The 119,361-nt window shown below is 38.9% G+C and overlaps 1 protein-coding gene across 2 annotated transcripts; it reads left to right on the top strand.

Moving 5' to 3' along the window:
* Positions 1–17,857: 17,857 nt before the first annotated feature.
* On the top strand, positions 17,858–105,158 carry GALNT1 (polypeptide N-acetylgalactosaminyltransferase 1). Of its 2 annotated transcripts, none has more exons than XM_032119003.1 (13): positions 17,858–18,065; positions 43,104–43,278; positions 60,129–60,358; positions 67,660–67,834; positions 81,081–81,247; positions 87,075–87,282; positions 88,767–88,937; positions 90,388–90,505; positions 91,473–91,653; positions 98,988–99,127; positions 100,060–100,158; positions 100,923–101,057; positions 103,692–105,158. In XM_032119003.1, the coding sequence occupies exons 3-13, from the start codon at positions 60,220–60,222 to the stop codon at positions 103,836–103,838; spliced, it is 1,680 nt and encodes a 559-aa protein (XP_031974894.1). In that variant the 5' UTR covers positions 17,858–18,065; positions 43,104–43,278; positions 60,129–60,219; the 3' UTR covers positions 103,839–105,158. The 2 variants fall into 2 exon arrangements, with proteins under 2 accessions (XP_031974894.1, XP_031974901.1); XM_032119010.1 differs by having other exon boundaries at positions 43,109–43,278; positions 103,692–105,068.
* Positions 105,159–119,361: the final 14,203 nt, after the last annotated feature.

Genomic DNA, 119,361 nt, shown 5'->3' with positions numbered 1-119,361 from the left:
AAGCCTGCAAGGCACACGCTGTATTCCCTTCTCTTGTCAAAGCTTTGGTTAGGCTCAATTTGAATGCTATGCCTAGCTTTGGGCATTACACCTCTGGACTCCCTCCAAATCTTTCCTGTCTTTCTCGGAGAGAAGAAGAGGATGCTCTGAGGTCTAGGGATTGTAGTTTGTGAAGAGTGATTGAGAATTTGGGTTATCTCTGTGGCATAAGGATAAGGAGGAGAAGGGGACTGGAGGAGATTCCTGCAGAAAAGGAAGAGCTGTTCTCTGTGCCTGTTGTAGATGTACTCAATTTATTATGTGCTATAGGCCATTCTTTATATAATAACCAGACTTCACACATTTTTGAGTTTGTGTGTTTGTGGTTTCTTTTTTACTAACAATGTCCCTACTAGAAGAATCTCTTTTGTTACTTTCTGTGATGCACTCAAGTGGGTATATGTGGAGGAATTTTGGTATTTGCAAGGAATGATGCTTTTTTTTTTTCTTTCAATGATAGGGTGACTACAATTTGAAAGGACTTGGGTTTTCTTTCTAGGTTTTGGTAGCTAAGTCGAAGGATATGAAAAGCCACTGCAAAAGGGGGAGGACCATCTCTCTGTGTTTGTAACAATGAAGAAATAAAGGGATTAACTTTGCAGCAAAGAAGATTCAGGTTGTATTACAAAGAACTTTTTTTCAGAGAAGGCCCACTTCACACTAGAATAGCTTGCTTTTGAAGGTTTTGAAAAACAGGTTCGACATCTGCCACAGCAGATCATGCACAACTGATTCTGCCCAGAGACAGGAGAGTAGATTAAGTGACCTCTCAATAATTTTTGCAGTTCTGTTTTCTGTGATTCTGTCAACTCCGTGGTTATTCGTTAGAGGCATGTGCTTTCACACAAAGCAGTGAGAATGTGAGGCTGGCTGGACGGGGTCAGACTGTTTACCCAGTGCACCTTCCCAGTGGGAGCTGAAAGCAGATGTGCAGGGAATACTGTACAAATGGGGTGACTACACAGGATGATACCTTTTCTGTAGATGGTTTCTGTGTATTTAGTAGCTTTCGTTAGATTCCAGTTCCATTAATTTATCCAGTGCCCCTTGAACAAGTCTGAGCTGTTGGTGTTCACGGTATTCCACAACCAGAAGTTCTTGCAGCTCAGTCACCTGTGTGAAAACCTTTCTCTTGGTTTTGAATCTGACCTCCTTTTAGCTTCATTTGATGCTTCTTGGCTCTTTCTTTTAGACAGACATTAGAGACCCACCCTCTCCATTGCAGCTAAAGACTTTATAAACCTTTACCTTGTTCATTCTTAAACATTTCTGTGTCTAGCCTCAAAAGTTCTAGTTTACTTAGCTATTTATTATATGGTAGATGATTCCTGGATTCTCCTTGTTTCCCTGTTTAGAACATTTTGAGCTCTGCATCCTTTCAGATGGAGGGAACAAAAGTAATTTAGAAGTTAAGATGCAGGTGCTGTATAGGTAGCAAAGAGATGTTCTTTGTTTTATTCTCAATTCCTTTTCAAATAAGTGATTTTTTTCTTTTTGTGATGTTGTTGAGCACTAACCTTCTGTTTCCATAATCTGCTGTCCTAACCTCAAGGCCCCTCTTCCTTAGTAGTGCTGGTCAACTCATTGTATATTTGACATTTGGACAGCTTTGTTCTCCTGTCTATCTTTAAACATTTGTCTACAGCTAATTTCCTGTGCTGGATTATTGCTGAATTTCTAAGTCATGTAAGGTCTGTATGTGGCTCTTCATTGTAAACCCTCACCTTCAACACCCTAAATAATGAAGTGGCATCAGCAACTTTTGCCACCTTGTTACATCTCCTTTTCTGGCTTTCTTAACTCTTGTAGGTGATTTTATTCTATTTTTGAAAAATTCTTCATCTGTGCAAGGGCCTTCATTATTTTTTTCGTCTGTCCTTAGCTTCCTTAACCCTTCTGGAAATCCTGATAGATTGTATCATCTGGATTTCCACTGTCCATGTGCATTTGGGAATAAAAATAAGACAGTAGTAGCAAACAGTGTGGTTATCTTTGACATGAGAAACTATTCTCTTCACCAAATACAAATTTGCTGGTTTAGTCACACTGTCACTTTCCACGTTCTGACACATGGCCTTTCTGTGCTTTTTAATGCTCAGAATGCAATTGATGTCATCATTTCTGTCTTAATTTTTTTAGTACTGGCATTATAAATGCATGCATTTTACCGCTTGAAGAAAGATTCTGATGAAGAACATTGTTAACTGTGTGCTGTTGAGTATGTCATGTTGTACAATAAAAAATTTGCAAACCAATTTGAGTCTTTTCAGTACTAATCATGCCTATTGAAACAAACGACATTTTTTTCTCAGTACTGTTTAGTGTTGTGTTATTGCTGAGATTGTTGACAAAAATAGGTGTATTGTCTTTTATATTTTCTAATTTGTAGTTGAATATAACTCAGCAAACTGAGTGAGGAAAAAGAAAAAGCAGCCTCAAGTCAGGGTTATGCTCTCCTGGTCATGTCCATTGCTCTGAATTTGGTAAAAAGGCTGAGTTTACTTGCCTGTACTAGGTGGATATATACAGCCCTTTGCAAACAAGAAATGTTGCTGATTATGTTGTTATATGAGCAAGCTAAGATCTCTTCCCCTTTAATGGAAAAGAGCCCATCATTAAAAATGTAATGCACATTTTCAGGTAATTAAAAATTACATATCTGAGTCCTTTTCGAGGTTTTTCCCTTCCCCCAATTCCTTCCTTCCTCCAACACACTCCTGGCATGGGAATGTGTTGTTTCCTGTGGCAAATATTGAGGGCTGATATGAACAGAAGATACTGTCTTGATCACCTTTCATCTTTTATGATTGAAAATATTATCTGCCTGGTTTTTTGTTAAAAAAAAACCCCAATAAACCTACAAATATTTAAATTCCTCTCTTGAAGTATTTAAAGGAATTTGTCAGCTAAAAATCTGAGAATGCATATAATTATACCTAATAATTTCACCACTGTCAGATTAGATTGATTTTTAGTCACTTTTGTGCAGATTAGATTCAACTCAGGTGCTCAAACTGAAAGGAGGTGCATTAATCTGCAGTGACGTTCAGTCTCTCTCAATTAGTAAGTTCTAAGAGATGTTAGATAATGTGAGTTTGGTGATGTGAAGCATTTTTGTTCTGCCATGGATGTAGTAAATTTAAGGAGGTTTAGGCCTTCAAAGACAACTATCAGCAACTTAAGTGTTGGGCCTAAAAAAAAAAAAAGAAATATTAATGGAAATAGAGAATATTTCTGACAGATTTAAAGCCTGGAGACAAGTTATGGTGGTTGAGACTTTGAGGGAGACTTTAAAAAAAAAAACAAAACAAAACCAAACATTTCTGTAATGTAGGGCTGTAATGCATACATCTTTGTGCAATCCAAAGGTGTCTTAAAATTTTGGTTGGTGTATTGACTTTTATAATGTGCATAAGTTTATGTAGTAGTTTCCCTAATGCTACATAACCTTGTTTTCTACCATGTATGTGTTTCTGTGTAGTGTTGAAGGTCACCCGTTAATTTCTGCAAACTGCATGTGGTCAGACCATAATATTAATTATTTGCAAAGCAATGGTACATTAGCATTACAGAAGAGAGCAGTGAAGGACGAAGCACTGAAAAACGAAGTGCGAATAAATGACATTGCAATGTGTGCATGGCTTCTGATTTGCCAGAATTAATGCTGGCAAGGCTTTGCTGTAGCTCAAAGTATATGTGTATTGCTTAATTATCTCAGTTACTGAATATGCTTATTGCATAATCTGGGGTAGGAGTAATTGAGTCCATTACTGTACATAAACAATTGCCAATTTATAGTACTTCAGAAAAAATTCCTGACTGTAAACAGATGTTACAGAATCTAAAATATTGATGCTATCTTGTTTTTGCCATGATGAAATCTTAAGTGATTTTCTAAATGTGTGCTCTGCCAATGCTTGTTGAAAATTGATGGTATTTTCTTTATGTTTCTTGGAGAAGAGTCTACTCCAATTATATTTTTTTTTCCTTTCCACACTTGCCTTAATTTTTGAATGAGCTAGTAGTTTATTTTGATTTGTTTAATGTTGGTGTTAGCTAACACCAATGAGCTACCTCTTTTTACTAACTTAAGAAGACTGGCATTTGATTAAATGAGAGTAATATGGGATGTGATTTTAACTGATGAAGCGATGATGATTTTGTAGGCAGGTAGACAGTTTTCAGTCTCCTGTTTAAAAAGATGTAAGTTCATTGTATTTCAGGAATGTTTGCATAAATCCCAAATTTTGTTCAAACAAAATACCCAACCTGATAGGAGCTCAATATGAATACCAGAAACTAGTTTGAACAGCCGGCAAGATGTAAGGGTTTTCCTGCAGATCGTAATCCCTTGTAATTTTAAGGTTTAAATTCTTATATTTTGCCAGAATGTTAACCTGCCTAGTCCCAAAGCAGTGGTCAATGTCCACTTCCCACTTTCATAAGACTCTAACTGATTGTTTAAAATTATACATGAGGTTGCAAAGAGGGAATTTTGCTACATCTGAAACAATACAGAGAAGAAATAAGCTTGCTTGCGTGTGGTTTGGGTTTTGTGTTGTTTGGAGGTTTTTTCCTTTATTGGTGGTCATGCAATATCTTCTGCTTTAAAATATGTAACTCCAGCATCAGCAGGGACACCACAGTCTTGCCTGAGTGATTTCTGTTTGGATGGAGCAAGGCCTGGTCTGATTCCTCTTGGAAGCAGAGGAACGCTCTCCATTGCCCATAGCAGGAGCTAGAATTCCCGCAGAAAGAGGAGGTATTTCATGTAGTTAAGGAGGTGGTATTTCTCTATAACTGCAAGTGGGATCTCTGATGTCTTATGAGGATGAAGTTGCAAATTGTATGAAAGAGTTTGTATCTAACTGCCCCCTTGCTTTGTTAGCTTTGAATTCTTATTACACTATATGCCATACAGCAGTGATTGATTGGATTTGAATAAATATATATATGAATATACAGGGACCTCAATATTATGTGACTGGAAGTCACATACCCAGACACAAATATATATAGATTAAAAAAAAAAAAGTCTATATATACATATAAAGAGATATAAGTGAGTGTGTGTAAGAAGACTTCAGAGGGCTCTCCTAGTATCATTAAAGCTTTGCTATGGAGTACGTGCCTCCCATTATGCATAATTATTCTCCCAGTCTCAAGGGGAAGTTTTGTATCTTATGTCTGCAATATGAAACTGATCTCACAAATACTCAGCCCAGAAGTGTTCATTTAATCTTGGAAGTAGTCCCACTGAATTTAATGAGCCCTTAGATGGTAAATTCTTTGGGGCTTTTATTTTCGTTTGTGCCTTATTCAATTGTAAGAACAATCTCCATTAGCTTTTACATTAGCTTCTACTGTTACTTACAGCAAAATGCTTTTAGGTTTTGGCTTGAAAATGTTAATTGAAACACATAGGCACAAAAACTCTGAGGCAAAACACAACAATTAAATTAGAATTATTCCAAAATTACATTTAAAGAATCTGAGTTGGCTTTCTGAAATTTCAAAAGCTACATTTTTGAGTGCTGCTCCAGGGATTGTATCACTTTGCCTTCTTTGGGGTTTTTGAGAGAGGAAGGATTGTAGACCTTGGACAGTAAGATTCCAGCCTACTGATGAACACTGATAGTCAAGGTAACTTTGGCTTCTATGCAGCTGGGAGTAAGTGTAGAAGATCACAGCTTTTCTTTACTCTGGTGCTGGCAGCCAAAGGTATCTGCTTTTACCCATCAGAGTCCTTTGAACTCCATTCCAGTTAACACCATTTTTCCAAGTGAGCGCACTAGCGCTGGATGAGCCTTCTTTTCTTCATGCTTCCCAAATCACATGCATAAAATAAGTTTTCTGCGGGCTGGGGTGGCTCAGTAGAATTGCTGTGGTCTGCCTATATATTTATTAATAAGCTGTATGTAAAGCACAAGCTCATTCTAGATAATTGACACCTCTTTTTTTTTTTCCTTCCCAGATGGTTTCAATCTTTCAGAGCAGGGGGTAATTTAACCTTGCCAGCAGAAAATTTCTAAACTTTGCAATTTTATAAACTTTGGAAGCTTTTTGATATAGTTAGAGCAGCATTTCTATTCTAGCAGTGTAAAACAATGTCCCACACTGACCAGAGCTCAGTTATGAGGCTGCAGTGCATGACGATACTCCTTTAGGACCATGCTTTGAAAGAATTCATGTGAAATTGTGCACGGTTTCTTAGGTATTTTTATCTTGAGGGTTACTCTGCTAGCATCTGTTATCTTCTCTTTCGAGAAAAAAAGAGTGGGGTAGGAAATGGGAGGAAGAGGGAGCAGTAATAAATACAAATACAAGCAATAAAACCATTATGTTATGAGAAAATTAGGTGAGATGAGTTGGTTCGTGTATTGGTTTTTACTTTAAATCTGTATTTGAAAGGCACATTATTTACTACATTGGTTTTCTTGTTAAAAAATGGTATTCTGGCTCAGTAGTGCTGTCAAGAAGTACAATATGTCCCACCTCATTAAGTACTATATTTTTTCCTCTCCATCTGTCTAGAACAGCAGGAAAAGTTGTTTTCTAATAGAAAAATAATCAGTTTTGTCCATTTCCTTTCTTTACCTCTGTATCTGTGTATGTCCAAAACTTCATTTGCATTTGAATAAGGAAGTGCCTCTAGAACAGCAATCCTAATAAAGGTGCTATTCAGAACATTGGGGTATGTTGTTTGGCGAGGTGATCAACTATGAGAGCCCAAACAAAAAAATAGAGAGTCACAGACTGTTTTGGGTTGGAAGGGACATTAAAGGTCAGCTAGTTCCAACTCATATGCTGTGGGCAGAGGCACCTTCCACTAGAGCAGGTTGCTTTTTGCTGGACACATGAGGGAAGGCAAATCTGCCCACTTAATAGAAACAGAAACTCTGGTTGACTGACAGCACAGCTGAAAGAAATTTAGAAAGGGAGGTATTTCCTGCTCTTTTTGAGTATGTGACCAGGAGTTCATCGCTGTTTGGATATTAGAAGCAGCACAGCACTTGTGCCTAAAAAGCGTGTTTTACATGGAAGTAAATACCTGTGCCATATGCAGGAGAACTGCCCTGGAGGTTGTTTGATTCATTACAGACAGTACTGTTCAGATTCAGGGCCTGATCCACCATAACAGAAGGGCAATACTGGCCACTTGCTGATAGACAGCAGCAAACTGCAGGTGCTGGCTTTACTACTGGAACTAAGAGAAAAACAGCTCCAAAAGCCAGGAAGAAAAGGCAATAGCACAAACATCAAAACACTGCCTATGTTTTCAGGTAATTGCTTTCATCACCATTCAGCTTTTGGGAATTCCAGTGTTCTTCAGGTTAAAGTGATTTTCCTCGTGGGACTTCTATCTGTGCCATCTCCTTATTCTCTGCAGCAGCCACTCACAGGTCCTGCAAGAAATCAATTTTAACCCTGTATTGTCTTTTTGTGTTTGAAGAATACTTCCAAAGACTGAATGAGAGGCTCTGATTAAACCTTTTGCTTTCAGAAGCCTCAGATCATCCTGATAGTGTTCAACTAGTTGGAGTAGTGATAGTGAATGAATGAAATGGTGTTAACTTCCAGAGGTCACTCCTTTGCAAAGTCAGAGAGAGTGGCCATGGGCAGAAGTTGGCTGCAGATGAGGTTGAAGTCCTACATCAAAAGCTGGGTAGAAAATTGTATTTTGCATCTGAGGTAATACCAGAGGATGTGTAACTGTGTGAAAGAGTATTGTTTGTAATAAAAAAGTCTTTTTTAAGAAGTAAATAAACACAGGTTTAGAAAAGAGCAAATAGGCTAGGATAATTTATTCTCTCAATCCTAAAATATGTACAACCTTAGTTCTATTATGGACACAAAAGGTAAGAGACCCCAGTGAGTTAACAAAAGAAATAAGCATGCAAATCAATTTCAGGCAAGAGACATCAGTTACTAATTTGCCACTGGGTGATGTTTAACAATCTGAGAGTAATGAAAGGAATTTTCAGGAAGAATAATTTACTGTGTTCTGGGCTATGCATGTGCTGAGAATGATGTCATACCCTGGAAGAATAACTATGCAGACCATAAATGATCTTTCAGCTAGAGATTTAACACTTACATTGCAAGATGGGAGTGTATTTTTGACGAAAATGCTTTTCTCTTTATCCAAAGAAGGATGCTTAAAATCAAAAAGTAAATTTTATTGTTAAAACTCTGCTACACAGTGATACATTGTAATGAAGAGTGAGCTGCATGTAACAAAATAGAAGCATGACTTAATAGTGTGGCCCAGGAATAGGAGGGGAAGTGAGACCTTGAGTCCTTTTGGCACTAGGTCATTGACTTGCTCTGCAGCCTGAGGCAAGACCCCAGTTGGCCTCCCGAGAAGCAGGGAGGGAGGTCACAGGGTTGCACCCTGCATTACAGGGTCACATGTAGTGTAGTTAGGATTCGGTGTGGTGTCTCTTGGCCTTGATGCAAGTGTAGCTGGCTGTCTAAAAGGAAGGGGACTGAGGCAGTTGCATCTGCAAAAGCTCAGAAGACCCTCAGGCTGAGAACCTCAGGCTAAAACCATGGGGGATATATATGTTTACTCACCTAACACTTGCGCTAACCAGTGCCAGTGCTCCCAATATTTAATAAAACTCAGATCTTGTGTACGTTCAGATGAGTAGCAAAAAGCACACTTTGTTTAAATGCAAAGATGCTACTTTATAAATTGTAGTGTGCTTACTCCTGACTGATGATTAGCCCCAGAATAAGTACAGGACAGCTGGAATGCAGTTAATAACCCTGAGCAGGTACTATTTTACCCTTCATGGTCACAGGCCGTGCTGCATCATTCTGTTGACTGCATCAGGCTGATGAGTTCACACAAAGGCTTTGAAACAGTTCAAAAAGCAATGATCATATTCCTGCACTGTCTTTGACTTTCTTCCATTGTCTCTTTTCCATAGCAAGCCTCACTATCCCACTGGGACTTGTGGTATTTGGGCATTGTATTAAGCACTTTATCTAAGCTCTCTGGAAATACCTACTTACTGAGCTGTACTCACACACATCTGCTGCTCGCTTATTATACTGGAAAGCTCATAGACTTTTCCCTCTTGCATTATGGGAAGCTGTCTCAGAAATGGCACTCTGGAGAGTTAAACCTTTTTCTAGAAAAGACTGAGGAAAAGAAAGGTATGAAAATAGATTCATACAGAATTAAATACATTAATGCTGCTCTGTTGGTTCTAGACTATATGCAATCTTTTTCTCCAAAAAGTATAGCTCATTGCTTGCACAGTCTCCATGTTTGTTACATTTGAGGAAAGGATCTTTCTTACTGTCCACCTGTGCTAGGATTTCTGATATATAATTGTAATGTATAAGAATACATAATTATTTCATATATAATTTTGGAAAATAATGAGGTTTATTTTTAATTTAGCATAATAATTGGCTGGGGGAATATAGGGGAGGCTTCTGTGGCTGTATTGTGTAATAGGCATGAAAACATAATCTTTCTCTTGGATCCACAAGATTACTCTCCAGGTAGAATTATTTGCATCATGTAATAGAAGAGCAAAAAAATGCAGGCCAGCCACAAGGTGGGAAAAAGCACATCAGGCAAACCTTCCTTTTTTTGTCTGTGCCAAGCAGTACTGCTTTGGCTGTGGCAGCTGCTCTAGCTCTAGGGCTGAAACAGCAGCTGACAAGTACTGCCTTGAGGTGCTGGATTTTTTTTCTCTAATCCCTCCATCCTGGGCTTGTGCTCAGCCACAGTGCACTCTGTTCCTGTACAGGATTTAAAAATTGGGCAGTAAGCATTAAAATAGCTCCAGGTGGAGGGATTTCCATCCACCTTGTCTAAAATCAGTGCAAGCCTGGAAGGGAGGCAGTGAACGTACTAAGATCAAAGATCATTGCTACACAGCAAGACAGAAGGAAACATGTTAGAATGCCCATATCACTTAAACATATCCTGAGCCAAATATTTTATACTTGTATATACTTTGATATTGTGGGGTAGAAGGATTTAATAATAACAGAGCTGTAAAAATTTAGACATCTTCCTAATTCTTGAAAATGTTTAACAAAGAGCTCTGAGTGATGGGTTCCTTGGTTATACAGAAAAACATCTTTATACTTTGGATAAATTATTTGACCCACATACACATCATCCACTGTTTCCAGAAATCAACCCCCTAGGGAAGGTATGTGAATTCCCGTGGTCTAGGAATGATCATAATGGAGAAACTGAATTAAGACATAGAGGTGATGTTTGCCTTTTGCTTTTGCCAGCAGCTTGCTTGTCTACAAAGCTCACCTGCAGCAATTGCATATTGTCAGTACATTTCAATTAGGCATGTACTTCAGGAGAGACCTAGCTAAGGATCATCTTCAGGGTTATTGCCTCTGCAGACTCCTACAAGTTGTAGAAAACAAGTGAAGTACAAATCACCTTTGTATTGAAAAGAGGAAGGAAACCCAAGTTCAGCTGGAAGCTGGGGAGGTGTCACCATGTGTTTGTAGTGGCCCTCGTAATCTTTTCCAGGGTACTCATTTTGTGAGATGTCAGAGAGAGGATATGAAGTTAGACACACCTTTGGTCTATCCCAAACCATTCATTGATGCAGGTGTAGCACACTTGCAATGCCATTTAGGTAAATGGTAAATATAATTAAATAATTGAATTGCTGTGGATGTTAATCATTTTAAAAACCCAGTTGGGAAATCAAACTGGAATCTAGATTAGGGGTGGAGTATTTTGACTGAAAATAACATATTGGAATGCTACTTAATGCACACTTTAGGAATACCAGAATTACCAGGTAAGGAAAACTTACCAAATACATCTTAAAGGCTTATTCTATCTGAAAAGTGAGTGGTAAGTAGTATATTTTTATCACATCAGTCCGGTTTCTTTATCTGCCAGTATTTCTTCTGATGCTTGTAACAAAAAAAAAAAGAAATGTTCCTGCTTTCATCTGCTCCTTGTGCTTAACAAGCCATATATATAACAAATAGTGTTTTTCTAACACAACTGTTTATTAAGTTCCAGTCATTGCCTCCACTAGAAACCTGCTGAAGGCAAATGGACTATTTAGTTGTCACTGAAGGCATAATTTAATGATGCAGTGTATCTCTACACTGATGAATTCAGCCTTTTTATTCTGCTTAATCTATGATGTGTGAAGCAGACGGTAACTTCGCCTTGCAGACCTGTCTGTGGGAAGCCCATTTCCTCTTCTTTGCTCTTCTGTATGTGATAAACAGAGCCTATTTATTAAAGAAGCCATCGAGGTACAAAGTTGAGGCCTCGGGTGCCGCTTTTACAGTCCCTTTTCAGAAGGTACCTTCTCCTTCAAGCAATTGGTTTCCAAGTGGCCTCCAGCATCCCCTACAAAATTGCCTTGTTTCACTTTTGGCAAAAAATTATACTGCTGACCCACTGTGTGAACAGTGATGGTAAATAGTGAAGGATAGATGGAAACATTTGGGTGAGAAATCTGTGACAGGCTTTTATGTGAAAACATTTAGTATCTGCTCTCGCTTTAATCGCTTATTATTTTTAAGTCAGTGACAAAAACATCCTGCTGAAATAGGAACACTGGGATCCCATCTGCAGGGAGAGCTGGTAGTGTTAGACAGACCTTACTATCCTGTAGACATGACAGTGTATCAGGCAAACATATTAGTTGCTAGTTTTACTGTTGTTTTTTAAGGCTGCTCGTGAAAAGTTGCTTTAGCCAGGCTTATGAACTTTCAAAGGGCTGCATAAAATTATGTCTTGTCTTTGTTTATCCATAACATAAAATTATTATGGTAAAAAATAAAATAGAGACTTCATCTTTTAGAAGCTTACTATACCTTTATGTTGCCCTCAGGCTGGCTCCATTTTTCTTGGGAGAAAGCACATTCATATTTCTTGCAGAATGGGACCACTTGGTAAAGGCTGGAGCTGTTTGTGATAAATCTTCAGTCCTTTTGGTCGCATGTATATTTGAATGAAATGTAATAGTTATTTTTCTTTTGTCTCTTGAACATCCACATTTTGTAGCTGTGGATTAAGTGTTTTGTAATATATTGAAACATTGCTGTGACAGAAATGTCCTAGAAACACAGGACTTGCCTTTTTTTTCATGTTACAGGACTTATTTCTAAGTATCAAAACAAATTATCACACATGGAATAACAACAGACTGTGTAAGAGTGATGAATATGTTCCAGGTTTAATGGAAGCACTTTCATACCTGCCAAAACCTTTTAACGTTTTGAAAACTGGTGTTCACATTCTTTGAAATGTTTATATCTAGGAGCAACCTCCTACTTTGGCCAACTTGGTTTAAATCCTTTTGGACCTCTGACAACCAAATTGATGAATATACTGATATGCTCTGATGCTGTGTGAAAGCTTGTTTTCAGCACAGAATGGGTTTGGTTGGAAGGGATCCCAGTGAGTTGTCTCATCCGACCTCCCTGCTCAAGCAGGGTCGTCCTAGAGCACATGGCACAGGATTGTGTCCAGATAGTTCTTGAATATCTCCAGTAAGGGAGACTCCACAACTGCTCTGGGCAACCTGTTCAATGGGAGAGTTAAGAAAAAAAAAATATTAAGGACTGAGATTTGAGAAACTATCCTCCAATGGGGAACTAAGTCTGAATTTGTTAGTCTCTGGTGGTTTCCTCCAGTAGGCCCAATAGGAAAAGTATAGTATCCGTCAAGATGAATTTTAGGAATATTGGAAAAAACCTGGCAAAGTCACCTACAGCATGCTCTTTTATGAAAAGCTTTGCTTAATGATTCATGGTCTCCTGCAACTCCCGACCCTTCCATGGTACAGTATTGCAGCATAGATGTCAGTAGCACCTTGTGGCTGCTATGCAGCTTGCACGGGATGCCAAGTAATTCAATAATTATTAGGCTGTCAAACCCACATGATATCTTTAGGGCTAGGCTTACATAGTCCAGTCTTGCAGGTCCGGTCTCACTGTTTTTCTGTCCTTAATTTTCTCCTCAGGTAAAGGACAGCATCCTAGTGCCAGTCCAATATAGGGGGAAGGGTGCTGTGAAGGAGACCTGTTCTCCCTTTAGTCCTTCCCAGCAAAGCAGCAAATCAGACAAGGGCTTTCCACTCATCGGCTCAGGGAGCATTCATGGGAAGTGAGAGTGCTGGGACCTTTGTACTCCTCACCTTGGGAGGTGAGATGGTGTTCTTACCCTCCATCTGGGTATCAGCAGAAACCCAGCTGTTCCCTCCTTCCATCCTTAAAAGTCGGGTGAGATCAGATCAGCTGGGAGGTAGGACTGGGTTCATGAAAGACAGACAAGTTCTTGTGGTGCTCTTTCTTTTTGCCATTTGCCCCAAAGGGTGTTTTAATTGATATCAAGAAAAATCCATTCAGTACAGCCACAGTTCTTTTGGAGCAAATCAAAGATCTGAGTGAGGAATAGAGTGATTACTTGCTCCTGTTGTTCGGTTTTGAGCAAAGGAGCTTTAACCCACCTTTATTCACTGCATGTCATGGGAACAAATGAAGGGCATAAAGCACTTTGTTCTCCCCAAGGCTCAAGGGGAAAAAAAAAAAAAAAAAAAAGAGGTTGCATTGAAAAGACAGAAGCCTGGGATTCTAGAGTAGAAGCTGTGTATGACTGCCTCTCAGATGGTGCTCCATTTCAGGAAAAGTGGTGAAAGGACATCTGTTGGCAAATTGCCTTTTTGGTTTATTGAAAGCAGCAAATTGAAAAACAGAGGAGACGAGGATATGTGGGATCCCAACTGACCATAAGAAATCAGACTGCACTCTTTAAAAGACAACTGATTACCAGGCATATTAAAGTTTAATCTTATTTGCAGTTAGTAGCCCCGAAGAGAATGCTTTGTTGGAGACGTTCCAGGAACAGCTATTTCAGACAGCTTGTATAGCAAAGACGATGCGATGGAAATAATGCAAATACAGTTCAACTTTTGCTGTAATAAAGTTAGTTAATGACACCCTTTGTACCAACCTCAACAATAAATGGCAATTTCCTCATTGGCAATTAGCTCTGGTGAGACAAACACTTCCCCAAATTTGATGTGCAGACAGTATTTACATATTTCTTCCTTTTGACAAAGCGGACTCTATCTGGCACATAAGTATACTTTTTATTTCTAAGATTTCTAAGTGCCATCTAAATACTGAATGAGTGCAAAATGACCTCCACTAAGGTACTGCCCATTTGCAGTTCAAATGAGCTGCTGCCTCAGATGCAGCAAACTGCAAAACCCTGACACTGTGACCTCCTTCAGCTGGGGAGTATTTTAATCCCAGTTCTGTGGGGGTTCTTTGGCAAGGCTACTCCTGGCTGTTGTCCTCAGGACACTAAGTCATGCTGCTGATGTGAATTATAGTTACATGTACCTTGCCTGTGGGGTCTAGTCACTGATGCTTCCATTTATCTTGTAGGTAGCCTGAACTTCAGTTCTTCATCTGGCAGCTTTGGCATTTGTCATGGTCAATTCACCTCTCTGCAGCTGTAGGTGGGCTCCAGATGTAGGATGGAGACCTATGCAGGGAACTGTGCCCATTAGTGCCTGCTGTAGTACAAATTACACAGGAGGTTCTCCTCTACTGTTTTCCTTAGACCTGGTATTTCATGGGATTCTGGGAGGAGGAGTGGTGCAGCTTGGGTAAACACATAACCAAAGTAAGAAAAATACTCGAAGTTTTTTCTTGCTTCCCTCCAGGCAATTGTGCAACATGTATGTTAGAAGAATTTGAGAGTCTCATGAAATCAAAAGGCTAGCACTGACTATAATTACAGACCACACAAAGATTTTTATTTATTTGTTCTCATGCCTTAAAGATGTACATGTTGTAAAACATCCCTCCAATAGTAATTTTACAAAGTTGACTTAGTAGTGCTCCACAATCTATAAACCTGAATCTCAGTATAATTCTCTAAATACAAATACCATAAAATCAGTCCTTAAATTATAAACTATATTTTTGAAAGTTCACTTACTCCTAAATTATATATTTTTATTTACAGAGTTTAGTGAACTCATGTCATTTCTTAAAGTGTCTTTGGCTGTATCTAGACATCTCACACTGACTTTTTCTTTTCATGAAATTAATAACATTTTTGCTAAGTGAGTTTCCTGGACTTGGCTGCAATGCAATAGAATAGATAATTGAGGTGTCATAAAGACATTCCACCAGAGGCACTTGGGATACATCCTATGGCATCATCAATCATAACAGAAAAAGTGTTAAGCTGCTTGCATACAATAGATCACTTAAAAAAAATTTAGTGTAAATATAAAACACACTTTTGTTTTGGTTTTTTTTTTTCATAGAAAAGCCTGATACTTCTTGTGTTATCTGCCTGGGTATAAGCGCACACATATTTAGAGCCCAGCCTAAAAATGCTGAGTGAAGGCAGCTCGACAGCTCCTGTGTGCATTGCCTCTCACAGGGAAGCTACCTGTCACAGTGCACACTCCCTGGTGGATGTATCAGCTGAGCAATACAGCAAAGCTCAAACATTTAAGTTGTTTAAGCACACCATTCAGCTCACTGAAGGTGAACATATGTGAGAGCCCTCCACTGGGCAAAGAATGCCCCCTTGTCCTACTGTTTATGCATTGGCTACCTTGGTATTTTCACAGGAATGTTTATTCTGTCACCTGACTACACCTTTAGGCATTTTCCAAAATATTTTTTTTTTTAATTCAAACTATTTCAGTCAATATTAGCCAAATCCCCTTTTAGTCTAATCCTCAGTGCACCCTGGCTAGATGTCTTCTCAGGAATCTATCCTGCACTTTTGACTCTTCCCCAGTGAGGGGAGAACAGGCAGATGGATTTCAAGCAGAACCACCATGCTGCTGCCTGCACTCTCCTTAAAGAGGCTGGGCCTGAAAGAGCTTCAAAATATGCATCAAAATATATGGATAAACAGGGTCCTGTATGCTACCTCGCAAACTAAGTACTCATCCTCAGTGGATCTGTGTGGGTACATGAGGGTTCTGAACTCGCTGGTTTTGTCTGAAGAAAAAGCATCCCAAATGAGTGGCTGGAAAACCTAAATGCCTCTAAAAAAGCCTAAGTTACTTCGGAGGGCAGCAAGAGCAAGTAGCACCTGCAGATGTTGCAAAGAAAATTTTAAAAAAATCGCTCGTAGGGTTAAATAAAATAAAAACACCATAGGGTAACTTCAAGTTCTGTTGTGGATAAAGGGCTGGAACCAGTCAGTGACTGAACAGAAAGATCTTTAAAGAGAGAAATAAATGGAAGCACCAGCAAAATTCCCCACAGAATTGTGAGGCATCAGTATGACGTGTTCAGCATTCACCTAACTTTGCACACTTTTTTTCCTTTCCCTGTTTAAGTTCTATTTTGAATATAGGGTTTCTGCCAAGAAACTTGTTGAAAATGTTTATAATGAGCACAGCATGGTTTTTGGGTTCTGTAAACAAATACCTCTTTAAAGTTATACATCATTTCAGAGACTTAAGATTCACTCGTCAAGGAAACCCAACGTTTTCTCGCTGAAACTTTGTGAGTTAGACTTTCTAAAGGGGACATACAAACTTTGATCTATAAACTTTAAAAAGCTGAATTTAAGATTAGGGAGAAGATAAAACACTTCACAGAATTCAAGTGTCAGAATATATCTTGGAGTGTGTGTGTGTGAAGTAATTGTCTGGTTGCACTGAATAATCTTAGTACACAAATGTGGTCCTAGGGCACATACGTAACATTTTGATGCTTCCTTGCCCAGGGGCCACTGCTAAGAAGAGGCTTTTTTCAACCTCATGACCCAATGCAACATGTGTTTCAGCTATCCGTCCCAACAGCGCTGTCGGCGCACCACGTTGACGGCACACAAGCTATGCCAAAGCCAACCGTGGGCCCAGCAAGGAGCTGGGAGCTGCTGCTGACCCCCATCACAAGGCGTAGGAAGGACAAGACGGTGCCACGCGGTCCTCGCTCGTCCCCACCGACCAGATCTACTTTTAAAGCACACGTAAGCGCGGGTGCAGCAGGTGCCAGCGCATCAGGGATGACACAGGAAAACACCACACCTGCTCACCGGCTGCAAACGCTGCACACCACGGAGAGCCGCAACCCGGCTGGCAGCCACGCACCCACAGCCCGCAGGGCCGCGCTCGAAGCACCGCGCGGCCCCCTCAGCCAGGGACCCCCGGGTCGATACGTGTTGCACCAGAACCCGCCAAAGCCGGCAGCCGCCCTCGCCCGGGGACCCGCGGGCACCGAGGGCAGCGGCGACCGCCGGCTTTGCTGCACCGGGGCGGGCGGCGGTTCCCGCGGCGGGCACCCGCACGCCCGAGACAGCGCCCCGCGCAGCGACATCCCCGCCACGGCGACCCCCGCACATCCGGGGCAGCGGCGGGGCGGAGCGGGGCCGCGAGGGGCGGTCACCGCCCCTTCCCTGATCCCGCCTCCCCGCGCCGCCGCCGCCGCTGCCGCCGGCGATGGAGACGCGGCGCTGAGCGGGGCTCGGGCGGCAGCGGTGGTGCGCGGGAGAGCGGGCGGGGGCGCTGCCGCCGGCGGCAGCAGCGGGAGCGGCGGAGCGCGGGGCATGCGGAGCGGGCGCCGCCGGGGGGCTGCAGCTGCGGGCTCCGAGGCGCCGAGGGAGGCGGCGGCGGCGGCTGCTCCGCGGGGCTCCGTGTGACCACGCCGCTGCGCCCGGAGCGCGGCTCCCGGCAGCCGCAAGAAGAGGGGGGCCGAGGCGGCGGCGGCGGCGGTGCAGCGCTGCTTCCCCGGCCGCGGAGCGAGGCGGCGAGCGGAGGCGCCGGCTCCCCGTGGCTGTAGCGGCAGCCGCCGGCGGCGCAGCGGCAGCGGCGGCCGCGCCTCAACTTGGTGCGAGGCAGCGGCCGCCGCGACGAGCGGGTGGAGCGCGGCTCGTCCCCGCCGCCGCCCGGAGGATTTACCCTGCGGGACTCTCCTGCTCGGGCGCCCGGTGACAGGCGCGGCAGCGGCGGGGCTGGCGGCGCTCCTCGCCTCGCCCCGACGTCCGCTCGGCAGCGACGGAGAGGAGGGCCGAGGTGAGTGTGGGCTCCGGGCGCCTCGGGTTCCGCTTCACCCCGCCCCGCTCCCAGCCGTGCTGGGGCTCGGAGGAAGGGAAGCGCCAAGTTCAGGCAGTGCCGGGCTTCTTCCCTCTCCGGCCGCTTGCTGAGGAGCCGCCGCTTCCTCCGAGCGGGGTGACCCCGCCGCGGTGCCCGCTCGGGGGCAGGCGGCGGGGCGGACGGGCACACACAGCCTGCGAACGCCTTCCGGCGCCTTCCCGAGGTGCTCGTGCCGGGGAAAGGGTCGTGGGGCTGGGGACGTCCTGTTGCTGCTTCCAGGGGTCGGGAGCTGCTGTGTGCCAGCAGCCTCCGGCAGCGTGGCCGTGTGTGTGTGTGCAGGGGGGAGTACCAGGGCTGCATCCCCGGCTCTACCTCTTCACCGCTGTCACATCAAGTTCGTTCAGTTGATGTTTATTACGTAACATGTGACTAATATTCTAGAGTTTATTTTATCTGCTGGGCTCCGGTTCAGCCTTATTTTATTGCATTTTAATTCATAAAGCTGAAGAGAGTCGGGGAAGCTCTCATTCTGAGTGGTTGCCTAATGGAACTTGGTTTTCCTGTGCCTTTAGCCGTGTTAACAGAGGGTTACTACCTCCTTCCACTCTAGGAAAGCAGAAGTGCGTGTCTTCTGCCCCCTCCACCTCCGCTCCGCATTTATTATTAAGTATGGGCAAGTTTCTTTAGGTCACACTTGTTTTTAGTGGATTCTGGAACCTGCCACTTCGTGAACTTAGAGCGTGAGATACTGAAATAGAAACTGATTTTTGTGCAGCAGCTGCTGAGAGAAATAACTTTTATGGCGATGAACAGGAGTGAAACAGCCTCTTCTGTTTATATAAATGGTGTTGGCACTAGATGAACAGTAAACGAACATAGCCAACAGCTGTGCAAACCAAAACTATGTAACTAACCATGTATTATTATGCATTGCTGCTCTCAACTTCACTCGTTTGTAAAGATCATGCTACCCTGAACACTTGGAACACCACAGAATTCGTTTTTCTTGTGAATACAAAGGATTACTTATCTGGAAGAAAGCACTTCACTTTCTAGTGCCAGCTTCATCGTTTTCTGTGACTTGGAATTGTGATGCTGGCCTTTTTTTTTGAGTGGTATTGCTAGCACTTTGAATTTGTTTGCTGCGTTTTCTCAGGCTTACCTGTGAAACACGAATGTAAGCCTGAGACAATTATGGTCAGTAGGGAAATTGTGGCAGCATGGTCATCTTCAGAAAAATGATACATATGTTACTTGGCAAGGACACCACATACAAGCCACCCTTGAGATCAAGGTGATAAGGACAGCACTTGGACTATTACTGGATGATGTCTGTCTGTTCAGAATCGTAAGCTGCATTGAATGAGTATACCTTATTCCTCATGTACCTTGTTCTTATAGGACTAGGGCAATTCAAAGATACTAACAAAAGTCATGAAAAAGCTTTAAAAATACCATGTGACAGTCGTTTCAGAGCCTAGTGGTGAGGTGGTATTGTTTCACTTTTACACAAAGATTTATTCTTCCCCCCTCATCATTTCAGAGCGGATTTGTTCAAATGAGTTAGGAATAAGTTTTACAGAAAAAGAATGGAAGTAATTTGGAATAAATTTCAATGCCAAATTGCTGCTGTAGGGAAATAGTATCCTGCTGTCCTTTCTTTCTTGCATATGTGTTGATAACCTATATGTTAGCTGTAAACTTGTTAAATATTTTCATTTTTTCTATCACAAAAAGTGTGTAATCTTTGGGCTATGAACAAAAAGTAGCTCCAGAGACACTCATCTAAAAATAAGTTACTTCCAAATACTTAGCTCCTTTGAATGCAATTTACATCATGTTTTGTTCAAGAGATTAGAGGCTCTTGACAGATTTTACATTTTATATTTTTAGTGACTTTTTTTTTTTCGTTTTAGTGCACATGGTATCAGACTGTCCATGTAGCACAAAAGTTTGATTCACAGGACCAAAATGGTATGGTCTTTGGCTCTACAGTCCTCCCCAGCCTGTGTCTTTAAGTGTCTTCTCATGGAAGTACAGGGACCATCTCTAGATTCAAGTTGAGCTGTATTGGGAGCTTTCAGTGCTTATAAAGAAAAGGAATAGCCTACAAATTCAAATAAAATTCTTTTTGTGTGTAAGATGCATTAAAATACTTTTTAATAGTTGTAGTGGTGCTGTTTAAAATGGTGCTGTTTCATACTTAACCAATCACCTTATTAAGAATTTTGGAGTTCTTTTATCTGTCTTAAATTATAACCAAAATCTGGAAATATGTGGTGCTGTCCTTCAGGCCAAGTTATAGTGGATCTTTTGCATTCCAGTGTTGCTCTTCAGGATCTTGATTTTTAAAGTTTGTTTGGGAGGAGGTGGTTTTGGTGCCCCTCTCCTCCTTTGAAGGGTCAACATGGCGATTTTAGTATTGAAATTTTGTGATGCTGGAGTTTATCTGGAGTTCATCTGGTTGATTAGCTCATGACAGATATAAGAATTGTTAAAGAAGGCAAGTGTTGGATACTTCTGTTATGGTATGGGTCTTGCACCCAATGCTTAATGGAAGTAGACTTGGATCATTACATGGAATGTTCTTCATCCCAGTCAATTTTTTCTGTCCTATTTGAATATTGACAGATTCTTTATTATAAAGTTGTGCTAGAGATAAGTGAATATTCAGTTATGCATTGTATCAAAAAAGTGTATCTCTGGACTGTATACTTCCTGCTTTCACTGAGCAGCATCTTAATTTTTGAGGTGTAAATTATTTCCCTTCTGTTAACATTTAGTCTTCTTATAACCGTGTTTTTTCATGCTTTGTCCTCTGAACTTTTCTGTTTAATTTCTAATTCTTTATCTAATCTAATGCTGCAGCAGCCTTTTTCAGGTCATCATTAAGAATGAAGCACTAGTTTTATATGAAGGCAGTTGTGCTAGTGCTTGCCACTGCTGCTTTTGAATCTTGATACTTTTAATTATCAGCAGCAATGTTCTCATATTGAGCAGAGATCTTCCCCAAGTTCCACAGGGATGCTTGTAATCTTCTTGTTTGTACTAGGCCTACTTAACTTAGGAGGTTGCTAACCATACTAGTAATTATTTAAATTTCAGTGAAACTTCTTCTGCATTTATTAACATTGACTTTTATCTGCCAGTATATTATCTGTACATCATGGTTGATTAGCTTGCAGTTGGTTATATTTTTGGTTTTATGTACTTGACAAACCTATGACTATTAACTTTTCTACTTTCTTTTTCAGCTCATTAATTAGTGCCTTTAAATGTTGCTAGCTTTATGGATACTTGAAGCATCCTGCTGCTAACCTTTTGCCATGTTGAAATTTGATTACATATTACTAGTTCAAACTTCCTGTTTCTTAGCTAGGAATAAAATATTTGAAGGAAAATATATTTTCAATATTTCAGTTATATCTGTAGTGTTGAAATCATGGCTTTTACTCAACTGTTAGCACCAGGTTATTCCTGACAGAAGAACTCTAAATTTAGCATCTCCAAATAAAATGTTTTAACTGCATGTTTGTCATAAAAGCACTTTGACACCATCTTCCACTAACTCTGGCAAAGCATTTTTCCCCTTTACAGTCTTTCTAGAGAGCTTAATCCATTATGTGAAATCAGCCCATCGTAAAAATCAATGGAATTGATATACTTTTAGCTAATGTATTAAAGAGCAGGCTAACTGCTCTATTATTCACTTTTTGATTACTTAAATACGGTTTTGCACTATGAAATATGAAGGTTCTTTAGGGTCATTTACTTTTGGCTAAATTGGAAGCTTGTGACTTTGAGCACTGCATAAATGATTTCATGCATGTGCTGTTGTAGTAATTTCCAACTCATGGAGGCATTCTTATCATTGGGTTCACATAAATGTCTTTTTATAACCCACAAAAGACAATTAGCTTGAATTCTAAAGCCCCGGATTGTGCATGTTACTGAGTGATGGTTTGTAGTTCCTTGTAGGAAAAGTGATTTTGATTCCTGCCTTCTTTGACCAATAGAACTGAACAGTCAACATGGAAAAGGTGTGTTTAGCTCGTAACCTCAGTTGTCACTGAAAGCCAATGTGCTTGGAGACTTGGTTAGTTTAGAAAAGGTACCCTTGGCAAGCTAGTCTCTGTAGACTGTCTTTTGATACCAGTTACCAACCTTGCTTTTGTGATCCAGGGCTTTATTTTGAAATATTAAAAAACCTTGCCACGGCATTGCTTTTTTTTTTTTCTTCCTCCTTCCTTTAAGCAGTAGGCAACTGTGGTGTGGAGCTTGATTATTAATTGACTTCAAAACTTTTTTTTTCTTTTTCCCAAAGTATTTCATTTTCATATTGGAGTTGTCAGTTTCATTTCCTTGGAATTAAAAAGTTATCCTCAAGAGGAAGAGCTTCATAATGGTGCGTTTCCATTGGAATCAGCGTTTAATGACCACAGCAACTCTCATTGATAGTTTCAGCTCGTGAGTTGCTCCTCTATTGGCTGACCAGCATTTAAGAGAAATATTCCGGTAGGGATTTGAGCGCTGCTTATGTTGTGTTGCTGTTCTGTGTAATCTGATGGTCCTCAAGACATTTGTGTTTGTTCTCCTGTGAGAAGGTACTGCAAAGAAGAACAGTATAAAGCAGCAGCAGTTTGCTGCTGTGGTAGTTCAGACTCTGGGACAAGCTCATGTACAGCTGGTGTGAAATTCATTCTTAATTAAGGAGGGAAGTGTTCTCATACTTTTTTTTTTCTTCTTGTGCCGTGCTGGTATCAACTTCTAGAAACTTTACTCTGTTAGAAAACTTATCCAAAAGATAAGCCAGTTCAGTGTTTTGCTGTCTAGTTGATAGAACATTAGCATCCTTTGGAGGCAGAACGTGTGAACTGCTCTTTTGTTGCTTAATTCTCATCTTGCTTTATAAGACTTGGTCCTGTAAATTGCAAGCCAGTGTTATATTGTAAATTTTTTGGAAAAGTTTACTTTGTTTTCACTAGTACTAAGATTGGTTAAGATGTGCCTGTGGTAGAATCTCTAGGAATTATATTTTTTTGATGGGATTTCCTACTGTAGATGAGCTCTTAGCCTTTTTTGTACAAATAATATTTCTTTGTAATGGGATTCAGTACTATTTTCACGTTGAGTTCCAAAATATCTTCCTGTAACAGAGTTCCCGAGGTGTAAATAAAGTCATACAACAAAATTTGTCATCCTGGTTATGTGGAACAATTGAGTCAGGATGATATTCAGTATCTAAGTTGCTTGTGAAAACTTCTTACAGGCAAGAGAGAGGGTATGTCATGTTCTTTGACTTTTTATTTTTACAGTGCATTAGAATAGACTCCGGAGTTTCAGCTGGTGCTTCCTGTCAGCCACAGGAATGATGATAATAACAGCGCACATAAATATCTCACAATAAGTAGCTCGACAGGAGGCAGGAATACTGGTCTGATTTTACAGGCATCACATGACAAAGGCCAACAGAACCTGAAGAACTTGAATCCCAATCTATTTATTTTTCCGTAGCCATGGGTCATTTTTATCTTCTCTCTTTTTCGTGCCTTTTAAACCTACACTCAGTATGCTGGCAGTGCTTTATTGCATATCGATAACCAGAATTATGCTGAAAATTAAAGGGAAAGTGATAATGTCAGGATTCTTCCGGGGAGAGGGAAACAAGTTTTGGTGTTGGACTTTTGGTTTTGCTTTTTTTTCTAAAAAAGCTTTGGTGTTTTGTTTTGTTTGTTTTGTTTTGGGTTTTTTTGTTTGTTTTCCAGATATCTGTGAGGAACAGACCAGGGGATGGAAATACTGGTAACAGGTTGGAATCAATTGTCGGTATATATAGAGAGATTTGAAAGTGCTTATTACATACCTGCATGGTGAAGCTGACTGAAAAACAGAATGAAAAATTGATCAAATTACCATGGATGTCTATAAAGACAAAGAGGTATTTAGTATTGGTCTGAATCACAGGATATGCTGAGTTGGAAGGGACCCACAAGGATCTTTAAGTCCAACTCCTGCCCCTGCACAGGACCATCCCCAAGAGTCACACCATGTGCCTGAGAGCATTGTCCAAACTCTTCTTGAACCTTGTCAGGCTTGGTGCTGTGACCACTCCCCAGGGGATCCCAGGCACTTCCAGTGCCTGACCACTCTCTGTGTCAAGAACCTTTTCCTGATATCCAACCTAAACTTCCCCTGACACAACTTCAGGCCATTCCCTCGGGTCCTGTCGTGGTCACCACAGAGAAGAGATCAGTGCCTGCTTTTCCTCTTCACCTCATGAGGAAGTTGTAGCTGCAAGGAGGTCTCCCCTCAGTCTCCTCTTCTCCAGGCTGAACAGACCAAGTGACCTCAGCCACTCCTCATTCAGCTTCCCCTCAAGGCTCTTCACCATCTTTGTTGCCTTCCTTTGGACATTCTCTAATAGTTTACTGTCTTTCCCATACTGTGGCACCCAAAACTGCACACAATGTTCAAGGTGAGGCTGCCCTGTGCAGAGAAGAGAGGGACAATCCCCTCCCTTGACCAGGTGTCTCCACAAGAGTGTTCAAAAATGACTTTAACTACCATGGCCAGGGTGGGAAAGGACTAAGATCAAGTATAAAGCTGTCTCTCACCCCAACCAAAAGTGGCTAACAAGTAGATGTAATTTCACGAGGTCAGTTCTTAACTTTTCTAGGTGTTACTTTTTAAAAATAAAGAAAACAAACCACATGTATGATAGGCCTCCAAATCTTCTGATGGTCCAAATGCATGTTAGTTGTGGATGAAAAAATAAGATTGATCAAATTGTCTTTTCACTCGGTGACATTCATCAGTTTGATTACCACTATGAATAATTTAGCATTAAGAACAGCCCAGGCTCTTATGTGCATATCCTGTTCATTATGTTTCTGCGTTAAATACATTCAGTTGAGAACATTCACTGATGGAGCACTTTTAAAGTATCTTTAAGGACTCATTTAGGTTAAAATTAAACTAATGGATTTATTTAATTTTCAGTTTCTTATGTACTCGGGGTAATTGGGATTGATACACTTTTCAAACACAGAAGCTGAAACCTAATTTTAGGTGCAAACCCCAGCTTTGACTATTGTTTCCAGACAATACTTCTGTAAGGAATTACTTCAGTTTCGCCTGATTGGAATATTACTTTGGACGTCCAGTTTGTGAGTTTGCCATAAAGAAGTTAAGTATGCATTTTCATGTAACTTGGTTTTTTTTAGATCACTTTGTGGTTTTAAACTCTACTGTCTGTAGTGTCATGTGAATGAATCAAATGTCTGCTATCTTTATCTCTGAAAAACGGTTGAAGACAGCACACCAGAGCAGTCCTGTCCCAAAGAGATACCTGAATAACAGCTCTACTTAGAATAGAAAAGAAAGCCCCTACTCCTGCTGGCAGTGTGTAACTTTGTTCTTCCATTTTCCAATGTACTCTTGCAATTTTTTCTTCAGGACTTGCTGATCAGAGGTTTAAGAAAGGTAGGTACTTAAATTAGTAATAGTTTAGTAAACTTGTTTTGTTTTCAGTTTTCAAATTCTGAAGATAGTGTGGACATGTACACATCATACAACAAATATTAAGCTTCCTAATGTGCAGCAGAGGTGCTGTGATTAAATACATTTATTTGAAATACATATTTCAAGAAAAAAGAACTCACCCCTTAAGGTCCTCTGCCTGCAAAGAATGGTTATAAAGTTGAAGAACTTTTTCAGGCCGACGTTTCTAAATATTTGATTTTGTGGTTTATTTTTGTGATCTGAAAGTCTCAGAAATGGCATGAAAAATGTGAAGTTGTTCAATAACTTTAGGGAGTAGGGAAGCACATTACCACCTCCAGGAGCCTTAATGCAGGTTAAAAATACACTCTTTGTACCTTCTTACAGTCTTTGAAAGGCCTTTAGATTCTTATCGGGACTTGTTCCTTGCTCCAGTGCTGTGGGTGTATAAGAAGGGTTACAAATATGATGGGAAAGTCCAGTAAGTTAAACGTACATTTGCTTGAGACTTAGCTTTAATCTGATTATCTGACCTCTTAGAAGAGCAGCCTGGTAACCTTTTGAAAATGTGGTCTGATATAGTTGTGAAACAACAACTCCAAGCTGCTCGGTGGTCCCTTTCCTTCAGCTTCTGCTGTGGTTTATTTGGGCACTGAAGTGAACAGGGAGAATAATGTGACAGGAAGGGTGCTCAGGAATTCTTCATTCTTTGTCAAGTTCCCTGCTAAAACAGAACAGAGTGGGGCTGCTATGTTAGATGGCATACTTATCAAAAATGTTTTAGTTGATTGGGGCTTTTTTTTTTTCAGCATCAAATTGGTTTTACGTATGGTATCACAGGTTTTATGAACATTGGAATAAAACAGTTTCAAATTATAGTGTATAGTATATATACTTTGAATATGTACTATACTATATATAGTATATATTCAAAGTATAGATCAACATCATCCTTAAGGACAGCTTAGGCTACGCAGAGTTCCAGAAGTAAATGATAATCTAGCCTTCAAAACAACTAATGTGATGAGAGCTTAAAATTATTCTTAGTATAGCTTTAGAAAAAGTAGTGTTCAGCATAGGTTTTGTGTGCTCTAAAATTTGTATTTGGTGTTTGGCTGTGAATAGATTCATTGAATTGCTGGGAGCTGCATTAATATTTTACCAAGTCTGAAGTTATGTGTTGGTAGTTAAAATACTACTTGGCTGTACAAAATGTTGAAGAAAAAAGCATGGGTACTGTGACTGTCCAGTAACACTAACAGACTCCTGCAGAAAATATTAAACAATCCATCAACTCTGTAAAAGTGCAGTTGGAAGATAGATACTTAAATATGGTGCATAAGAGCATCCGAGGAAAATCTTAACTTGGATATTTGAAGGATGTGTGGTACAGCCTTTTCTTTTTTTTTTTTTTTTGCTATTACGAATTCAAATGCTATTTCATAATATTATTCACATTATTCTGCTGTGGTGTCATGTCATCAAATGAAAAAAAGTGTTAAAAAACCATGAAGAATTCTAGGAGTCTAGTGAGCAAACAGAGCTGGTTAAACATTTTAAAGTAATTAATACATTGTGTATGCAGACTCAGCAAAAAACTTTTTTTCTCTAGCCAAATATACTTGTCAAATCCTATATCTGATTTTGCACTGCAGTTCTAAATCATAAAATCTTTATACCTGCAGTAGTTAATTTAAAAAAAATTACGGTAACCAATGCCCACAGGAAACAAAGTAATCTTGTATATTGAATTTGTTAAATCTTTAAAAAAAGAAATCCTATAAAAACCGTTAAACCAACCCCCTTGTTATTAGACATTATTTTCTTTCCTTTCTTCCTCATGTTTCTTTCTTTTAGTTCCTTTTGGATCTTGCAGAGCTGTCAAATCACAGCTTTTACTCTGTCTTTCCATGTCCAGGAAAACAAATCACTCTTCTGCAAGCAGTTAATGCTTGAAATCTGCTGTGTGCAAGAAACCAATTGACCCAATCTCAACTGGGATCTGATTCATGAAAGTACAACAATATGTCATTTTCTTGCTTTGGATCATATCGAAGCTTTCTTATGCAGTTTTAGACTATCATGACTGTTCATTCTCCCCAAATTGTGCTTTCCCAAACACAGTAAGAACTTCTAAGAGCTTGAAACAATGGTTTCTCTATATTTTGCGGGTGTTATGTATATTTGAGAGGCATCTAAGGACTCCTTTTTTAATCATATTTTCCTCTGTATGGAAAACTTCATAAAACATCTTGGCTTCTGCCAGGAAAACAATGCCTTTTATTTGTGTTTTTTTCTAGCATACCCCATGTTATTTGCAGTAGAGTTGAATAGCAGTTAGTTGTGGTCACTAATTCGCACTAATCTGCTAGTTTGGGTCACTAGCATTTTTAATCAAAGAATCCACAATGGAGTGGTTTCTAAGGTGAACAGACTTCCTTTATGACCTCTTCTGTGCAGAAGAGTTAATACCATGCACATCAGGCACTCATTTCCAAATCAAATGTTTGACCTTGCAATCTTCATAGCTACATTTTCAGCTCTGTGGCTGTAAAAATATTTGAAACCAACTTTCTCACAGCCAATCCATCTTTTATTGCAGAGGTGAATGAAATTATGATTCACAACTGCTTCCGTTGGCAGGGATGAGCTGTGTGGTATGTTTCTATGGAGCAAACCCGAGAAGAATTTCTCATTATTCTAAGAGACTGCTTCTTTATCTGTCACTTGTAGAATGCTGGGTAATTGTTACTTTAAAACTCCCATCAATTACTGTTGTAGCAAACCAGCTTAAGTTTCCATGATTTGTGATTTCTCCATTTCTTCCATTTGTTTGGGTATGTAATTAGTGGTTGGGTGTATCATTAATTTTATGCAGAAGAACATGGTAGTGATTCAAGAATGAGAGTGGAGAAATGTATCTGAAGGGAGTCAAAATAGTAGAAATTGCTAGTAATTTGGAGGTTTTGATACATGGTTTCATATGTCTTAGAGATCTGGCTGTTTGAAAGTGAAGCTCAGTGTTTTCCAAAAAATCATCACTTTTCATGTAACTCAAGTATTTAAATTTTTAAAAAAAGGAAATTACCTCAAAGTCAGCTGACTGAGAATGTTCATTTTACTGTACTGGTGCTTGGAGAGTATCCAGAAAAGGTGTAAGGTCTTGAATTTTCTTTTGCGTGTGAGTTTTTGACATAATTTACTAAAGATATTTCAGTGTAGTTTTGAATAACTTAATGAGTCTCTTTATGTTTTAGCAACTTATTAAACTGTTACATAAAAGGTAAACTAGGATATGTCAGGGGAGAGAGACAAGACTTCTTTAAGAGCAAAGTGAAGACTGGCATATTTGAAGTAAATTGAAATGCAATTATCATCAGGCTTCTTGAAGAGGAGATCATCAAAATGGCCCAACTGACAAACACGGTGTTTAAAATTGCCATATCCCAATCTTAGGTTTTGAGGAAAGGAGTTTGGCTGTTTGGTGATGGCTGGAACTGGAGAAGTTTAGCCAGCCTTCTGCATACTTGCTGAAGAATTACCTTCCTTTTCCAGAAGGGATTTGTTTCAGATGGAAGGGTAAAAAGCCAAAAAATATTTATAAAAACTTGAATGTTTATGAAGGAACATAACTGAAAAGTCTCCAAGCTTATGAAGTCGACTGTGCGTAGGCTAGGGAAATTTTAAAACACTTCTGTGTTAAAACTGTGTATATGTCTGAAAATCTTTGTATCCACTGTAAATGAAGGCTTATGGAGGAAATACTGGCTTCTGTTCAACTTCAAAAAGAAAGCTCCTTTGGGAGAGAGGGAAGTTAAAGACAAAATTTTAACACACAAAAAGTGAACACACAAAACTTAAATCTGTTGGCTTTGCCTGCGTATGGATGGATCAAATGTCCAGACTTAAGTGATGGGAGGGGCATTTCCCTGGGTGTACCACCACTGGCTGGGGTTCTGTTCCCTGCCCACAGTTTGTCTGTCTGGTTTCTGATCATATGTCAAATATGGTGACATCATGCCCTGTGATACTCCTTTTCGTAAAAGCTAATAGTGTTTTTTACTTGAAGCTTGCCCCAGTAAGGCAGCAAAAATAATTTTGGCTGGAGAGGAAGAGTTGCCTTTTTGAGACAGTTTGATCTCCTGCTGTGTTCACCCTCAGCCCTCCGTCATTCTTACCCTGTGCTCCTACCACCCTCCTGCTCCAATTTGTAGATGGCTTTTAGTCATACTTGATGGGCAAAAATCCCCAAAATATTAAATTGGCACAATCTGGGAGAAAATTGAAGAAAGGTAACTCTACAGTTATCTGTTGTTTTCTAGCCTGCCAGTTCAGCAGTGAGCCTTACTTTTGACTGGCCAGATGGAATACCTAAACCTTGGAACAAACCCTAGCATCTGATACCTCTTGATGATTTGGTAATTAAGAGGCATAGGGAAGATGTCATAGTATTGTGAGGGGAATGAACATTTTGGAGGTGGAGGAATAAAGGAGAGCTTGTAAGGGGCAGCAGCAGCAAGGTGCTGAGGTTATTGCTGTCAGTGGGAGATAAACCCAAAAGTTCTGCTTTCCACAAGGCAGGATAAATTGTTTTAACAAGGGCTGTTTGCAGATAGACTGTAATTTATTTCCAAGCATCAACATTCCATCAGTCATTTTTTTTCAGTGTGCTGCGGCTCGTACTGCAGCTGGTCCTTTTAAATCATAAAAAAAGTATCCAGCTGCTGCTACAGGGGAGTTTTTTAGAAGAGCATAGTGGTAAAAGTTAAACCACTCTGCATTAATGAATGGTTGATCATGTTTCTTCTCTCTGAAACAAAGTTTCCACAGTTTGCGTAGGAACTCTTTGGTCTGAATTTATGGAAAGAGTTAGTTTCATATTTTTTATTCTTAATGGGAACAGTTGAAAGCTGCTTGTAGAAGGGGCAATTAGCTGATAAAGTGGCTATTTTATAAGTGTGACTTCTCCTGTTCCTCTGTTGGAAAACCAAAGAGGAGCACAGGAGAGCAGACTATAGACAAGGTGAGGAGAAGATTAATGTATTGTTCATGCATGTAAAGTATGTAAGCTGATGTAATTAGGAAGAGAGATAACCTAGGTTATTTGCTTTCTGAATTGCATGAGGAAAAGGAAGGAAAGAATCTGAATGTACTGTCTTCGTGCTAATATTTCCTGCACTAAAATTAAAGTGGATACCTTACTCTTACTGAGAAAACTGAGACTTCTTTCTTAACTGTGACAGCTACTTGCACAGAAGAGTGTACGAGAATATTAATAAAGCAACTTTCTGCAGTTCAAAAATTTAATAAAGGAACTTTCAAATTCAGTTGTTGGCTATTTAGTTATGACCTTGTTTCTTTGGTGGACATGTGTTCTACACTGTAGTGTCATAGAAACTATTAAGAAAGACTTCTTATATTGCAAATAAAAGTATAATATTCTCCACTTTTGTGAATGAATGCTACTAGCTGATATGATTTTAAAGACTTGACTGTTACTAAAGTGAAATGTTAATGTAAGAATGGACATATTTTTAACATTGTTGTCAGCTATACTTTCATTCCGGTTTTTGCCTGAATTATCTGCTTTTTATACACATGATATATAATATTATAACAACTTTCTTGGCATAAACCAGTGTAATCATGAAAAGAGGTAGTTACTTCACGCCTTGAAATTAATAAATCCTAAGAAGAAGTGTAGGTTGTCTTAGGATATATTGTAACTATTTTTTCATCTGTTGGTATCTGAATTATATGTTTATGTTGATCTTTCTAACAGGGATTGCACTGCACATTAGCAAAAAAATTCCGAATTGCACATAATACAAAACATACTGCTACACTCAAATTTCCTGTCATTCTGGTGATGTTCATGAGTCACTGACATACTTTTCAAAGCATTATAAGTAAATCAGTGGGTCACGATATTGGAATACTGTACTGTTGGCTCCTCAGCTTGGAATTATTTCAGTACGTATGTAACTTGTAAATAGTCAAAGGCTAGGCCTCTGCTTTAAAAAAATTGCCCAAAGTCTGATAATGAGACATTGCTTTGTGGAAAACTATTGCAGAAGTAGATTACCTCAAAGAGCAAATATTTGAGATTGAGGAGAATTGAGATTGGATGGTGTGAGTGATGCTACCAAGCATCTTTTAGCAGATAAAAGTAGTTTGCATTGTGTCAGAATTAGAGGCTTTGGCAAGTGTTCGTTGCGAGCTTGAAATAAAGGCAGACAGGTACTGGGCAACATAAAACCTGTAGGAAAAGGAAACAGAAAAGTTGGCAAGAGAGAATAAAATGTAAGTGTGTTGCTCTAGAAGATCACAAAAATATTAAAATGTCTAAATAGTATTTCACTATTTCTTTTGTCAAATAGTGATGTTATGGAGGTAATAGCAAGGTAATTAGTAAAAGAGATGGCAAATCCAGAACTGTTAAGAGAATGTGGAAGTGTTGACTGGGGACAATTTACCTGTTGGCAGGTAAAAGTTTTGACTAGCATGGTTTGCCTGTCTAGCCAATTTCAGACCTTCTTTCTTCCTGCCCCTCTTGAATGGCGAGGGTAAAATTTGCTCTTGACATAGGATTTAGTTTGCGGGAATATACCAGTGAGATCTTTGCAAGATCTGGGATGGGTTTATATGCCCCAGTAAAATATAGAATAGGCACATCCTCTACTTTCATTTACAGCATAGGGCACAACAATATAGTCCTGGGGTGTGTTGGAATAGTGGTTGAGGGGGTGGGAAAGACAGTTTATGTATTTGGATAAGACAATATGTCTCCTGAGCAAAAAGTTACTGGTATTCCAAACCGTGGACCATATACAAGAAGTTAGATGTACATGTTCTTTAAATACTTGTAATTTTCTTTTACATTCATGTGGTGAAGAGAACACTGACTTGTAAGTCTTTTACAAACTTTTTTTGCCGTATTCATTCTTGATGAATAAGCAGAATGTCATCACGGTTTGGAAAATCAAATTTAATTTCTCATTCAGTTTGTAATTTTCCCATTAATATGGAAGGTTGATAAGGCTTTTGCTGAAAGGATCATATTTAAGTAATCATATTTTTATTTAGAGTTTATTTAGAACTTGCTTTCTGGAAGAATGCAACACTTTTTGCTACAAATCTAAGAGCAATGCTGACAAATCACTGGTTTGAGCATTCTTGGTTTGTAAAACACTTCAGCTTGCAAAGCAAATACCCATTCTCAGCACTTGCTATTCTTTTGAAGCTGATGAAGCACTTGAGCTACTACTTATAAGTTGGTTCTTCTTAATTTTATATCAAAGTATTTTGAACCTAAACGGTCATGTATCATCATGGAAATCCAGCTCAGGTATTTTGACAAATGGATGGTTTTCTGTTTTGGTGGGAGCCTCACAGGGAGGAAGTTGCAAGCCTGAGGTTTTCAGTTGCAGAGGAAGGTTTTAGAAATGTTGTTTGATCTGGCACTGCTTTCTCTAGTTTACTTAGTAGTGATGAGCTGAATTTGAGTCTTTAAAAAACATAGTACATATAGCATATGTATATCTTTAAATAGCATATACAAAAAAGACAGTTGATACTTTCCACCTGAGCCAATGTTAAGGAGTCCTTTGCAAAGCATGTAACTTTGTCAAACAGTTGAGCTTAGAGCTGAATGAGTTGGGAGGCTTTGTTTTGGCCTGTCATGAGGTGGGCAGAAGTGTTGAGAGCTCCCTGCTTGCTTTGCTGCATGACAAGTTAAACATTTTGGGGTAAGTGGTTTAAGACAGTATAGTACTTCCAAGGATTTTTCCCATGTGTCTAAAGGGATAAAAATAATTCAGTGTTGACTGAACAAAAATAGTACAATTTTTTTTTTTTGCGTTTTATTTAACTGTATTTTTAAAAGGTGCCTTCTTTAATTTTGATGCTTCCTGAAATGTTCTATAGCATAGCAGCTCCCACTTATCAAATAAAAAGTTCAGATTTTATTCTTCTGTAAGTCACAGTTTTCAATATCCTGGCCTTCCTTTCAGCATAGCAGGTGCCTAGCCTACTTGTTACACTATTTTATCTTTAGTAATTTTAGTTTTAGGAGCTGATTAGAAACTTAAACATTCTGCATGTTTTCATATTGCTGCCTAGCTTTTGATGTACACTAGGATGAGTTTCTATATAGAAGATTCCTGTTTCATCTCTTTCTGGAATATTCAAGCAAGAATTATTCCTCAACCCTGAATCAGTCAGGTGTTTAGGGAAGCAACTCACGTCTTGCCAGTTATTGAAAATACTTAATGGTCAAATTCATATCTGAATAACTGATGGAGATTTCCAGTAGTGAAAGTTTCTCAGGCCCTGAAGCATTCTGCCAAGTATCAGATTAATAATCCTTTCCTCACGATGTTATGATGTAATTAACAATGTTTGCAGCCCAGCTGCTAAAGAGCTGCTTAAATTGAAGTGGAAAACTGATACAGAATAACTGAAAAACACTGCAGAATCGGAGAAAATAGAAGATACAATTGCCACATAATAGCCATGTTGAGATTTAGTGTAAGAACAGTGGCAACTCTTAAATTTTAAGAGCTAGGTTTTTAGCTTCATGAGTCTACCCGTGCTGCTGAAGTAAAGTCTTTTCCTGGCCATTCTTTCCCTTGCTTAGGCAATTATTGTGAAATAGATTGCAAAAATTTCTCGATTGCAGTATATTTCTGTGTTGAATTAGCTCTACTCTGTACTCAACTGTGATGTTGTCAGAAAGGAGTGTGGGGATAGAGCAAATGCTTAGGGACTAGGGGATGTTATTGTGCAGTCCTTGAGCTGCAGTGCTGATTTTCAGCATTCTTGACTTCTTTTTTTTTCACTTGTTTTAAGCATGGTGTATATGTAAACTGCATACCTTACTTCCTGCATCCCGAGGTATCTTTTGGCTTTGTGCTTGTAAAAAGAAAGATGCTGCAAACAGCTGACTGACTCAGCAATTAGTAAATTAAGTGAAATGGGATATTTCTAGGAAGAAACCTGAAGGTTTGCAGCATGATTTGGGAAACCGTGGGCAGGATTGCTGCATTGCCAAAGGCTGCATTAAAACAGCAGTGCTTTTTTTAGAAAAGCTAATTCATTGGGTTATTGTCGCAGTTTCCTCATCCTTGTTTTGACGGTGTTAATAGCTCAGGATTCTGTTTCAACAACCTGAAAGTAGTTACTGACTTTACAAAAAAAGGGACAAGAAAAAAATTAGGATCTGTATTACTAACTGAATCCATTGTTTTGGAAACTTGGTAACGTAATGTTTCCTGTGTTCCTCCATGGTAAACAAAACTTCCTGAATTAGGGACCATTATCTCACCTGAAGCCAGGAAAAGTTTGCCTGCTTTATTTTACTTAGAAGAATGGAATATTTTGTTGCTGTTGTTGTTTAAAGTGATCTTCCTACTCTTGCAAGTGAGAAATGATAGTCATTTGTCAGCTCAGCCAAATTTCAGATACTGTTGCAAGCAGCAGAGCTTTGCCTGGAGGCAGATGCATATATCCGAAACTAGAATTTCTGTGGGAGGGTTAGTATTTGTGCATGAAGACATATGCTCAGCCAAGCAGTTTGTTGGTTTGGGTTTATTTTCTCCTGCTGACACTGACAGACAGTCTTACTGAAGAGCTTTAAATCTGGCAGAAGGCAGGAAACTATTCCCTCCTCACTATTTATTTCCCTCACCACAAAATTTTGTTTTTAAATAGAGCATTAATATTTTTAAATAATTGAGTCCCTAGGCCAAACTTTTTTTTTTTTTTCCCCTGGGGAGGTTCTATGTATTAGCTCTGTGCCCTAGGGTAACTTTTTTCTGAAGGTTTACTTTCGTGTACTATGAACTTAACTGTTCCCTGAGTTAAAGTCCTCCTAATAAGCAATGTGTTATTTTGGACTTTGGAGTTATGATGCTTGTTCACCTCTTAAACTGCTGTCTCTAATAAGGTTTCCATTACTTACTGGGGGCTAATGTTGTAATGTGTGATAATGTAAGACTTTGTAAAAGCTTGTGGACAAGAATACAATTTTCTCATTTTCCTCTTTGATTAACAAGTGCTAATTACATAGTGCAAGAGACTACTTCCTGTTTGATTTGTGAGAGTTTTTATCATTTCATTTAGTTCCTAAGTCAGTAAATATATAAACAGCCTTTTTTAGCTGTGTATACAGCCACAAATGCTTTAGTTTAGAACTCTAATATTTATATTTCTTCTGTGATGAGGCTACAGAGCTGAATAGACAGTAGTCTGTCTCATGCCAGAGTGCTGCAAGAAATGATTTCTCAGTGTCTAAAGAGACATAATTGGATGTGTGGAGCGGTGGTTTTACTTGGGGGATTTTCTACCACTTAGGACTTTGTTTGTTATCTTTGTGAGAAAATATCATTGAGGTCCTTTGTAAATGTTGAGAAGCATTGTGTAAATGTGACATTTGCTTTTACAAATTTACTGGTTGATTTATTTCAAGTACTGCCTCTTGTGAATGGCAAGTCTTAGGATCTTGCTTAGTTACCTCCCCCTCCCATTTTTCTCACTAAGTAATGTGCTGTCGTTCCTGCTATAATACTCCATGTGTGTGAGTTTAAAAAATCTAAGCCTTTGACTAGAACAATTCTGTAGTTCCCTTTCTCTGCATATAGGATAGAGTTGCTGTAACTTTATTATCCCACAGTTGTTGACACTTGCGAACTGATTTCTTGGCCCATGGAAGGCTGAGGTTGTGGTCTTTTAAGCAATATTAAAGCCGTATATTTGGATGTCTGTAATTTTGCATCCCTCTGATCATCTCTGAGGTAATGGGAGATATTTGTAATTATTTCACTCTGTAGTTTCATTAGTAATTATCAGTGGAAATGAATAAAATGGGTATGGGAATAACTCATGTACATTTTTTTCCCCTAAACTCTGTTCTCCCATGCTATCCATACCTGTAAGATTTACTACTATCTGGGTGTTTTGCATCAGATCAGTGAAGGGGAGGTTACAGATTATTCATTTGAATATTATACCTAGAAGAAAGCCGGCAGCTCTGCTGAAGCCCTCTGCATGCTGTTGAAGAAAGCATTGATCATAGGGCATGCAGTTTTACAGAATGTAAAATTTATGAGGGCAGCTGTCATTGATTTTATTGTACCTATGTATTTAGCTGGTTTGTATTCATTATTAAATAGGATTAAATAGGATGGGTTTTTACTCAGTAGGTCTGGAAACTTTTAGTCTTCTTACGGGTTAGGGAAGACTAGAAAATGTTAAAGCACTGTCTTTCTCAGCTGAAGGGACCCTCATTGATACGTTTGCCAGTGTTAATGTTATGCACACTTTTTCTAGCAAAGCACAGTATTCTGAAAATGGAAACTGAGCCACATTTATAAAAACCAAGTGAAGAAATTCACGTTGTGTACATGACTATGCACATGCACACACATATGTAGGTATCTGGAGTTACTACTGGCTTGTACTGTGGAGGGGCTGATGATTCTGCCTGGTTGCTGCTTCTTCGTCTAAGGCTGTTGCCATACTTGTGTTTTTTGAGGAAGATGACTACTTGATCTGTTAGAGTAAGTGATAACCTTCTGATGTCTCCTGAGCTTCATGTGACTTGTGGTGAAGAGTTGCTGGTGAAGTCCAAAGTCGCTGCTCTTTACACAGCAAATGTGTTGTCTGTAGTGTCAGGCATGTGCATCTGCTGCTGGTCCCACCTGAACTCATCCAAGCAAGGGGTGAAAGGACAAGACTGGAGTTGAAATTGGATAGGAAGTTGGAGTTTTTAGGGCAAAGTACAGCTCAGTCTTTATGTTTTCATAGCCTATTACAATAGAAGCATTACTGGCAAATGACACTACCCACTCTTTATAAACAAACAATGCAAACAAAAAACTTTAGTTGACGCCAGAATTAATTTTTTTTGGCTTCTGGGTTCCTTCATAGTGAATGTTTGTCAGTCGAGGGAGCTGAGAGGTGTCTAATGCATTTTGCACTGTGGCTCACATCCTCCATACACACCAGCGCTGGTTGCTTTGCATACTTGTGAAACAATGAGGGTAGTGTTTCCTGGCGGCTGAAGAGAAGGTGCAGAGGGTGTCTGCCAGCTCGCAGCAGTCAACACACAACTCTTTGTTGATAGTCCCACTGGAGAGGAGCATGCCTGGATTGATGCTCTGTGCTCCTACTTAAGGCTGATGTAAGTTAATGCTACCAAAATAAACTGGTTTTGCTGATTGCCTTACTAATGTTTTTGAGTCATGATAGTTAAGAAAGATTTCTGTCATCTTTACAAACCTGCAGTGCTTCTCCTTATTTGTGAATAATTTGGGTTTTTGTCTTTCTGGAGAGCAGTTGTGAGGTTATGAAAGATAGCTTTTTTTTTTTTTTTTTTTTTTTTGAGTTGAACAATTCTGTGTAGGTAGCTTGAATTATGAAAAAGCCATTTCTTACAGTCCAAAGAGATTTAGTAGTGATGCTGAATATGACAGTAGACACTTCACTGGTGAGAGCAGTAGACTGTCTTGTATTTTTTATTTTTCATGGTGCTTTCTAGCCGTGTAGTACTCTCAAGTAACATGAAAATGAGCTTTTCAGTAGTCTTGATTTGGGGGTACAGGTTGGGGTGCACTTCTAAAAATCATATTTACTTCAAAATACCTCTATGTGTTCAATCACTCTTGGTCTCTTTCATACACTGCTTGTGTTGGCTTGTGTTGCTTTGGGTCCCTGTCCCCATGGGCAGCAGGAGGCCTGTGAGAGGAAGGTGCTCCTGCATTGTTTGCATGGCTGTGTGTGCCAGAGTCATTGCTTGGTTGGTGAACAACCTGTCAGTGAAGGCCAAGAAAAGTAATGACATACGCTTTAGATGTCAGTCTGATCAAAGCAAGTCTTACCTTGACAGATTTTTTCCTAAGTTTTGGGGAGATGATATGATAGCAGTGTGTACTTAACAGCTGTTAAACATAATACCTCTCTTTATGGTTTTGCTGATTCTATTATAAATGATGCCTATAAATCTTTTTTGTTTCAGACAAGTTGCATGCAGGGAAAAAAAAATCTTTGGATTGTCTCCATTAAGAAAGATTTATTCAAATGATTTTTTTTTTCCCTTGCTGCCTTTCTGTATAAGATAAAACCATGGAGACTTAAGGAACCAAACTGTGGTAGTTTTGTTGTACACTCTGCATTTTTTATGTATTTTGGTCACTTCAAGAAAACAGGAAGATGATGTGGTTTTCTCAGTGTTACAGATCTGTTTTCTCCAGAGTTTAATGGCAGCCTAATAATTTAATGCTTTTTTGTTCAGTCTCTTGCACTGATTTTTCTGACCTTGTGCAGGGTCATACTGAGCTGTTAGAAAAGTAATTTGATGCAATGGAGTTGGCTTCATACTTTATGGCATGTGCATGATTTTGTGTATGTGGGGAGGTGTTTCACTGAATACAAAAGAAATTGACTGCACAGACTAGAAAGGTAATGTGTGACTAAAAAATCATACAATCAATCTGTATTATATTTAGGAAGAGGTGAAAGTGGTAAGTGAGGTGTGACAAGTTGGGATAGATATTTCATTGGGCATAGATAGCTCTGCATGATTCTTGCTGTTTTTAATATTAAATGTATCAGAAGGAAGTTCTCTGCATAATACAAATGCAAATATTGAGACTATTCAGTATAGACAGTTGCTTGAAAATGAGACAGTTATATTTTGCAATCTACAAACACTGTGGCTGTGAATCTGGTCAGCATATTAGAGCAACTGACTAAAATTTTTTAGGTTTAAAAAAGTTTCAAATAATCCTTTCTTCATTTTCAAGTGGTTTGGCTGTGATAGAATTAATTATCTTCTTAGTAGCTGGTACAGAGCTGTGTTTTGGATTCAGTATGAGAATGATGTTGATAACACACTGATGTTTTAGTTGTTGCTAAGTAGGACTTACTCCAAGTCAAGGAATTTTTAGTGCCTCATGCTCTTTGCGTGTGCAAAAAGCAGGGAGGGAGCATGGCCAGGACAGCTGACCCAAACTGACCGAAGGGATGTTCCATACCATAGGACATCGTACTCAGCAGAAGGTGGGGGGATGGGGAATTGGCCTGGGGTACAAATACAGGTTGTGTGGGGAGTGGTTTTGTTGATGGATGAGAAGCTCAACATGACCCAGCCATGTGCACTCACAGCCCAGAGAGCCAAACGTGTCCTGGGCTGCATCCAAAGCAGTGTGGGCAGCAGGGAGAGGGAGGGGATTCTGCCCCTCTGCTCTGGTGAGACCCCACTGGAGCTCTGCATCCAGCTCTGGGGTCCCCAGCACGGAAAAAGTGCACCTGCTGGAGTGAGTCCAGAGGAGGGACACCAAGGTGGTCAGAAGGCTGGAGCACGTCTCCTGTGCAGATAGGCTGAGACATTTCGGGCTGTTCCACCTGGATAAGAGAGGGCTCTAGGGAGACCTTAGACCTTCCAGTACCTAAAGGGAGCTAAAAGAGAGCTGGGGAGGGACTTTTTACAAGGACAGATAATTACAGGACAACAGGTAATGGCTTTAAACTGAAAGAGGTTAGATACAGATTAGATGTGGAAAGAACTTCACTGTGGGGGTGGTGAGACACTAGAACAGGTTGCCCAGAGAAGTTATGGATACCCACTCCCTGGAAGTATTCAATGCCAGACTGGATGAGGCTTTCAGTAACCTATTCTGGTGGAAGGTGTCCCTGCCCATGGTGCGGGGTTGGAACTGGATGGTCTTTCAGGTTCCTTCCAATCCAAACCATTCTATGATTCTGTGAAGATCAGAAATGCATAATCAAGCCAGTGTAACATCCTCTATAACAGGAAGCCTGTGGACTGGAGAAAGCCGCATGTGATACGGTTACAACGCAAACTAAGGAAATATGGCACAGATAAAAAAAGCTATTTTAGGATGTGTGTAAACTCATTAGGTTAACAGTAGGCAGAGGTTTTTTTCAGTAGCTCTCTTTCAGCAAGGAAAGCATATTGTATGGGATTTTGTATAGTTCTTTCAGCTAACTGTTCTTGTTCATACTGGCTAATTAGCATATGGTTATGAAATCTAAAGACAAGATGTGTTTGGGAATAAATGCACTTACACGAAAGTGGGATGGCAATTCAGAAAAGCTTTCAATGTTGGAAAGGTGGCCTGGGAGAATAGGATTTGATTTAGAAGAATAAGTGAAATGCTTTATATTTAGGTCAAAATAATGTAAAGTATGGAGGACATCTGTTAAGTTCCTCCTGCCACCCCATTCCTCACCATGGAATATAAAATGAAAGCCAACACTGTACTTTTGACAAAGAAGAGGTGCGTGTATGTATTGGCATTACTAATTGGTAGTATAATCTGGAGGGTGAGGAGTTGAACCTTGTGCTCTGTTCTATATTGTGAAATTCAAGTATTGTATCTGTTTTGGCCATTTTACTTCAAGAAAGATGTAGGCACACTTAAGTTGCCTCAGGACTGTAATGACTGATGATTTGGAAAAGGTGCTATGTGCAGAAGGAATAATTGAATTGGCATTTCTGTAACCCAAAGAAAAGATCAAGGGAAATAATAAGCTTTTAAGTGTGTGGAAGCTCACTACAAGTAAGTGAGCAGCTGCCCTTGGTAGCTGTGCCTTGCTTACTAGCGGCAACGTGGGCCATACCCTGTGTGTCCTCCTCTCACTGTTTGCTTTTTGGGGTTGTGTTTTATAAGGACTATTTCTAGTCAGTGTGTGGACAGCACTGAACAAAGAGCCTGAATCTTAGGATCCTTTGAAGAAATATATAAATTAGCAAAATCACTGTAGTAAGGATCTTCATGTAACCAGACAGATGTATAGAAAGATACTTCAGTTTAAACTTTAGAGCAGATAGAAGAAAATTTGCTCCCGGACTTGCCAGCCACTTGGCCAGTAACAGACCAATTTCCCCATCGGTAAAAAAGGATCGTGTTCTCCTCCTCTGTAAGCACCTGAGTTTTAGTGAAGAAAAGTGCTACACAAAAGGCTAATTTACCATAAGCAACACTCATTTTTTCGTGTGTGTAGTACATGTTACAGTGCAGGGTGTAGAGCCTAGTCAGATACATCATAGAAATCTGTTTAACCTCTTGAAGGCAAAAGCTAATTTGCTTTGATAAAGGAGGTTGGGTCTCTTCAGAATTATGTCATGAGCTCTTATGTTAACATGTTCAGAAAAGAAACAAACATGTTTATGTTAGGTTTCCTGCCGGATATTTTTCTGGCTCTTTGAAACCTCCCTGGTTTTTTTCAGATTTGGTAAAAATTGGTATCATTTCTAGGAGATCTTTAGCCAGTTCTTTTAATAATCAGCCTTTAAGCCAAGACATTTTGCCCTTCTACTTTGGTATGCAAAAGATGGGAAACTGCCAAATATTATGCTTATTTCACCTGCTTCAGTATAGGGGTAATAATTAATGATTAGGCAGTTGACAAACACCTTTTCTATCGCTGCCAATCTTAGCCTTCCTTACTGCATACTTCCTTCATACTGTCATCTTACCAGAGTATCAGCATCTTTTCTTTTTTTTTCTTCCCTTGTGCAAAGATGTTAATCTGGACACATATGGGTGGTACAGAGGTAACAGTTTAAACAGGCAGAGCAAGAAACTTGAGTAACTTTGTAGGTTCAGATATAATGTGGCAAGTGCAAGATACAAGCTTAAGTAATATATGGCAAATATTACCTAAGTGTAGACAAATTACAGTTGCATTAAAAATTGAACAAAATTCTCTTGAATGTTAAGACACATTCTTTACTTTTCAGCTGCTTAGAATTTCCTTCAGACATTGCTGTATTAACTGGGCAAAGGCAGAGATTTGAAGGAATTCATTCAATATTGCTAAAGTTTTAACGGGTAAGACTTGGAAAGGCTCAGCCGTCATCTTTCAGGTGTCACTTTTTTTCTAGAAGTGAAAAAACGTCGCTTCTTAAGCGTCAAGTCTGTGTTACTGTAATAACACCTTTTTTTTTTTTTACAAAAGCTGTCATTATAAATGCTAATGTTTAACTTGTGGGCAAGAGATGAAAGAATGTAAAAACCCCTACATCTATAAACTAGAATATGTATAGGAAGATTTAGTCCAAAAGAGTGATCATCTGGGGAGTTGCTCATGTGAATGTGTGCTGTTTTTTGAGGAGGCTGTTTTCTTGCCTTACTGAGAACAATTCATAGTTTGTTGTGCTAAGTATTCATGATTGGATAGAGGACGACATATATAGAACTCAAAAATAGATAACGGCTTATTTGGGAGGACAGGCAGTCCTCCCACTTAAATCATATCATCTGGAAGGCTAAAAAATGTTGATGACTTGTTCCACCTCTCCACTCTACCCTGCATATGTTGTTTTCCTCACAAGCTCAGTTCACTGCCTTCTTTTAGAAACAATCTTTGACTCCTTCTTCCTTGCATGGGATTTTAGATTTTGAAATCTTAAATGGGAAGCTTTCCTCCCCTTCCACCTCAAGCTCTGCCAGTACTGAGCTAGGAACTTATCTGAATTTGTTTTTCTTCTAGGGCAGCCTTAAGACCTTGCTGGTGGAAGAGCTCTTTTGCCTCTCCGTTCATGTCGGAATGGCCTAGGCCAGTCTGTTCCTCTATGGTTCCTGCCACAGGTGCTCTACAGCAATGTGTTGGGACTTTGCCACCAGTGCTAGTGGGCCATCCCGATGGCTGTAAACCTGCAGAGGAGGTGAGTACAGAGTGTGTTCCAGGAATTTTTGGTGCTTTGGTCAGGTCTGGCAGCTTTGGGTGTGTGTCAGAGCAAAGGGAGCACTCAATGACTGCCTGTGTGCCCCTGCTTTGTCACTGCATTGCACTAGGTTTGCGTGGCAAGGTTTTGCTAGTGAGTTAGAGGCGTCTTCTCTGAGAAGCTGCTAGAAACTTCCCCTGTGCCCAATGGAAGCAATGCCAGCCATCTCCCAGAGGGACCTGCCACTGGCCAAGGCCGAGCCCATCACTTAGTGGTAGAGTGTCTGGGGTACTGTACAGGAAACCCATGCTAGAGCAGTCTGTTCCTGAAGGACTGCACCCTATGGAAGGGACCCACACTGGAGCAGTTCATGAAGAACTGCAGCTTATGGGAAGGACTCAAGTTGGAGAAGTTTGTCAAGGGCTGTTTCCTGTGGGAGCAGGGAAGAAGTGTGAGTAATCCTCCCTCTGTGGAGGAAGGAGAGGCAGAGCTGGGATGTGATGAACTGACTGTAACCCCCATTCCCTGTTCCCCTGTGCTGCTAGGGAGAGGAGAAGGTAGAGAAAACTGGGAGTGAAGTTGAGCCCAGGAAGATGGGAGGGGTGGGAGGAAAGTTTTTTAAAGATTTGTTGTTATTTCTCATCCTACTCTGATTTGATTGGTAATAAATTGAACTGATTTCCCCATCACGAGGCTGTTTTGCCTGTGGTGGTCCCTGGTGAGAGGTTTCTCCCTGCCCTTATCTTGACCCACAAACCCTTTGCTATATTTTTTCTCCCCTGTCCAGCTAAGGAGGGGAGGAACAGTGACTTAGGGCACCTGGCATCCAGCCAGGGTCAATACTCCGCATGCGTATTCCATATTTTACTGTTCCTTCAGCATCCTGTTGGACCAGTTCAGTTTTCTGCAGCTACTGAACACGTGTCCGTAAGAAACCCTTTGGATATTAGCTCAGACCTAATTAAACTGTTACTTTGGTTGTCTCTGAGTATTGGGAAGTATAGTATCCAAGTGGATAAAAGACCTCATTATTGGTTTTCCTAATTTTACCTTTACCTTCTCAGTATATCTTGAAAAGAGTTATCTAGTCCAGTGAGCTGGAATTCAGATCAACTTTCCATCCAGATGACCTAAGAAAGCCTGAGTTTCATTTTCTGTGTTTCTACAACAAACACAGTACCCTTAAAGCATCCTTGTCAGACCAAAGAAGATTTATTAAACTACCACTGTGTAGTCACTGGGTGTGCAGTGAGGTGTTTAACAACTGAATACTCGTGAAGCCTCCTCTGTGTGTGCATCTCCCACACTTTTTTTAAGCTTGAGTGAAGCAAGATGAAGAACCAAAGTTTATTGGGATGGACAGGCAAAGATGTGGGATGACAAGTCCATTTCCTTTGGCAGAAAAGTTTAACCAGTGCAGTTGTATATAGTATGTTAAATGCTGTCCTGCACTTGGAATCGTTGGTATTGGCATTTTGTGCTAATTTTTCATCCTGATTTTTTTCTTTCCTGGAACCTATTAGCAGTTTTCATACATTAGTTTTCACAGGCTGAGTTCTGAAGGACTCTTTGGGCCCAATTCTGAAGTTCAGGTTCAGCAGGGTAAAATGGGAAAAGCCTGTTTCATGTTTGAGTAGGTCCTTTTCCAGTCAACTTGAAAAGATCTAACTTGTACTCTTAAATTCAGTGCTTAAAAGGTATAAATGGAACATGTATCAGTTTAGAGGAGAGGAAAAATTATATCCAAAATTACTACCTAATACTCTTTAGTAGTAGAGGCTACTAAGAAAAAAATCTAGGGTAAAAAAAGGTAGAGCAAATTTTTTACTTCTGGGTTTACTTCTTTTGGCTGCTCAAGTGGTATCTTCACTGATATTTCTTTCATGGTAGCCCAATCACCTCTTCTGTGGTTTTTGACTCTAATGTTGAGTTTAATGAGATAACAGATTTGAGTAGAAATAACTTCTGTTGGGGGGATTGGTCTGGGTCTGCACTGAGGGACCAATGTGGTTGAATAAACACAATTGTTCTTGGTTATTTTTCAGTTGTGTCAGTTCTCTGGTTAAGTTTGTTCCTTGCTGTGTAGATTTTTGCTGGCAGAGCAGAAAGCTGGCATGTTGGAGTAGCAGCTACTTACACAGTAATAGTGTGTTGATAAGTCTTTAGCTGTGGTCTGGCTTCTCAGACATGTCTACTCTCCTTGTAAGGATTCTAATGCTTTCAGAGAACATGAAAATCTTTCAGAAAAGGTACTGAAAAGTAATTTTAAATGTCTTGGAGCACAGAATTTTAAAAGATGTTTTAAAAAGTGTCTGATCTCTGATCTGATTTAATTTAAATTTTAACAGTTATTTTTATTTCTCAAATTCCATGATTTTCAATTAATATATAGCTGAATTTCCAAAACAGTTCCATCATATTCCTTTCTTTAATGTTGTCTGACAGACTGACCTTTTTTATGGTGAGTCTGTCTCTTGGCTTCTAGTCAGGAATTAATTTTGAATTGTAAAAAAGCTCAAGTTGCTACAAGCTTTATACTTTCAAAAATCATGTGTCAAATTAAATACACTAGCTGTTTTTTTCATGAAGTGCCTGACAGTTTCTGGGAAAACAGAATGGCAAAGTAGTAAGCACCAAAGTATTTGAGGAAATGTAAGTAATTTAATCAAGTCTGATGCATACCTGCCATACCGAATGTTCTGCTGATTGTTTTCTCTATGCAACTATGCAGAAAATTGTTATCGTCACACTTATAGGTAACTGGGGAAACAAGTGAACTCTTCCACAAAATAATCTTTCTGCCTCAAATTGCATATCACACTCTTCAGATTTCTCTGGACTGCTGTACAGCACAACAAATAAATTCTAAATTTTATTTTCTTTTTTACCTTACTGATGCATTTCCTATATCTTGCTACGGCTATTTTATTTAAATTTGTCAAACCTCTTTCATACTAGGATGAAAACTTACAAGTTAGGCCAGATGAAAAACATGTTTTGGAATCACTAGCTTGAAGAGTATAGTCTTGAAATTTAATGTCTGAGTGAATCTGCCATTTTTCTTCCACAGAAAGAAATACTTAAGAAATAAAAAGAAATATTTAAGAAATAAAATCCAGCTACATTTGAAAAGCATTTATTACAGAATAATGAAAATGTAGCATTTTCTTTTGAAAATGACTTTGTTTAAATAATTCCCATGGCCTAAGTGAGAACTATTTTTTAAAAGTTTTGATTTTTGTTTTTCTAGCATTTTCTTTCACAAATGAACTCAAAGCATGATATGTTTGCCTTTTTTTAAAAAAATGTGCAGATTTTTTAAGCTGTTAACAAAATACAACTGCTGTTTCTATAGAATTCAACTTATCTTTTCCATAGTGCTGCTTTTAACCAAATGTGAACTTGAATGTAAATTTCTATATTTGTCAATGAAGTTGAAAATTAGGAAGAAGTATGGGCATGGCCAATTAAAATCTCTGTGATTTGGCCCATATTTGTCTACCTTTACAGTTACAGAAATATATTTAATTGGATGGGTGGATGCAGTGTGCCCCATGCTTTTTGAATCATATGAGTTACTTTATATTTCTTAGATAGGTGGGTTCTTCTGCCACTTTCTCTTCCTCTTCTTCTACAGTCTTGAGTCCAGCAGTAGCAGATCATTTTCCATCCTGTCTCTACTTTACCTGTTATCTTAATTTTTGTTGGTATGGTAGCAAGCTACCATAGAGGTAAGAGCAATGGGGTAGGAGGGGGCATCTGCTTGCAGAGACCTGAATTGGTGATAGCTGCTCCCTGGCAGAGTTAAGGATAGTTTGCTTGCTGAATAGCAAAGAGAAAAAGGCACTGAAAAGGAAAGGGACAGTAGAACTGTGGTGAGAATGTCTCAGTGTGAAACCAGCCTTTTCAAGCCTTTGTTCACAATGGACAGTATTGATACCTCTGTAAACTCTCTTGTAATGTCAGGCATCACAGGTCAGCATATAAACCTCTGTAGCTCACCTGAAGTCTGAATTCTAGAGCTTAAGTTCAGTTCCTGTGGAAATATCAGTACCAGTGCTGACGACCAAAATGCCACATGGACAAAGATCCAGGACTCTAGTCCTGAAGAAGAGCCATTGCTATATTGTTCTGCTTGCAAACTATTCTAGCAGCTTCTCCCTATCAGTTTCTTCTTGCCTTGTCCAGTCTTGGAAAATGTTCTCAAGTTCTACAGGATTTCCAGAACTCTGCGTTTATTATTCTGCCTTTTTAGCTTTTTATCTGACAGTTCTTTTCTTCTTGTTCACCTCTTCAGTGTAGAACCCAAAATATGCCTACTTTAGAAATAAACTTTACATGGAAAAATTTATGAGTCTCATGGTTGAAAAAAAATCTCATCGTTGTTCTTTTTATACCATGTGTACATTTGCATGGATTAACAATTGAAACCAAGGACTTAAAAGTGTGATATTTCTCAAACTTGTGTTGTCAGCTGTACTAGTTTGAAAGCAAACCGGTGAGAGACTCAAAATCAGAACTACAATTTAATAGGAAAATTAAAGGCAGAAAACACTGGTTTAAACTGACAGGGTCAGGATGCAACCTGACACCCTGTCGGGCAGGGTGGTCGTAGCAGTCCAGTTAAGTGGTGGCTGCAGTCTTCTTGAGGTGATAGATGTGGTTCTGTTGAAGCAGTGATCCTGTAGAAGGGTCTGGTCCTCCTCAGAAGGTCCAGTGGTGGTTATGTAGCTCTTGTCCTCTGGGAATCCAGTAGAAAAGGGCTGAGTGTGGTGTTCCAAACCTCAGAGTATATCCAGGTAGGAATACTTGGTTCCTCCCCCTGGGCTGAGCACCTCACAATGGGACGATGTAATTTTATGAGTCATGCAGTGAGGCTGGACGGCCCATTAACAGAAGATATCCCCCAGAGGGAGTTATCAGGGGTGTGTCGTGGAAGAGATAAAGAGCCCTGCCCTACCCGGTTTTAACAGATGGTGATAGAACACATACTTTTGGTTTCGTCTTACATTGTAACCTAAGACATCAACGATCTCTGGAAAGACAGAATTAAGAAAAACTGCATCTAAACCAAGGAAGTCTAAGGGGGAAAGGGAAAGATGGATGTGAAGAATCTTCTCCTTAGTGCGATACTGTGTGTGTTAATTAAGAACAAAGCAGTTGTTAGCAGCAGAAGTTACCTGCTGAGCAGACAGCTTTATGATGTGAGAACAGGCTTATCTGAGAATGTACGCTTATAAACTGTATGGCCTTTCTGTATAAATACAGCCTTTTGCTCTCTAGGTAGACTTTTTATTTGCCTATGGATATAAAGCACAAGTTTTTGGGAGAAACATTGCAAAAATTTCATTAATGTATTGCAAAATTTGATTATGCTTTTCTTTTTTTTCTCCATATCCAATCAGTCTTTTCTTTCTAGAGAAAGAGAAGCATGCATACTTCCTGATATTTTGTTGTTGTTGCTAGACTTTTCTGGATGGAGATCTGATGTTTTCTCTGTATTTCAAAAAGTGTTTAGCCCTGCAAAACTACTGATTTATTTTGGTTAGAATTTTGATGTTTCCCTAGACATAATGAGGTGTGGTGCTTTTCAATTTCTATTTTAAACTATCTGCAGTGCCACTTTTAAAGGAATGGGAAGTAGAACTTGTTAACTTGTTTGAATTCTTTGCCATTCTTCATTCTACTTGCAATATCATTCTTCATTTTACTTGCGATAGTAGAACTGCAATGTTAAATGTGTTAAAGGATTGTCGCCTTTATGTTTTCAAATTACATATCCCAATTCTTCAAGTCTTCACGATTAGTATGTGTTATCAGCAGTTTTTAACTTGATATCGGCCTATATTTGATTTGTCAGCAAGTTCTGCTGTTACTCTAGGCAGAATTCAGCCAGCTCCTCTGGGATAAACACCCTATAGCCCCAGCATGTATCATAATTTCTTCTTTATCTGTGTTTTTTTCAAAGCTTTTCTTCTAAAACACTATTTTGAATATTTACCACATAGGCAGAGAAGGCAGAGAAAAAGTGTTCTTCAAAGTTATTTGGTATTTCTTCAATTTTCCCTTCTGGATTTTTAATCTACAGTAGAAAGTTTTCAGGATTAGAGGTTTCTGCAGTTACTCAGACAAGGATGATTGAATCTAGTGACTGGAAATCTCCTCTATAATATATTTTTTTCTCTAATTAGCTGACTCTGCTTTTCTTTAAATCAAATTCTTGCCCATTAGTGATTCACCCTTAATGATGGCTATTTGCCTATGTAATTTTCTGCCATCTTTTAAAGTGTTTGAAGAATTAATGAATAATTTTATTCTGCTCTAGCTTGTGGCTTTGATATATACCTAAAAAATAATCAGAAGCTTTATAGAGATTTGATATTTTAGAACATTTGAGACTTAGCTTGAAAGATTTAACAATTTCTTACAACATACAAGGAAGCTGTCAAGGATGTCTTGTATAAGATTTATTCACTTGATTGTTCAGAGCCTGCATAGGTATTTGTCTATGAAAAATGTGTAGCTAGCTTCGTGATGGTGAATTCGCCTGACCTTCAAGTAGTAAAAGACTTCTCCTTGAAGTTTGTAGTTCTTTCATTCTGACACCTGAGTTTCTAATTTTCTTCTCTTCTAACTTAATAGAAGAACAGAGAGTAAATTTGAAACCCTTTTGTCTGTGTTCGTCGCTGTTTTCAAGAAGAATTTGCTTATTTCCTCAAAATACTTCAAAAGCAAATGCTGCCTGACATTTACGAGCATTGACATGTGCAGACTGAAGAAAGTATCGTCTGCAGAAAATTCTGTTATTTGACACATTTGTTTGAAGAGCAACCTATTGATAAGGATAGTATCCATTTTAGTTCAGTCTCAGCTGGTAAATTCTGAGTTTTCTGTTAGACATTTAAATATAGAACTTTTAAAACATTTTGGAAGACAATTTGGTTTTCTGAACCATGCAGAAACATTTTAAAGGAAGATGGAAAATATGAGCATTGAGACTATGAAACTGCTTACTGTTCTTTTACTTCCACATAATCTAATCTCCTGCATATGATTTCTTAAAGAATCTTTCTCACAATACTAAATTTAATTTTTTCCAGAAGGAATTTTAACTTTAAAAGAAGTCCTATCAGCTAGCCTATTCTACTTACAGCTCATCTGGCACCTGCCAAGTTATTTAAAATAATCTTTGGAATGTATGACTTCTTGATCATTAGAAATTCTTGACTGCTTACATGCTTTGTTTCTTAGTGAACGTATGCCTTGTAAGGCCAAGTGATGCTGCTTTTGGCTAGAAGCCTTCATGCTGTGTTACATCCTGTCACATGATCAAGTACCTAAACATATGGAGGTGTTTACAGCTTTTCCTTGCAGACAGCAAATAGGATCCTAATAGCCTAATCTCTACTACTGTGACACTATTCCACTTCAATATAAATTTTGGGTAGTTCAGCTTTTAATCTCTTAAAAGACCACTTAACTCCAATAGGGAGCCTAAAATTACTTAGTTTTAAACTGTTTCTTCTGAGTAATAGTAAACCTGCACAGTCTGTACCTCACATGACAAATTGTTTTTCTCGAGGAAATGGAGGTCCTCACCTAGAACACCTGTGTTGATGTGACCTCGATTTTCCTCTAAAAGTCCTGCAGTGTTGAGGTTGAAAGACAGCTAACACAGCTCTTCAGGGATTTATTAAAGACTGGAGTCAGTTTATAGCTCTGGGATGCTGATCAGCAGGAGTGTTGCTGTGCTGAAAAAGCTAAGTGCTGGGTCACCATCTGTGAATCTTCCAAAAAGAAAAACTACTCAGTGGTTCTAGTCCACTTCAGCCTTCTAGGCTGCTGTGAAGGGTAGCAGAAGGCTCAAATAGGTCTTACTGATGCATCTTCAGCCATTAATTATTGCATGTCAAGGGTTTATGAGCTTAAATCATCTCTTGCTGCAGTTAACAACAAAAGCTTTTCACTCATGAATTGCTCATTGTCTTTGTGCTGCCTCTGATACTCAGTGATGAAAATACTGCCTGTGTTTTCTAGCTGGCTGTTACTCTTAGTCAAGCACCCTCAGCAGCCCTCCCAGAGTGTACATGTGAAGTAGCTATGGCTTTGAAGAGGAATGTTTGCTCTCTGTCAGCATCTGAGGTGTCAGTAACCCAATTTAAGACTGCAGTTGTTTCAGGAAAAGAAATAACTGTCTTTCGGCTTATAAATCTGCTTTCCTAAAAGGATTGCCTATTCTGCACCTGTCAGGAGAGGCAATTCTGCTTTTCGGTCTAAGAGGGAAAAGGTTTGAATAGTAGTGGTTTGAACTTACCTGCCAGTACTGCAACACCCAATAACTTAATGCCCATGCAAACACCTCCTACTTCTCTTTGCTTCAGGGTGTTGTATATCTGTGTATTCATTTTGTTACGTGTTGCAGTTAACATGGGCTAATGATGTACTCTAAATATTTGAAGCAGTACTGTAAAAAGATGTGTAGTTGTTTTTTGATATAGGATTGGCAATATTAAGTAATGTATTCTGATTTCTCACTGGACATAGTAGAAGTATATTTTAAATTTTAGAGCAGTTGAAAAAATGGAAATATGTGGAGAATCCCTGAATGAGATGTCTGGTTTTAGATAATTTTCATTCGACCTGTAGAACAACTGAGAAATGAAGTTGTTGCCTCAGACATTTGAAATCTACTTCAAAGTCATAGAGCAGACATCTAGTGAATCTCAGCTGGTTATATGACAGCAGGAGTCCTTGTACTTTTATTGTATTCTTAATTTTCAAATTTTAGCTATCCTCTTGAGCTCTTGCAATATTTACAGTGATATTCTGATAGGGAATATTTCATCTCCCTCCTGGATCAATTTATTCTTTTTCTTGCATAGCAAAAATTGCTGTAAAAAAAGAATGTAAATCCAAAATCTGTGGATTGGATTCGTTTGAACTCTTATTATTTGATTAAGATATTGTTCATCTGGTCCTTTGAAACCTTTCCCATTGCAGTTTCTTCCTGCAAGCAAGACAAGGCTTTCTTAAAGTCAATCTAAAAAGGTCTGACTATGACTGGGAAAAAGGGTAATTTAAGTGATTTCAAAGGTTTTCATTTGAGCAGTTGTGTAAATAATATTTTATTTCATTCTCAAAAATGCTCTATTGAGGGAATTTGGCATGCTTACAAACTCATTTGAGAAACCATTAAGAACTGATTTGCAAAATTATAAGCTGTTTTCAGAAGTTCAGTGACTATAGCTAAGAGGTTTCTGAAAACTATAGGTACCAAAGTAGCATTGTATTTTCAATTAACTTTCCTGAATTAACTGAAAGAACTTGTTTTAAAAGTCAAACTTTTTAAAAGCCAATTTTTTTTCAATTCAGAAATGTAATTTCCTTACTATGTAGAAGTACTTAGAACTAACCATAGAAGTTTAGGGGTTAAGTAAAGACTACTTGGGTAAGAAGGCCCCTTCCAGAGTGAAGTAGTCAATGATTCTGTGATTCTAAACAGGGAGAATCAGAGGTTCAAGTACTCGGTCGCATGGTTCCCATACAGTTACAAACAGTTTGATAAAACTGTAGTTGTAGTGCATACCTGTTGTTCCATTTTGGGTATTGGTTTTCTATGTGATGAGAGATTTTAACCTCACAAGAGCTTCTACTTTTGTAAGTATAATGATGCATTCTATTCATTTGTAGGAAAGGAGGTATGAACCAATAGTTTCTGCCTTGGCATATGAAGTTCATCCTTGTTTTTCAACTGTAGTCAGCTACTTCTGTGTTTGTGTTATTCTGCCTTTATTCCAAGGCCTACCAGTTTTAGAAACTTAATTGATATTTTTTTCAAATGGTCAATTAAAAAATTGACTTATGAATTAAAACATCACTTCTGATGAATTAAAAGTGCACTCTTCCTACACAGAGCAAAAGGAATAGAAATTTATTTTACTGACCTACATTTCTCAGATTTTTCTGAAGAGCAGGTTTGCTTTTAATGATTTGTTTTCATACTGTTTAGACTGGTATGATCTGCTTTCTCTCATCACATCCTCAGAACTTACTTGCTGAATTGTACTCAACAGATGAGTACTAAAACCTTTCAAAATCCCTCCAATGAGCATAGCCCCATGGAACCTACTTCTCTTATATTAACTTCTGAGCAGAAGAGTACTGGCACCCTCAAACTCTTTAGTATTATTTTTGCCTGTTGAAATTTACTGGATGTATTTGTGTTTCTGTGAAAAAGATGAAGAATAACCCTTTTTCCACAGGTGATGGGCTGACCTTCTGATTTAAACATTTTTTTACACTTGCTTTTATAGCATTGAAAGGTAGTGCTTTGTTTATCCTCAAACTGACCTGTTTACTGACGTTCTGATGGTAATCAGCTCTCTGCAAACAAGCACTAAAACCAATTTAGGGCATAGGCCAGTAAAAAAAAAAAAAAACAACAAAAATCAAAACACATCAGCACAGTAGCAAAAGTAGTTCTGAAACCTGACTGTAGTGTTGGCATCACTTCTGTCATTACTAAGTAGACGGAGAAGCTGAAAATTCAGCTTTGTGTAAGCTTTCAGTCTTTCCTTAGATGCTGTTCAGTTAATCATTTGCCATTTAGTTTAAATTGATATTAGTAGCTTAAATATAGCAGATGTTGTGTCAGGATTTTGACGAGCCCTTACTTTGTGCCAGCTTCTGTTTATTCATATCTGAAAGTCTGGAAAACAAACTTTATATCAGCTTTGTCTGGTTACGTGCTGCATCCAGTGTAGAATCCTGATTTAGCTGAATAACGGCAATGAAGTCCTTTGTCAGGTCTGCCACAAAGTCATATTGAAGACTGATCACTAGTATAAACAGAGATAAAGTTGATCCAAAGATAAAAATGACTGAGTATTTGTATGCCATACTGAAAAAGAGCAAGTTTTCGTGCCATGCCAACTGTGTGTGTAAAAGAGGTGGTTATGTGAAACAGTGCTCTTTATATGAGCAGTAATTTTAAGGATGACCTTTTCCTATAGTGTCAAATGTATCATGGATTTTGTCACAGGGAAGAAAAATTCACTTGACCTTCAGAAGTAACAAGACTTGAATGTACCCATTTTTCCTCTTTTGTCTTTATTCTTGATAAAGTACAGCCTTCATTTCTACCCTTCCCAAGGTGTTTTTAATACTCTTTTTTCTTCCATGGTGTAAGAGTTTTGTCATCTATAATCCAGTATTTTGAAGAGATGAAAAATACTTGGTTTTGCAAAAATCTTCAGTTTTATTACATTACTCTGTAGGTAAATGCAGTTATTAAACCTATACATTTGGGGATTATTTCTGTGGTTGCTGGACTAGTTTATAGATGCAGTTGACTTTCTTTGCCATAAGGACACACTGCTTATTAATTTTAAATTTGCTATCAGGCTACAAAGGTTTCTTCCTGCAGAGCAGCTTCCTAGCATGGTAATACCCAGCCTATATGGATAATAATCATAGAATCATAGAATAGTTTGAGTTGGAAGGGACATCAAAGATCATTCTAGTTCCAGCCCCTTGCCATAGGCAGGGATGCCACCAGCTAGATCAAGTTGCTCAGGGCCCTATCCAACTTGGCCTTTAAGTACAGGAATTTGTACTTTTTACTTACTAAATTTTTGAGGTTTTAACCTGACTGTTTTTCTAACCTTTGGATGTCCCTTGAACCAGACACCCAGATCCATTCCTGCATATTGTTTCAGGTTATTGTCTGCATGTTTCACCCCAGCTGGGTGTCACCAGCAACCTTGCTGAGTATGCTTTCAGTCCCATCCCACTGCTTCTCAGTAAGGACACTAACGAGTATCAGCTCCAGTTCTGGCCTCAGACAGCTGCCACCAGTGATTGTCTGTCAGCTGGACTTTGTACTGCTGGTCAGAACACATAAAGCCTGGCTGTCCAGCTAGCTGTCCACCCCCCTGATAGCCCACTTCTTCAGATTAAATCTCATTAAGTTCTGAAAAAGTACTCTGGAAGACTGTCACAGTCCCTGTTGAAGCTAATGCAAACATCATTCACTGCTCTTCCTTTGTTCACCAAACCAGTGCTCTCCTTGAAGCAAGCTGCCGAGTTGTTCAAGTATGGTGTGGCCTTGGTGTATCCATGCTGCCTGTTCCCCTTTTGGTTTCTGTGTTGTGGTGATCTGTTTGGGGTTGGGTTTGTTTTGTTGCTTGTTGTTTGGTTTGGTTTTTTGTGTGTTTGTATGCAAGATTTCTTACATAATCTTTTCAAGGACTGAAGTGAGACTGACTAGCAGATGGTTCTCCAGATTCTCCTTTTCTTTCTTGATGAGAGCCTTTTTCCTAATCTTGAGGCAGCTCTGGATCACCATTTTAGACCTTTTACAGACGATAGAGAACGGCCCTGCAGTAAGATCCACCTGCTCCTTCAGCACCCTCAGATGCCACCTTTCTGATGCCATGGAGCTGCACATGTCCAAGTGGTTTAAGAGATCCCTGACTCAGTCTGTGTGTCCTGCATGTAAAGTTTCACTCTCTCAGACTCTGCCACTAGGTTCTGGAATGGGGAACCCAATAACAAAGAAGCTGAAAAAGCCACTGAGTATCTTAGCCTTTGCCATGCTCAGCACTGGATCTGCTTTATTCTCAGACTTTTTTTTTTTTTAATATATCCTTAAGGTGCCTTTCTTGTTGCTACTCTTGTTTCGTTCTGACTTGTACTCCAGGATTATGTGAGAACCTCCTCATGTGCTCAGGAAATGTAATTCAGGCATATTCGTCAGTCTTTCTTCGTACAGCATCCCAGCCAGTATAATTGTTCTGGAAGGGCACTTCTGCAGGCTTTCCTTCTGTTGCCACAAGTAGCTAATTTCCTGGATTTGTCTCTCTCAGCCCCTGTCTTGGGAGTCTCCATCCACTTATGCTTTGAGTGCAAGGCTTAGGTGCCTCTTCTTTTTTTGCATCGTGGGGCTCCGACTTGTGGCACTTCAAGGTGTCTGTGGAAATACATCCACCTACAGTTAGTTCTTGTTCACTTTGCTCCATAGCCTCTTCCACTGAAGAAGCAACACCTCAGGCAGAGCGTCCCTCCCATGGTTGAGGCCACCACCAACTCTCCAGCAACGGAGGGAGAAGACAAACGTAGGGCTCAAGCCCTGGGTGGCAGAGCCCTCTTCCCAGAGCTCTGGGTCAAAGTATGCTGAGAGCAGTTGCTTCATCAGAGTTTCTGGGCCCCTCTGCTTCACTGCTGTGCTGCCTGAATTCTGCGGGGAAGCAGAGAGGGAGAGTGCTGTCATAAAACCAGGGGTGAAAATACAGTGTAATTCATGAGATGGTAGGCTGCCCAAGGGAATGAGAGCCTTCATCTAAAGGCACAGGGAAGGGCCTTATCAATGGAAAACAGAGTGTGTTGAGCTTTTGCATGGCTGTCTTTTCATCACTTGCCTGAACCCTTGGAGGATTCCAAGGGTTCGCAAAGTCTTTCTTTGACATTTCACTGAACTGACAAAGGAATTTTCTTGTGTTAGAGGCAGATATACCACCAGGCTGTGCATTCTAAAACACTTGATATAGTTGGTATTTTTATGGACACTAGTCTAGATTATGGTTCTCCTGATGTCTTCCTAATTTGAGGACCCCAAAGCACTGTGCAGTGTGTGTTTTACACTGCTTTATAGCCTAATATCAAGCAAGTCTGAACTTCAAGAAGTCTGAAATCATAAGAATTGATAGAGTTTTCTTTCAAAACGCGTTTTATTTTATTAGCATTTGTGTTCTTTAAGTACAAGCAGGGTGGTGGTATGACTTGATTCTTTGCCAAATCCTTTCTATGGTGTCCCAGTTTGGAGCAAAAGAAACCTATTGTGTGAAGAGTTTAAGTGCAGTCATGTACTGTGTCAGACAAATTTTGTCTGTATACAGTGTTTGTTTCTGCCAGTGGTTGATATACATATCTAGGGCAGAGAATAGGGGAAACTGGAATGATGCTTCCTCGCTGTACTCTCCTGGAATGCAGTGACTCAGAAGTTCATGGTCAGGGACTGCCTGAAGTAGGAGTGAGGACTTGGTATTTAATAGCTGATGAAGAGACTTGCAGCCCTGGCAGGGGATGGTGGCAGGCAGTTCCCCTGGATGACTACCATTGTAAGGAATACATTCTTTTTTTGGGTTTTAACCTCTTGCTGCTAAATTCACTTGATTTCTGCCAATACAAGAGGAAGGAGTAAAAGGCAACAGTTGATCTCTATTTGCCATCTCTGTACAGCTTTTGATTTTATAGACCTGCCACTTGATTTAGGTTGCATCTTTTCCAGAGAGGAAAAATGCTACTTTCATCTTATAATGAAGCTATTCTTTGTCGTATTCATCCTTTTGCACTTCTCACTTGTTCCTTCTAATCCTTCTATATCCTTTTTGAAATGACAAGACTGTATGTTCACACAGCACTCAAGATGGGAAAGCAGATACTGTGTAATGGCACAGTGATGGTTTGGTTTCTGTTTTCTACGTAGTAGTCTGTAACAAATTTATTTTTCTTTTGCTGCTGCTGATGGTTTTACAGAACTTTATAGTACAGCTCCCAAGATCCAGAGTTCAGGTCTACCCTCATGTCTATTTAAAAAAAAAGATCAGAAAAAGCAACCAAAAAACCCCAAACAAAACAACCCCTAGGATTTTTTTCTCAACATACATCACCTAATGTTTCATTGTGGTAATTTCATCTGTTACTTTATCATCAAGTTGTTAGTTACAGATGCTTTTGCAGTTCTTAATTTCATACAGTCATCCCTGTACCCCAAAACTATATAGATACAAGCTGAGATCCCAAACAAAATTCATTCTTGGCATTTGATGTGCACCTATGCAGGAAGCAGAGGGGGATGTACACCCTTCTAACCTTGTACAAGTGGAAGGTCACAGGCTTCTGTGTTGCTGTGCCATCCAAACCTGTGTGACTTCAGAGTACAGGGATGCAGGGAGATAGGAATGTGTCTGCTGCCGATAAGAAGAAATAAGCTGTATTTAGAAGAGGGAAGTCGTGGTATTTTCCCTTAAGAAGGGTGGAGGTAGGCAGGGGTCAAATTATGACAGTAAAATACTAAAGGAAGGGAAGTCTTAACAAGGCTTTTAATGAAGTTTTTGCATAGTTACAGCTGATGTTCTTTACGTCCAGCTGGCATCCAAGCCCCATGCAGCAGCCACTCACTCACTCCCCACCACCCTGATGGGATAGAGGAGAGAATGGGAAGAATTAAAATGAAAAATGAATTGAGTTAAAGCAAAAGCTGCACAAACAAGCAAAGCAAAACAAGGAGTTCATTCACTATTTCCCATAGACAAGCAGGTGCTCAGCCATCATCAGGAAAGCGAGGCTCCATCATGAGTAACAATGGCTTGGGAAGACAAAAGCCATCACTTCAAACATGCCCCCCTTTATTTTTTCCTCCCCCAGCTTTATATGCTGAGCTTTATATGATTCCATATGGTATGGAATATTGCCTGAGTCAGTTGAGGTCGGCTGTCCTGGCTGTGTCCTCTCCCAGCCTCTTGTGCACTCCCAGCCCCCTTGCTGGTGGGGCGGGGTGAAGAGCAGAAAAGGCCTCAACTCTGCGTAAGCACTGATCAGCAGTGACAAAAACATCCCTGAATTATCAACATGTTTCCAGCACAAATCCAAAACATGGCCCCTACTGATTGCCGTGAAGGAAATTAACTCTACCCCAGCCCAAACCAGCACAAAGGCTTGTGACTAAAGTTCCCCTTTTCAGTAAATTCTTCAGTTTTCACTGGAAGCATGTAAGAAGAACTTTGTGTATGTAATTTGTAAAATCTCCTAGTGTGTCTTTGAAGTCTCTTTATTTTATTCCCTTCATTTTCTGTGTTAAGAGTGTCTACAATTCTGGTTTTAAGTCATAAGCTGTTCCCACTGGTAAACATTTCAGAAGTACTTTGAGTTGAAATATGTCAGTGGTGGTAAAAAAAAAAAAATTAAAACTTAAACCCCTCCATATTTTAGTGTAAGGAAGCTCAAAGCTGTTCTTGATTCTGCCCTACCAGTCATGGAAATATGCAGTCTTTGTAACAAAGTTTGTAACTGGAGTAAGGCAAAAGAGAATTTCAAAGGTTGGCATTCTAAAATTGTAATGTATACATGTTGAAAAGGTGTAAAGGTTTACTCTGTAATCAAATATTAAACTAATAAAGTCAGTTTAAGTATCAGAATCACTAACTTTAGCTTTGCATACCTAGTAAATGATCATGGTGGCTTATGGGTACGTTGTTAACCTTGCCTACTGTTTAATTTTACCAAAAGGGATGTTCATTTTTGGTTTGCTGAAAGTAAAGCATTTATCTTTGTGATGAATGTGTAATATGCAATTAGACCCTGTGTAAAATCCTGGCATTTGTGGGCCAGCATTCCTGGTGATGGACCCAGAATGTCAGTGTGTGCTTCATGGGAGAAGCATGAGAAATATTAGCCGTGGGATTCACACAGTAGAGACTGAGACCCTACTTCCCAAGATGTTCCTGGTTTTCATTCATTGAAGTTGTTCTGGTTTCCAGAGGATCCAGAGAGTTTCTTCTCATGTCATTAGAGTGCCTACCTTCTTTTCCAGTGGCTCAGCCAAGGGCTCTGTTTTGGTCACTCATTTTAATGTTTCACATGATGAATGTTAACATCATAAAGGACTGGAATAATGCTGCTATAACTGACCCTGCTCCCTTAATCTCATTGAAATGCATAGAGTGTTCATTTTATTACATACATCATTTGGTAATTAAATTGTTACATTTAAAATAGAGTTAAAATTTCTGCTTTTAGCATCTGTCCTCAGGTAAATTTTGTGACATCTTTTTTTTTTTTTTTTTTTCCAGATATAGAACGTGGTCTCTCAAACTGGATTAAAAAATACCTGTTGATGTTTTTATTTATACTTTTTTATTTTTGTATTTGACTTAAAGTGCCATGAAAAAATTTGCATATTGCAAGGTGGTCCTTGCCACCTCTTTGGTTTGGGTCCTTCTGGATATGTTTCTATTGCTGTACTTCAGTGAATGCAATAAATGTGATGAGAAAAAGGAACGAGGCCTGCCAGCTGGAGATGGTAAGTTTTCTGCCTGAGTATTCTTTAAATTATGCTCCTTTAAAATTGCTCTCTTTTTAAAGATATGGGATTTTTTTTTCCCCCAACAATGTAGCGTTGTGTCAGCATTTAGGTGTCTCAGAATGTTCCATGGTTCTTTGAATGACTAGGAAATAACCATGTTTCCTGAGATGTGTGTTGCAGACTTAAAACATTTAAGATGTAGAATTTTAAGCACTAATGTGTATGAAATAACCCTAAAAAACTATGCAACAAGAAGCTCAGAAATGTAAGCCGTGTTAATGCAGTCTAAAGCATATTTTAAATTTCCATGAGTGAGAAAGCAAAGTCACTATTAACTTCGCTAGACTTGCTAGTAAAGCAAACCAAGCCAACAGCCAAGCTCATTTGTCTGCCTGCCCCTGCAAAAAAAGACTTGAACCAACCAAACCAAAAGACACTTCCTGCCCCACAACCCACCTAAGCCAAAATTTGGACAATGACTGTAGCAATAAGGCACAGTGAATATTGTCATGAAAAGGTTTATGATAATAGAATGGACTTGGATGTAAAAGTGACAAGTATGAGCACGTGCTTATGTACATAACTTGTAAGTGATAGCTGTATTATTCACTACTAAAGGTCTTCAGATAAGTTTTCAGTTTTGTTATTGCCATCTTTGTTTTTGAGTACCAATTAGACGAGTGGAGTGTGGTGTTGTTTTGTTTTGGGTTTTTTTGGCAGCACTACTATTGATGTTGCCAACTTTATTTTTAGGAAGTCAGCATAGTTGATCACATGGGAGAAAGGAGTGGTGCAGGGAGATTTCTCATCTCTGCAATGGCTCAGCATATGCATTTAGAACTGCAGGCAGCTGCTGCCTCCAGTTTGTTTGTGAAACATCTGATTTTGTAGTTTGGTGTCTCTCCCACCAAAAAGGCTATGTCTGTATTTCACTGCTGATTTTGGAAACCTATTCAGAGATGCTAATTGTTAAGTCCAGTCAGCCAATTGCACTCAAGGTTATTGCTTTCCATCACAAAAAACTTTTTCACCTGTTGACATCTGGTATGAACCTTGACCTTCCTGGGAAATTTTTTGAAGTATTTTAAGAATTATGTTGCTCTGTTACAGAATAACACTAGGGAGGTATTTAGGAAATGTCAGATTTGGTTTACTTGTTTTCTTTCCCTGTGACAAAAACAAGCCAATAAATCTCCCCGAAGAACACTCTATAGAATGTAGAATTTCTGTGCTTAGCACCTCTGGTCTGTTGTTTCCACAACTGCATACAAACATTTTAAAAAGGTTCTAATACACCTGAATTTTGCAGAAGTAACTTAAATTTTCCGTTGCTTGCATTTCATCTTTTGGGTTTCTTTTTCAGTAAGCGGAAAGTGGTGAGAAAATTAAGTAGGCTCATGTAGAAAGTATGCCTTCTACAGGAACTCAGTCTTTTTTTGTCCTCTCTTTTCTTTTTTTTCAGAAGTTTGGTAATTCTTATGATGGTAAGACAATGACTGATGTGTTGTGATGTAGGAATAGATCCACTTTTTGGCTTCCCATAAAGCAGATAACTTATGCCAGCAAACAGCAGGTGAAGTCAATATCTCTCAACTTAGTGTGATATATTGATAATGTTGAAATTTCAGATGACTTTACACATGAAGTCATTGAGGGAACCTTCAGGTGAGGGAAAGTCTTCTGTTTTGACAGATTAGTGTTATGACTTTCCCTGTGCAACACTAGTTTTACTTAGTTGAGTACAGTCTTCATTCTGACCTTTACCCAAATCTGTGTGTGTTAAAATTCTTGATATATTTTTAATATCTTATAGTTGGCTGGTAAACAAACAAATGAAAAACCACCCAAACAAAACCTTGTGTGTAGTTTTGTACATTTTCTTGGGTAATTTTTTTTTAAACAGCTGATCTGTATAAGGTATGTGCAGAAATAGGCCTGCTAGAAACCTTGGCTGACCCTGTGACATTTCCTTTCAACCAAGCTGCGTGCCTGATCATAAATATTTTTACTTGTTCCAATAGTTTACTGGCTTGGAAGCTGTAGTGGATTTGTTCCTGCTCAGAATGCCTGGAGTCTTCTCAGATAACATTGAGGCTATTTTGTCTGTTCAGCTTTTATCAAATCTGCTTTTTCACTTCACATTTTCCTCTGCTTTTAATTTTCATAATTGAATTAGTTTTCTTGATTCAGCATAAATTATGCAAGTGTTCTGAATTTAATAGCCTCTTGTCCATGTCACTCTGGTATACAGCTTCTCTTTGCAATTCATGGAAGAATTCCATGGCATTTAATGAACCTACTCAACACATAAGTAAGTTTTTCTGAAGAGTTTGACAATTTTAAGTTGTGCTTTTCTAGTTGGAAAAATCAGTCTTTACCTATTTCAGCAAGAGCAAAGGATTTTGAGGATAAATTTTGAACAGTTTGGGCTTTCATGAAGTTAGAAGGATACTTTCCATAGGTCTTTAATACAGAAAATGGAGGGATTTTCTTTTTTTAGAATTAGGCAAGAGCCATAGTCATAATTGTCTTTGAGAAGAATCTTTCTCCTTGGTATTGATGGCATAAGATACTACCATCTTAAATCAGGAACTTCAGCTTATCTAATACTGGATTTTAGGTATACTGCTGTTACATTTTTTAAATTGGTCAAAATAAGGAATGGTAAAGGAATGTGCAACTGTAGAAAAATCAGTGTACATGATTATGGGGAACTGTAGGATGAGTGAGATAAAAGTCTTTGTGTCTGAGGGCTGGGAGTTGAAATGACACAAGCGTGGAATTGAGGGGACAAAAGGTGAGATATAAAAGAGACAGGCCGCTAGCCAGGCAGGAAGACAGCTCAAGTGGAGATGCCTTGGGAAAAGGGAGCCTGGCATGGGGTCTGGTGAGTACAAACCTGGGGAACTAAGATTATACCATAGGGAGAGATAATTGGAATCTAGTGTCTGTAATTGTGTGGGATGATTTGGCTGTGGACTCAAGCTTTTGCCCACCCCTTCCACCATGGCAGAAGACATCTGCAGTAGCTTCAGGAGGTAACCTGGGGAACTGGGGTCGGGACACCCATCAGTATTGTTTCCAGCAACAATCCATGGGAGCTGTGAGGGAGCCTGTGCTTGTCCTAACTGATATTGCTGCTCTTTCTTCTCCCTGACGTGACCACCCCAGAGAGGTTGGGAGTAGACTGGGGGAAGCTCTCTCCCAATGCCCAGCTCTGAGGTTGCCTCACCCAGATGATGTGGATGGTGCACACCCCGTACCTAAAATGCCACACATATTCTTCCTATTGCCACATCTTCTGGGTGGTGGTTCCCTTTTTGTAATTCCCGATGATTACTCTGTAAAATTCACAAAGAGTAATTAATTGTTGTCTGTGGAAGGCTGTTGCTGTTAGTTTAAAGGTTGCTATGAATTGGAAAAAAAAAAAAAATCACTTAACCTTAGTAAGCATCATCCATGTTATGCAGTATTTTTTTCCAAATCTGAAATTCATAGGATAGTTACTTGAGCATTATGGGGATTGGCATTACACTTTAGATTTCACAGCCTGGAATAGAGCTTGCTTAACAAATGTAAACAAGTTCCAGACTTAAAGAGAGGGTTCAAGCTGTTCTCTAACAGTCCAATTAGGGACCTTTCTTGTAAACAAAATATGCCTAGGTAGTACCACGGTTTTAGTAATAAAGTTATAAAGATTATTTTTGTGTAGCTCTGTCTTAGGTAAGAACCCTGTATGTCATCTCTGAGGTCTTGACTTAAATGAAGATGAAATGAGTCATTCTTTACCCCCAGCTATAGGCTTCTTAAAGGTATGGTTGCAAAACAACTTCCAGCTTTGGCACTTGATGTGGTTTCTAACTAAACTTTCAAATTCATCCTTTTTCTCTTTTTTTTCCTCCCTCAAGCTGCATTCCCCTTGTATAATGATTAGAAGCCCCGGGTGGTGGTGAATTTTTCAGAATTAGGACTGGTGTGTTGCAAGAGTCTTGTAATCTCAGCTCCTTGCTACTTATGCGCTTTTCCTGGAGCAATGACAAAGTTAAACTAGGACCAGCCATTTTTGTCAATTGCCAATCAAGGCCTTGTGTTCTGAATTTAGAGCTCTGGTAAAGATGGAATCTCTAAATTATGTCTTACTTCTGAATAATCTCATTTGCATGAAAAAATCCTAAGAAGAAAAGCGAGCAATTTCAAGATACAGTTCTTGAAAATGTGAACCATTCATCATAAATCAGTCTTGTTCTATTAAGGTTGAGGTGTGTGTAAGAGGCAGAACTTCTCTGAACTTTCACCTGTCCTAATAGCTTTCTTGTAATTATGGCGAAGCCTCCAAAGGTGGCTGGACTTTGCATTGGTCAGTTTACCTGGGCCCTAAAGACATCTCACCAGAAGAATCCAACCATTTTTCCTGTCTTCAGATAGTCTTAGATTTTGAAGTATTTGGGTTTTGTCAAGCATATTGCCTGGTAAAAAGAAATTTGTAGTCCACAGACATAAAGAGTTCCTGATTTTTTAATGAAGATCTGGAAGACATCAAGCCCTCTTTGAAACTAATGGTTTACTGATACAAACAAGAAATGTCTGGAAATACATTACTAGATTTCTTACTTGATCAAGGGGTGATTCAGTCATTCATTTAGTTCTGAAACCTGTAGCTATAAATTAAATTTCTGTTTGTTAGAAGCATATCATTAGTACATGGAGTCCTTCAAAGGAAATTTTTTTTTTTTTGTATTTAACTGACAAAAGAGCCCTGTGGTTTGAATGCTTAACAATGCGTTTATTAGTCATTTTTGGAGAACGTTGTTGGTTTGTGTTTATGTGAAAACTACGTGCTTTTGTGGGAAAGCAGATAACCATAAAAAAACCCCAGACAAGATGGTTCTCAGAAACTTGAGAGAAGATGGTTAACTTTTCTTGGAAAGTTGTTGCCCTGCCTGTGCCCCAGTTTGACTGTCTGCATTTAGTGAGTTGCACAAAATATCTGGATCTAGTTAGTTGTTTCTGGATTTTTCTGCAAGGAGAATGGAGTACTGAGGTAAAATGTGTAATCAAGCAGTATGTATTTATTAATGAAATTTAAAAATTCAACTGATGAATTTGTGGAATTTGTACACCAGGAGCCCAGTCACTGATGTGCTAAAGTCTCATCTTAACAGCAAGATCTGCAAATGTGAGAGATGAGGTTTTGGCTGATTTAGGTAATCAGTTTAGCTGGTTTAGTGAAAGTTAAGAAAGAACTGGAAGTATAAATGAAACAGGAAATTTATTTTTTCTTCTAAATAGGTAATTTGGTAGGATAAGGCATTCACTCTTCAGAACTCTGAAAAGCATGGTGCACATGACTATATTCTGATAGGGTTTTTAAATTGTTTTAGGTATGTGGAACACCCATTGTCTAATCATTTTCTGTCTAAGTGAACCTATGTACTCATTGTTATACACTTAACAAAAATCTTTGTGATAGCCCACATAACGATACCAAGCTGAATATATAAAATTAAGCCCAAATAATTACTTTATTGTATACCATAATTTTAAGTTACTTACCCTCCAGAAGGCACAAATTGTAGTTTAAAAGGTTATGCAATTGCAAGTCAGCAAGTTTTGATGCAGGTTGCAACCATACCTTCTTAAGGGGCAAAAATGCAAAGCAAACTGCTTGCTCAGCTTAGCCCATGGCTGAAACGAGCACCTCAGCCCATCTGTTCAGGGTTTGCTTGAACATGCTGACTCCATCGATTTTCAGTGGGTGAGTGGCTGGCTGGCATCTTCTAGGGTTTTATAGCTCAACTGGCAATCAGAGAGTTTGGTAAAAAGAAAGCACCCTTGTGATGGGAGGATTTCCTCTGCTAAATGCTACTGTGTGAATGCCACTAGTGCAGTAGCTTCGGGTTCTTGAAAGTTTGTCAAGGAGCACGCTGGGCTTGTTACCAATTGAAGCTAAATGCAGACCAGCAAAAAGCCTCATTTATTTGTAATACATGTTTAGATCTTAGTGTTTCAGCAAGGATGGAAGGCTCAGGCTTTTTTTGTAAAATTTTTTTTAAATTTTTTATGTGGCTATTTAGTCTCTGCCTAAAGTTTAATTACACTGTGCTATCCTAAATCCAAACTAAAGATAATTTGAAGCTAGGCTTAGTTCTCAGGGATTTGGTGCCTTTATTTTAAAATACTTTGTTCCTCTGTTTAGATCTTAAGTTACTATTTTTTAAATTAAAACTTTTGCTGAGTTTGTAAAGTAATAATGCACCTCAAATTCAGCATTTGAGCATTTCTGTTTGGGAGAAGAATGAATGGTACTTGTAAAGAGAAGTGTAACTTTTTAAAAACTATTCTGGTTTTTTTTACTTATTTTGTTTAAAACCCTAATTAATTCAAGAGTCTGAATTCCTTTTCTCCCTTTCTTTCTCTTTAGTTTGATCAAATATTTGATATTCAAGGTTTAAGATGTGTAGTATTACTGTTTTTGAGTACTAATGTTAAACTCCAAAATGTAATTTTGTTGCATAAAAATAACATTGGTGTAAACAAGAGAAATTGTTTCTAAACTGTTGCTGCTAATGTCATTCTGTCAAAATAAAAATGTGGAAATAAATGTAAAGCTACACTTTTACTTTAATCGACCCTTTACTGTTCTGGAACATCATTTATCGCAGTCACAGAATGTGCTGGGTTGGGAGGGACCTATCAGAAACATTGAGTCCAACTCCTGGCCCTGCATAGAACACCCCAAGAGTCACACCCTGTGCTTCTTGTCAGTGTTGTCCAAATGCTTCTTGAACTCGGTCAACCTGGGGAGCTCTTCCAGTGCCCAACCACCCTCTGGGTGAAAAACCTTTTCCTAATATCCAACCTAAACCTCCCCTGACACAGCTTCAGGCCATTGCCTCGGGTTCTGTCACTGGTCAGGAAGAGATCAGTGCCTGCCCCTCCTCTTCCCCTCATGAGGAAGCTGTAGACTCTGATGAGGTCATTTATATCCCATTTTTTTCTTGCACACACAGGTTTTCCTGGAAAAGTTGAATTTTCCTTTACAGGAACTTTACTAAAGTCAATTATGATATAATGGTGGATAGAAATAAATCCTTATTGGTTTTTTACATGAATTTTGGTGTCTAAGAATAGCACTTAACTATTTCTGTTAAACTCCCAAATGTGAAGATTGGTTTTCACTTTCATAACCTGGTGGGTTTAGGACTGTTCTAAATGTAAGCATGCCTACATTGTGAATTAATGTATAAGCAAACAAAAACAAGCATAAAAGGAGTTAGTAACATTTTATTTATTCTAAGTTCCAGAACCCATACAAAAACCACATGAAGGACCTGGAGAGATGGGGAAGCCTGTGGTCATTCCAAAAGAGGAGCAAGAGAAAATGAAAGAAATGTTTAAAATAAATCAATTTAATTTAATGGCAAGTGAGATGATTGCACTCAACAGATCTTTACCTGATGTCAGGTTAGAAGGGTAAGTACTTTATGTTGTATTAAAAATGTACTCTATTTAAATGAAGAATGTGCAAAGACTAATCCAAAGCAACAGTTCAGTTCTGGAAGATATTACTCTTCAAGCAAACAGTTGGAGAATTTCCTGTATATAAGACACTTATTTGTAAAATAAGATGGACCAGCAGAAACTAGTTTTCTTCAGTGTTATTTAACTTTGAATCTGATTACAAGTATGAAGCCTGTTCAGGGAACAGAAATTATTTTGGTTGAAGGAAAGTTAACTTAAGCATTGGCATTTCAGGAAAAAATCAGTTGTTTAAAAAATTCATGCACTGCTTGTAATGAGGCAGACTAAAATTCTGCATTGTATAAAATAAAAGAGATTGGGTGATGAGAGAAATACTTCAAAAATTTTCTTACCTAATGAAATGTGCTAAGCCTCATTTAGATTGCATTATAATGTTTTCTAATATCCATCTGGTTTGTTTTTGATCTTGCCTCTGGAATATTGATCCTTTCAGAGCTATTTGAGTCATAAGTAATTAAAAAGAAAATTGTAGCCTTATTTTAACAAAAAATAAGATTGCTTTACTCTCCTGGGATTACTCTGGCAGAATAGCTGATGACTCCCCTCACCTCAACCCCCCTTCTTTATGAAAGGGACATTCAGGTTGAATAAAGCTTATGAAACAAAATTTTCCTAATTATCTACATTCTCTTGCAAGAATCAGATGCTATAGAAACCCCATTTCTTTAGAAGCTCTGCTGTTGTATACACAAGGCCTAGCTGCTGGAGGAATTTGTTTTCATCTCCTACCTCAGAAGATAATATTAGCAGAGTGAGATGATGCTCTTGCTGCTTTTCATTTTTAATGAGTGATAAAGATCTGGTTTGTAGGTGCCTTCATCCGTTGTGATGAAAGTGATTCTGTGTAGCATGCAAGTTCCTGGTAGTGCTAGTGTTCTTAATAATGGAGGCATATTTTTCAAAATATTATTTCACAAGTTTGAAATAAGGTAGGTTTTCAATCGATTTTCAAATATGAAAACATACATTTGAGGATCTGAAAAGTTGACTCAATTGTTGAGGTCTAGACTTTGAATTAGCCAAAAATGGAGAGAGGAATTGTTATAAACTATTAAAAAATTATTACCTAGGCATCACTCAAGCTTGCAATCAAGTGAAATTGCAATTTCAAAATCCAGTTTAGCTAGATAGAAATTTCTGTCTTTCACATTTGGCTATGCTCTGCAGCTATTGTGTTTCACAGTAAGACATGTGCTACAAGTTTTATAATGTTGCATTTGCTTCTCTTCCATTTTTTCTGGATATAATGCTGTTGCTATACTCTGTGTGTGAAAGTGGAATCGTAGTATAAAATTTTAGGTACAGTCTCAGGACAGAGCTGGATTTTTCTGTTCTTGTAAATTCCTGTCAAAATTTAACATTTACATGTGTTTGCATTTTTAGTAGTTTTTGAGAGAAAAATGCTTCCCCAAAACCTCTTCCATTTGTTATCTTTTCAGTGTGTACTTTATAAGGTTGTGCTAATTAAGAAGTCGTGGAGTACGTTAACATTTCTCTGGGAAATTTGAGAACAGTACTGTGTTGACAATGCAAGGGTATCTTAATCAGTATGGGTGGATCAGTATTACTATTCCAGAACACTGTAACCATTTTCAGAATTGTGAAACTTATAAATATACTCTGGTGTTGTGTGTATGTCTTATGAAACTATTTATCTGATTAGCCAAAATACTCCAAAGTCAGAAACACTGTGCTGCATTAGTGGAATTACTTCTGTTATAATTTGTTCTATCTATGTCCCTGGTAATATGGAAATAGTTTATGGAGAAGGAGAATGGGTAATTTTTAATAATTTCTTACCACATTTATGTGTCTACAGCACAGCTGCCAGTAGTACTTTCAATCAAGGTTTTGAAAAAGCAGGATATGTTCAAAGGCGCACTTAGCTATTCAACCATGTAATTATTTTCTTCACAAGTTTTGTGGGTTGCTTCCTTTAATGTGGTGTGGTGGAAAGAAGTGATTATTTCAAGTCCTCTAATTCTCCAGCATGTCAGTTTTTCTGAAGTGCAGAAGCCTGCAGAGGTTTTGCCTAGTGGTTAATCGTTGGAAAGCTGGTGGAATTAAGAGTGCCAGGACCAATTTGCCACATGTATTTAATGGGAATGGCATAACGTGTCAGCTGGAGAGCAGCTTTTGCAGTAAAGTGCATTATCCTTCAATTAATTTCTAGTTCTGCCAAACCCCTATCACCTGTGTAAAGACAAGTGTGTTGGTCCTGGAGTGCTCATAGGTTAATCTCTGCAGATGACCCACTCAGGGCATCCTGTTTATGTTGTGGCCAAGAAATTTTGTTCCCTTACTAGAACAAAAATACGAGCTTCTTTAATAACTTCTAGGCACTTCTCCAGCTAAGGGAACTCCTCAGTACAAGACATCTACAGAAGCTGACATCTCTGTTCTGGCAAGTGTCCCCCAGTTGTATTTACAGGTTTACATTTATTTTTATTATTTGGCACAAAATTACTGAGGCACATGGACACCTATAAAATCATTGACATGTGCCTGAATTGCTGGTCACCTTGTGTCTGTTATCACTGTTCTACTTCTCTTTATCCCAGCTGAGTGTGATTTGCTCAACAGAAAAAGCTAAACCAGAAGTAATTTTTTTTTAGCCTGGATACTTCCCAGAATCTGGACTGGGGCATGTTAGTGTAACAAACTAGTATAATGGACAAGGCTACAACCTCTGGACAAAAGCTCTTGCAGGGGAATAAGCAGCTGTGCATGCCAGATTGGTTTTAAGTTGTTAATAGAATAATTCTTGCAAGTATGTCTTATTCTAGTCTGTGAATCAATCATCAGAGTGGGAGTTGATTCACAGTTGCCAGGAAAATATGCAGCTGTGGGCTTGACATGACAGCAAAGAATAAAAGATGGATGATCAGGAGCACTAGAGTCTTGCCTTGATCTTGCTGAAGATGAGGGAGGCAATGAATAAAATAGGTGCCAGTGAGTAAAGTATGAGTTCAGCTTTCCTGTGTGCCTTAGATTGGTGTTCGGACTGGAAAGTAGGGGGGGGGTTGAAAGCATGAAATTTGCACGTGTTTTGTGACTTGGTTTGGCTCTCGGTGCAGTTGGAGGTGACTTCAGAAACTGCTTTGCAAAATGAAGAATGAGTATTGTGTTCTAAGACTGAGCTTTCCAGACTGAATTCATTATTTAACAATTTGTGGAATATATAAAACTTTTAAGTGGACATTTGTTCCCTTTTGTGAGAGTTTAAACCAAATTCTGAGGTTTTTACACTTGGAAAGAGCTGCTTAAAACACCCTTCTTTTTCAGGCACAAGGAATCAAGGCTTCAAGCAATGGAGGCATAGCTGGGACAGAATGATTTTGTGTTCATGTAGGCTCTGGTCCCCACTGGATCTGGTGATGCAGTGCTAGCAGGGTGTCATATTTTGCAGGCTGAGATTTCTCGGAAAGGTGATGGGCTTCCCCAAGCAGATGTGCAGCAAGGAGGAGTATCCACGCTCCTTGCTGATCCCTCAGCAACCCTTTCTCCAAGGCTACAGGCTCCATACAATTTGGCATAAAAGGTCTTCCTTGTCATTTTTCCCTGTTTGGTATAATTTTGCCAGAATTAAAGGTATCAGACATCTTGTTATAACTCAGTTAGTTCTGCATAAAGTCTGGGATCTTTTAACTATCATTTTTTCAAACTGTCTGTACTCAGGAAGGTAGGTGTGCTGGCATTTTGAATGCTATAGTTCCTGTTAGGGTATAAGCAGAGTTTTCAGCCAGATGACCCTACATATTTGAGTGAACTGTGAATCCATACAAACTGTGACTTCAGCCACTTCATGGAAAAAAGAAAGGTGCATATCTCTGAGACCTTCATGTTTAACTGGTACATTAATGTTGTCAGATTATTATTATTGAAGGGTTTTTTTTTCTGAATCAAACTACCCTGCTCAGTTCCTGCTGCCAAGCTTCCTTTCACAACTGGGAGGAAGTAGACAATTTTCCAGGTCAAAAACCATTCTTCCAAGCTTAAGTTATACATGTATGTTGGGGAGTTTATGGCAATTATGCTGGGCTTCTTTCTGAGTAAATCTAGTAAAATAGTAATTCTGACTGATTCTGTCATATCTTTGATGAGTAAGAACAGAATTTGGATTTAGGCACTGTTAATTAGATGATACAATATAATGCTTTTCAGTTACCACAATCTGTTTTTCATATCTATGCTTTAAAAATGTTACGTTGATTTTAAGTATGAAATATGCATGTGAGAATACACTGGAATTTCGATTTTTTACCTGTAAAAGCAAATTTATTTGCTCTATGCTTTAGGATTCTACAGTTGAATCAAAATATAACATATCCCTAAAATTAACACAATCTCAATGTGAGGAAAATAGCTTGAGTAGAACTATTTGTTGTAATACAAATGAAAGCACACATGCAAGAGCGTGCTCTTGGAACTCAAACGTGATATTTCATGGGTTTTTAAAAGGCAGCACTGAAGGTATTTGCTTGTATGTGAGGCTTGTGAAAGTGTGCTTTCTACTTATAGTTAGTTTAATTCAGGAGAATAGCTAAGGGCATAGTTTCATACTACATATAATTTGGTATAAATGTGGATTGCAGACGAAAGAAGTTTTCTCATCACTTCTATTGATACTAATCTGATGATTGTGTGGCCTGGATGTTCACTGACTGGATGGACACCAAAAAGTGGAAAAAAATTACAGTTTGTTGATTCAGCAAACTGAAGCAACACACACAGCAGCCATATGACTACCAGATCTGGTTGAAAGAAGGGAACGGGACAAAAATGTAATGGTGAAAGGTGGGTTTGTTGCTTTCTGCAGCAGCCCACAGTCACACTGGATTAGGTGGAATATGGTGGGGAAAAAAGCTTTCTCAGAACCTGAGTTTTGAAATCCCCATAAGGCCGTAGGGATTTAAATAGCTCCATAAATTGTGATGCAGTTTGTGAACACTAGGTATTCATTTAGCTCTGGTCACAGTAATGTAAACATTATAAAAAAAGAGCAAAGTTGTCAACATAAATGGTGGAAGACTCAGGAGCTTTTGATGCAAGCTAGAAATCCAGGCTATTAATTAACCTGGCATCTGTAAAGAAAATCTGCTGACCTCATCACCAGCAATGTAACTTTCAGCAATGTCATGGAAGTCTGAAAGCATGTGAGGTATTAAAGACTTTACTGTTCTTTCAAGCAGGAATGTTTTTTTGTCTGGCTTTCATGGTGCCTATAGCTTGTTACTGGCCCCTTGTAGAGTCAGTGTTTGGAATTGTTCTTGTTCACATTGGTTTAGTGAGTTAGCTGAAAGAAATTCCCTAGAAACCTTTTTCCTAGAGAAAGCTTAGTGGGGAAAAAAAAACCCATTAAAAATCAGCTTACTTCCTGTAAACTTTTTTTGGAGGGGGTTAACACTATACACTCAGATATAGATATAGATATAGATTATATTATACACACACACACACACAGATGTATATGTGCACAAATACTTGGCAATCTCCTTCTTAGTTGTAATCTTTTTATTCATGCTTATCCATTTTGGATGAGCTGCCATATCCGGAAATTTATTCAGATTGTTAGGTCAGGTATGGAAAATAATTGGTCTAGAGATCTTAAGGTTCAATTTCAGTCTCTGTGGACAGAATTGCTTTTGCTTCTGTCAAGAGATGCTTCTCTGTGATTGCTTTTAGGACAAGGAAAATAGTCAATTGCAGCTACTATTACTTTTATGTAGTTCTGCTTGAATTCTGTAACCACAATGGTTTTAAGAACCATTTTGGATTTTGTTTTCAGGGTTTAAAGAAGATTTCTACTTGACTCATGAGATAATGCGACCTTTCTTATATCCAAATCTTTGAAATCAGAAGAAAGGAAAATTTCATACTCTTGATGTCAGGTAAATTATGTAATACTATTGAAGGCAGATATTAAGCAGGCTGCGTTGAAATGTCTAGATAAGGATAAGGGATTTGCCTGCATTCAGGGCACCTGTTCACAAAGATTAATTGAAGTTGTGATATGAATTATAGAAAAGAAGGCCTCTTCCTAAAATGAATTGCTCTGATTTGATTGGAAGAAGCAGCTTCAGGGTAGTGTGAAGTTTTGTTGCAACCTTATCTGCAGTGCTTTCTCTTTGTTCAGTTGCAAGTTAAGTCATGGCTGTGTGCAAAGTCTGAGTAGTGAAATGTGGTTTGGTATGTTACAACAGCCAGTGATCCCATCTTTCTCAGAAGAAGTGCTTTTAGTCCTTTCGGCTGTATTGCTTCTGTGTGAAAATCAGATCTTTATCCAGCTTGATTGTCTTCAATTTAGGAGCTTGGAGCATTCTTATAATTTATATAAAAAGCAGATTCACTAACACCTGCTCTTAAATGATATTGTGAGGCTGCTCCTTATACTAGATGGTCCTTGTGGGTCCCTTCCACGTCAGCATATTCTGTGATTCTGTGATCCAGGAAAGACTAAGGCAGTGTCTACCAGAAAAACACCATGTGACTTGAGTCCTGGTGGTTCTTGTTGTAGTGTTTTGACCATTTCTCTGACACTCTGCCACAGGGCGTTCTCCCTTGATGGAAATGTAGGTCAGTCTCAGCAGCTTCGGGGTGACTCTTGCAGTCTTATTTCAAAACTTGTTTTCAGTTGTGATTTAAGTAGAGAGGAGGTTTTTTGTTGGGCATAGCTGTGCCTCAGCTCTGTTACATTAACTTTATTGCGGCCTATAACTTAAGGCATATGAACAGGTAAGCAATGGAATGCTGACATTTTATAGCACTGCAGTGATATTCATCAGATATCAGTAATTAAACCTGAGGTTTCACAAGGGGAGTTCAGATTTTCCGATTTTGTTTTCTATCGATCTGGAATTAACTTTTGTAACCTCAAAGGAAAATAAATGTGTGTTTTCAAGTCAAAGGATACTGATGCTTGCTTTCCAGAGACACTCAATATATTTTGATACTGAAATGTGTGTTGTTTGTACTGCATCAGTAATATTAAACAGATTTATTACGGAGGCTGTGCTGTGTAGTATTTCCTCAATACTTCAGCTCTAACCTGATTTTCAGCAAGACTTGGATTATTCCAATGTGTCATTGTCAAATTTAAGTCCTGAGATGCAGTTTATTTATAACTGCGGTTTTTATTTATAACCGTTGTTTGTAGTGTGCTAGATACAAGATTGTACTAAATTTGTAAGATGACTAAATGTGCTTCCCTTCCTGCCCCAATCTGTTGCTAGTTCAGCTTTCAAAAATGCATTGCCACTGTGTTATCATACTGCACGTACGAGCACAATCTGAGCTCCACTGGGACTTCCCAACTGAGCTGCTCAGTGCACAGGAGACGCTCTTGTGTTCCTTCTCTGTACTTTATCAGAGTGCTCTGGGCTGTGTGCACTGGGCTAGAAAACAAGGATTGCATACATGTTTTACTGCTGTTAATGTTTTTGAGCCACTGTAAATTATTGTTCATGACTTGTTCCTTTGAAAGGCTGGTGGAATATGGGAATAAAACTGGAAACAAGTAGAGCAAATCATGGCTCAGGTAGTGTCTGATTCTGTTAATTTTCATGATTAGGTAAGCATCAGTGGCCTTGTTTTGAAAAATCCATATAAAAAATAATGTTCCAATGTGTAACTACTTCTCTCATTTCTCCTCTGTGGAGGATAACATGTTGGCAGCATCAGATGGTGAGACATTTGCCCTGTAGTACTTAGAAATTTAGCATTTATTTCTAATACAGACTATAATTATGGCTTCATCTTTCTAGAAAATGACCTAAAATTTATTTCGTGTTTTGCCTCAGTGAATGAGGTTTTCCTCATTGTGTCTCACTGCATGAGCATTATGGTAGTGTATAACTGATTTCCTACAAGACCTCTTCCTTGCTTGTAGCTTTGTTTGGGGTATGATTTTTTATTTTAGCCTATGAAAAGGTATTTAAGAGCTATCCAAATGGTAAATCCTTGTTTGTCACTTTCAGAAATGATTTAGCATAAGTTTGAAGGATGTGCAGACAGATCACTACCAACATTGTAAATAGATGTCTTTCAAGATTTGCCAACACTACACATGTAGCACTCAATCTTGGGTTTCAGAAATGATTCCTAAATTGATCTGTGAATGCAATTTCTTAACATTGATAAATTGCCGAGTGCTATTCTGTAATAAGATGGCTGCACAGTTGGGGGTTTTCCTAAAGTAATAATTGGAGTGTTTGTCAAAGACCCAGCAGTAAACTGAGAGAGGTGGCATGAGGACAGCGCAGGTGATGTCCCAAGTTTCTGGAGTCTCTGCATGCCTGGCTGTGGGTAGCTTTTTTTATCTCTGGGTTGGAGATTGAGCAGATCAGATAGGTATCAGAAGAATTTCACCTTCTGATGAATTCAATTGAAGCATCTTGTATGATCACCTGGTAGATTTCTTCTGCCCCTGCAGTGGTGAAGTGCATTTGTTTCCTTATTGCCTCAGCAGTGTGAGAGAAGAGAGGCTTCCATTTCTGTCAGATGTGGAGAAGGATTGAGTGTATATTTGGTTGTGGTGTTGTAGAAAGTGCAAAATGAAAAGTTGTCTTCTTTCTCTGCAAGTTTATGCTGAAGCTGCAATTAAACTCTGAGATTTAATGGCTTAATTTTATTTGGACATAATTGCCTTACTTGTTGTCTCTTCTGGTTATTTTTGTAATGTCTCCTGTGGACTATTTGTACTCTGGGCTGAAAGAGAATGCAGCAAAACAGTTTATTCAGAGGCTCTTCAGATGCATTTGAAGTAGCATCAGGTAGTTTCCAAGTGGTTATACTTAATCTATTGAATAAAATTCTCAGAGTTTTTTTTCTGAACATCTCTTGTGTATAAAACCTGTAGAGCTTCTATGAAAGATTCAACTTTCACCTTCACAGAGAGTCACAATAATGGAGAAGCAAAACAAAACTCCATTGCTTTCATTTTAAAAACTTTTGTAATGGATGTAAAACTTTGAGTTCTGGCTACAGGGTGTAAGGGGCAACAATGTGTATTTATTTTGCTGTCATTGTTCTTCTTTAGCAGTGTTATATGCTAGGATCTGTCCAACTTTCTTTGCTTTTAGTCCATTAAACTTGATTTCAAGTTATAAAGTATTCTGACTTGTTACACTGCCCTGTGTTCTTGGGGAGATGCGGACCTAGGACTAGCTATGTGGTTGTAGTGAACTGGGCCAAACTATTCTCACAGACCCATAGAATCGTGGAATGGTATGGTTTGGGTTGGAAGGGACCTTAACGATCACCTAGTTCTAATCCCCCTGCTGTGGACAGGGACACCTTCCACTAGACCAGGTTGCTGAAAGTCCTGTCCAGCCTGGCTGTGAACACTTTCAGGGTCATCCACAAACTGGGCAACCTGTTCCAGTTTCTCATCACCCTCACAGTAAAGTATTTATTTCTATTATCTAATCTAAACTGACCCTATTTCAGTTTAAAGCCATTCTCCTTTGTCATGTCATTACAGGCCGTTGTAGAAAGTTCCTCTCCAGCTCTTCTATACCCCCTTTAGGTCCTGGAAGGTGCTATAAATTCTCTTCAGAGCCTTCTCTTCTCCAGGCTGAACAACCCCAGCTCTCTCAGCCTGTCTGCATAGGAGAGATGCCTTCTGGTCATCCTTGTGGCTTTCCTCTGGACTTGCTCCAACAAGTGCATGTCTTTCTTATGTTGATGGCCGCAGACAGAATGCAGTACTCAGTATTCTGAATATGTGATGCAAGATTTCAAAGAGATGAAATTCTGTGAAGAATATGTGTGAGCATCTTACAGAGGTCAGAGCAGAGTCATGTCTTTACAGTTATGTGTTTGTAAAACAGCTTTAAAAAGTATAGGTACTAAACTTAATTATTTTTTCTCACATCTGATTTTGATGGGGCATTAAAATCTTTGATAATTTTAATTCTATTTCCTATGTAATTTTCCACTTTATTTCTGTTGTGGTTTGACCCCAGCTGGCAACTAAGCCCCATGCAGCCACTTGTTCACTGCCCCTACAGTGGGCTGGGAGAGAGAATCAGAAGGGTAGAAGTGAGAAAACTCATGGGTTGAGGTAGACAGTTTAATCAGGAAAGCAAAAGCCACATAGGCAAGGAATTCATTCACCACTGCCCATGGCAGGCAGGTGTTCAGCCATCCCCAGGGCTCCATCACCTGGAACAGTGACTTGGGAAGACAAACACCATCACTCTGATCATATTTTAACAATCTGGTCTATTCTTTTTATGTGTTTTTAGGTAATAGGACAGAAGTCTCTGTTTGTATTTAAAGTATATGATGTTTCTGGGGAGTTCCACAATCTAAATAATATATGGAGTCACATTAGCTGAGAGTTTGCATAGTGAATTCCGTAGATTAAGGAAAGGATGATGCATTCCATGTGGAGTAGACATTCTCAGCTGCTGTTTGGAGTCTTCATTAAATTACTGGAGATGGTATGCCTTCCTAATATTATGCACTCAATTTTAAAGCTGTTTGAGGCATGATCCAACAAAAGGAACATAATGTACTAGTAGCTCATTAAAATTCAAATTATCCTTAATTCATAGGCTGTGTGTCATACCCCTCATGGTTTTATTCTGCTTCTAATGTTGCATAACTTGGTTGAAGCTAATGCTGTATTTTAAATTCTATAGTAGTCTTTTCTGGGGTAATTTGTTTTCAAATGAAAGACAAAAAGAATTCTTAATTTAAATGTTTGTTAATAGAATAAAACATGAAGTTTCCTTAGAAGGCTAATGTCTAATCATGGGCATCAAGTGTTCTCTTTTATTTGTCTTATATTCTGCAGTGATATTTTCCTGGGGGGGAAGGAGTTACCAGTGTTTTCAAAATTAAAAACAGGAGGTTTTATTTATAATGTATTCATAACAATTTGTACAGATATAGCTAAAAGGTATATGGAAAAGGGCAGGTAAAAGGGATATTAAAAAACAGGTCTCATACCATCAATTCTTTCAGTTACCTTGTCTGCATCAATGAATCTTTCCAGAATAATTTCACACCAAACGCTTTATTAAGAATAGCATTCAAAAATGCCAAGTTTTGTTATGAAGCACCCTTGTGTTACGCCTGGCAGCCTTTCACCTGTTGGTAAACAAGTGTCATGGGTTAAACCCAGCCAGCAACCAAGTGCCAGTGCAGGGTCACTCCTAAATTGTTAGCCCAGGAAGAGCTGATCTCTAGGGGGGAGAATCGACATGTTTCATTATGGCAAAGTGGAGATTCACCTTCTGCAGAAGGGATGCCTTGCGGTAGGGAGGGGTGTCCCCAAAAAATTCCTGTAAGCCTTCCTGTTGGTGCTAAAAAATTCCCCCTCAAAGACAGAACTCAAATGTTTTGATATATTTATACTTCAGACAGTGTAATGCTGTATAAACATTGTAGTCCCTGATCACCTGGCTGATGTTTATACCAGTTCATTGATTTGAGCTCAGTAAAATAAAATCTTCTGTAAAACCATGATAAAAGGCAAGGCTGAAGATGAGAGATTTCGTACTACAATAGTAGATCCTGGGGCTATCCCAGCATGATATTCCTGGTGAATGACACATTGTTACTGTTTTTCACAGAGAACTGCTAACAGGCTTCTCTTGACTTTTTTACAAATATTCTTCCAAAAAGTAGAGGAGCAATGGTGGATTTGTATTACTATTGTAGCTGAATGTCTACAGTCAGAGACTTATTTTCTGGTCTAGAGAGCAGTGCAGCAGAAGGAGTAAAACATTTTGTTTTTAAAGTAGCAAAGCAGACTGAACAAGTGGCAAACATGGGGATAAAATTACATGGCTTATGATTGAATTTTTCATCTGAAATTCATAGCATTTTTGTGAAAACCTATTTTATTTTTCAAGGGTTACCAAAGAAGTAACTTTTTCAGTTGGCATGCTTTGCAAGTTTTTTTTTTTTTTTTCACATGTGAAATAAATCAGGATAACATAGGGATATATGGAAGCTTTCCATAAAGATTTTATTCATAAAGATTTATTAGTTCAGTGTGATGAATAATTAAATGGGGCATAGTTGTATAATAAGTAGGTATAATATTGAAGGCAGATAGTGCCTGATCCTACTGCTCCAGTTCTCAGAAATGATTTCACAGAAGCTCTTCCAGGTATTTCTTCATTTGCACCTGGACTTACTGATCCTTTTTGAGATGTCTGTGCATGCTGGGCTTTTGTCACCACCTCAGAGCTGAAATGCCGGTTTGCTGTGAGAGCTGCTCTCTCTGAGAAGTGCTCTGGCTGAGTTATCCAGAAAATAAAATACTGATGTTGGGAGCCTGGTTCTGGCTGACATTCCTGGTGTCACTGTCTGGCATGCTGCCACCATAATCCTGTTGTACTGGCAGGCTGTTCCTTAAGCATTGCTTCTGTATATTTAGGGTAGAGGATATGCACTCTGCCTCTCAAGCCCTTGGGCAGTGCTGCTGTTAGGACGCTAGTCATGAATACTCGTTAATGTATTTTTGTAGCGCCTAGATCAGGTTACATTACAGTGAACTGACTTAACAATTTGGGATCTAATGAAAGCTTTTTTGTTGGAATGGAGCTCCATTTAATATAATTCCTTTTCCACCTCAGTGTGTTCCTTGTGTTTGAGATCTGCATATATCTCTTTAACTTTGATTCTTGGAGGATTAATACCATGAAATCTTACGTAAGTAACCGTGTCATTTTTAAATGTGCAGGAGGAACAGATCTCTGCAGAGAACACTTAAATTTGTGTGGTTATTTTTTAGAGCAGAATTGGAGTTTTTTTCAGAATTGTGATCAGTACTTTGTGTACAGTGTATTGATTTTTCTAGAAAATAATGAAAACATCGATTGTTTTAGAATAGCATTGCAAAATGTAAAAATTTTGGCGGCATATGGGGTTACTTGAAGTGTATGTCATAGTTTACATGAATCCCCTATATGTGCTGTTGGACAGCTAAACCTATGGTTTTCCATGCTAACTTTGGAATGTGAATATAATTCTCTTTTAATCTGATGAACTTCTGAGCACTTTGAACATGTATCAAATGTGCACCGTGTGCTCCTTTGTCACACTCTGCATGAAATTGATGTATCAGGAATGTTAGCATCAATACTCAAGACATGAACCCCAGACTTGCAGCTCCAACTGAAGGCCTGACCTTTACAAACACATGCTTTAATTCTACTAGGTGTAAAACGAAGGTGTATGCAGACAACCTTCCCACGACCAGCGTGGTCATTGTGTTTCACAATGAAGCCTGGAGCACCCTGCTGCGGACCGTTCACAGCGTGATAAACCGCTCCCCGCGACACATGCTGGAAGAGATCGTCCTCGTCGATGATGCCAGTGAAAGAGGTGAGGATGACATCGATGCTTTAGCTTGCTGCTCTTTATACTTCAAAAGCTGAAACTGGCTTGATGTGGGCTTAGCCCTTCTTAGCAAAGCACAGCACCTGGGGCAGGGGAAGGCAGAGGGAGCAATGCCCATTTTGAAATACAGATGGATCATTCTGCACTGAAAACTGGTGTAAGTTTGTCAGTCTGGTTACTCTTCTGTTGGCAGCATGGACTTTGTGTTTGCTAGTGGGTTTATTCTATTACAGTTTTAGTGTTTTCCATTTAGAATTTTAGCATGTTCATACAGCTTGAGGGTGTTTAGTACTTGAATCATCTGGTGAATACTAGCAAAGGCAATTCTGCTTGTTGCACGCATTTGAATTTACTATCACTGCCACCATTAGGCTTGGGGTTCAGAGGGATCAGTTTTGATTATTCAGTTCATGGGAAGTTAAAATTCAGTTGTCTATGCTGCAGAAGGTTCCACTTCTTGATAAATAGTGCTCCAGATGAAAACTCCATGCTACAGAATGAAACTTGCCATGTGTAATAAGCAAAACTTGAAGCTGATTTTTTTCTTAAAATATAATATTATTTAGATTTTAAACTTCGTGGTATTTTTAAATTACAGTATATTAGAAATAAAAATAATAATCTATATAATACTTAGCATTTAATTTTGGTTAATAGTTGATATTTGGCTTGTTCTTTGCTTAATATTTCTTGTTGGTAGAGGTTATGAAATACTTTTTTCCCCTGTGCTGGTAAATGGAGGTGAGAGGGTAGTACAGGTTTTTTCATCTAAAACATGGCTATATTTTTATATTGATCCACCTTTTTTTTCTATATTTCTATTTCAAAAGTTTTCTCCTAGAACTAATGGCTAGTAGACCACCAGAGAAAAAGTCTTGACAGTCACCACTTGTAGGCTGTCGCCTGTATCAGAAGGAATTCCGATGTGTCACACAGAGAAGGGTTTTACACACAGCATGCTCAGTGTTGCTCACACAGCTCAGCCTGTTGCTTCTGATTCCAGTGATGCAAAATTCGTGTTTTGCTGCTTATGGTAATTCCAAATTCAGGGTAGGATGTCTGACTGTTGTCTAAACAGCAGGATCTGCCCCAGATCTGCATGTATGAAGAGAGACACTGGATTTGCTCGAAGTAGCACTATGATATGTGGGTTACAGTGGCTAACGGGAGGTTTTAGGATAGTTAGGAACCATCTACCATGGCTGACAGGAGCTTTTGTAGCTGGAGGAGCATTAGAAGTGGATTTTTGCACTAAGGTGGTAGAAAATATACTGAGTTGCTTCTTCAGCTTAGGGGGGGTGTGTGTGTGATGCGTGGCGCGTTAGCTGGCCTGTTCCATGCTGGGTCGGTGTGGAGCACGGCTGTTGTGGAGCAGCCGAGGGAAGATCCCGTCAGCCAACTGCGCTCTCAGCGATCGGCTTTCCTGAGGAAGCGCAGCTCACGCACTCGGGTTGTGCTTGCACTTGTCTCTGTTCCCTTCCTCTCTCGGGCACTCTCACTGGCTTTTGCTTTTCCTTTTTTACCTAACTCTAAATGATTCAGCTAATTCCAGCGCAATTTGGAAGAAAAGACAGAAGCATTAAATACAATTACATTCCGGCAGCAGAGGAGAAATGCCTATGCAAAGTGCCACATAAACGTGTTCCAGATCAAATGAGAGGCACGATCAACTTTTGCACAACATCGAATCTTTGCTTTTTGCACTTGTGGGTAATGTGTAATTATAGCCCTTGATTTGTAGCAGTTTTTTAACCTTTATATAAAAATTCCACATTTTTTTAAATCAAAACAGTTCTTGGCAAGAATTCAAATCAGTGCTAATTATTTTTTGTGACAGGTCAGCTGTCAGTATGACCTAGAAATGAAGAGCAAGCTAATATCGGAATGATGTAGACATCATATTACTTATGTTTTGCCTCTTCAATTTCTGTTTTAGAAAAAAATCAATTTCAACGTAGCAATAGAGATGTCCTCACTATGAATAATAGAATTATAGTCCACTTTAAAAAGCATGTGGCTTTCTCTAGCTAAATTTTCTGTTTCTGGGTTTGGTAATATAAACAAATGAACTTAATTCCAGGCTGAAAGATAGAGCATTTCATACTTTTTTTGGTGGTGTTACTGAACGTGTTCCAGTATTTCTTTTTGAAGTCTGTGAGCTTCATTTCAGATCACTTAGGCATCTTTTATTTGTTGTTATTCTCAACAATTACTGCGAGGTTTTTTTTTGTTGTTCTGTTTTCCAAGAACTTGTTCCGGTTCCATCAAGCATGCTTTTACATTAAACAAAACAGAAGGTATGATGACTGAAGATGTGAAGGGTTTGTGTTTGCTACTTAAGCATTCTGTTTGTGTTGAATTAAACCAGCATACTTTTCCAGAAAAAGACAATGTTCAGCCTGAGTATTGTATATTGAATTCTAACATCAGAGTCATTTTAACTGGAATAAAGTAAGCATTCAGTCTGCCTGAAGCACACTTTGTACCTGCTAGTGTCATGCTCTTAGAAGAATGAATTTGCATAATATCGTGCATTTATTTACACCCAAAAGAAAAGCGTTGGAGAGACAAGGCATATCTGTAACATTGTTCTCTAGTTACTGATCAGAATTGCACCTTTAGTTTTTAAGTACTGGTCTTTGGTAACTAGTTCAAAACAGTTAACAGGGGAAATCAGGATTTGCTGGTACTCCAAAGCAGGTCAGCACCCAATAGCCAGGTGTGGTAGGCAGATTACATCAGGATAGATCACATCCACAGAACTTAGTTACAGAGATACAGGTCAAAGCAATGCGACCGCAACAAAATCCTGCCAACAAGACTTGTAAAAATGTTCATACTACTTAAAAAACCATGTTTGCATGCTTATAAAAATGATAAATCTGTGTTTTATTGTAGTTTAATTTTAAAAAAAGGTTTGAAACTTAATTTTTCATTTATATTCATTTATATTCATATCAATGTGACTCAGTAATAGAATTGGCAAGGTATTTTTCAACTAATGCACTTAGTTGACTTGAACAGAATATATTTGCTCTTTTGGCTTCCTTAGTTCTGCTACTTGCACAGAAGATCCTCAGTCCTAGGTAAAACTATGCAGAGTTTTGACAGAGAAAAATCTTGAAAGGAATATCCACCACAAAGACTTATACCTATGAAACTACATTAATTAATATTGTTCCAAATTAGAAGTATTGTGGAGATATTTGAGGTTTTTTTAAATGTTATCAAACCTCACTCTGAAGTAAATGAAACAATGCTGAAAAATTAATCAGCTCTAATCCTGGGTCACTTAAAAGCAGCTGACACTATAATGCGTAAAACTTCTCATCTCAGTGTTCAATATAGAATTTTGTATAAATATGACCAACAGGTTTGTATAAAAAAATCATCTTCACAGCTTGATCCTGGTGTTTCTTGTAGGCCAAAATGTATTACAGTCATTAGAAGATTATTCAAATATTTGCTTTTTTCTTTAAGGGAAAAAACCAAGGCTTACCTAATAAGAAACTATTACTAGTTTCTGGGTGCATGACTAATCACAAAAGCTAGATTCCTGCTACTTGAACAAAGGGAGCAATTTGTAAGGGATGTGTATTTGTAAGGGATGCTATTAGAGAGGGTGTTCTGGAGGGAAAACAGCTGCTTAGATTTGAGCATTTTACCCTAACTGCTGGTAGCAGAGGAACTTTGGAAATCTTGATGCCTGAATTATTTACTCTGCTTTTATAGGGATGAGACATCAAGCTTTATCTTTTCTGCCTATTTTGCTGAAGCTCTAGTAATATTTTAAGAACACAGTTACTGAAGGTCTGTCACAATGTCAGAGGGGTAGTTGTCCCTTCTGAAGTTTTGAACAAGGTGATAGTTCATAAGAATATTCTTATGGACATGGTTAAACATGGGAGAAGGACTCTTCTTAACTTTAGTGAAAACACTGCACGCATCTGTGATTCTTTCTTAGAGAAAAAAGTTGAAAAGTACTTGATAAATTGAAATTTTAAATACTTTACAGAGAAAATGTAGGTAGGACTCAAGATTTTTATATGCAATACATTGGGCATGACTTTCTGTAATGTAAGTTTGTGTTTTATGCTAGTTCTTGACTGGCTGCAGTTGTATTATTGCAATCTTTCTCTCTTCCCCCTGCCAGAATTTTACTGTTTCGTTAATGTAACTACATTCAAGAACCAATGTCACAGCCTATATTCATTCATTTAAGTTTAAAGTGGATGGAACTACTTTAAAAGCTTATCAGTACTACACCTGAAGTGTGCAGAGAAACGTGGTGATTTGTGTGACTTGCTCGTAAGATGGTGAGCATAGAGAGGAATGCTGCACATTCTATATATATATCATGGGAGCCATATACATTAAAGCTATAAACATTGCCATGATACTATTTCTTTTAAATTAGTGTCTTTGGAAAGCTGCACTGTAAAGAGATAAGTCTGTATTTGCTACAGACTCAGTCAGATGATCTCTGTTGAGACAAAGCCTTGCAAAATGTTCAGACATGTATACGCTTGGTTTGTACTAATAAATATTTATTAATTTGAGTCTCTGTTCATATACAAAATAAGAATTAACTTGCTTTGAGTTTCTCTGGAAACAAATATTTAGATGTATCAAATTCTTATGTACTTTTAGCACAGTTTAGCTTTCAAGGCATGTCAGAACTTAGTTCTGTGGGTTTTAGTGGCAGTCCAACAATGCACAGAAAAAAATGTGAAGGCAATTAGAAGTCATTCATCCATGGAAGTGGTAAGGAATGGTAATCACCTTCAAGTCAGCCCTGCCTCTTGAGGTTTACAAAAGACCCCCTAAGAGTTCATGCTGAGCCTTTCCCATCCCCTCCAGTGTCGCTCTTGTATGAGGTACTTACTACCTTATGTGAAATCCTGCTACAGGCTTTGCACTCCTGTAGTACAACTTTCAGCTCCTGTGTCCTTTGAGTGTACAATGTAATATTCCATAGTGTGCAGTAAGACCATTTTGCCTTTTTTGCACATTTAGAATCTGTGAGTTATTGCAGAAGTCTATTTCTGTGACTGTCCATTGGATTCTCCCTCATTTCTTTGTTCTTCCTTTGGCATCATTTATCACAACCCAATAGCTCTTTGCAGTGCAGGTAACTTTGAGTCTCTAGGCGTATGGTAATCAACTGTTGTATTCTGAATAACTTGTTCTGCATAATTCTTGCTACATTGAGATTTGTTGTTGTTACAGATTCTCGTTTATGTATGGCTGATTACTTTTTTTTTTTAGGTATTATAGGGATAATTTAATAGGAAAAAATATTAGCCAGAAAACCCCAGAGAAGGCACAATGAAAAGTCAGTTTGATTGTGTTTTAAACTTCTCACAAAGAAATTATCTATAAGTTGCATTACTGTAGGAGGCAAATCATTATGGTCACCTAGTCAAACCATTTCTGTATTTCCTTGGTGGAGAAGTGTAATGTCCAAGAGCACTTATGCATGTTTTTGAAAGTAAGAATCACATCTTCTCTGCCGTAAAAACTTGCCTATCCCATCTAGGTTTTGTGTAAGTGTTCTACCCTCTCTTCTTTTTTGTGTTTTCCATAACGAAGAAATAAAGAGGAGGAAGAACTTTCTGTGCTATCCAGTGAAACACTTGGGAGATGTGGGAAGAAGTATTGTGAAGAATACGCAGTAGAGGAAACCAGCTAAGAAAGTAGAAAAGGATAGGCAAGAAAAGAGGAAATGTGTCTTAATTCAAGTCTCTTCATTAAAAAAAAAAAAGCTGAACTACATAACCAACAGTTTTCATTGTTTTGATATTCTTTACAGACTTCTTGAAAAGACCACTGGAGAGTTATGTGAAAAAATTAAAAGTACCTGTTCATGTGATTCGTATGGAACAGCGTTCTGGATTGATTAGAGCAAGATTAAAGGGGGCTGCTGCTTCTAAAGGCCAGGTCATCACCTTCTTAGATGCTCATTGTGAATGTACAGTAGGCTGGCTTGAACCTCTGCTGGCAAGGATCAAAGCTGACAGGTAATTATCCATCTATTCCCCCATGTTGAGTGTTTTCCAGTTATTAAGAAATTTTCCAAGTATTACAAAATAGCCTACAAGCAAATATTTACTTTCGGAAGGGCTGAATAAATTCTCATTTGTGTAAGGATAAAAGGCTAATTCAGTTAAACTTTTAAAAGTAAAACTCCGTTTCACGTGAAGTCTATATTGGGATGCATGGAATAATGTGTTAAATAGCAGGAGCAATGAATGAAATTGAGGAATTAAGGGAATTTGAGGTCTTCAGTCTGCAGCCTGGCCTATTCCTTCAAGAATTTGGGAAGATATTCTTGAGAAAGAAATGGAGCCCTTATGTAGTGTAGCACCAACATTGTGAGCAAGAACTGTTTCCAGGCTCTCATTGTGATTTCTTTATTACATAATGGTTTTGGTTGTGCTGTGTCTTGGTCTTCTGGGATGTATTTTCTAAAGTTAGAATAATTACCGGAATGATGATGATCTACACTTACATCAGTGATGGAAATTGTATTGGGGATGAAAGTGAGAGAATTGTCCACTTTGTAAAGTATTCATACATCTGAACAGTAGCTGTAGTTGCGCACTAGTCTGTTAGTAGACAACGTATTAAATAGAATAGGTATTAGGTATGGTGTTAAAGATCCCTAGTTTTTATTGTTATAGATAAAAACCACACTTAAAATTCAACGTGACAAAATATAGTGTTACATAAAGAATAAGCTACAAATAATGAAAAATCTTTTTTCAGCACTATGCAAAAACAAATTAAATTTTGTTGTCATTAATCATGTTTTGTGAGACTACAATACATCCATTGTTACAATCTGTGCAAATGCCTCCACTTAAGTTCTTTGAATTCAGTTGCAAGCAACCTCTGAATCTTTTTAAAGAGCTTCCCATGAGAGGAAGCCTGCTTGAGCATGACACTTAAGTGTCTTTAAGATGATTAGAATTGGTTTCTGTGAATATATGTATTAATAACATCAGGACACTAGTCAACAAGGCCACCTTCTGTCAACTATGATGTAGTAGTTGTACTTCTCTAACAATGACTGTCATCGCTTAGTCCCGAGGGTATATAAAAATACTTACCCAGACTTAATGCCCAAGTTTTACTTTCAAAACATGAAAGTTACTTTGGCCACTCAACTAGAAACAAGAACCTCTTGTTTTCTATCTAATTACTACGTAACAATGAGAAAGTTGGGATCATTATTTCTGTCTGCAGAGGGATGAATATTTATTACTGGTAATAATGCAAATATGATTTAAAAAAAGATGTGGCATTGCCAAAATTGTATCAGAATTACAATTAGCAAGGTAGAATTTGAGTGTTCCCTGTTAATAATTTATTGAATAGTGTTGTTAAGAGATGGCATTATAAAAATTTCAACTGTATGTGTTAAAAACAATATTAAAAAAAACCCCCAAACATCTTTTTTGACACTTTTGGTTAATAGATTTTGTTTCTTTCCTTTTCCTAGGAGGACAGTAGTGTGTCCCATCATTGATGTAATCAGTGATGACACCTTTGAATATATGGCAGGATCTGATATGACCTATGGTGGATTCAACTGGAAGCTGAATTTTCGTTGGTACCCTGTTCCTCAGAGAGAGATGGATCGGCGGAAAGGAGACCGAACCCTCCCTGTTAGGTGATGAGAAATTATTAAATTGGTTAAAATCTTTGTCTGATGTTTGCTCATAACCTTTTTATGTTAAACTTGAAAGTAAGTACTTAAGGTTGTTAAGTACTTAGTTAATCATTGTAGCATCTTTTTTGTCTGATTGAAGGAATAGCATAAATGTTTCTGCATTGATTGGTTGTTGGTAACTTTTGGTAGCAGTAAAGGAATCAATCAATTTGTCACTTTGGAAATACTTTTCAGTTCTATCTTAATTACTGGAGAATTGCTAGTTTTCAGATAGCACAATGATGCACAAGTTTTTAACAAAGCTTATTTTTACTTTTTTTAATTGAACCTTATTTTTATCTTTTATTCTAACAAAGTGAACTGTATTTTGTAAAGATGCGTTGATTTTTGGTGTGTGTGTATTTGTGTATGTGCATTCATATGCAAACTTTAAGTCTTAAAAGGGGGGATGGGAGGTGAATTTATACTTGGATATCATGTAGGTTTATGAGAAAGGTAATAAGAAAGATAGCTTGAATGTAATATGTACCTTTTGACATACATATTCTGTCCTTACTTTTCTGGAAACTGGGCAATATTCACTTGCAGTAAAGCTCAGGATCTGACCTTTGCTGGGTTTTTTGGGTTTTTTTTTTGTCTTTAGTTTAAGAAATTGAGAGGTCTTCTCAGGTTATGGTTAATTGTATTCCTCCCTTCCCCCTATTTCCTTTTTAGTGGGGAAAAGACATATAAATTTGTGGTTAGATTGTGACCTAGCTTGTATTTTATATGTCTTTCAGAAAAAGCCCAAAACATTTCAGGAAAATAGCTAGTGATATAAAACCATTTTTGCCAGAAGTGTAAATAATTGAACTACAAAGTTATGTCAGCAGCCTAACATAGAATTTACTTATTGTATATTCATTGTCTCAAAAAAGCTGAAATCTGGGAGATGTTTCTAAAGCTCTGAGAAGCTACTAGCAGAGTTTTATTATTTTCTACCAATAAGGAGTCTGTAAGGAAAATCTGGATGTAACCCTGGCTGTACAATTTTCTTGCATGAAGCAATAAAAGTGAAAGCAAGCAGGCTGCTTAATGGCCTCCCAAAACTGTTTCAAGAGCAGTAGCCAGAAGTATAATTTTCCTATGTGAAACTGGTTTCTTTTTTATGAGTTACCAGCATTGGAGGCAGAAGTCTTTCTCAGGAGTGACAGCAGCTTTCTAGGGACTGTTTCTCTATCCAGATGCCAGTTTGAAGTGAGAAAATAAGGAGAATTGCCACTACGTGATTCCAGCTCTGGAAAATTTTGAGCTAGCAAGTACACCAATGGTAACAGAGTTTGAGTGGAAGCTTACTGAGAAGGAATATGTTAGGAACTTGAGAAATAAACAGCTATTTTGTCAGTGTAAGTGTGAAATGTATCTAAGTATGCTTTTTTAGTGACTGATGTGCATTTTTTTTCCACCCCAGGACACCTACAATGGCAGGAGGCCTTTTTTCAATAGACAGAGATTACTTTCAGGAAATTGGAACGTATGATGCTGGAATGGATATTTGGGGTGGAGAAAACTTAGAAATTTCCTTCAGGGTAGGTAAAAATCTGCAGTGTTTTATTAATCATTAATTTGTTAGGACAGTGCATCTTGAGTTCACAAGATCTGCTGCCTGCACCAGTGTGCTCTTCTCTTGCAGCTGGCACTTCCCATCCCCATTAAGTTCCTCAAGCAGAGATACACAAAGACTGTACCTGTCAGTGAAATGTGCATGGTGAATAGTTGGTAGAGCTTTGTGATTAAAAGATTAACCATCTCTGTGATTAAGATGATTATTCTGAAGACTGTGTGTTTGTCTGTTAAAAGTAATTTGGTTAGAAAAGGTGGTGGGGGAGCATCAGTTAAGGGTGATGTTGTCAGTGTGCTGTTTAATGTGTCAGTGAAATGTGAGCACCTCTGTTACAAACCCTCTCTTCTTGCTCTTTACTAACTTCATGATCTCATGTGTTCATTTGGTTTTGGATCTAACCATTGTTATTCTCATTTTTGTTGCTACCAAGTAGCACAATTTCCTTTCATTGTACTTGTCAGCAGAAGGTACATAGGTGGACTCTTCTGAAGTACTTCAGCTTTCTGAATCTGCCATTTTTCAAGGTCCAAAATAAAACTGAAAATATTTTCAGAGACTTGGGAAGTGTATGGATTCTTATACATGGAGATTCTGTTTCATAATGGACTATTTTAGACACCTGTTAGTTCCTGTGATTCATGCGAGCCTTTTCCTTCCTTTGTGGTCAGCTTGCCCTGTTCTTTAAAGTAATCTCTGGCTGATGTGGTACTGCTCTGGGGGCTGAAGTACTTTCACATGTTGTCTTGCCTGGGCTTGTGAGCGTCTTTGGCTGTTGAGCAGGAAAAAACATGCAGTTCTCTTCCACGCAGTATGCATTTGTTCTAGACCTCAGCTAATGTTGTTTCCCCACCTTGAACAGAAGCAAGTGATTAATGTTTTGGAACTTTTTTTAACAACTTGTAACTATGCAATAATTGTTCTATCGCTTCCAGATCTGGCAGTGTGGTGGCACCTTGGAAATTGTAACTTGTTCTCATGTTGGGCATGTGTTCAGAAAAGCAACACCGTACACTTTCCCAGGAGGTACAGGGCAGATAATCAACAAAAATAACAGGCGGCTCGCAGAAGTCTGGATGGATGAATTCAAAAACTTTTTCTACATTATTTCCCCAGGTGAGCAGGTCTTTGGTTATGAGAAATACTTATTAACAATTAAAATGCTGCTACTACTGGGAAATAAAGTGAGTATTTATATAAGAATGTTATTGCTTTGAAGTTTGTTAAGACAGAACTCAATTAAGGTGTACAAAAAGTAAGGTCTTAATTGAAGAAGACTTTTGTTAGCCAGAGATGTGCCCTGAAGGGTTTTTTGTTTGTTTTTTAACATGAACGTGATTTATGAATGAGCTTCCTGTGCAATAGAATTGGAACTCAGTGGAACATGAAAGAGCTCAGCTGTAGTGCTGAAAACTAGCCATCTGAATTCATATCGTAACGTGCTGAAATTTGGGCTCTGGCTTCTGTGTTGTAGGCATTCCACATTGAATACATCAGAAGTGATTTAAATGAAACCCAGAAGTAGGAGTGGCAAAAGTGAATATTGTCTGTCTTGATAGAATCTGTACTTCACTATCTAGAGTATAGGGGCAAGTTGCCAATACAATTGACTGTGATGGTATTTACTATGTTTCTTTATGTGGATGTTAACAAAACAAGAGGATGTAAAGTATGAGAGTAAATTTCCCATCAACTGACATTTGCTGGAAAAAAAAAAAAACAGGAGAAGAAAGGAAGCCTGCAAAATATTGAATTATTACTTTCAACTACAGGTTATATTTATTGTGTAAAAAAGACAAACTTTGGGTGGCAACAGGCAACCTTTCTAAATACTTGAGACATTAGACCTTATATACTAAGTGGTAGTTTTATATGCCACATCTGCTTTTCCAAGTAAATTTCCTTAAAACTAGTATTTCCTTATGACCTGCTTATTAAACCTGCATTACTATTGACATCTGAAAGCTGTAATACAATGCAATATGAGTCTGAACAGCATTAAATTTTAGATTATGGGTTTTAGAGATGCTTGTGAGAGCAACTGACAGTGCAGATTTATGGTGGTTTTGTCATAAAATAATGTTTTACTCAAATGAGACTGTGTAAGACTTTTAATTAAAAGAAAGTCTTGATATTATTCAAAGCTTTTTAGGTGAAATCAGAAGCTAAGAACTTATTGTTATTGCCCTGTAATTAATACAGCATTATGAATTCAATCATGAGCATGTATAAATATTCAGAAAAGTTGTATATAAATAGTTGTAGTCTTTTTTCATTAAGATTGCTCTTATGCATCCATGTCAAGCTAGATTTTAAAATATACAAAGTTGCAGGAAGACCTAATTATAAAAAATAATCAAATCCTTTCCAAAATGTAAATTACTGATAAGCCATGATAAGGCTCTGTTACGTTATATGTAATCTCTATATTCCTTCAATTTGGTGTGGTAAGCATAAGCTAAAAAGGAGTTACACTCTTTGAATTTTGTAAGATAGGGTTTTTTTGATAGGACTTTCATAGCATTGCAGTACTGTAGACTATGTATGCATTCTCCAAAGACAGTAAAAATTCTGAAATGGTGAAAGTAACAAGCAATTCTCTGTTACTGCACTGTGTATTTTCTTTCCTTTCAAGAGATGCATGTCTGCATAATTTGTATGCTAATGGCCTGAGTGATTGTTGGATAGGGATGTGCTCTTGCCAAGCTCCTCTTAGAGCATCTGCACCTGCCGCCTGTCACACGCTCTCGTTTGTGTCCCCATGACCGTATTGACCGTGCACTGAAGTTCGATGCCAGAATTTTCAAGTGTCTCGAGAATAGGATCATATTGTATCTGAATAAGTTGGGTTATTCTGAAATTGATTTGTTGCTTGGGACTGAGGAGAATGCCCAGTACTGTGGGTCATTCCTTAGCTCTGGTGAAAACGTCTTGTTCAGAGAATGAACACACAAACGTACTCCGTGCCGCTCATGCCTCTCACCCCCCCTCAAATTGTGAGAGCCAGTAGATATTAACTAACAAGAATTACTATTTTGGGAAGTTCACAAACACCTTGTTCTTGTTATTCTGGTATCTCCAATCTTAGCTGAGTGTTGCAGACTGTGATTTTACCCATTGACAACAAATAGCATCAGTACAAGTTTCAGTAAGTCTCCTGTGGGTATTAGTTGTTTAGGAACTCAGTGAATCTCTGCTAGCTTGGCTCACTTAGCTTTTCCAGATATCCTTCTAATATAAAAATTTAAATGTATAGTTCTTACAGAATGCTGGTGTAGTAATCCTCAGGCAGAGCGCAGTATGCAGCCTGTGAAACTGCTTGCTAGTACAAATGTGTACTTTCAGTATTACTATGAGAGTGTCATGAGTTCTTGCAAGGAGCGAGGTGAGGATTCTTAAGCTGATGCAGGTTTGCAAGCCTTGGGTGCAGATGAGTGTGGAAAGCAGGCAATCCTCTGTGCACCCAGAATTTTTCTCACTAGTTGATATGGATGAAAAAATTGGATTTCGAAGGAGATAATACACTGACAAGCAACATTGAGCCTAGCTAAAAAGACACTTGTTTCCTCCTTTATATTTTCTTTTCTGTTCCCCTAGGATAGTGAAACATAGAGGGATTCATCCAGGAAAGCAAATGTAAGATTCTCAGGTAGCTTTCCCACTTCACGTAATCTGTGTTGTCTGGAAAAAAAGGCTTGCTGCTTGAATGATAGGAACTCAAGAGACTTTTACTATTGATGTAATGCAGTTAAATGGAAAGCTGCCCTCTTGAAAAGTAAGCCTGTAATCCTTTTCTGCTTTTGTAACTATAGCCCAGTAGAAAATGCTACTGGTCTGTTTTAAGCTTGTGTGCATTTTAGAAGCCTACTCCTCTGCTTAGGAGTGGTTAGGTACAGATGGAGGTTGGGCAGGAACTTGTTGCAGCTGCTGCTCAGCCAAAATCAAGCCTGTCTCTTTGCAGGCAGCAGCTCTTCTCCCCGGCAGCACAGGCATTGGCTGCAGGCCTTTCTCATTAGCTGGTAGCTTTTCTCGCAGTTGTGTGTTACACCAGGGTCCTGTTTCCCAGACTATTTCTCTTCAGCTTTCAGAAAACAAATCCAGCATGTGAATAATCTGTTTCCTGGCTCCAGTCATTCCTTCTGTGGGCTCTGCCACTTCTTTATTTCCAGTGCTGGTCTTTCATCACTTTCTCCAGGCTGAAATATTAAGACTGTATTGTCCAAGGTGAGGAGGCTTCACAAGGTGGTGATGCCAGTCTCACAGCTTGCTGTGAGGGGAGTGCCTCGCTTTTCATGGCAGGTGTGCTGGTATGGCAGGTAATAGGGTTTCACCTCCCCTCACTTACTGATCCTTCATCTGCATCAACTGCTTCTATGACTTGCTGGATTTCTCAGGATTATTTCTCCTGTGGGCTGGGTCCCCTGGGGTTAAGTTAGAACCTGTAGCAGCACAGGAGGTACAGCAGGAATGTGAAGCTCAGCAAGGGAAGTTGCCCCTTTGGCAGCAGCAGCTGCAAGGCATTAGGCTGGTGAGCTGAAGACATCCCCAAAAGCAGCTCCAGTGAGCTTGGGTACAGCCTTATATAACTTATACGGAAATTAATTTCATTGGTGACCAAATGTATGCCTCAAAGGGTATATTCTGGGATATACCCAGAAAATGTGTTGCCCTGGGACTAAGTGGGCAGGCAGAAAGCCTGAAAAGACAGCACTGTGGAATTACCTAAGCGGGAGTCACCTAGACAGTGACAGGGGTGTGTTATCCTGAAAACTGGATCTGTAGGCCTCATATCTAATCGCTGCATGCACTGTTCTCTAGCCAGGTATGGTAAGTCAAGGTGCAGTATGTACAGACTGGAAATGGAAAACATTATTTATGATTGATAGAGAGGACAGAGGAGGGACTGAGTCCACATCTTGCGGTGTAGCTAAGCCTGTGTTCAAAATACATACTGAGTGTTTCCCTGTGGTTTTGTATTCAACTACTATTCCCTACTAGCATTAATTGGGAATGCAAAGAATGTAGCTATTCAAATTGGTTTTAAATTATTATTGCTGATAGAGTTTCATAATACTAAATAAAAACAAGTTATATTATTTTTATCAGAAGACTAGATTTAGATGAAACAGTTTTCATACTCTGCTTTTGAAAATGACTGAGCAATTTATAATCATGATGATAAAAACATGCTATTTTTTTTCAAGGGAGTTTAGCATAAGTATATTGCCACACACTATTAAACTTGGGCAAGGAAACCTTTGGCTCTTGAAATTTTGAGGATGTCACAACTGTTGCAACATGACTGATGGGAAGCTTAAATATAAGGTGCCAAAGAATATTAAACTTAAAGGAGTATTCTACTGATAGACATCATTACATTTATGTTTTTGTAAAGGTATAAAGAAAGACCATTATATTTAATAATCAGAGTGATTTGGTTCTGTGTACCAAACTTCAAGAATAGTGATGGTACAAGCAAGTGCAGTCTTATATTTGCACAAAAGAACTGGTGCTGGTGCTGGATGACTTGGTGTTGATTTTTTTTGCATTACCAATATTTATATTTTGTTTGTCTTTAAGCATGTGTGTGAAAAAAAGCATGTGATTGTCCCACAGCAAACAGCAAGCTGCGTGACAAATAGAATCATCAGGGAGGCCCAAACTTTTAAATGTGATTAGGGTTGGGGCAGGGAGGTTGAGGAAAAATATATTGTTATGGTCAAATAAAGACAACAGTAGCAAGGTTTCTTAAATACTATTTCTGATTTGTGTGATGTGGATGCCCCATCCCTGAAAGTGTTCAAGATCAGGTTAGATGCATCTTTGAGCAGCCTGGCGTAGAGGAGCGTGTCCCTGCCCGTGGCAGAGGGGTTGGAATGAGATGATCCTTAAGTCCCCTACAACCCAAACCATTCTGTGATCATATGATTTTTTTTCCTTTTTTTTTTTTTTTTTTTTTTTTTTTTTTTTTTAAATGAACCAAAGATTTGAGAAAACATCAAGTGGACATGGCTGTCTTCCTCACGGTGTGCATACCTTTAGAATCTGGCATAATTCTCTCCTGGGAGGAAATCTGAGCTAAGTCATGTTTTGCAGTTTGGTTTTTGTTTTGTTTTTTAGCTGAGCCTTTGACAAAATGTCCAAAACTCCTAGAAGGTCATATGTCACTGTTGTAGATATACATATAAATTTTACTGGTCTGTGGAGGAAATAATGATTTAAACCTGTACTTAATTTTTGGTAGGCTTTATACTTTGCTGCAGTTTCCCTTGTTTTCTTCAAGTCTTTTTTTCCCCCCAAAAGAAATTCCTCATAAATAACTGGCACTGCACGGGATAGAAATACTCAAGCTGGTTTAGAGTAGTATTGGTAATGTACCAGAAATCTTGGAAACAGAATAGTTCAGCCTTAGTAGAGGACACCCTCAAGGCAATTCTACCTGTTCTGCTCTTCATTCCATCTGCTGACCTGATGCTAACTGTAGTCTTTGTGTATGGTTTGGTGCAGACCTGACTTCAGAGAGGATTTTTTAAAAACCTTTCTGAATAAAAATGGTTTAATGGAATACCTTGTAACAGAGAAAAATGAGCTGGCACTTTTTTGTGGTGACATTTAAAACTACCTTAAGAAACAGCTTGCTTGTATGCTGTGAAGTCTCACTTTACAGTTAATTATTTATGGCTGTGACTTTAATTCTTATTGCCATTCAGTAATGTGACAAAGACTTAACAGTGTTGTTTTCTGGAGGTTGGTGTAGCAACCTGAGTAAGTTTTGAGTGTTGTATGGTTGTTGTGAGAGTGGCATGAAAACTGCTTCATCCATCAGCTGCTTTTGCATCACTGAAAAACGAAGAATCAAGTACTTAGCTGTGGTTGGAAACTTTCTGTTCTTACATTAGCTTTTGAAAGAGTGTTGCTTTTCTTGTAGAGCAAATATTTGCTCTCATGAAGATAGAGCAGCATTCTGTGGCTGATTTTTTTGTTCTTTTTTCTTTAATTTGTCTTGTGTTTTTTGATTTTGGGATTTCTTCTGTGACTTGAAAGCCCAGATTGAATTTTTTTGGGATTCTGTAAAAACAAGCTTTCCTTTGCTTTCATTCCCTTACCAGTATAGTTTTCCAATATATTTATTAAAATGAAGTCTTTAATTAGAAAAAAAAAAAATGCCTAAAAACCTGGCTAACATTTTTTTCTTTCTGGAATATTGAAATTGTGTTTTTCATTGACATTTACAGACAGTTAGCTAAAGTTTGATCCAATTATCTGTCTCAATTGAGTAGAAAGACACCATCTGCTGGCAAGTCGATTTAATACACAGTATGCCAGCTTAGAAATGTCTCAAACTCTTTCCCAGTTCAAGAATTTTAGAGGTTACTTGCAGTCCTCCAAGTGGAGAGATTTCTGAAAGATGTGTGCATCTGGAGGTCTGTGTGCTGGCCAGTTGAGCCATATTAGTAGTCTCTTAGGGGAATTTAAATTGTCACAACTAGTTTTTGTTCTTGTTTGGGATTTTTGGTACTGTACTGCATTTGACCTGTGTGATATGGAGTGTGGTGTGGGAAACAGAAAAAAGACATGATGCTTGAAAACTAGAAATTATCCTACTCTTATTAATTGTTATTATTGGAATATCGTATTGGATACAATAGTGCTGAATTCAGGCGAAACAAAAATACCTACTGTTCTTGTGCACCATCCTCAGCCCATCTGCAGATGGGACTTGCACAAATTAATTTTCAGAAGGAATTAAAGCAACCATAAAGGAGTAGAAAGATGCAGGATAAAGGAGCACTTTGATAAATGAGGAGCAAAGGAATAAAAAGGCAAGCAAAATACCACCAGAAAATGATAGCAGTCATAATGGTGAACATACTTCCTGCAAACGCTGCAGTTATCTTGAACAAATGCTGAATTATTTAAGGTTTAGTGCTCTGTATGAAGGCTGCTTTCTTCCTGCTTCTTTGTGCAGCTAGATAGATGAGGAAGAGTCCAGCAGGTGGTACCTGGCTTACAGAAATAAGTTAAATTGGAATTCTCCTTGCTCCACAGAAGGAGACTGCTGTGTTATGCTGCATAGATATGCACTCCAGTTACCACTGGGGATAGAATGGCATTAGTAACTAAAAAGGTTTCAGCCTTTCTCCTCTGTTAACTTAGTAAGCAACTACATTCAAATTGTTCCACAAACCACAGGTAAGAAATTGTCATGCACAGCCCAGATGTAGTGATTCTATCTGTTGTGGAAAAAGAAGTCACAGGTTCAGACATGTTCTCTCTGAGTATAAACAGCATAATGCTCTATTAAACAAAAATCCCTTTGTATAGAGGTGACTTTTTAGAGAGAAAGCCTTTCATGGAAGTAGTAAATTATACTGATGTGTTTTCTTATGAAGTGGAATTAAATGATATTTATTGGCAGCCATCGAAAACAACTTCCTTTGTTCCTACAGGAGTTACTAAAGTTGATTATGGGGACATATCTTCACGACTTGGGCTAAGGCGCAAGCTCCAGTGCAGGCCTTTCTCCTGGTACCTGGAGAATGTTTATCCTGATTCCCAAATCCCACGCCATTACTTTTCTCTGGGAGAGGTAAGATTTTATCTTTCATATTCATCTTCCCTATGTAAAGTATGTTGTGCAGTAAGTTGTGTTTTGAACTGAGTAGTGTAAGCAAGTTCCAGCAAAGTTCAAGTATCTTGCACCCGTGTTTCTGTCACAGGTAAAATGACAAATCTGGCTTCTTAGTGGGGCAGACATTGAACTTTGGTATACAGTACTGTAATTTGAATATTTTCCTTTTTCCTACTACAGTACAAAATGTCATATAAATGGCTTTGGAAATATTCCTTCAGAAATGTAGTTGTGGATAACTTTCTGTATAATGTTCTCTGCATACAGTATGAGTGAAGTTTTGCTTGAAAGCTGTACTAGGTCAAGCAAGGTCTTTGCCTAAAAGCTGTTCTGAACTTTACCCCAGAACCCTCATCAGTGACCAGAAAATTCTAGTGACCTCTAAGCCTTGCTGTGACTGTAGAAATAGTGCAGATGATGCTGTCCTAAATAGGTAGGCACCCTCTCCTCTATAAGTCATGTTGAACTAAATATCAGGTTTGCTGTCGAATGATTTTGTATTGTTTGGTTTAAAAAGAAACACTTTTAGCAAAATGGAGCAGGCATTTGTGCTTCTGCATGACTATCAGGAGACCTGATATTCCTGCCTGCTTACTGTACAGTGATACAGGGTTTAATACTTTTGAAGGTTTTGGGCTGGAGACTCCATTGTGTCCATTCTGTTGTAACTGAGTCTTTGAGCAAAAAGTGCTCCCAAGGTGGAAGGATCCCCCAAAGAAAGCACAGAAACAATCATGGTTCTGTAACCTGGTAGCTTGAACATTTGCTTGGGAGTTTGAGTCTTGGACAGTGATGCCTCATTGCTAATGTGGGTCATTTATTTCACATAACCTCTGGTGTATGGAGATAAAAATATCAACCTTTGGTGATGTGCTCTTTTTCCCTCCTAGATAAGAAATGTGGAGACAAATCAATGTCTGGATAACATGGCAAGAAAAGAAAATGAGAAAGTTGGAATCTTTAACTGCCATGGAATGGGTGGCAATCAGGTGACAATTTTTAAAAAGGAATTTTCTTAATGTATTGAATTATTTGGGACACTACTGCTCATTGGGGAAATTCTTGGATGTTTTCAGTAGTTATCTTCAAAATATACTTAGGAAACCCTCATTAAAGGAAATGCCTGTAAGAGGAAATGCATGAGAAGATTTGGTGGTGGTTTGTACTTGTATGTTTTTGAGGCCTGATTGCAGTACATTTTAGATCAACTTTAAAGTCAAAAAACAAAATCATGGGAGGACAATACTGTTGTGAGCTAGACTTCACTTCCTGTAGGTTCTCTGGAAATGCATTCTGGTTTGAACTCCTGACTGGCATTGTTACTTTAAAAAAACCAACCAAACAAACATGCCCATGCCTGAAATACTTTTTTTAATATGTGTTTTTCTGGGTGTCAGTGTGGGATATATTTTTCATCTATTTTTTTGTTCTACTTTCTTAATGATTCTTGATGAATTGTTTTCATATAAACAGAGATTACCTGTGTTTGGGGATTCTCCTGTTCCTTCACAGCAAGCAATCTTCAATTCAAAAGAAGTCTGTTTTGACTGAAGAGCTTGAGACAGTGTTTATATTTGTTCAAATAAAAAAAAATTGTTTCTATACCTCACTATTGTGAAGGGAACAGAAAACAAAAGAAAAAATTAGTGGGGATAAGTGAAGTAATGCACAAATGTTTCCCTTTCCCCTCACTCCAGGAATCTTTTGGTTGAAACAGTTGTTTTTCAGTTCCTCTCATTCTTTTTCTGTCTAGGTTTTCTCATATACTGCCAACAAAGAAATTCGAACAGATGATTTGTGTTTAGATGTATCCAAACTTAACGGCCCAGTAACGATGCTCAAGTGCCACCATCTAAAAGGAAATCAGCTTTGGGAATATGATCCAGTGGTAAGTCTTCTAATGACTTTTGACTGTAAAATGAGACAACTTGGGCTTTTACATGAGCCTACAGAGCAACGTTATTCCAGTGTGGGACCACTGCTGGACAGACAAAACAGGAAACAAAAGTCAGGATCATGTTCCCTCTGTTATTAATTCACTATGTAGTCACACAGTGGACATCTGTGTTGATTTAATTACCTGGTGAGTTTTGGGGGAGCTTTTGGAAGAACATTTTGAATGTGCTTTTGGACCCTCTGGAGAAATATAGTCAGAGAGCGTAGTATTGCGTTAGAGTTAGATCAAAAATGGGGAAGTGTTCCAGGTGTCTACTGGACCAATAAAAGATAAGAGTAATGATGTGTTGGGGTCCCTCCCCTGCCATGGAGCCCTGGGAGAGGGGCCCTGGGGGGGAGACACGGGGTTTCCCTGCCCCTGGTCAGCCTCGTTCCCCATTGGTTGTTTTGTGTTCCCCGGGGTGGCCAAGGACCCTCGGGTCCCGTGACTGCAGAGTTCCTGAGCAGAGCCCCGGCCATGCGGCTGGAGAAATAAACATCTCTGAAACATCTACCATGAATCTGTCCATATATACTTCGTTTCCACGGGACTCCTGGTTTGAAATATACTTGTTGCAGTAATCCTCGCTGCGACAATGATGTTTGACCAATTCAGCACTTGGTGTCTTCTCTTGCACAAAGTTACAAGGAAATGCTTGTCTAATTAAAAAATGAGCTTTCCAAACTAATAAAAATGATTGTACATTTCTAATCATGGTATGTCTGAGGTATAGGTGCTTAAAACACCTTTATTTAAGTCAGGGTCTTTCTTGTACATAATGTTCAAATTTACTTTGAGGTTCATATGCTGATCTGCCAGATCTAGAAATCATTGTCCATGGATCAATTCATCATTAATTTGATTTGCAAGCTCTAAAAATGATTTTGTGATTGAGTAATGCAGTCAAGAACTCTGACTTCATGGGTAGTTAAAAAAAAGTAGTTCTCAAGCTTATTAATTTAAAATCAGTTATTACAAAAGACAGTTGTGAGACAATTTGTGGATGAAGAATCTTGCCAGTATATTTGCAACGACTGTTTTTAAAAAGAACTTTTAGATATTTAGCTACTAAAAAGTAATTTCACTAATTAAAAAGCAAGGTGGGGGTTGTTTCTGACTAAATATACTTGTTATAGACTTCAGTAGCTGAGGTGTTAACAAAGCCTGCAGCCTTTTAGACTAAGAGCAAATATATAAGTATGATTTTCTGATTAGAATGGCATTAATGTGGAAGACAATAGATCTCTACTAGGATTTCTGCACATTGCTGGCAACTGTTTATAGGACACTGAAGAAAGCTGAAGGCTTGCAGGATTAAATTGGTCTTGGGAACTATTTGTTCTTGGTTTTAATGTAGTTAGTTTACCTGACTTAAGCAGTAACATGAATAATATTACCACCTACAGTGATTTACCAAAGGGCAAGTGGTTTTCATTAGGTTTCTACCTTATCAGTGCTAAGAAAAATGCATCTTTAGGCACCTAATCGCAATAGTCTGTCTTGCAGTGATTGCCACAGACTTCCCCTTTGTTGATCCTTAGCCATAAATTTGGTTATATGTGGTTTTTTGCTATATTCTGTAGCAGAAAATCTAGGCATAATCTTCAGAACATTACTGAAAGATGGCAAATAAAGCTCAAAAATAAGTTATAAGGTACTTAAAAGAACTCCTGCCTACATAGTTGAGTGATTTTTTTTTTCTGTAGTTTTTTTTTCTTTCTGCCTTTGTTCGACTCCTTCCTTCATTCTTCAGCACCTCTCTGAGTGCAGGGGATTGATGTGCTCAGGCTTTTGAATTTGATTTTTTTTTTAAATTATGCTTTTCTGCTTGTGCACATAAGGCCACGACTTTCCAGTCATTCCAGTGTCCAGGCTGAGCTGTTGAATGAGAGAGGAAGCACTGATAGTAATGCCTGTGGTACCATAGGCAAGTTGGTGCACTGAGGAGTATCCATAGTACAGTGGCAGGAAATGCAGCTTCTGAAGAGCTCTTCTCCATGAGGGTAGTGCTGAGGTGTAGATGGAATGGTTTACCAAAGATTGTATAAATGAGATTAGTAGGTATTGGAAAAGATGTATACTTACGTGAAATTGCACATACTTTTTATAAAAGAACATACTTTTAGAAAAGAGCCGAAGAAGTGCTAAAAGAACATAGTGTAAAGTCAGTATTGTGTCCCCAGCTGAGGAAAAAAATGTACTTTTGAAAACATATTCATTCTGATCTGATAAAAGCTACTATTATAACTAATAATTGAAGTTGTATGTCTTACCAACCTGTAATTTCTAACTCTTCAAAGATCCCTAGCTGTATAGTCCTATTTAAAGAATGGTGGATGTTGCTTGATAAAGAACATCATTTACAAGTTCAGACTGTTTTGTTTTTCATAAAGCACTGCTTTTAGTATCTACAATGTCAAATAGCATATTTAAGTGTTTTTTAGGATTGGGATCTGGAGTCTGTAACCACAGGGTCTTGTCTAGTTCTTACTTACAGAAAAAGTTTTGATGCCAACTAGGAATTTTTTGGTTGCCTTATGCCTGGTGATTTTTATAAAGCTAATTTCTTTTTATTTTGTCTTCAAGAAATTAACCCTGTTGCATGTGAACAGTAACCAGTGCCTGGACAAAGCCACTGAAGAGGACAGCCAGGTACCCAGCATCAGAGACTGCACCGGCAGCCGCTCCCAGCAGTGGCTGCTCCGCAACGTCACCCTTCCAGAAATATTCTGAGGGGTTCTAAAGAAAAGCAAAGATTGACTGGGCTACCTCGGCTGATACTTTGGCTACACTGTTAAGTAGCAACAGAAGAAACTTCTGCTCAGCAGAATCCACAGTTCCTCAGCTGTTAGAACTCCTGCAGCTTCTCAGTATCTGTGAACCAGCCTTCCTGTATAAGGATGTGAAACTACCACACATAGCAGTGAAACTGTGCCCACTGATGTTTACAAGATTGAAAGAGTTTCTTCCAGCAAATAACTTAGAGAACCTTTGGACAGTGGAAACATAATCAATGAAATAGTCTCTCTGAAGAGCTACATATCATTTTAGTTTGCTTGCACGTCAGTAACCTATGCTGAAAGTGCTGTTGTAATGAAGAACGTTTCAAGAATTCTTTTTTTTCCTGGTTAGCAGTGGTAACCAGACTGCTAAATATAGATCCACAAATAAATGAAAGAGAGAGCTGGAAACCAGATTCAGTATCATGACATAAGAATTCTGTGGTTTAAGAACAAAAAGTAAACAGGGTTTAATGAAACTAAATCAGAACTATGAAAAGTACAATTTGTTATAGTGAAGTATCAAATTTATATGTAGATTTTATACCTCAGTGGGGGAAAATAACCAAGTCAAAAGGCAATTTTTTCTCTTTTTCAATTGTGTGATAGTCCATAAATACTTTCTGTTTTTCCTGGCGAGTCTAAAACTATTTTGGGCGCAAACAAAATGAGCATAAGAATAAACTGAGCTCTTGAATGTCAGATCAACTTTTTTTAAATTTTAATTTCTTGGCTGTTGGAATTGTATCTTTTTATTACTGTCTGAAAACTGGAGGTTAACATGCTGTCTAACTTTTTTTTTTTTCCCAGGCCTGCCATTTCAATTTATACTTGGGTCAGTCAGCTTATGGACTTTCATGGCCAAACAAAAGATTTAAGTACACTTTGAAATTAAGTTAACTTGAGTATGCTTTAGCGCCCAAGACTTGTACTACTCTACTACAATTTTGTTTTCGTAGCAATAAATCTTTTGTTCCTTGTTTGATTTCAGTCATCAGAAAGCCAGAAGAAAAGATACATGATTTGGGTAGCAGAAGATTGGCAAAACTGAAGGTTTTCTGGAATCCTTTTTCACTTCATATTCAGATGTGCTTCATTGTCAAGTGCATATTTAGATTAGACTCTGAATTGTAATGTTGATCTGCTGCTTTTTTCTAATAAAACCTAAAGAAAAATAGCGAAATTGGCATGGTTTTTAAAGTTAACATAGCCAAAAGCAATATGATTATGTCATTACATTGGTCTGCATTTTTTAACTGAATTGCTTTGTTTTGTTAAAAAAAATCTGTATGGGCTGATCTTGAAAGTGAGCCACTGAACACTCAGAGTATTCATTGAATTTTCTTTTGGAAAGAAAAATGAGATTTGCTTAATGGAGAGGATATTTTTATGATAAATGTCGTTGTTTGGCCAACTGTCCTGTCAAGCAAATTAAACCTAGACTCATGCAAAAGTTGTGTGGAATTATATTTGGCTGTTAAGGCCTTTTTAGATTTACTATCCCAGGTTGTAGTCAGTGTTATCTCCATTATTTCTGTGGCAGTACACAAGAGTTTTCATGCAGAAGGCAGGGGAATGGTTAACAAATTGTACTATTACATCTCTACTTTAAAAATACATGGGCTGAGACAGTGTGGGGTTAACATCAGATAAAACATCCAAATATCTAACTGTCTTATATTGACCCCTTTGTTTGGATAGTCCTGCAAATTGTATGAGATTGAAGTGGATTTATGAAAGCAGTTTAACAGAAATATATTGAAAAGTGCCAAGATGACTTAAAAAAGAAAAAAGGGAAAAAGTCCATCTTAATGGTTATGTGAGGAATGTGAGAAGACTTATTCCTTTCTTATGGTCAGTGAAGTGGATAAGGTGGGTGACAGTGTAATTTTTTTTTTTTTTTTAATCTTAGCAGACTAGCCATTTTTAGGGCATGTGTGTGTGGTGGTGCCTAAAAATGTGGTATCTTTTACTTCAGAAACAATTTCCCAAACACAAAACATCCTTTTAAAAACATTTCCAGCAAAGAGGCTCTGAATCAGAGTTGGGTAAGCTTTCATGGAGTGAGAAGCAGGAGCATCAGAAATGCAGTGCAAAAGTCCTGTAAGTTTTCAAAATTTCTTAATTTCTTTCAGATTTCATATGCACACAGCACATCACTGAACACACAAAACACATTTTCACTTTGTATTTTCAACACTTATGATTCCTGCTGTGATATCCTGTTAACAAAACTGAAGTGCCATGGCTTGCAAGATAAACTCATAGGCAGGCCTCAAAGTTACTGTGATTTTACCCTTCTTATTTCAACAAGTCCTTTTATATATCGGTCACATAAAACTGCAGTACAAATAATTGCACAACTTAAACTGCATGTATCAAGTTGTCAGCAAGCTGAAGGAACAATCAGATTTCCAGCCTATACGTTACCAGTTCCTGCCTGCTGAGTATGGGGAGGGGAAGCAGCAGACCCAAGAGCGGCTGCAGCCCCGAGGTGTTTGGCTCCAAACCCCTCAGCTCAGCCAGTCCCATGGTGGGTAACTGGTGCTGGTTTTATGGGCAGTGGGCTGTGCTTAGCCTGTCCATGTCTCTGTGGCACGTGCCCAGCAGCTGTGCTGTGCTGGTGGACAACACAGGGCTTCTGCAAAAATTCCCTGCACCAACGTGCATTTCAAATACTGTCGTATTAAGCACTTTTCAAACATGGCCACGGAACAGCTTCCCACACAGAGTTATCTTAGAGCTTCTCTTGACACAGAAGCTTGTGTCACCAGAGCTCCCTACTGCAAGTGGTCCTTAGGACCCTGCTCAGTTGTGTCACCCAGCAGTGGTCCTCCACTTACAGGCAGAGTGTTTCTATATACCAGCTTCGAGTAGGAATATTAGTTGGCTGTATCAGTTGCAGGCATACTTAATTCCTTTCTATCTAGTCTGTCTTCTTGTGCTGAAGTCTTCAGATAGAATTTTAAGAATCTCTGTAGGAATTTTTATTTAACCTGTTTCAAAAAAACCAAAGCATTGCCTTTCCTTACTGTTACACCCGTGTTATGAGACATATGAATAGTTTCCAGTAGAAATCCCACTCCAGTTCCTCAGCATTTATTGCTGTTCAGACATAGGAGGGGGGGTGGGGAAAGACCACTGCTGTCTTATTTGACCTTGATAGCAAATACATGCAGGGTAGTGAAAAAAATCAGTACCTATATTTTGAAGAGAATTGGTAAGTTCTCTTGTTGTCCTTTGTCTGTCCTGTGCTCAATGTATTTAGCATAAATTTCCTATGCATGTTCTAAAGGCTGTGTTCCATTTTCCATCTCTTTTCATTTGCGTGTGCAATGACATTTATTGAGAAACACCAGTGCCTTTTAACTAAGTTGAAGTAAATTATACATTATGGTACAAACTTTAGATAACTACATTGTGCCACGTCTGATTAGGTCCTCTTCAGTCTGTTCAGATACTGAAAGTTGCAGAAGTTATCTGTGTGTACATATGACTGTGACTGTTGTCTCAATCTGTCAGTTTGTTTTATCAGTATTAAATTAAGTTGTATTTTAGTAGCTTTATTTTTATGGTAGTTCCATTCAAAGGGGCTTAGCAGTCGCTTTTCATTTTATCACAGCAATGGTCCTCATCTGAGGTATGTACTGTAAGCAAAAGAGAGAATCTGTGTTACAAGTTAGAAACAAAATTAAGATAATCCTTTTTAATTCTTTCTTGTCTTTGTTCAAGTAATGTAGCACATTCAGAGAGATGAGCAAAACCCTGGCAGATTTATTCTGCTGTATTTCCCCTTCAAGGTAAGTGAGGAGATGCAAATGTGCTTCAGAAGATTAACTAAGAAATAGTAACTCAGATCTTTCCTTCACTACGTTAACTGTTCCTTCAAGCTTTCAAATGAAGAAATGTGGGAAAATATAAGTGCTGCAGAATAAATTTTGATGGCTTTAGGAGCCTTGTATCTGATTTGAATGAAATTGTAAACAGTAGAGATTTAGGACAAGACAGGAATGTGCAAAGTTTGAAACTTGCAGAGTGTCCCAGTGCTGTTTGCTCTCAGGTCTATTATAGCATTTCTTACAGTCATTTTAAAGCAAATAGTTCTCAGGTTTGCATCTTACTCTGACCACTGATGATTGAGAATTGTTCAGCTAAGCATAGTTGTGATATGTAAAGGTGGTGAGCACAGTGTATGGTACTTTGAACAATAAATTAGTACTTTTCTATAGTAATAGAAATAGTAAGTTTCTAATGCAGAAAACAAAACTGGCACATAACTAATAGGTTATCTAAAGGCTAGAAATTATGGCATTGAGAAGAAAACTAATTCACGACATTGTTCACTTTCTTAATGAATCTTAGAGGGTGTTTTTGTAGCATTCTGCTTGCATTTCATGCAGTGTCAGGTGATCCTTACCTTGCCAGGCTTGGTGATACTGCTCCATAGCAGAATTGAATTGTGAGAAGAAAGCAAACTGCTACTTCTGACAACAAACCGAGTAATTGTCATAGCACTGGTTTGGGGCATAGGTAGCAACCTGCCTCTGAAACAATCATGACTGGTTTCCTCACCCCTGGAGTAAATAGTAAGACACATAGAACTTCCTTCAATTTTAAATGCATCTTTCTTTCTTTCACTGGATGGATGTCATTAGGAGTTCTCATAACTTCGATGTCGTTCATCTTCGTATTCTTCAGAAAAGCCTTTTGGGATCATCTCTTGTGAAGTCCTGTCTCATTTTCATCACCTTTCTCTGTGTCTTCTTTTTTTTTTATTTTTTATTTATTTTCAAGAATTGGATTGTGGTGTTTAGGATAATGATGAGAACATATATATTGCCTTAGAAATGTGCATTATTTGTGCTTTATTTTTTAGGCATTCCAATATTGCATTAAGTAAATGTTTTCAGGAAGTGATCCTCAGTGGCATTTTAGTCTTCGGAATATTTAGCTTATTATACAAGACTACAGAAGTAATTCTTTGTTCCATTTTGCATAAAGTCAAATTTATAGATTTTTGCTTTCTTTCCATGTATGCTGTTTAGTCACCTAGGGTTGGTTAATTTGCTGTCTTAAATAACTTGGGACTTTTTCTCAGTACTTAATGATACTGGTTCAGTCACACGTTTCAGACATTCCCACTTTTGCTTTTCTCTTGTGTTGGAACAGACCTCTGCAGGTCATCTGGTCCAAACCTTTGCTAAAGCAGGGCTGACCTCAAAGTTAGATCAAACTGCTCAGGACCTCTCCCAGTCAGCTTCTCATTGTCTTGAAGGATACAACCTTCTGGCCAACCTGTTTGACCCCTCTCATGGTGAAGAATCCCCTACTTCCCTGCCAGTACCTAATCAGAATTTCCTTTCCTGCAACTTTTCTGTGCCTTTCACTGTGCCTTTCAAAGTTAATCATAAATCTTTACTTTGCAGATACTGTCATCTTCCTGCTTCTGGGACTATTAGCAGTTGGCCATGTATAGTTCATATACTGAGAGTGAACTGCTAATAGAACAGAGGTTAAACCACTGTTTCAAGAGACTTCACCACTACTTCCTGTAAATTCTAGAAATATGCCTTTCCTACAAACTTAATGTTGGCAAAGAGAGGCACCTATCCTGTGAAATGGTCCAAGGAAAACTGTTGGGTCCATGTCCAGTCCACAAGAAGTGGGAAAGAAGCCCAGCTTTTATTGCTGTGGTGACTTCAGCATTGGAAATATTCAGACCAAAGAACTTGAGAGTAAGTTTTGTAGTTGCCTTGGCTGTGCGATGAGGAGATCTGGATTGTTTCAGAGCAAAAACTTGTTTTAAGTTCAGTGAAAACAGGAAGAATTTTCTAGCTGCTGTTTTCTCTCCTGGTTTTGATGTTCATGAATTGATTCATCAGGGTATCTGAGTCTCTAATGGATCATTTTGGTCTGAAAATGTTTTCAGGTAGCTACCCAGATTAGCAAACTAGCGTTTTCAGTCCATGCCAGTTAGATAGACACAGCTCAAATGACCAGTTCTGGTGGTAAGTATTCCAGGATCTCAGGATATAACAGCTGTCACTATAGATGATCTCTGTAATAGGGTAAGCGATGGCTTGTGGAATGCCAATGACCCTTTGCTTGTGCTTTCTCCTGTACTCTTTAGAGTCAGGGAAGTGCTGGGAGTGGAAAGTGTCATTTCCATTACCCACAGTAAAGAACCTCTCCCTGTGTGAAATGATGAAAGAAATGTGTGCTTGAGGCAGTGAGATCAAGTTGCACACATAATTCCATTTAAATGTGGCTGTACTTAGATAGTGGATGAACTGGAAAAAAATCTCAAACCCCAAAATCCTCTCTCACATTCCCAGATGCTGAAAACCACAGGAACCAACTGTATTACCCATACTTAGGGCATGCTTGAATGAAGTAGCTCTCAGAATTACCCTTTGTAGTCAAAGCCAATCATTATTCTGATCTGGCCTGTTTTTTTGTGATCTTGAATGTGAAAACAGAGAATTATTCAATTACAGATTGTGCATATGTGCGTATTTACGTGAAGTAGTTCAGACAAAGCACATTAAACTGCTTCAATTAGGACTGAAGTTGAACCCGGCAGCAGGAGCATGTGCACCCAATCTATACTCAAGAGGCTGTTGTACAACTTTGTTAAAAGGTGTAGGCATGCTTAGCCCTGCCTGTCTTGTTTGGTACAGAAACTGGCCAGTGCCACCTCAACCCTGCTCAGTCAGGTCCCTGGTGTGAGGAGACGCTTCATTGTTCTCCTTCCTTTCCATGGCTCTGGGTTGCCATGAGGAATCATGTGCCATTTCCACTTTTCTGCCTTGTACTTTTGCCTTGAAAAATGCATTTCAACCCTATGCCACAGTGCTGGAATGTGACTTGGAGGAAATTATATCTTCTTCTGAGTCATGGCTTTTGTAGAAACCAGATCCATAAGTTCTGGGTTTTTTCTGGCTGTGGGCTTGCCAGGGCTGGGTTTCCTGAATGTGCAGAGATCAGTCTCCTAAGATATACTTTGTTCCTGGACACTTCAGTCCAATTGGATCAATGATCTTCCAGCCTTATGCAAGCTTCAGAAACCATTTAAGTATAATCCATTAACTCTATTGGTTCCTGAAGTCAGATTTGTGACAAATAAATCTGGAATGATCTTAAATCACCACTGACATCTTTAAAAAGAAATTGTTTTCTTCGGGTTCCCAAAAGTCCATCCCCACCCCTCAGCACATGGTCAGCATAGAAGGGATTTTTTGCCTTTGTCAGGCCAGTAACTGGAGATGACTCTTCAATGATGCTCAGGTGCTGGCATTTTAGAGCTCCCTGTTCACTGCAGTTCAGCACACCTGGTCTGCTCTGCAGTTGGTGTTGAAAGCCTGAGAGCACCTCTCTGCCTCTGGCCAGCATGGTGCCACCACTGTGCAACATGGACATCATGGACAGGTCAGATTACTCTGGACAGTAAACAGACAATGCCTTTGGCATGGTGCAGCTGATGGCACAACATAACCAGCTGGTGTAATATCCACAACACAGCAGGCCCTTGTGTTTTGGTGTAGGAGCAGTTGACCACTGCTGTCTTGGTGCTCTGAGCCTCAGATTTGCTTCTGACTCATTTGCTACGTACTCTGAATATTCTGGTTCAAGTCACTGTATCTTGTGTGGGAAATATCAGAGGAATGTGTAATGGACTTTCTTCCAGACATGGGGCTATTTGAGTCTGCCCATTAATTGTGTGTTTGACTTGGACATCAGCAAGACACAATAATGGTTCTCATCCTGTCAGTGATGCATGGGAAATTTAAAAAGACATCCGTTAGATGTGATTCTGGCTGTCGGACTGGAAAGGCTGACGTACAAGGTTCCTTCATTTTTCAAAGAGATGACAGAACTAGAGTCATAGTAGTGATGGAAATGTGGTAATAATGTGGTTTGATGGGGACTCTGGTGATAGTGGGAATGCTTTTATTGCTCTCCCAAAGCTGTTCAGTGCTGTTGTTCCTTCTCCCAGACCTCATGTTGGAGAGCTGTGGAGCACTGTGCCAAAGAGTTCTCCTGTGCTTTATCTCAGGCATGGATGGGAGACAACTCTTGGGACCAAACATCTCTTCTGCCCTGCAAGATACTCTCTCAGCAGCAGAAACAATTGTACTGCCTATAGATATTTATGATTTTTAGTGGGTTGCTCTTACAGTCCTTAATATTGCTGGTTAGAGCAGCAGGAACTGGAGAAGGCTGTGGTTTGTCCTGTTTTGCAGACATCATTAATGTCAGGAGTTTTGGTTTTGTTTTGTGGGTTTTGGGTTTTTTTGTATATTGTCACACTTTGCTGTGTTCACATTCCATGATATTATAGCTCCATAAGGAAGTTACATGAGTCCTATGCATCCCCTGACGGAACTTCTCTGAAGACATCTGTAAGAAGGACAAATGTTACCAGACACACAAAGAAGATAATAGCACTTAGAGATAACAACCCCCCTGCCCTGCACCAACCTTTACCTGAGCTTTTTTTGAGATGTGCAGTGTGGTAGTTCATCATAAATTTCTTTCTGTAGTCAGATATCTGAGCTCCATCCACTCTAATTGCTCCATAAAGGTACCTGTTTATTTTCATTAAACCCTGCACCACAAAACCTGTGCTTCAAGGTATTACCATAGACAGTTTTGCTTTAATTAATGGTGTGATGTTCTTTAGACAAGTACACCTAATGCTGTCTGTAGTATTAGCTGTCAAAGCTAGGGAACAGCCACCTCAGCGTCCTCTTCCTTGGCAGAGTTCTTCGCTGCAGTTCTGTTATCACTGGGGTGGGTTATACTGTGTTCTTCCTGTGACACCTTAGGTTTTAACTTTCATGTTTTTCAAATCCTGTACTGCTCAGTGTGTAACTCTGAAGTTTCTTGTAGCCTGTTAACTTCTGCTCTCTCATGCTGGGTAGACATAACAAAGCCTCTCCGGGCCTGCTCTCCAAGGACACCCAGACCGTCCTAGGCCAAAAGTATAAAACAAAGCCTCTAAAAGGGGGGGCAAGCGTGGGGAAACTACATCATTAACTGAAGCTTTAATTGGAGAATTAACCCTGATATGCAAATGAACCAAACCTATAAAAGGGTGAAGAACTTGTGACCGGTCGTCCATCTTGGGGTCCATCTTAGCAGTAGCCTCTGGCTCCCCAGAAGCTCTTTCAAATAAATACCTACCTTTATTCCCTTTTTATTTTCTAGTCTCTGTGTTTAGGTGGCCTCTTCAGGCATTACTTGCCCCTTCTCAAAAAGGTGATGGGAGAACATAGGGCTGACATGCCAGTGAGGTGTTTGTGAGATGCGACCCCTGACAAGCAGCTATCGATGTGTTGAGCACTTCACGTTAGCCCTATAGGTGGTTTCATACATATTTCTTTTGAAAATAGAGCACTTTAAAACCCACAAATGGAATTAATGGGTCTGTGCTCATTTTCCTCTCTCCCTTCCCATTCCATGAGAATCCTTACAATTTGTGGCTAAGAAGGAATTTAGATGGTGCTATGCACAACTGTACCCCAAATATGAGGAGAGGAAGAGTTACTTTTCCGGTCATGGATATTAGAAATAAAGAGTTGGGTATATGTACAACCAAGACGAAAACTGTAGCTTGGAGAAGCCGAATTAGAGACAATCTCACTGTATGCAAACTTTTGTTTGATTTTTTTTTTTTAAACTGATGAAGTGAGCTTCGACTTCTGACTGTCTTGATTATTCAGAGCATGAAGCTTATTGAAAGCTAAACTGTTGCAAAAGGCTAATGAAGTGATTGTTCCTGCATCCTGTGGATGCAGCTTGATGACTGTAAAGTTCAGCTCAATTTTTTTCGGACGTGCCTGGACTAGGAATGTTAACTAGCTAAAATAGATTTAATGCACTGTATATAATCAAGGAGAGAATAAGTGAAGCTCGTATTGTACCTGATAGTGTTCAGATTAAAAGGTAATGGGGTAAATGTGACTTGGAACAGATTTGTTCCTTGCTGGTACATAAAAATGGAAAAAAAAAAAAAACCTGACACAAGAAAGCGTCAGCCCTGCTAGTTGCAATACTATGGTTTAGGTTTTGGCAGTTATGGGAATAGTAAAAAAAACTCAATGAACAATTGCTTCTCTGGTTTCCTGAAAGATTGATGTCTAATACTTCTCTACTTACTGAAATCAGGATTTTTCTCTTATAAAGTCCAAGTTGCTGTATCTTCTTAGCCAGTTTTTGCTGTCTCTGCAAATGAGAAATGTTTTGGGTCAGCACAGGGGCAAGCTGTGCTTTCCCAGGAGTCATTCTGTTGGTTTAAGTAACTTACAATAGATACATATAGCTGAGTCCTAGGAAAAAACAAATTATTTTTCTTAAAGTTAGGAGAGCCAAAAAGTGTATCTGATAACTAGTGGAAAAAGACATGTCTTCACAAGTTTGAGCCAAACTTAAACCATTATTTTACAATTCTTTCTCAGAAACAAGTGACTGGGCTCAAGCTCACGTGCTTCTTACAGGCAGGTTACTAATGCCTGTCACCTCTACGCACAACTACCAGCTCAGTGACAAAGGCCAGCTCTGCATGTTCTACAGCAGATGCACAAGGAGCTTTTGCTTTGGGCTGCAGAGCACAGCCCAGAGACTTGGACTCCCCAGTTTTGTGGTAGGCACAGAGACAGGTTATTAAGAGACAAGATAAGAGGTCTATTAAAATGTGATGACAACTGGAAATGAACGTGAAACACTGTGAACTGAAAAGACTCCCTCTGAAGATATTCTCATCCTGACTCCTTGTCACTCGCATGGCATCACTTGTGTCTGCTTCACAGGAGGGATTTCTGGATATCCTGAAAGAGGTGGGCATGCTGAGGCTGGGGCAGTGTATTTCTAAGGGTCAAATCAGCACCATCTCCAGGACTGGCCTTTTGGTGACAGGGACTATCTCCGAAGAACAACAGTGCAGTTGCTCCATGCCCTGTTCAATTTTCGTTCACAAAAGGAATAGCCCACAAAAGCCATCCTTCTCTTCCCATTGAAAAGATTGTACTCATCTTCATGTACCTTTTCCTGTGCATGAGTAGAACAGGGTTATTTTTAAAGAAAAGGAAGGTTTGCTTAGCATTCAGAGGATGTTGTCAGATTCTCTTTTCATGAAAAGGGAGGGTGCAGGTATGGGGGAGCAGAGAGACTTAAGATAATGTGTTTAGACTTAAATGTCTCTGGTGAATTGTGTGGAAAGCCCTGCTAGTCAGGATTCTGCAACTGTCAGCATGAGTATCTAGTTCACAGGGGAAAAAATAATACCTAAAGCAATTTTTTAAAGAAAAAACCCAACAAACAAACCAACACTTTTAGTGTTGAGTTGGCTGAGTATTTTGAAATCTTTGCCCTTAAGGAAGAATGCATAACACACAAATTTGCAAAGAATTGGCAAGGTATTTTGATGATGACAGCTAAATGAGCTCACTTTTGCCTTTTTGGGGGGTCTATTCTCCTTTTGCTAACACTGCACAGTGTATTTTCACTTTGTTTTTCCCCTTCCCCCTTGTCTTGAAGGTCAAAAATGTAACTCCATGGTTACATCCGAGGTGTAACACTGGAGCAGAGCAGAAGGCAGGCAGGTATGGTGTCTTGCTGCTCTTGGGTTGCTCTGTGCTTTCCTGGGTTGTAATTATTCTTGCAGTTGTGCCTCATGCAATTTCCACTGTTACAGTCACTTCATGTGGCTTTTCCCTCACCAAATCAGAGCAACCATCCACCCTTCCCTTTCTGAACTCAAACCAGGTACAAAAGGCTGCATCAAATTTCAGAACCTTCCCTACACAGAGTGTATCTCACTGGCTTTATTTCCTCTCTGCTTTCCTTTCCTGTTGCAAAAGTATTTTGTATCTAGAGTCAGAGCCCTGCTAAGAGGGACAATCCATACCCATGGCCTCACTTGACTTCCTTTCTGACTGAATCACTGTGGCAGGCAAAGCTAAAGCGTGGGCTGCTGTGGCTGCCACTGGCCACTCAGGTCCTTGCCACCTCCCTCAAGTGACACACGTTGCCTCGGATCACTTGGCTGCTCTTGGTGTGAATGGATTTTGTTGCACCTTACTTGTAAGGCACAACCCTTTTCAAAGTGACAGCTTAAAGCCATGGCAAAGACAAAATTGGTTGGTGCCAGGATTGGTTCCACATGGCATATAAATTCCACATTGTTTTTTGACAGTGTTTTAAAGGTGTAAAAACCAAAAAAACCCCAAGAGGTGCTTATTTGGTTTTGTGCTATGAAGGGTACCAGGGATCTGGACAGAGGCTGTCAGCCTTAAGCAAGGTTTTTGTTTAGATGTACCTATGAAAAGCTGACTTAAAATCAGAGAACACTGACCAGCCAAAGCTATGTCTCTTTTGATAGCAACCTCCTCTCTTTTGAGCTGAATTTTGAGTTTCTCCCAAGATGTGAAGTCTTTTTTTTTTCCTCTGTGTAATGAAAACCTTTCAAAAAACTTCTGGGCACTACTTTTGTGTAGCAGCAAGGGATTAAGTCTTAGAGAAAACCATTAAACAATTGTTTTAAACAGATTTGAAGTGTTTATATTGGACCACTTTTTGGCACCCTCTTTATTTCTTCTTAAAGCCAGGAGCATCAGTTACTATGAGTACAACTGTGCAAGGCCACAGGCAGCTGTTAAATCATATGAAAAAAATGAAAACCTTTTTCCTGGGCCTAATAGTGCTGTAAATTGTGTGATCTGAAATTTTAGGAACTTGTAGGGTTAGCAGTAATAACCAGCAGTCCTGTCAAACTTTGTCATAGCTGGCTTAAAATGCAGGGGGAAGCATGGAATTATACCTGCCCAAAGTAGTCCGCTTTGGGGCCTTTCCAGAAAGCTGAGGAATACAAAGAATGAGAAAGCAAATCTTTCAGGCTTATATCAAACATCTTTCTAGCTGTCACTGAAATATTTGCAGCTGCCCATGTAAAACCAGCCTGCTATTGGCACCACATTTTGATTCAGTGCATAAGGGTTAAAATTTTCACTACAGTTATGCATGATTTTTGTTTAGTTTGTAGACTTTGCTTTGACAGACAGCAAGTGCCTTAATTCAAAGAGCAGAGGTGGCTTCAGTTTTTAATTTGCACTGCTGATAAATGATCTCTCCTGTGCTTGACTGGGTAAGTAAATTGAAAGTATCTATGATAATTTTTCTTTTTTTCTTCTTTCCTTTTCCTTTTTTGGTTTTTTTTTTTTTTTAGGAATGCAAGAATTTCCCTGTGATTAAAAAAACCCCTAATCTGCTTCTTTGGTTTTCAGCTGAGCTATATAGGGCTGAACTTCAGTCCTTGAGATCAGGGTGAGTACAAGTATTGCGCTTTAACTCTCAGTCCAGTTTGTTTTAAAACCAAATAAGAAATTTGCAGAATCTTATGTGATTTCCACCCTGATTTTCAGGATGAAAATAATGGTGGTTCCTGGGAATTTTCCTTTCTGTGCTTATAGTTACTGTGCTTCAAAACTTGGCCTAGAATTGACTTGAACTTTAATATCACTCAGCTGAAGAAGGCAAGTGATTGTTCAGTTATTTCCAGTAAACTGAGAATGCTGAAAAGAGAGAAGAGGATTTTAATAAAATAGCATGGCCTGCTTTTAACTTAGAAATAACAGTGCTGCTCTGAACCTGTAAGTGAAGGTTAAAGAAAACCCTCAGAAAAAGACATCGGTTTTCTACTATGACACAACAGGACTCTTTTCCTGATGCACAGCTCTGCCAGAAAAGCTTCTCCGGGCTACAAATGTCATCCTCTGCAACTGTGCCATGTGCTGAAGACTTAAGGTGGAGAAACTGTTTCAGACAAGAAGCTTGACTTTTTTTAAACTTAGATCAGGCATTTGCAGGAAGTTCCTGAGCTGAGTTTGGATCACAGCAGAGTTCAAAACAGGAAAGCGAGGAGGAAGGCGCTGAGCATGTGGCTGTGCCATCAGCCTCTAGTGCATTCAGGGCCATGACAAGCAGCACAAGTGTTTCTTCTTCATGCTTCCACTTTCTTAACTGTGGACATGTGGATTTAGTGTGTTAGCTACAGTTTAAGTAGGTTGTTTAAAATAATTACATTTCAGAGACCATTACTCAGTATTTTTTACTCTTGTTCGTGTCACACAATGGTCATCATTTGTTTGAAACTGAGGGTTCATATGGAAATAATCCAGTGTGCAGTGGCTCTGTTCTTATTCAGATGGGTTTCTGTTATTTTTCTATACATCTAGTTCTGTCTAAAAGGGAAAAGAGAGAGATTACAGTAGTATTTGGGGTATTTCATTGTCATGAGCCACCCATAGCGTAGCTGACTTCCCAGTGAAAGCCTGACCACCAGCTACCAAATAAACTTGTGTTATTGTTCCTCTGTTTAAGCAGCACTTCCAGTGGACTTTTCCTTCATTTATCTGCATTGTGCTGATACCAGCAGTTTGCTCCCTGTGAGCCTCCTGAGCTCTGTCAGGCAATGTTTCCATCACACTGCAGATGGTTTTGCATAAGGGGTTTGGCAAGGCAGTCTGTCAGTGTTCTCTCCAAGTAGGCAGCATGTATTAGCTGGCTCTTTTCTCCCTCCTGGCCCTATCTCCTGTCTTTTCTTACAATGAAGAAAACATTGCACAATATGAAGGTAAAGTGTAAACAAATTTGTTGTCTTGGGGCTTTGAAGGATGGGTAGGTAGGCTCCTGAGCGTGGTGGTCCCCACAACACGTCCATCTTTTCCCAGCTAAACCCAGCTTTGCCAACTGCTGCGATACAACACGAGCTCCCAAGATTGCACCTGGTTTTACTATTGGTGTTCACATAATTTGCAAGTTGCTTCAGGTGGCTGCCTGGGCTTGCAGCTGAAACATCCTTATCTGTTTATTATAGCACTCTCAAGGCACTTGTTTAATCTGCTTTGGTTGTTGCCGGAGGCCTTTTGAGGGAGCAGGAGTTCTGTCCTCATCCTCTCTTGGCATCTTCCTGCCCTGAAACTGAGGGTGGCTATTACCTCCCAGTGCACGCTCCTCTGAGTGGCAAACTGGTGGGATGACTGCTGTCTGAAGTCCCTGGTGTACCCAGCAGATGTAGGTTTGCATTGCAGAAAGTGGAGGTAGGACCTAGAACCAAAAATCGCTGAGTTTCTATGAAGATTTATCTGTCTCTTATATATCCATAAAAAGCCAACTGCTCTGATACCAGCTTTCAACACCACAGCCACACCCCCTTCTTGACATTATAACACCTTTTTTACCAGAAATCTGTTATATTGTAGATCTGCTCTAAATTTAGATCTGTCCTAAACACACTTTAGCCTAACATCCATTATCAGTTGCTGCTTCATTATTTAATACAGTTCCCATGTTATGAAACTCATCTCGGTTTGTGTTTGCTCCGGCTTTTTCCTTTTTTTTGGTGCTTCCTTATATTTTAACCAAATGATGTGTTCATTCTAAAAGGAAAATATTTGGAAGGTAAAGCTTTGTAAGGT

This window comes from Corvus moneduloides, chromosome 1, assembly GCF_009650955.1.
Source record: "Corvus moneduloides isolate bCorMon1 chromosome 1, bCorMon1.pri, whole genome shotgun sequence".
In the NCBI taxonomy this organism is placed as follows: domain Eukaryota; kingdom Metazoa; phylum Chordata; class Aves; order Passeriformes; family Corvidae; genus Corvus; species Corvus moneduloides.
This window is presented reverse-complemented; position numbering and strand designations above follow the sequence as displayed.

Coding starts and splice junctions, on each gene's coding strand:
- GALNT1 (XM_032119003.1), top strand. CDS start 60,220: ATGAAAAAATTTGCATATTGCAAGGTGGTCCTTGCCACCTCTTTGGTT. Junction 60,359..67,659: donor AGGCCTGCCAGCTGGAGATG/GTAAGTTTTCTG, acceptor ATTTATTCTAAG/TTCCAGAACCCATACAAAAA. Junction 67,835..81,080: donor CCTGATGTCAGGTTAGAAGG/GTAAGTACTTTA, acceptor TAATTCTACTAG/GTGTAAAACGAAGGTGTATG.